Raw genomic sequence first — 144,179 nt, 5'->3', positions numbered from 1 at the left:
AGATTCAATGCTATTCCAATCAAAATTTCAATGTTATTCTTCAAAGAAATAGAACAATTATTGATGAAATTCATATGGAATCACCAAAACCCCTAACAGCCAAAGCTCTCCTGAAAAAAAAAGAAGGGAATGGAGGCATCACACTCCCAGACTTCAAAGTATACTACAAAGCCATAATCATCAAAACTGCATGGTATTGGAACAAGAACAGACACACAGACCAATGGAACTGAATAGAAAATCCAGAAATAAACCCACAGATTTATGGTCAGCTAATCTTTGACAAAGGAGCAAAGACTATGCATTGGAGCAAAGAAAGTTTGTTCAATAAATGGTGCTGGGAAAACTGGGTCACTACATGCAAAAGAATGAAGCTTGACCACTACCTCACACCATACACAAAAACCAACTCAAAATGGATTAAAGAACTAGACATAAGACCTGAAACCATAAAATACATAGAAGGAAAAATAGGTGAAACACTACCTGATATGCACATCAAAGACATCTTTACAGACACATCACCCAAAGCAGTAGTGAAGGCAAAGATCAACAGTGTCTTTCATCAGTCTGCCTGTTCTGTTCCCCGCACTGTCTTTGGTGACTCCTCTTACCTCCTGCACATCTGGCCTGTACCCCGGTTCTTGTATAAATTTAAAAAAAAAAATCTTTAAAAAAAAGAATTAAAAATAAATGAAGACCAAGGGCTCCTTTTATATACAACTGTCTCCATATCTGTTACATCGATAGCATCGTTTTTCAGCAGGCACAGCCATTTGTGGCAAAGTCCCCAGACAAGGGGGGCAAGGCAAGGGGGGAAAGATGCAGGCATTCGGGGATAGCCTTGGAGAGATAGATTAGCTGGTTGGCTGCCTGACCTTGTAGATAAGAGTGCTGAGGCCCCAGCCATGAATCTTGAAAGGGAAAGAGCTGTGAGTAAGCAAACTTGTTAATTATGCTGCATTGGAATGTTCATTGCACATGGGCTGGACTCTTTATTATATTCATTCACCCAATAATATATTTTCACTTCATTGTAACACCACTGTAGGGTAAGGAAAAAATATCAGGCTTTTCTGCCCTCCCGCCATCAGGATAGATGAGGGAACCCTGTGATCCTGAATGCAGGCCTGATGGCAGGCACCTGGAGTAGGGTGTGGGCATATGTAGATGGGACTCACCTGGGCTAAGAGTGGGCTTTTAAGGGAGGCATCACGGGGACGCCAGTAGAAGCCAAGAGAGTAGAACGAGAAGCTGAGAGAGAGGCAGATGAAGCAGAGAGAAGAAGAGAGAAGGCCAGAGAGCCGAGATAGAAGACTTGCTGGCACCCCTGCCTGCCGTGTACCTGGTGAATCCCAATAAAAGCCTGCAAAAGCCACCAAGGACTCCATGGCTCTCCTCCTTTACCTGGTCTGCTGGATCAGAAAACCTGCTCAGTGGCCTTCCTGCCCTTACACACTGTAGGGTAAGGAAAAAAATTTCAGGCTTTTCTGCCCTCCTGCCATCAGGATAGATGATGGATCCTTGCGGTCCTGAATGCATGCCTGATGGCAGACACCTGGAATAGAGTGTGGGCATAGGTAGATGGGATTCACCTGGGCCGAGACTGGGTTTTTTAAGGACGGTGTCACAGGGACACCAGCAGAAGCAGCAGAAGCCGAAAGAGAAGCTGAGAAAGAAGTAGCAGAAGCTGAGAGAAGGTCGGAGAACCCAGATAGAGTGAAGACTTGCTGGGGGCTGGGAGGCCTGCCAGCCTCCCGGCCCCCCAGCACCCCTGCCTGCTGTGTACAGGGTAAATCCCAATAAAATGACCTGCAAAAAGCCACTAAGGACTCTGACTCCTCCTTCACCCGGTCTGCTGGATCCTAGAAAACATGCTCAGTGGCCATTCCTGACCTTATACACACACACACACACACACACACACACACACACACACACACGTTCATGTAGGCAGCCAACCCCAAATTCCCAGAAAACCCCTGTGTAGCGGCAGGAGGGGTACAGGGCAGGATTTCTAGGTGAAGGAGGAGTCCTGGATGCTCAGTGGCTTTTTCAGCCTTTTATTGAGTTTACCAAGTACACGGCAGGCAGGGGTGCTGATTGGCCAGGAGGCTGGCAAGCCTTCCAGCCCCTGGCGAGTCTTCACTCTTTCTGGGCTCTCCAGCACTCTCCTCTTCTTGTTGTTCTTTCACTCTGCTGTTCTGTTCTCTGCTCTGCCAGCATCCTCGTGATGCCACCCTTATGAGCAACGAATCTCAGCCCAGGTATACCCACTTACGTATGCCCACACCCTACTCCAGGTGCCATCATCAGGCATCCATCATCAGTCCTAATGGCAGGAGGGCAGAAAAGCCTGGCAGTATACTTACCCTACACTCTGCCTGGAGACAGCAGCTGCGACCTGTCTTAGCTGGGCCTGCCCCCAGGTGGAGTCCTCTGGCCGTGGGAGTCTCTAGGCTTGAGGTCCCACAGTCAGGATGGTCACGCAGGATGTTGAGCCAGTCTGCAGCTGCTGTCAGAGAGCAGCCGCCGGTTCATGGGAGGAAGAACCCAGGAGTGGGACTCTGAGTCCAAAGTGGGGCAGTGAGTTGGACTCCAGAAGAGTAGCCTCAGGCAAGTCCTTTGCTCAAAGCCAGTTTGGGGACTGCTCCGAGTCTGCTTCATGAGTCTGCTCCTTTTACACATCCTTATCAGGCTTAGGCTCAGGCACCATCTGTTTTTATCAGCCTTTACCACTCAAGATGTGGATGCAGCCACTTTCACTCACGGCAATTGCAGGCACCTTAATATATTTTTAATTTCACTTTTAGCCAATGTATTTATATTGCTTGTAAGCTTTATATGTTCATTACACCCCATCTGTTCTCATCCTTGGGTACCGCTTGGAGAAGGGCTGGACCTAACTTGGGTCATCTGTAGATCAACTAATCTTAAAATAAATTCTTTGTTTGCTAACTGGTCCCTTTATATTGCTTGTAAGCTTTATGTATTCATTACACCCCATCTGTTCTCATCCCTGGGTACCGCTTGGAGAAGGGCTGGACCTAACTTGGGTCATCTGTAAATCAACTAATCTTACAATAAATTCTTTGTTTGCTAACCGGTCCCTTTATATTGCTTGTAAGCTTTATGCGTTCATTACACCCCATCTGTTCTCATCCCTGGGTACTGCTTGGAGAAGGGCTGGACCTAACTTGGGTCATCTGTAGATCAACTAATTTTACAGTAAATTCTTTGTTTGCTAACCAGTCCCTAGAAACTGGTGACCTCGAAATTTATTGGTCCAGGAAACTAACACAACCTGGAACTGGGCCCTTCCTTAAAATTCTTATGGCTATCCTGGACACTGGAATCCAGGTTTAGCTGGGCCCTTATTAAGAATCAGACATCACTCTCCAAAGTGTCCCTTAAAAAAGCATTTTTGGTGCATCACCTTAACATTTTTCCCCGAGTGATTCATTAAGGATCTTATTAATGCTAGACGCGTTGTGTGGAACTGTAATGACACTACAGCTCAGGTCATGATCTGTACTTCTAGACCCTAGATTTTTATTATGACCTCCAGACACCTAACATTACTGTGACTATTTATTCTGCTTCTAGCCAGCAAAAGGTTAAAGGTGTTAACACCACCTTTCATGCCAATGCCACAGGGTTAACCCTTCCCATCACTCACCATGACATCACTAGCCTTAACATTACTCATGTGTTCATTCTGAAACAAAGAGCTGAGGTCTGGCTGCCAGCTAATCTTACCCTGAGTGGACTGGAGAATCTGCTCTTGAACAAATTACCAATGCTTTAGAACATGCTCTTTTCGGGTGCCCTCATAGCTGCTGTTATTGCTGCCACTGCTATGGCCGCGACTGCTGCTACTGCTACAGTCACCCTACCTCACTCCAGTCACACTGCACAGCAAATGAATCGATAATTTCAAAATATTACTTCTGAACTCCTGACTCAAACCATCACTGATCAGGAAATCTTACAGCAGTTACATGCCCTCGAGGCCACAGTGTCCTGGCTTGGAGAACATCAACAAGCTCTCAGGACACGCACCAGACTTAGTGGTGATGCCCAGTACCACTCAATGTGCGTTACTCCCATTCCTTTTACCACCACTTCCTCCTGGGAAGACGTCCAATGGCACCTTCACAGTGCCTTCCACAATCAACTGAGACAAGATATTCTAGATCTCAGAAATAAATGTTACCAACAAATGGCTCAACTCCAACAAGAGGCAAAAAATGCCACCTTCAGCCATCTAAATGATCTAGCCCACTGGCTAAATCCAACAAATTGGTTTTCAGGTCTCAATATCAGAATATGGGTTATGACCAGATTGAGTATATTATGTATTTCGTGTTTTCTTTTAGTGCTCAAAGCCCACTGTTCTTTGTTCCGGGAACCGCACAAGCCGAGGCCAGGCTGGCCTTTCTACAACCATCACAATATCAACCCTTTCTTGTGCCTCCTGCTGACTCCTCTCCTGATTCTGACCCGCCATAAAACAAAAAAGGAGGAAAAATCGGAACTTGGATTATTCTTTGCCTTGACTATTTTGTGCCTCTCAGAGTATGAACAGGGAGAGTTTGAGATAAGGAAGCTCTCAGGGCAAAAGTGCTGAGAGTCCTGTCTCAGCATGTGCTGAAAACAGCAATAGATTTATGCCTAGAGTAGCAAACCACTGACTCTCCTGATTTCCCAGTCTTGGCTGGGCCAGCTGGTTACCAGTCCCCCACACACTTGGGCATTCCCCATTTGCCTACTTGCTTCTTTGATATTTTTTATTTTTCTCTTTGATTTTAAATAAAAACGAGACTGCCCTTGGAGATGGGCTGCACCTTCATGGTGTGGTCCCTCTAGGCTTCTCATTGTTCTGCACATGGACTCTGAGTAATACTTTTTCATCCCGCCGCCACATGGCAGCATTCACTGCTCAGTCTGTGGTATTTGTAGGGTAAGGTAAAAGGTATCAGGCTTTTCTGCCCTCCCCCCATCAGGATAGATGAGGGAACCCTGTGATCCTGGGTGCATGCCTGATGGCGGGCACCTGAAGTGGGTCCACCTGAGCTAAGAGACTGATTTATAAGGGTGGTGCAGCAGAGTGCGGTGTGGTGGTAGTGTGGTGTTAAGGGTGGAGGAGTGGAGTGTACGGAGGAGTGTTGGGGCGACTACAAACCATGGCAAAGAGCATGTGGCTGCTAGAACCGTTCATAAACCTGCTCGGAATGGGTTGGTTGCTTTACAACTGGCGTAGACGGCAGGATGGTTCGAGGCAGGACAGCTCTACGCAGACGAAACCCTTTGAAATCTGGAGAGGGATCCCCGGATGTCCGGCCACGAGCAGATGGTACCCGGTGGCCGACCTCCTCGCCCAGTGGGCACCTCCCCAGGAATGGCCAGAGGTAGATGGATCCCCGGGGCAGTTGGAACAGGCCCTGTATGAAATAGAAGAAACCCTGAATGGATGCAGTGCCCGCGAGGCGGCAGGAGCCGTGGGATGGGTGTTTCTCACGGCTCTGCGAGAGTCAGGCAGAAAGAGCAATCTAGGATCCAGCAAGTACTGGGTGAGATGCGAGAAGAGATGCGAAAAGAGATGTGAGAAGAGATGCGGATACAGCAACAACATTTGAGGATTCTGGCGGAAGAAGTTCAGAGAAACTGGCCCACCCTTCCGGAGATGCCAGACTCCGTCTCAGGAAGGAAGGAGAGGGAGGCTGGCCCTTTGCCCGAATCGCAGCCGGTGGTGGCAAACCAGCCTGCCACCCCGGAGATGCCGGACTCCTCTGTAGAGGAGGAGGAGGCTGGTCCCGTGCTCGGGGCCCGCCTGGTGGTGACTCAGAAAATGAAGCGGCAGCGACCCATGGCCCCAGGGGGTCTGGCTGCGGGACCACCACAGATGACGGAATTTACTACCTATCGACCATACACTCAGGCGGAACTGGTGGACTTGGGCAAACAGTTCCACCAGAAACCAGGGGAACCCTTGGCAACCTGGCTGCTACGCTTATGGGACCTGGGGGTGGATGTGATTATTTGCACGGCTCAAGAGATGGAGAGACTGGCTTCTGTGACTTCACACCCATCCTTGAGACAGAGGCTGCAGAACAGCCGGCGGTATGGCCAGAGCGACCACACCTTCCTGGAGTGGATAATGGCTGCCGTACGGACAGTATGGGCTGATGCAGGAGACGTGCCGGAGACAGTAAGCAGATGGCAGACGTACGCCGAGCTGGTACAGGTACTTCGGGAATCGGGGATGCGGCAGGCCATGTTTAATGTGAATATGCGTGGTCCTGACGATGAGCTTTTCACAGCAGGAATGAGAGACTTGGTATTAAAGAGTGCCCCCTCATCTACTTTTGTATCTCTCATGGCAGTTCTAGCACCCTATGTGGGACATCAGATACATGACGTCACCACAATGATAGCCAGCTTGGGAGAAGTTGAGAGCCGGCGCTCTCAGAAAGGAATACGGGTAGTTTCTGAAAGGTCAAAAGGAATGCCAAGGAGGGCAAGGAGGCCTCTTGGCATCACAGAACCTATAAAAGTTACCCATAACCAAATGTGGATGGATTTAATAAGAGCAGAGGTAGATGGCACTAAAATAGACGCGCAGCCCAATGCATATTTATTGGAATTATGGCAGCAGCTGCGAGAAGCCCAGAGGTTCACACCCATGAGAAGGACTGCTGCTCAAGGGGAGCCTGGAAGCCCCAGGCCTCAGGCGCACGCCCTGCGCCTGGAAGACCACTTGCTGCCAGCCCCGTCCTCGGGTGATGGCCTGATATCCTTTGAATAGGGTGAGGGCCAAGGAACCCGTCCACAGGGGACGGGCGGGGACCGGAGGCCACATGTGGAGCTTGCCATCCCCTGGTCCCCGACTAACGTACAAAGGGTTTTAGCTCTAGTAGACATGGAGCAGAATGTACTCTGCTCTATGGAAATCCAGGAAGATTTCATGGGTCTTCTTGTTATATTGATGGCTATGGAGGCCAGAGTGTCAAGGTGACAGCAGTAAGACTCTGGGGATTGGGCGATTACCCCGAAAGAGTATAAAGTATATGTATCGCCCATCCCGGAGTACATCCTGGGGGTGGATGTACTACGTGGCTTATGGCTAGAAACCACAGTCGGAGAGTTTCGCCTTAGGGTGCGAGTGGTAAAGGCAGTGGTGAGAGGACACGCTAAGCATCCGCCCCTACAACTGCCAGTCCCTAGGCGAGTGACTAATACCAAGCAATATCGGTTGCCCGGAGGCTACAAAGAAATTACAGGCACAATATCAGAGCTGGAGAAAGTGGGCATTGTGCATACTGCCCACAGGCCCTACAATTCGCCAGTGTGGCCAGTGAAGAAGCCCGATGGCTCTTGGCTCATGACAGTAGATTATCGTGAGTTGAATAAGGTAGTTCCCCCCTTGCATGCTGCAGTGCCTTCAGTGGCAGACTTGATGGATCGTCTGAGCCACGAGCTGGGAATGTACCATTTTGTAGCCGATCTGGAAAATGTTTTTTTTCCGATAGATATAGCCCCAGGAAGTCAAGACCAGTTCGCCTTCACCTGGGAAGGCCAGCAGTGGACATTCACTGTGCTGCCACAGGGATACCTGCACAGCCCTACTCTATCATGGGCTGGTGGCAGCAGATTTGGCCCGGTGGGAAAGGCCATCTTCAGTGCGTTTATACCATTATATTGATGATATTTTATTGACAAGTGACTCTCTTACAGATCTGGAAAAGGCATTACCTCTCTTATTAACACACCTGAAAATACGCGGCTGGGCAATCAACGAAAGCAAACTGCAGGGGTCTGGACTGTCAGTTAAGTTCCTGGCAGTTGTTTGGTCGGGTAAGACAAAGGTTATCCCTGAAGCTGTGATAGATAAAGTTCAAGCTTACCCCACTCCAACCACACTGAAGCAGCTGCAAGCCTTTCTGGGTCTGCTGGGTTACTGGAGGGCATTTATACCTCACATGGCCCAGCTCTTACGACCCTTGTACATGTTAATACGTAAGGGAGCCAGGTGGGATTGGTCAGCTGAGGCAGACACAGCATTTGCCACGGCCAAACGAACTATAAAGACTGCTCAGGCCTTGCAGGTTTTTGACCCAGCCCGACCCTGTGAGCTCGATGTGCATGTGACTCAGGAAGGGTTCGGGTGGGGACTCTGGCAGAAATCAGAGAGGCTACGACAGCCTATTGGGTTCTGGTCCCAACTCTGGAAGGGGGCTGAGGTTAGGTATTCCTTAATTGAACAACAGTTAGCTGCGGTATATGCAGCCTTACTAGCCACAGAAAGTGTAACTGCCACAGCCCCTGTCTCAGTGAGAACCACTTACCCAATAGCTGGATGGGTACAGGACTGGACAACAAAGCCCCATAGTGGCACTGCTCAAATGCCCACTTTGGCGAAGTGGGGGGCATACTTAGAACAGCGCTGCACCCTGTCAACTAGCCCCTTAAGGGTGGAGTTGCAGGAGGTTCTTGGTCCTGTGACATATATTAGTATGGAACCAACTTCAGAAGCCTGTATAGAAGCCGAACCTGAAGCTAGTCCCTACAAGGAGGGTCGAGCACCGATTCCAGCAGAGGCCTGGTATACGGACGGCTCCAGCTGGGGCCAGCCAGCCTCTTGGACAGCGGTGGCTGTACACCCAGAAACAGACACTATTTGGTTTGAAACCGGGACGGGACAGAGCAGCCAATGGGCTGAACTGCAAGCAGTATGGATGGTGGTGGCCCATGAGCCTTCCCCTCTAGTAATCTGTACTGACAGTTGGGCTGTGTACAGGGGTCTGACACTGTGGATTTCCACGTGGAATCTAAATGACTGGACAGTTATGCATCGGCTATTGTGGGGCCAGGCCCTATGGAAAGATCTATGGGATCTGGGGCATCAGAAGCAGGTGACTGTTTATCATGTCACAGGACATCCCCCATTAGCCTCACCAGGCAATGATGAGGCGGATACCCTAGCCTGGGTTCGATGGCTTGAAACTGCTCCAGGGCGGGATGTTGCACAGTGGCTACACAGACGCTTGCTCCACGCAGGGCAGAAGACAATGTGGGCCACTGTGCGTGCCTGGGGTCTACCTGTAACTTTAAAAGAAATTCAGACTGCATGTGAAACATGTGTAGTATGTTCCAGGACTTACCCCCGGAGACCTTTTGCATCTACAGGCCAGGTGTTGCGGGGGCAGGTACCCCTGAAACGCTGGCAGATTGACATCATTGGACCACTACCTCGCTCTGATGGACAACAATATGCTGTCACCTGTGTGGACACTGCTACCAGGTTATTGGCAGCTTACCCTGCTCCACATGCGGACCAAAAGGCAGTGTTGGCAGCACTGGCACGCCTATGTGCTGCATATGGACATCTGCTGGTAGTGGAGAGCGATCAAGGGACTCATTTTACAGGAGCCCAGGTGCAGCAGTGGGCCAAGAACATGGGTGTTGAATGAAGTTTCACACTCCCTATAATCCCAAAGCTGCAGGGATTATAGAGAGGTATAATGGCCTACTGAAGCAAGGACTAAGAGCCACTGCCCCCACTCAGACGCTGGCCGGGTGGAGCCGACGTCTATTGGAGGTGTTGCAGACATTGAATGAGAGGAGCAGGAGAGGCGGCCTGGCTCCAGTGGAGGCATTGCTGCATCATGCCGCTGCTCCCATCCAATTACAAATAAAGACTTCAGACGTCTTACTAAAACTGGGACTTGGACAGCAGGGCAACATCCTATTGCCAGCCCCAACTGGAGTGGACCCAGGGCAGACTGTGGACTGGGAATGGCCCTGGACAGTGAAGGCTCCCCACATGCGGTGGGTGGCTCTGATAGCCCCTTGGGGTCGTGGCCTGGAGGCCGATTTACAGATTAAACCATGGGTGACTGAGCAGTGGCCGCCACAGGTGCGTGTTACCCACCCTGGAGTGGCAGATCAGCGGGCAATCCTCAAGGGGACATTTGTAAGAACTCTGTGGCCCATTATGAGCTCTCCACTCCTGCTGCATGTAGAACCCACTGATGCCTCTTCACCGGCAAAGCGAGTGTGGTACTCAAGACCTGAGAGGCCACTGATGCCAGCGACAATATTGTCCTCAGATGCCAAATTGGCATGTATATTGCCCGATGGGAGGGATCTCCCATTGCTGGTACCAGTAACTTCTCTGTCTTTCCGCCCCTAGGAAAATTGAGTTTAGTCATTTTGTGATGTATTTGCTTTTGTGGTCCATGGCTGCACTGTTTATGTTTGCTTAAAAAATTGTATATACGTAGACTATATGGCAGAAAACCCTGAGGGGGTGGACTGTAGGGTAAGGTAAAAGGTATCAAGCTTTTCTGCCCTCCCACCATCAGGATAGATGAGGGAGCCCTGTGATCCTGGGTGCATGCCTGATGGCGGGCACCTGAAGTGGGTCCACCTGAGCTAAGAGACTGATTTATAAGGGTGGTGCTGCAGAGTGTGGTGTGGTGGTAGTGCGGTGTTAAGGGTGGAGGAGTGGAGTGTACGGAGGAGTGCAGCAACTACAAACAACGGCGAAGAGCATGTGGCTGCTAGGACCGTTCATAAACCTGCTCGGAATGGTTTGGTTGTTTTACAGGTATTTTATGAATATTTTCAAGCATACAAAAGAGTTGAAATAACAGTGCAGAACACACCCTCTAGATCCCAGCATTAGCATTTGCCACATTTGCTTTATCACTTATCTTTATCCACGGATCCGTCTCTCTGTTCATCCATCTTATTTTTCTGATGCATTTCAAAGTTGGTTGCACATGTCAGCACCTTTCATTTCTCAACAACTGAGCATTCTAATTAGAGTTCAATTGGATTAAGATTTTTCTTTGAGATAAAACTTTATTTGGAGAAATGCGCAAATCTTAAGTATACTTTTAGAGGAGTTTTGACCCTTGTCAAGAACATTATGATATATTATTCTTTTCTCCAAAATATATGTTATCACCCCATATAAATATGATATATCAATACATGATATGTTATTCATCTTTAATCTTTCAGCAAATAAGTTAATCTATTTCTCCTTTTTCCTTTCATCCAAAAGACTTAGTCAATCATAAGACAGTTTAACTGTTTTCATATCTTCACAGCAAAATATTAACATATATCACTGTAGTAAACCATATACAGTTATGATAAATATTTGTATTATCAGTTTTATTAGACAAACTTGTGTTTACAAGTTTAATGGTGCCTGTAGCATCAGCTCATCAGAGCAAGAGATGGTCATTTCTTCTAGATAACGAATGTCTGAAGTTAGATGAAAGACAAGGAAATAGGGCACCTCTGGTGGCCCAGGGGTTAAAGTCTCAGCACTATCAAGCTATCACCAGCCACTGCGGCATGAATTGGATCCACAGCCAGGGAGCAAACCCACAAGGCACAGCAGACCTCTCCTGCTGCTCCCCTCAGCAGTGTATTTCAATAGATGCACCTCTTCTGCTCCTCACTCTGCCTCTGGTGAATCTTGTCACCCCCCACACCTCTGACCTACACCCCAGTTCTTGTATGTATAAATAAATAAAAATACATCTTTAATAAAAAAGAAAGACAAGGAAATGATTTCACTTATAATTAACCTGTATGCAGTCACCCAAATCACATCAATTCCTTTACATGAGTGCTACTGTAGGGTAAGGAAAAAGGTATCAGGCTTTTCTGCCCTCCCACCATTAGGATAGATGACGGAATTCTGTGGTCCTGAATGCATGCCTGATGGCAGGCACCTGGAGTGGGGTGTGGGCATAGGTAGATGGGATTCACCTGGGCTACGACTGGACTTTTAAAGGTGGTGTCACAGGGACGCCAGCAGAAGCTGTGAAAGAAGCAGAGAAGTAGAAGCAGAGAAGCCAAGAGAGCAGAGAAGCCAAGAGAATGCCAGAGAACCCAGAAAGAGTGAAGACTTACCTGGGGCTGGGAGGCCTGCCAGCCTCCTGGCCCCCCAGCACACACCCCTGCCTTCTGTGTACCTGGTAATCCCAATAAAAAACCTTCAAGAGCCACTTAGGACTCTGACTCCTCCTTTACCCGGTCTGCTGGATCATAGAAAACCTGTCCTGTTCCCCGTCTGGACTGGCCCCTGGATCCCCTCCTTGGTTTCCCTGCTCCTCCATTCTGTCACCACAGATATTGTCCTGGAAGCCAGAAAAGGCTCCTCGTCCGTGTCCTGGCGTCTCACCAGTCCCTAAGACCCACCCTCCAGGCAGGCGCCCGACTGTAGGGACAGGACGAGAGACTGCTGGGCATAGGTGAGGGGGACCGTAGGGTAAATAATTATCAGGCTTTTCTGCCCTCCTGCCATTAGGATAGATGATGGATCCCTGCAGTCCTGAATGCATGCCTGATGGCGGGCACCTGGAGTAGTGTGTGGGCTGAGAGACCAGGCTTATAAAAGCGGCATCACAGGGATGCCAGCAGACCAGCAGAGCGAAAGAACAAAAGGGAAGCAAAGGCCACGAGAGAACACCGGAGAGCCCAGGAAGAGTGAAGATTACCAGGGGCTGGGAGGCCTGCCAGCCTCCAGACTCCCTGGCACTCCAGTCTGCCGTGAACCTGGTAAATCACAAAAAAAGCCTGAAAAAGCCACCAAGGGCTCCAGGACTCCTCCTTTCCCCCGTCTGCTCAGGTCATAGAAATCTTGTACCGTACCTTCCAGCCGCTACAGTGACTAAGCCATGGGATCTCTCCCCACCATCTTGTGGGCGCAGGGCACCTTCCCCTCACAATTCCAAGACCCAAATGGGGTGCCTTTTGGCTGCAGTACAGAGACTACAAAAAAGAGGATGCATTTCCTGTCATTCTCATCCAGGTGTGTAATGAGGCCTCCACTGCCTGCTTATCCCTGGATTGTGTCCTCAGATCTTCTGAACTCCTGCCTGGCCAGCTCCTAAACTAGAGAACAAAGAAATCCTGGGGGAAGTTGGGAGTACAAATTTCAGTTCTTATGCCACAACTGAGACAGAAGGGAAAATACTGGAGACTCAAGTGAGAGACTCACAGCTGCTGATGGGGAAGCTGCCTTTGTTCTCATGAGACCAAGTGAAACACAAGGACTTTGGGAAACTAATGTAAATCTTCTGTTTCTGTTTAAAGCCCCAAAACAATTATTTCTTAAAAATGCAAATTTAAAACAAATGTTTTCTTATTAAATAAATTTATCAGGACCCCAAATTACCAGGCCCTGTGGGCCAGTTAAAAACCATTAGTGTGTCCCATATATTCTGGAAAGTTGTGTGCTTATTGTCGTTCAAGTCAAAGTATTTTTTAATTTCTTCTTTCATTTCCTCTTTAATCCAGTGGTCTTCCCATAGTGTGGATTTCAATCTCCATGAAATGGGAGTTTCCTTGCTTTCTTTTCATGGTTTATTTCTAGCTTGATGCCTTTGTGATCAGAGAAGATAGTTGGAATGATTTTGACCTTAATGTATCTGTTGATCTTTGTCTTGTGACCCAATATGTGATTGATTCTGGAGAATGATTTGTGCACACTTGAGAAAAATATGTAGTTGGATTTTTTTGGGTGCACTGTCCCATAGATGTCTATTAAACCCATGGGGTCTAGGTCTTTATTTAGGTCTCTAGTGTCCTTGCTCATTTTTGGTCCTGTTGATCTGTCCATTGGTGAGAGTGGGGTGTTGAAGTCTCCTACTATATATGCATTTTCTCTAATGTCTGTTTTCAGAGTTGATAATTGTCTTATATAAGTTGGTGCGCCTTCATTTGGTGAGTATATCCACACCCCTATGTTTATTACTGCACTATTTACAATAGGTAAGATTTGGAAACAACCCAAACGCCCAAAAATAGATGACTCGATCAAGAAGATATGGAATATATACACAATAGAATACTATTCAGCAATCAAAAAAGATAAACTCATGCCATTTGCAGTAACATGGATGGAACTAGAAAGGGTTACGCTCAATGAAATAAGTCAAAAGAAAAAAGAAAAATATCGCATGGTTTTCACTTATAGAAAGAATATTGGGGAACCAAATAAGGGATGGGGGAAAAAATTGTAAAGATAAAAAACAAAACAAAAAAAACAGGCAACTATAAATCAAACATTCTGCAGGGGAGGGAGAGGGATCAAAACTAGGATGGGAAGGGCACAAGGGCCTATGATGATGTTGCACAGGTGAATTGGTAGTGGGAATTCTATGGGACCACACCTGAGAAAAGAAAGTAAACATTGTACAAAAATGAACAATGATGTAAAATATATATAAATAAATTATTTAAAAAACAGTAGGGTGGGGGCTGACCTGGTGGCAAAAGGGTTAAAGTCTCAGCACTATCAATCACAAGCCACTGTGACATGAGTTCAATCCCCAGCCAGGGAGCTACCCACATGGCACAGCAGACCTCTCCTGTCTCCCCCGCTGTGTCCCTCAGCAGTGTATTTCAGTAGATCCACCTGTTCTTCTCCCCACTCACCCCCGACACCTCTAGCCTATACCCCAGTTCTTGTATGCTATGCATGAATAAAAATTTTTAAAAAATAATCCACTACGGTGACTGTCGGCAGTAAAGCCTCAGGGTAGGCTGTGTGGTGTAGAGTAGAGACTCCCCGTTCTCTTTTGAGGAAGGGAAGTTGTCCTCTCTTGAACCACTTCCTATTTACACTGACTGTTCATCTCAACCATAGACCCAGGGCTCTACTACTCCTGACCTCACTCATCATCTGGAGGCCAGCCCGTATCCTAGACCTAAGAAAAGTCCTCAAGTCAGTAAAAACTGCTTATAGTTTAATAAAAGTTCTCTATGACTTCACAAATAAAAACCAATTCAAAATTTAGTAGTTTAATTTAAAACATATTTGCCTTAAAATTATGCTGTTGAGAATTAGTACTTGATTTGTGTTTAAATGTGATTACTTAAAACAAAATAAAAGCTCATGGTATTCTGCAAAAAGAGTAATTAACCTGCTCTATGTCAACAACGATAAATTTGCTTCTTGATATTAATACCAAAACTTCCCTGTATGAAATTATATTCCAAAACACAAATCCAATTATCATTCCTTAGTTTTATTGAGTTTAATTATAAAAATTTGTTAAATACCTAAAATTATTTTATTTAAAATTACTGAACTTTCATGTTTACTTTTTGCTCCTTATTTTAAGGAAGCTGAAGTTTTGATGTCATGTAACTGAAAGGAAAATATTAAAACATGTGTTTAAGACTTCAGTACAAAGAGATGATAGTACAATAATTGCCTCAATATTTTACAGTCTAGAAAAAAATAAAACTCGGGTGTTATAAATCTGAATAAAGGTAAAGTAAAATGCGTTTTTTTTAAAAAAGGGTTTAATATCAAAATAAAGCTGGTTATCTTTGAAATAAAGTACGATAAAACAGAAAAGCAAAAGAAAATATTTAAAGTTAAGGGCATCTTAAAATAATTTTATGTGGGGCCTCCCTGGTGGCGCAGCAGGTTGAGCGCTGCGCTGTGAAGCTGTCCGCAGCCTCTGCAGAAGGGGTTTGATTCCTGACCGGCGAGGAAGAATCCCACATGTTGAGGCAGACCTCTCCTGTCTCATCCACTGTTTCCCTCAGCAGGGTCTTCAGTCTGTCTGCCTATTCTGCTCCCTGCTCTGTCTCTAGTGAAGTCTCTCACCCTCCAGCGCCTCTGACCTGTACCCAAATTCTTGGATAAATAAAATCTTAAAAAAAAAAAATCCAGAACATTTAAAAAAAAGAAAAATTTTATGTGGTCTTCTAACTGATTATAACAGCATTTAAATTAAACTTTAATATTTCTAGTGTGCTTATATGATACCAAACTTAAATTTTTGATTTTCAAGAAGAACTAAAGTATTCTTGAACTATCTTTACTAATTTTTAATAATACTGTCAGCATTGCTAAGCCTTACCAGAAAAATAAGATCTGCTCTGAAAAATCTTTGTCACTCTGGGTAATTAATTATTTTATTAAAATCTGTACATTTCTTTTTTTTTTTTTTTGTAAAGATTTATTTATGCATGCGTGCAAGAGCTGTGGTCCGGGCCAGAGATGCAGGCGGTAAGAGGATTCACCAGAGACAGAGTGGGGAGCAGAACAGGCAGACTGACTGAAATACACTGCTGAGGGTAGCAGAGGGCAAGACAGGAGAGGTCTGCTGCACCAAGTGGGTCACCTCCCTGTCCAGGGATCGAACTCATGCTTCAGAGGCTGTGGATACCTTCATAGTGCTGCATCTTAACCCCTTGCGCCACCAGGGAGGCCCCAAAAATCTGTACATTTCTTAATCTTATGCAAACTTCCATGACACCAAATATTCTAAAATAGTAAAGGTTTTACTGTGAAAGTCTTGAAAGGAATCCTAAGACATCTGATAAAGTTAGTTGTTTTTCTTGTGAAAATCAAGTTGGGTCAATTTGAGTGTATTAAAACCAGTCAAGAAACATTTTTTTGCCATTAAAAAAATGGTTACACCTTTTCAGCATAAAAATAAACTAATAGGAGTGTTCTCAAATTTACGAGTTCTTAAAATGTCATATATTCTGGTAGGTGGACCCTAGAACTGGCCTTACAGCAGCACCCATGTGATCACCTGCCTCCTTCAGGGCTCACAAAAAACAATTGTTAAGCCCTTCAACTATAACACACTGGACAGTTACTCAGGCGCCTGATAAAAATCCTGCATTATTTCAGGCTAGACTTGCTGAGGCCATAAAAAGTATATACTAATCTGGACCCAGGGGCTGTAAAAAATGAAGCCCTTCTAGCAGCCCCTTCATTAGCCTGCCTTGCCCTGGATCAAGAGCCTCAAACCCATTTCTCACACTTTTGGGGATGACCTTCAAGGTCAACAGTGACAGGGAGACCAGCCAGACTTAAAGAGAAGAGGAAGAAAGACCCAGTGTAGTGACAGGCAGGGATGGAGCAGTATCTCTATGATCCTACGCAGACGGGTAAAGGAGAGTCCTGGAGTCCTCAGTGGCTTTTTCAGGGATTTATTGTGCATTACCAGGTACATGGCAGGCAGGGGTGCTGGGGGGCCAGGGGGCCGTCGAGTCTTCACTCTTTCTGGGCTCTCTGGCATAATCACATGGGTCAGGATCCTAATGAATACTGTAGCACCAGGAAGGTACGAGCAGTTTTTCTATGACCTAGGCAGACGGATAGAGCCGGAGTTTGGAGCCCTCAGTGCCTTTCTCAGGCTTTTACTGATCTTTCTACACCATTTGTAGTGAGGTGACCAGGTGCAGGGCACGCAAGAGATCCCAGGGGTCAGGAGGCTGGCAGGCATCCCAGCCTCTGGTTAATCTTTACTCTTTCTGGGCTCTCTGGTGTCCTCTCATGGTCTCTCTACTGGTCTCTGCTATATGGACCTCTGTGACACCACCCTTATATGCCCGGTCGTGGCTCAGGCACCTGTTAAGCCCACAAGTGTTGATCATGGATGCTAATGGCCAGAGGGCGGAAAAACCTGATCACTTACATTCACCCTACAATCCACCCCCTCAGGGTTTTTCACCATAAAATCTACACAATAGTTTCCCTTGGCAAATATATGCAACCTGCAGCCATGACCCACAAAAGTAAACGATACAACTGAACATAGCAATGCACCAAAATACAACAGAATGCAACTAAGGCCAGGGAGGGCACCAACCTAGGGGTAAAAAGACCAGATTATTGTTGCCAGCGGATGATCCACCAATTCTGCTCCCGAAGGCTCTGCTTATGCAAGGGCATAAGCTCTTCACTCACGGCAACTTCAGGCAGCAGACTTGCCGGGGAAGAAAGAGAACCCGGATTAGTCATCCGGAGCTCATCCTGTGCCAAAGCAAGGAAAAAAAACCAATGGACTTGGACTAACAATCCTTCCAGAAGGTTGGGGGACGCTGGCAGGTGGATGTTATAGCCAGGCTTCCTGGCCTTCTCCAGCTATGGTCTTGTGGCAGGCGTGATTAATTAGCTTCAGGCAGAAGCTGGCTCTCAAAGAGAATTTTATTATGGTATTAGTTACTCACACTTACATTCATGTAGGCAGCCAACCCCAGGTTCCCAGAGGACCTCTGCCTGGAGACAGCAGCCATGACGTGTCTTAGTCGGGCTGGCCCCAGGTGGAGTCCACCGGCCATGGGAGTCTCTAGGAAGGGGGGCCCGAAGTCCAGATGGTCACACAGGATGCTGAGCCAGTCTGCAGCATGTGCTGCTGTCAGAGAGCAGCCGCCAGTTTGTGGGAGGAAGAACTGGGGAGTGGGGCTTGGTTGGCGGTGTGCGGTGAGGAGAGGTGCTGGCTGGAGAGCAGTCGAGTGCAAAGGGAGCCAGCGAGTCGGACTCCAGAAGAGTAGCCTCCGGCAAGGCCTTCCTCAGTGCCAGTTTGGGGACTGCTCCGAGTCAGCTTCATGAACCTGCTCCTTTTATCCATCCTTATCAGGTTTAGGCTCAGGCACCATCATTTTTTATCAGACTTTAACACTCAGGATGTTGACGCGGCCACTTTCACTCACGGCCCTTGCAGGCATCTTTTTTTTTTTTTTTGATTTTATTTATTTTTTTTTAATAATAAATTTTATTTTTATATTCCCCATACAATTTCAACCCCTCCATTCTGACCCCAATCCCTCCCCTCCCTCCCCCCACCCCACAAAAAGTGTCTCTGGTTCATAATTTTTGTTGATTTTCACTTTCTTATAGTTATTCAATTTCCTGGTCCCTTATTTAAGTTTTCTAGATTCCTGCTATGAGTGAGACCATCCGGTATTTTTCTTTTTCTTCCTGGCTTATTTCGCTGAGCATGATCCCTTCCAGTGTCATCCATGTTGCTGCAAATTGCATGTGTTTATCTTTTTTAAATGCTGAGTAATATTCCATGGTATATATGTACCACATCTTCTTGATCCAGTCATCTATTTTTGGGTATCTGGGCTGTTTCCAAAGCTTAGCTATTGTAAATAGTGCTGCTATAAACATAGGGGTGCAGATGCTCTTTGGAATTGATGTTTCTGTGTCCTTTGGGTAAATACCTAGGAGTGGAATTGCTGGATCATATGGAAGCTCTATGTTTAGTAGGTCCAGAAATCTCCACACAGCTCTCCATAGTGGTTGGACCAGTTTGCACTCCCACCAACAGTGCAGAAGAGTTCCTTTTTCTCCACACCCTCGCCAACATTTGTTGTTGCTAGTTTTTTTAAGATGTGCCATTCTCACTGGTGTAAGATGGTATCTCATGGTAGTTTTGATTTGCATTTCCCTGATTACAAGTGATGGTGAACATTTTTTCATATGCCTGTTGGCCATTTGCATTTCCTCTTCAGAGAAGTTTCTTTTTAGCTCTTCTGCCCATTTTTTGACAGGATTATTTTCTTTATTGTTGTTGAGTCTCATCAGCTCTTTGCAGATTTTTGTGATCAGTCCTTTATCATTAGTGTTGTGTACAAAAATGTTCTCCCAGTTGGTGGGGTTTCTCTTTGTTTTTGTTATTGTCTCTTTGGCTGTGCAGAAGCTCTTTAATTTGATGTAGTCCCAGCTGTTGATCTTTGCCTTCACTATCACTGCTTTGGGTGATGTGTCTGTAAAGATGTCTTTGATGTGCAAATCACATAGCGTTTCGCCTATATTTCCTTCTATGCATTTTATGGTTTCAGGTCTTATGTCTAGTTCTTTAATACATTTTGAGTTGATTTTTGTGTATGGTGTGAGGTAGTGGTCAAGCTTCATTCTTTTGCATGTAGTGACCCAGTTTTCCCAGCACCATTTATTAAACAAACTTTCTTTGCTCCAATGCATAGTCTTTGCTCCATTGTCAAAGATTAGTTGATCATAAATCTGTGGGTTTATTTCTGGATTTTCTATTCGATTCCATTGGTCTGTATGTCTGTTCTTGTTCCAATACCATGCAGTTTTGATGATTATGGCTTTGTAGAATAGTTTGAAGTCTGGGCGTGTGATGCCTCCATTCCCTTCTTTTTTTTTCAGGAGAGCTTTGGCTATTTGGGGTTTTTGGTGATTCCATATGAATTTCATCAATAATTGTTCTATTTCTTTGAAGAATGACATTGAAATTTTGATTGGAATAGCACTGAATCTGTAGATTGCTTTTGGTAGGATGGCCATTTTAATAATGTTTATTCTTTCAATCCATGAGCAGGGGATGACTTTCCATTTCTTTGTGTCTTCTTCTATTTCTTTAAACAGTGTTTTATAGTTTTCTTTGTATAGGTCCTTTACCTCTTTTGTTAGATTTATGCCCAAATATTTGATTTTTTTTGTTTTGATAATAAAAGGGATTTTTTTTTTATTTCTTCTTCTTCAGATTTATTGTTTGTGTATAGGATGGCTACTGACTTTTGCGTGTTGATTTTGTATCCTGCCACTTTACTGAACTGATTAATGAGTTGAATTAGTTTTTCTATGGAGTTTTTGGGGTTCTCTATGTATATTATCATATCATCTGCAAATAGTGATAGTTTGACTTCTTATTTTCCTATTTGGATTCCTTCTATGTCTTTCTCTTGTCTTATTGCTGTGGCTAGGACTTCCCGTATTATATTGAAAAGCAGTGGTGAGACTGGACATCCTTGTCTTGTTCGAGATCTTAATGGAATTGCTTTCAGCTTTTCACCATTGAGAATGATACTGCCTGTTGGCTTGTCATAGATGGCCTTTATGATGTTGAGGTATGTTCCTTGTATCCCAAGAATTTCAAGGGCTTTTATCATGAATGGGTGTTGCACTTTGTCGAAAGCTTTCTCAGCATCTATTGATATTATCATATGGTTTTTATATTTCTTTTTGTTGATGTGTTGGATAACGTTGATTGATTTTCAGATGTTAAACCATCCTTGTGACCCTGGAATGAATCCTAATTGGTCATGGTGAATTATCTTATGGATACATTGTTGGATTCTGATAGCTAAAATTTTGTTGAGGATTTTTGCATCAGTGTTTATTAGGGAGATTGGCCTGTAGTTTTCCTTTTTTGTGTTGTCCTTATTTGGTTTTGGTATTAGTGTAATGTTGGCTTCATAGAACGTGTTTGGTATTGTCTCTTCCTTCTCAATTTTTTGGAAGAGTTTGTGAAGGATAGGCACTAATTCATCTCTGAATGTTTGGTAGAATTCATTTGTAAATCCATCAGGTTCGGGGCTTTTGTTTTTGGAGAGGTTTTTGATTACCATTTCAATTTCGCTGCTTGTAATTGGTCTGTTTAGGTGTTCTATTTCTTCTTTATCTAGCTTTGGGTGATTGTAGAGTTGTAGGAATTTGTCCATCTCCTCTAGATTGTTGAACTTATTTCCATATAACTGTTCATAGTAGTTACTGATTATTCTTTTGATTTCTGCTGTGTCCGTTGTGATTTCTCCTCTTTCATTGATGATCCTGTTTATTTGTGCTTTCTCCCTTTTTTCCTTTGTGAGCCTGGCTAGGGGTTTGTCTATTTTGTTGATTTTCTCGAAGAACCAGCTCTAGGTTTCATTAATCTTTTGGATTGTTTTTTTAGTTTCGATTTCATTTATTTCTGCTTTGGTTTTTATTATTTCTTTTCTTCTACTGGTTTTGGGGTTTTTTTGTTGTTCTTTTTCTAGATCTTTGAGCTTCGAGATTAGGTTGTTTCTTTGAGTTCTTTCTTGTTTCTTGATGTGAGCTTCTATTGCTATATATTTTCCTCTTATTACTGCTTTTGCTGCGTCCCATACATTTAGGATATTGGTGTTCTCCTTGTCATTCAATTCAAAGAATTTTTTAATTTCCTCTTTCATCTCCTCATTAGTCCAGTGGTCTTCCAGTAGTGTGGTTTTTAGTCTCCATTAGGTAGGAAAGTTCCTTGCCTTCTTTTTATGGTTTATTTCTAGCTTGATGCCTTCATGGTCAGAAAAGATGGTTGATATGATTTCAATCTTGGTGTACCTGTAGATGTTTGTCTTGTGCCCCAGTATGTGATCGATCCTGGAGAATGATCCGTGTGCGCTTGAGAAAAATGTGTACTCCGTTTTTGGGGGGTTTAGTGTTCTATAGATGTCTGTTAAGCCCAAATGCTCTAGGTCCTTATTTAGAGCTTTAGTTTCTTTACTTATTTTTTGTCTTGTTGATCTATCCATTGTTGATAGTGGTGTGTTGAAGTCTCCCACTGCATATGTGTTTTCTCTGATGTCTGTTTTCAGAGATGACAACAGTTGTCTGATATATTTTGGTGCTCCTTCGTTTGTTGAGTATATGTTAATGAGTGTTATTTCTTCTTGAAGTATTGTCCCCTTGATCATAATGTAGTGACTGTTGGGGTCTCTTTTTATTTTTTTGAGTTTGAGATCTGTTTTATCTGATATAAGTATAGCTGTTCCTGCTTTCTTTTTTGGTCCATTTGCTTGTTGGATTGTTTTCCACCCTTTAACTTTGAGTCTATTTTTATCTTTTGTAGCTAAATGTGTTTCCTGGAGACAGCAAAAGGTTGGGTTTTGTTTCTTAATCCAGCCTGTGACTCTGTGTCTTTTTATTGAAGAGTTTAGTCCATTTACATTTAGAGTTAATATTGATATGTTAGCATCTGTATTTGCCATTGTGTTTGTCCTCCTTTGATTTTATTTATTCTTTTAATAACTTTTTTTTTTTTGCCTTCTTTCATTGTTATTCATCCCTCTGAGGTTCTGGCTTTAGGATTCCTTGTAGTATTTTTTGGAGTGGGGGTTTAGTTGTAATGAAATTCCAGAGTTTCTGTTTGTCTGGGAAGGTCCTTATTCTTTCTTCATAGAGGAAGGATAGCTTTGCGGGATAGAGTATTCTTGGTTGAAATCTGTTTTCTTGGAGTCTGTTGACTATGTCCCTCCACTCTCTCCTTGCCCGTAGTGTTTCTTCAGAGAAGTCTGATGTCAGCCTGATTGGTTTTCCTTTGAATGTTATCTGTTTCTTCCCTCTTGTCAGCTTCATTATTTTTTCCTTGTCCTGGATTCTTGGGAGCTTCACTATTATGTGTCTTGCTGTATTTTTCCTTTCATCGTGGAAGTTTGGTGTTCTTCTTGCTTCTTGTATATCAATTTTAGCTCCTTCTTCACATTTGGGAAGTTCTCTTCAATTATCTCCTGGAATATTTTCTGTGTTCCTACATCTCTCTCCTCTCCTTCTGGTATTCCTATAACTCTTATATTTCCTTTCCTCATGGAGTCAGATAGTTCCCGAAGTCTTTCTTCGGTCTTTTTCCTTCGTACTTCTCTTTCCTTTTCTGTTTTGGTTCTTTTTATTTCTGTGTCTTCAAGAGTACTTATTCATTCTTCCATTTCATCTATTCTGCTTTCATTGCTTTTCCCAGAGTTCTTTAGTTCCTCCATTAATTCTTTGATCTCCTGCATTTCTTTTGCTTCCCTCTTTAAGGACTCAATTTCATTCTTCTGAGCATTGTTTTCCCTCTTTAGGGACTCAATTTCCTTCATGAGTTCTGTCATTTTTTTAATCATGGCAAATTTAAATTCTCTTTCTGGAAGGCTCAGAAGTTCTTCCAAGTTACTGTCGTTGCAATCTGGGAGGTGGTTTTCTTTTTGTGGTGTGCTTTTTTCCTGAGGGGTTGTTAGGTTGCGTGTGGTTCTTCTACTCCCTACTGTCTGTTTTCTAATTTGTCGTATGCATTGGGATACTGTGTTGCTGGCACTGGCTGGCATCTTGGGTGAGCTTCTCCGCTCCCCTCTGGCTTCTCCAGGATCCATCTGTCGGTGTCAAGCGGTCTTTACTGAAGAAGGGTCCCTGTTCTAAAATGCCGATGTGGGGACACACTCCCCTGTGTGCTTGGTCTGCCCTGGCGGTGGGTTCCCGTTCCTCCTCTGGGTTTGGACTGCAGGCCAGATGGGGCCTGGCGTGGGCCAGCTTCCCCGCTCACCTCTGGCTCCTGAGGGAGCCTTCTGCAGGCAGTCTTTACTGAAGAAATGTCCCTGTTCTAAAATGGCGATGCGGGACGCACTCCCTGCGTGTCCGGTCTCAGGTACACTCTTCTGCGCGCCCGGTCTGCCCTGGCCGTGGGTGCCCGCTCCCCCTGTGGGCTCAGACTGCTGGTCTGAAGGGGCCTGGGGTGGGCTAACTTCCCAGCTGGCCAGGGGCTCCGCCTTCTGCTGGTCAAGTGGTCTTTTCTGAAGAAAGGTGTTAGTGACTTTTTTTCTGGTCGCTAGGTGGCGCCAGAGATCTCTCCTAGAGCCCTTGGGGAGCTGTGTTTTTCACCCGGTGTGGCAGGGAACAAAGTGGGAATGGTAAGGAAAACCTCAACGGCTTTGGAGTGCTGTGTCTGCCTTGTGCCCCATCGACGTGTAGGACCCACGCCCTGAATTTCATGCCCCGGGTCTCAGTTCCAAAGCCCTCAGGTTTAGGACGCGAGCTGTAGCCCAGTTCAGTGGCCGCAGCAATGGCGCCTTTTGCACCCCGCTCCCGTGTCCGGGTGCCTGGTTTCTGATTACTCAGTGAGGGACTTTCACCTCATTGAGGGCCCCCGCGTGTCTCCCCGCAAGCCTAGGTCTCAGGTGCGGGGACCTGGGCAGCCGCTATCCCAATCCGTGTTTGCTTTTCAAGTGCGTCGCTTTTCCGCGCTTGCAGGCATCTTAATACAAGATGTAAGTTTCAGTTACACTTTTAGTCAATGTATTTATATTGCTTGTAAGCTTTATGTGTTCATTGCAGGTCTCAGCCACAAGCCCACACACCGCATCCACCCCAGAATGCGCTCATTCTGAGACTGGTGACACAATCTGTACTCTTTTGGGGGTAACCCCGTAATCCCCAGGGTACTCACTGTTGTCACCCCAACACTCCGCCTTCACACCCACCAGTGTGACATGCAGACCCTGCACTCAGGCCAGCCCTTGGCACATGCACATGGGTCGGGGATCCATGGACACAAGCTCCACATGCGGCCTCTCTTAGAGCCACAGTTCTCAACCATGGGCATCACCACAGCCACATTCCTGGCCCACCCCGCAAGGACGGGTCCTCAGCTCCTCTCCCTTATTCAAAGTGAACAGGTGATCACCCACAGGTGCTTTTAAGAGGCTCCCCTGCCTTCTTTAGCATCCTTTCAGCTGCTTAACAACCGTTCAGGGCTTCCCAACCTTAACATCAGCTTTTGCCTTGTCCAAGTTGGCTTTTGGATCCATCTCCTCTGCCTGGCTGCAGAGAACCTCACACAAGACTGCTTTGGGCCACCAAGGCCCACTGGCCATGTGTAAGGGGCAGGAAGGGACAACACAGCAGGTTTTCTAAGATCCAGCAGACCCGGTAAAGGAGGAGTCAGAGTCCTCAGTGGTTTTTTGCAGGTCTTTTATTGGGGTTCACCAGGTACATGGCAGGCAGGAGTGCTGGGGGGCCGGGAGGCTGGCAGTCCTCCCAGCCCCTAGCAAGTCTTCACTCTGTTTGGGCTCTCCGGCCTTCTGTGCTTCTCTCTCGGCTTTTGCTACTTCTTTCTCGGCTTCTCTTTCTGCTTCTCTTTCAGCTTCTGTTCGTTCTTGGCTTCTACTGGCATCCCCGTGATACCGCCCTTAAAAGCACAGTCTTAGCCCAGATGAATCCTATGTACCTATGCCCACACCCTACTCCAGGTACGCACCATCAGGCATGCATTCAGGACTGCAGGGATCCATCATCTATCCTGATGGCGGAAGGGCAGAAAAGTCTGATATTTTTCCTTACCCTACACCATGCCTTGATTTTCATCTCCTGGGATGTTCACATAACCCCACCTACCCCAGGGCCCATAACCATAACATCCACCTGCCAGTGTCCTCCAACCATCTGGCAGGGTTATTATCCAAGTCCATCGTTTTTTTTTTCCTTGCTTCAGCACAGGGCGAGCTGTGAATGACTAATCCTGGTTCTCTTTCTTCCCTGACAAGGCTGCTGCCTCAGGGATCGTGGGCCGGTCCTTGTGGGTGGGCCGTCTCCTCCTCCACTTGAGGTCTTGTCCTGAAGCTCCTGGACCTCACCCACCTCCTGTGCTCCTGTAGTGTCTTTAGCTCTTCCTGCAGCTCCTGGACTTTGGTCACCACTTGTGCTGCACCGGTGCCTCCAGCGCTGTCACAGGCTTACGGTCTGCACCCCTCAGTCCCTCCAAGGTCTTCAGAGGGCCGCATACCTGTCTGCATCCAATCATCCTGCCGACTACACCATTGTAGCGCCAGCAAGTTACAGAGCATGTTTTCTAGGATCCAGGCGGACAGGAAGAAAAGGGGGAGTCCTGGAGCCCTCGGTGGCTTTTGCAAGCTTTTAATGATCTTTCTACACCATTTGTAGTGAGGCAACCAGGTGCAAAGCAGGCAGGGAGGCCCGGGGGCCAGGAGGCTGGCAGAGAGGCCTGGGGCCGGGAGGCTGGCAGGCATCCCCAGTCTTTGCTCTCTGTGGGCTCTCTGGTGTTCCCTTGTGGTCTTCTCACCAGTCTCTACTGCATGCGCTGCAGGGGATCCTCTGCAGCCCCGTCCTCTGCCGTTGCCCTTACATGCTCTGGCTCAGGTGCGCCTGCTCACACACGCCCACACCACGCTTCAAGTGCCACCATCAGGCACACGTGTAAACCCACAGTTGTGGATCATGGATGCTAATGGCGGGAGGGTGGAAAAACCTGAGCACTCCCATTTATCCGACAAAACCAACATCATGCCAAAGAAAAAGATGTGAATTCTCATACCATAGGGGTCTCTGTGAGTCAAAATCTGATAGAGGGAAAGTGCAAAAACCCTCCCACCTGAAATGGAAATGGCGCTTGCACTTGAGGGCCAGGTCAGGGCCTCGCAACTGCAGGAAGAGACGGTGCCGTAAGGTGTGTTAGTCTGCTCTTTGCTCAAACCATATTTGCTCTCAGCCTGAAGACAGATGTGCCACCTAATAATGCTGCTGAGTTATGTTGGGACAGCTCACTGGCTCCTTCCTGGCACATCCAAGGGGCACGGCAGCCCCCCTGACCTGACAGGAACCTGCCCACAGTCTGTGGTGCTGAGACGGCGCAGGCAGGGGAGCAGGGCTGGGCCTGGAGCACACAATGACCCTGACAAAGCTCAGACTCAGGCCTCTTGATGCACCTGCTGATGGACTGGCCATTGGACTCTGGACACTGGAGTTTGAAGGACACATTGTAAAGTGAACCCCTTTATAAAGAAGGTTAAATAGGACCTCTGGTGGCACAAGGGGTTAAGCCTCAGCACTACGAAGCAATCCACAGCCACTGCAGCCACTGCAGCATGAGTTCTATGCCAGGCCAGGGAGCTACACACATGGTGCAGCAGACCTCTCCCATCTTGCCTGCTGCCCCTCTCAGCAGAGGGGAATACGCTGAATACAGAGTATATCACTGTATGCAAATACACTGCGAAATACACTGAAAATATACAAGGAAACACACTGAAATACAGTGTATATCAGTAGGTCTGCCTGTTCTGCTCCCCACTCTGTCTCTGGTGAATTCTCTCACCCCCCACATCTCTGGCCTGCACCCCAGCTCTTGTATGCATAAATAAATAAATCTTTAAAAAAAGATTATTTTTCACAGCAAAAAAAAAAAACAGACAATTATAAATCAGAGACATGCTCAGGGGAGGAGGAGAGAGAGGGATGAGAAGGAGGGAGGGAGGAGCACAGGGGACTGAGGTGATGGTGCACAGGTGCATTGGTGGAGGAAATTGTATGGGGACTACATAGGGTGGGCGAGGGGAAGCAAATGTTGTTTAAAAATGACTAATGTTCCTGTTCTGTTTCCCACTCTGTCTCTGGTGAATCCTCTCACCCCCTGCACCTCTGGCTTATATCCCAGTTCTTGTATGCATAAGTAAATAAATCTTAAAAAAAATAAAAAAATAAAATGAATAATGTTGTAAAAATTAAAATAAAAAAAGAAAAATATTTCGTGGTTTTACTTATAAGAGGAATGTAGGGGAACCAAATGAGGGATCAGGAAAAAATTACAATAAATTAAAAAACAAAAAATTAATAGGCAACTATTAATCAAAGATACTCTGCAGGGGAGGGGGGAAGGGATCAAAACAGGGGAGGGAAGAAAACAAAGGACTAGGGTGGTAGTACATGGGTGAACTGGAATTTTATGGAGACTACACCTAAGAGGAGAAATCATGCATTGTACAAAAAAGGAGGAATGATGTAAAATATATGTCACAATATAAATACATATAATAATAAAAAAAAATTTTAAAAGAAAAAAGCAGTCTTTTGGCTTCAACCCCCAGTTACAGCCTGACTAGGACAGTCCAACCCAGATTAATCCCCTGTTACTGTCTATAAAATTCTGCAACAACAAAAATCTTTGATAATGACTTTGTCCAGGGCCTTGCCGGTTTGTTCTCATCTTCCTGCCCAAGGCCGCTCCTGAAACCACGTTCTACCAGACCGTCAGTGTGGCCAGGAAGCATCCTGGCTTGACCCCCCTGTCTGTGTTTACTGGGGCCGGAGGTGCTGGAGCAGTGCTGCGTGCCATGTGTCTGCCTTTGGTCAATCCAGACCTCAGGTGGGACAGAAAAAAATAACCTAGACCCTGGAACAAATGAGGTTCCAGTGATCCACACAAGTTCTACCCAAGAGCATAGATGACAGCACCCTGAAGAAAGAAGGCCCAGACTTCTAAATGAATATTTCACTGTAAAGCTACTTAAGAGAAAGGTTTTCTACGTAAGAGGAAGATTGTCCAGAAGCCATCTGCACAATTTTCCACTTAACCAGGAGATACTTCCCTTGTAGTGAACAAAATCATGCTGGTATTTTCTATTGCTTAATAAATACCTGAATCTGGGCCTCTCCGGTGGTGCAGCGGTTGAGCGCTGGGTTGCGAAGCTGCCCGCAGCCTCTGCAGTGTCGGTTCGATCCCCCGGCTGCCGGGCGAGGGTCCCACATGGCACGCAGACCTCTCCTGCCGCCCGCTGCTCCCCTCAGCAGTGTACTTCGGTCCTTCTGCCTGTTCTACTCCCTGCTCTGGCTCTGGTGAATTCTCTCACCCTCCCGCGCTTCTGACTGTACCCAGTGCTTGTATAAACAAAAGAAACAAACAAACAAACAAATAAATAAAAAACATGACTCTCTATAAAAAAAAAAAATCAAAAAAAAAAAAACTTCAAAAAGTGAAATGAGGGCCTCCCTGGTGGCGCAAGGCTTAAGTCTCAGCACTGTGAAGCTATGGGCCGCCATGGCAGCACGAGTTTAATCCCCAGCCAGGGAGCTACCCACATGGCACAGCAGACCTCTCCTGTCTCCCCTGCTTCTCCCCTCAGCAGTGGATCTTCCTGTTCTGCTCCCCAATCTGTCTCTGGTAGGTCCTCTCACCCACCAAGCCCGGCACCTCTGGCCTATACTCCAGTTCTTCTACAAAATAAATAAAATTTTAAAAAATGTTAGGGCCTCGCAGTGGCACAGTGGGTTAAGCGCAGCACTCTGAAGCTGTCTGCAGCCTCTGAAGTGCAGGTTCGATTCCCGGCCTGCCAGAGAGATTCCCACATGGCACTGCAGATATCTCCTGTCTCACCCACTGCTCCCCTCAGCAGTGCTTTTAGTCTGTCGGCCTGTTCTGCTCCCTGCTGTGTCTCTGGTGAATCCTCTAACCCTCCCGCAACTCTGGCCTATACCATAGCTATTGTATAAATAAAATAAATCTTGAAAAAGAAAAGAAACATTTTAAAAAAATGTTACAGGGTCTTATTTTTCCTCTGCAAAGTAGGAACCTATCAGGTAGTGGGAGAACACAAGGTCTTGGCCTCACCTAAACAAGCTTCAAACAGCCCCCTCCCCCAGTTACAGAAGCACTGACTGACCTCCAGGAAGGTCACCCTCTGAGTTCCTGGATCCCCCTCCCCACACATCCCCCATGGCAGGAGCCATTGTCCCATTCTGTAGCACGTGTCCCAGGCAGCCAGCTGGTTAGCAGCTGCCCTGCCCAGCAACCCTGCCTTCTGAGGCCCGCATTTCTGATGACTCCCTTTCCCCTGACCATCAAAGCTGGAGCCCCCCACCCCCTCTGCACCACCCCTGTCCGCAGCGGTGTGACTGTGTGCTCCAGCCCCTGCAGGACACGCTGCAGAAGCCTGCCCTGTGCACAGGCTCACACATGCGGGTGCAGACGGGGCTTTGGGTCTAGTGCCAGAGCTGAAGGGAGTGCTCACTGCTTCAACAGAGCTTGTGCCAGACGCAACAGCACCAGGATATGGTGCCAGAGGATCAGACGTGGTGCACAGCTCTCAGAGGAGGCCGCATACAGGTCAGCAGTGATGGTCAGCAGAGATGCCAGTGTCACAGCCCGTGGAGATGCCATTTGTACCAACAGCAAGCAGCCTTCAAGAGGCTGGGCATAAGCCACCAGCAAACAGCACCTTTGAAAACACCAGGGACAGCCTGATGATGCTCTCTGCAGGCAGTGTTAGAGGCAGGGCCAGAGGGACTTGTAGTGATCAGGTCTCCGGAAAGGTCTCAAAGGTATGTTGAGGTCTCGAAGTCTGTAGAGGTCTTTACAAAGATCTTTCTAGGAGTACTTACAAATCTGACCTGCAGCCATCTGTCACATGGCTCAAGCTGGCTGCTGCTCTGGCTTATAAACTCTTCAAGCTTGATTGGTCCCTTTATAATTTCAGCTGCTTGGTTGGTGTCAGTTGAGCTCCACTCAGATTGGTCCATTTAGAGCCCTGAATGGTCTCATAAACCTTTAATGGTATCTGTGAGAGCTTGAATCTGATTGGTCCATTTAAAATTCTGGCACTGTATCCATAAATGAAACACCTCCAGTGTGTCAAGATGCCTGAGGTCAGGTAGTCTCACCTTGGAGTGCAGGCCGCTGTCACTCAGAGCACATTAGGTGGGTCCACAGGCTGCACACAGTAAGGTCCCCTCTCCCCACAGCATCATGGATCACAGTGGGAATGGGCTTCAGCAGGACCAGATACTCACCTGGGCACTCAGGCACCCCTCTATCACAGCCTCCCAGGCCGGTCTCCCATCTGCCACAGCACAGCCCAGGTCAATGCTGCCAGAACTCAGGATGCCCACAGGCTGCATGCTGAGCTTGGGGCCTGGCACAACATGGGCCTCTCTCCCCGTGGCTTGTGTCAAACCTTGCTGCTGAAGCGATCACCGCAAAGCCCGTCACATCCCACTGATCGCACCAAGTTGCAAGGATCCTCATTTAATGTAGCTACTGGAAAATGACCAATGGCCAATTCTACCCCAGAGGACAATCTGCCTGCCGGAGGACAAACCCACTGGGGCTGCTGTCCCCTCTTAGGTGGCTCCTGGCAGCATGGACAGGTGGTTCTGAGAGTGGTTCTGAGAGTGGCCCCTTGGTGGTTCTGAGAGTGACTCGGCTGTGACAGTCTGGCAGAAGCTGTGGCCACAAGGAAGTGCTCCCCGGGCCCCCGTCTGCAGGCAGACGCTGCAGGTCACCTCGGTCAGGTGGGTCCAGTCATGGCCCCGAAGTCATGACTGTCCTGCAAGGTGGGTGAGGAAGAGGAACAAACAGAGGGCAGAGGAGGCGTTAGAGTACCGGTGACCACACCTGCCCTGGTCAGGCCGCAAGAGCCGCCTCCCTGCCCCACACACTCTCACCCTTTCGAGTCTCTGCTCCCCACGGCACCGCAGGCCTTTCTCAATATGGACTCTCACCTGCCTTCTCTGCTCCCCACACCAGGCAGGGAGGGCTCACAGGGCCTGGCATCACCTCCACTTTCTCTCCCACCTCACCTGCCTCCATCACCAGAGCAACATCAGGAGGAATTTTTTAAATTCTACTTATTAATAATAAGACGGCCTGGGCAGATAGTGAGGCGCCCGTCACTAAGAGGACCCATTCTGGATGTTTCCAGTGGATGTGACCACACTGAGGCCTCAGCCTCCTCAGCTCAGAGACCCTTCCTCACTGTAGCTGCCACAGCAGGGGGGCCCTGGGTGGTCAGAGCCCTGGATCCCCGCTGTGTGGCCTGGGCTGTGCTTCTGAGCCTCACTCCCACTGTCATTAGTTACGCTGGGATCATGGTATCTGACAACTCACAGGGTGTCGTGGGTTAAACTGAACAATCCATGCAAATGTTTGTTTTATTTTCATTGTTGGATTTTTCTCCACTTTTTTTTTATTTGCATCATGAAAACTCAATTCCACACTTTCTCCCTCTCCCAGATCTTTTTTTTTTTTTTGTGATTGCACAGCATTGTTACAGCAACAACAAAAATAAAAGAACTTTTATAGTAAAAATCTAACCTCCAATTCCAGTAGCAAATGCCGTAATGACACTTACCTTTCTGTGTTCTCCTCCCGTGTGGCCATGAATACAAGGAGATTCATCCTGAACACTATAGTGGGGAGGGAGGTGGGAGAACCAGCCTGAGTTTGACTTGAGATCCTCTCCCTGCTGCACATGGAGGGTGACCCTGGAGAGATGGGAGAGCCCCAGAATGAGAAAGAAACATCACTTCACCCCCTCTAATGTTGCACCTTCCAGCAAGAGCTGAGGGAGACCCTGCTCCATCTCTCCCTCCCTTCCTGGACTGTGGACAAAGGCTCAGCTCAAGAACTGGGGTGACCTGGGCTAATCCTGCCCCTGGGCCAGGCCAGCAGGGCACACACTCCTCCCTCCAGCTCTGGTCTAGAGAGAAAGTAGCTGCAGCCCAAGGTGCTCCCTGACTCTGAGGTCTGTGGGTTTTCTACAGTGACTTCAAAGGAGAAAAATGTTGGGGTTGGGGGAGGGAGCTGTCAGGGGTGAAAGTGCCACCACATCCTAGCAGGGGCCTGGAGGGGCATCCTGCCCAGTTCCTTACACCTCAAGCCAACCATGAGATATTTCTAAACCTCCTCCTCTTCTTCAGGTCCAATGTTTTTTCAGTCCTGCTCAAAAACTGCTTCTCCGTGGAACTGTATTTCCTGAGGTGTTGTTCTGACTCTCTTTACTCTCTCGTGCGATTTGACTTCATTTATTCTGGGGCTTAATGTTAATTGACTTCCCATCGTCTTATGTTCTGTATCCTGTCGTTCCTGTTACACACACACACACACTCCCCTCTCCTTGGGAAGCAGACCCTCACTCAGCACTGGGGTTACTCTGACCCTCTGTCTCTGGTCCCCTCAGAGCCGCCCTCTCTGCAGTGTCTCTACTCAGCGGGGTCTGAGCAGCCCCAGGAGTCCCTGCACCTCCTGCCTCTGACCTTGTGGGAATCCAGCCCCTCAGCCTGCATGACAGTGAGGAGGCGAAGGCAAAGTCCTGAGGTCAGTGATGGATGGAGGAGACAATTATTTTTTTCTTTTGCTTAAGAACTTCTCTTTTTCCCCTCATTGTTTATTCAGCTGAGGTAACACTGGTTTACACACTGCATGACTTCAGAGGCACGGGGTCACACCTCTTCAGATATTTGTTATCACTTCCCACCCACCTAAGGGCCCCCATAATCCTCCACAATAGCCCATTGGGCCCTCTTCCTATCTTGTTTCCTGCTCTCACCCCTACCCCATACCTTCTATTCTGCAGTCAGTATTCCATTGTGTATATAGCTCGTGTTCTTTATCCCCTCATCTGCTGTTGGGCACTTAGGTTGTCTCCATCACTTGGTTATGGTAGACAGTGCTGTAGTGACCATAGGAGGCGCATATTCCTCAGAATTAGTGTTTTACCTTCTTTGGATAAATACCAAGTGAAAGGTCCATGCAGGAGGCCAGAATGCAGAAGCCAACCAGGAAGCCCACCTGGGGGGCAGGAATGCAGATACCTACCTGGAAGATTCAGGCAGTGAGCCTCCCCCCTCCACCTTGGAGTCTCTTCTCAGACAAAGAACCTCTACCAGCCCCAGGAACCTTTTCAACCCTACAAACTTTTCCCACCATACGAACCCAAATTCCCACCTGAACCCTCCTCACCCTATAAAACCCTGCTTCCCCCTAACAATGACCCCCACCTTGGGTGCGTGAGGTCCGCCCAGGGTGCAGTAAACTTTCCCTCCCTTTGAGAAATGTAGCCTGGCTCTCCTTTTCTAATGGAATTCCTGACATGGGACAGGCCTATTTTTGAATATTATCCACAGGAACAGGACTGTACCTGTGTGGTAGCCATAGAAAAGGGAGCTACCAGGTTACCGCCCTGCCCAAGGAAGTGTGGGGCTGAGCAGGGATGAGAAACTAAGGAAGAGGAGGATGACGTGAAGCAAGATGGGGAAAGAAGACTGGAGGAGGCACATGGAGCAGAGAGACATGTGAAGAAGAAGCCAGGCTTGCTCCTCAGGCTTAGACTTGTGCCAGGGAGTTGGGGACAGGGAGAGACACATGCGAAAGAGACAAAGACGTGGGTGAGAGGCCCAGGGGAGGCTGACAATGGCAGCTGTTATCTTGATGCGAATTTTGACTTTGCTCTTGTCCTTCCAGACTTGCCTGGTCTGTCCTGCCCCTGTCCCATGGGTCTCTACCAGTAGGTGCCTTAGTCTTGTGGCAGGATTTGGGGCCTCAGTGGGCCTGCTTTGAGCCAACCCTGTTTGGCTGGGCCTTAATTGATTAAGGGCCTTTAATTGATTCATTTGGGAACTATTTTAACTATATTCTTTCTCTTCTCTTTCACTATTGCACACTAATTCTCTATTGCACACTAATTGTATTAAAGTTCTTTTCTATTGAAGGTCTTATGCATTAGAGTACATTTTGTCTTTATGGAGCTGATGACAGATCCCATGTAAAGTGTGCAGGTTTGGGGGTCCGGGGAACCCCTCATTCTGCCTGCCAACAGGACCAGTCTCCATTCCCACCCACCATGTACCAGAGTTCCTTTTCCTCCTCACCCTTCAATGGGTTATTCTCACAGGTGTAACGTGGTACCTCATTGTGTTTTTTATTGGCATTTTCCTGAAAGCACATGATGATAAACTTTTATCCATGTACCTTTTGGCTACATGTATGTCTTCTTCAGAAGCTCCTCTGCCCCTGTTTTGATTTGGTTGTTTTATTGTTTTGGAATTTTTTTGTAGATGTTAACTCCTTGTTGGATATATGACGTGCAAATATTTTCTCCGACTCAGATATTTTCCTTCACTTTGTAGAAGCTTTTTAGTTTGATTTGATTCCATTGGTTTCTTTTTGCTTTTGTTTCTTGGAGCACAGAAGACATTATGGGCAGTGAAAATACTCTGCATGATGTTCTAATGATGGACACAGGTCAATATACATTTGTCCAACACCCACAGAACAGACAACACCAGAGTGAACCCAAAGGGAAACCATGACTTTGGCAACTATAACGTACAGGTCCATCACTGGTAACACGCGTGCCAGTCTGGTCTTAACACGTGATTTGGGCGTGATGTGTGAAGAGTTTTATAAGTTGAGCAGTGGAGTGTAACTGACTTTTAAAAGCATATTTCATGCACATATCAGGACATTTAATTCACAGTCAAGGATACACATAAGTAAGTCATTCCCCTTCCGCCCCCAACGCCCCAGGCAGCCAGTATCTGCTCAAAACCAGTTAGTGATTTATCATTTCTCTTTTCCAAAAAAAATGTATATCTATGCTTCTGTATGGACACTAGTGTTTGTTTTCCTGTCAGTACAGGAGTTCAGGACACAGAGAGGGGTAAACACTTGCATATCATGAATCCGATAAAGGACTGTATCTAGAATTTACAAAATAACACTTAAAACTCAATGAGCAAAAATAAACAACCCAGTTTTGAAAGGACAAAACAGTGTTGTAAATGAATGGTACCTCATTTGAAAAATGGACAAAAGGCTTTAACAGACACGTCAGCAAGAAGAGACACAGATGACAAGGAAGAACATGAACAGATGCTCAGCATCACGGGGCACTAGGGAAAGACAAAAAGAACAACAGTGACGCCATCACACCTAGTAGGGGCTGAAAAGTGCAAACCCTGCACAGGTGCTGCCCAGGATGTGGACACAGGCGCCTCATCACTGCCAGCAAGAGTGCAAAATGGACGGTCACTGTGGAAGATCTTCGACAGTATCTTTGAAAAACAAAAAACCTGACATACAGCCCAGTGATCACTGCTCCAGCTAGTTACCCACTAATTTGAAACTTACATGTGCACAGAACCCTGCATGCATGCAAATATTTATAGCAGAACACCCGAAAGTGTGAGCTGCACATAGTGCTTCCTTCCAAAGACAACATTTAAATAAATGGAACAAAAAGAAGTTCAGCAGGAAGAAATCTAGGAAACACTGCCTTAGCCTGGTGTTGAAGGTTAACAGCATCAGTGATGAGTCAAGTGGACATAATGAGCACTGACGTGCTGAATGGACAATGGCCCTACACCCCTGTGCTCTGCTTCCCCAAACCCACAGTCCCACTCAAAAAACAACAACAACAAAACCTAAATTGAGGTACTATGTTCCTGAGCAGTGCTCCTTGATGGAGGCTAAGAATAAAAAATTAGGCCTCCCTGGTGGCTCCAGGGGTTAAGATGCCACCTATGAAGCTATCCTCAGCCACTGCAGCACAAGTTCGATCCCTGGCCAAGGAGTTAGCCACATAACGCAGCAGACCTCTCCTGACTCCCCGCTGCTCCCCTCAGCAGTGTATCTCAGTCAATCTGCGTGTTCTGCACCCCACTCTGTCTCTGGTGAATCCTCTCTTCCCCCCCACACCTCTGGCCTGTGCCCCTGTTCTTATATGCATAAATAAATAAATCTTTAAAAAAAAAAAAAGAGTGGAAAAATTAGGGTGGAGGGGTCACATGACCAGAAACTGGAGGTGGGGGTAGAAGTGATTAACATAGCTATTAAACCTACTATAGAAATGAAAAATGCTTAGGGCCAACTGCCATAGCAAGTATCAGATGCTACAGGACGTATACAGACCAGAGCTGGGATATGCGGATGGTGCCACTGCAGAGAATCGCTGGTCCTGACAAACCAGCCTAGTCACACCATAGAAGTCATTCATTTAAAGACAGATACCAATTGCGCAAAGGAATGAGCCCTCCCAACCAGAACACCACATCAGTGTCCTTTCTGCCCTGGGAAGAGACAGCTCTGCTCCCAAGGCTGCCGCCTGGGGCCTGCAGCTTTTCCTAACATACCTGCCCTCTCCAGGGGCAGCTCTTCCTGCCTGCTGGGGTCTGCACAAGCATCTTCTTTTTTCCTTTTGTGTGTGTGGGGGTTGGGGGCAGAGTGTGGAGTGCAGACATGCACACCACTGAAAGAAGGACTTTGGTGAAACTTTTCTTTTAAGAGGTGATCCAAGAACCCCCATCTGTGAACCCACGGGGTCTCCAAAACATCACTCCTCACCAAAGTCAATGTTTCAAAAATGACGCAAGTCTGAGAAACTGTCACCCAGGCAAACTTGATGGGATTATGGAGCATAAAATGAACATTAGCAAAAACTAATGAAAGTATGGCATTTAGAAATTATATCAACGTTGCTTCATTAGTTGTAAAAAAAAAAAACTTTACTCACCTAGGATGTTAACAAAATAGAAATGCTGTGGGATAAACAAGAACTGTGCTACCTTTGCAACTTTTCTGTAACTCTCACAGTATTCTTTGTTATATTTTTTAAAGATTTATTCATTTATGCATACAAAAACTGGGGTACAGACCAGAGGTGTGGGGATGAAAGGATTCACAGAGATAGAGTGGGAAGCAGAGCAGGCAGACTGACTGAAACACACTGCTGAGGGGAGCAGCGGGCGGGTCAGGAGACGTGTGCTGCGCCTTGTAGCTTCCTGGCTGGGGATGGAACTTGTTAGGCAGTGGCTGCAGCAAGCTTCATAGGTTGCATCTTAACCCCTTGCACCTCCAGGGAGGCCCTAAATGTTATCATTTTTTAATGCCCTCCAAACTTTTATAGGTTGTAGAAGGAAAAACCTGTCTAATTTCCAGTTTTCCCAGGTATTCTGAGGAAAAAAGATGGAAACCTCACACACAGAGAAGGGCTCTGGAGTCTCCTTGCCTCTGAGCCCTGGTTTTCTTGCTCCACACAGAGCATCTCACCCCCAGGATGCCGCCCTCCAGGACTGCGCATTAGGTCTTTTCCAGACTCCAGAACAGTGCGGCAGCGCCCCCGTGTGGCCACAGGGCTGAGCACAGGAGACCAGAGATGCCCTTTCTCCTGCTCAGCCAGGCCCTCCCCAGGCTCCCTGGGCTCCCAGGGGCTGGACAGGGATCTACACACAAGGGGGCGCCCAAGTATGTGTCAGTTTATCCTTATTTTCAGTCTCCACTTGTCTCTGGGACATAACAACTGGTTCCTAGGTTCTGGGCAAATCCCCAAATATATAGGTCGCCTCAGTCTGTTGGGATGGAAACTTAGATCCCAGGGTCTATGTAATTTGTTTCTGCTCTGCTTCCAAGGACAAAAGCCCCTCCTGGGAATCACCTTAAATTCTCCATCCTTTGGAGGAGGGGAGGGGCCTAGGAGAGCCCCAGGACACTGGCTAGGAAGATGGGGAGACTCCTGGAAAAGAGAGCAGAGTATGGAAAAGGGGACTTTACAGGACAGAGGTGGAAAGGGGTGCAGGGGAGCCAGAGAGGACCGGGCAGGGAAGGGGCAGCATAGGGGACACTGTGATGGGAAGGTCTGTGTGGGTGACATGGGCTCTTACTGGGGGCTGGAGCATCTGTCTCATCTGGGGGGGCAGCAGTGCTGGCCTGTGACGGCTCAGGGAACTGCGCACATCAGGGGCCTGACCTGTCCTTGCAGGGCTGGTGTCACCCACACACACGCACACGCTGGTGATGGAGAGGACTATAACGGGGGGGGGGGGGGCCAGGGGAAGATCCAGGTTCCCTGCCCCACCCAAGCAGGGTGGAGCTGAGCAGGGAGAAGCAGCTGGAGAGGAGACTGGAGAAGGAAGGAAGCAGGATGAGCCAGAAGGAGACCTTGGAGGAGGCACATGGAGCAGAGAGACACGTGAAGAACTTGCACTTACTTCTTGGCCTTGGACTGGGTGGCACAGATGTGGGTGAGAGACCCGTGGGGAGGTTACAACGGCAGCTTCTATCTTGATTTTGCTCTTTTCCTTCCAGACTTGTCAGCCCTGTCCATCCCTTTACTATGGGTCCCGCCAGGAGGTGCTTTAGGTGGCAGGCATTCAGGCCCTGCTTGGGCCAACCCTGTTTGGTTGAACATTTACCCACAAGGAGACGGGTGACTTTGAATATTTGATTCGTAAACTTTATTCTTTCCTTTTTCTTTGTTGCACACTAATTGTATTAAAGTTCCTTTCCATTAAAGGTCTTACATGTTTTGTCTTGATGCACCAGATGACAGAGTATGGGGGAGATAGATGGTTAAGAGGTGTCCTTAACCCCTCCTTACCCAGGACATCCCCCTCAGTTCCTCAATGCTGGGGTGTCAGGGAGATTCAGGGGGGCCAAGAGAAGGGCAGAGCAAGGCCTGAGCCATCCTGGAAGACCAGCCCTGGGGGCTGATTCTGGGGCTCCAGGACCCCACTCCCTGTAGGCAGATCAGAGTCAGCCCCGCTGCTCACAGCTCCAGGCTGCTGACAGCCCCTCTGTGCCGTGACCCTGCAGACACTGCTTGGGATAGCGTGAAGAAAAAGAAATGAACAGCAAAATTAAATGGAATCTTAAAAAGGTAGAAATAATTTTTTAAAATCATGTTTATTTTGAAAGACACTTCAAGGGACATGGAATCCTTGTCTGACAGCCCATTGTTATCACGACCTTGACTGTCACAGAGTTACTCAGGCACACCTGTTTATTGTGAGAAAACAGCCGCTGATGAATTTATTGCCTTAATTTCTTAATGGTTTGTACAAAATCACTTCCTACTTTGTACCTAAAATAAAGATCTGGCATCTGGCTGTGCATTCCACCCACCAGACAACTCTACCTGGCCCCACGAGGGGGCGTGAGAGGTGACCAGGCTCTCCTTCAGCCCCTTGGGATGGGCTGAACTAGAACTAGGGAACCAAAAATGTTCTGGCAGTTTCCCAGAGAAATCAGAGGGCACTCAGAGAGGTGGAGAGAGATTGATTTAATTGTCACACTGGTGGGATCAGTGGGATCGCTCCCCCAAAAAGCTGAGCACCAAGGCACAACAATGGCAAGGTTTTATACAGTTTGTATGAGAAACTTGCTATCCCATCTCTCATGGCATAAGAGTTCTTTATTGTTCAGGAAGGAGGTTCAAGGGTGTCATGGCTACCACCTCAGACAAGCAGTGAGTACACCAGCAACTTCTCCACTCCAGCAAGCAGCAGAACCAAAGTGATAGACTCCCCCCAAGTAGCAGATTTGGGAAGGCAACAGAAACTAAGCATCAGACTCAAGCAGGAGGTTTGGAAAACATCCTGCTTCAGGTTATCATTATGTTTTAAATCAGGGGATCGTGAATGGATCAATGTGTGTGGTCCATATATACAGTAGAATTCTACTCAGTGATCAAAAATAGAAACTTATGCCATTTGGGAAATATAGATGGGGCAGGAAAGGATAATAACCTTGATAAGTCAGATGGAAAAAATAAATACCAGATCGTTTCCCTTATATGTGGGATATACAGAAATCAAACAAAGGGTCAGAATAAAACCAAAATTTGCAAACTTATCATAGATCTGAGGCCTACAGCAGGGGAATGGAAGAGAGATGGTTCCAAACAGGGGAAGGAAGAGCTCAAGGGAATAGAGATGGATCATGGGTGCTATGGTGGTGAGAGAACTACAAGGACTAAACCTGAGAGAGAAATCAAATATTATACAAAAATTAACAATGATGTAAGAGAACAAATAAATAGATTTAATAAAATAATTTATATCAATCACTGATAGCTAGAAAACAAAATTAAATAAAGCAGAGGATCCTGAAGTTACAAAATGGGGGTGAGAGAAATCCTATAACATCCAGCCACACACAAGACAGAGCTCTCACAATATGACAAAAAATAATACTGAAGAAATTTGGGTGAGTGACATTAAGTGATAACATGCTCAATAGCCCACTGCATCCTCATCTGTCCCACTCACAGCTCCCCACAACCTGGCCCCATCCTCTGGGGTGTCCCGTGGGGTGAGAGACATCCCAGAGTCCTGGGTGCTGTTGCTGCCTGAGGAGGCCCAGAAGAGACCTGGTCAGAGCCCAGAGATGAGACCCTCAGAGAAACTGATGAGGGTGACTCTCCCTAGAGTTCCCTCTACGCTGTCCTCAGGGGCTCAGGATCCAGCCCCTGATCCACACTTACCTGTACCCTGAGTGTAGCTGATTGTGTGTCCCCTATGGGAAGAAACATCATGTGAGACAAGGGAGGAGTCAGCCCATGGAACCCTAAAGGAATCCCCAAGTCTAGGACAGAGGGAAATTTCTAGAACTATGACTGAAGACCCAGGTCAGTACTGGGATACATGAAGAACGGATATGAAAGGGAATTGGAGTCTTTCCTCAGCAGGGTCCTTCCCCTGTGACATTTCCTGGGAAACAGATCCCCATCACCACAGTTATAAGGTGAACAATTGGTGATTCATTTTCATAAGTGCTTTACAAAGACTGAGTGTTCGCAATCAGCTCCAGACTGGGCAACACGTGTGTGGATCGTATTCCCTAGTAACCAGGAAGGGAAAGTTCTCCCTGACATGAAAGCCCCCAGTGGACAAGACCCTCCACTCCCTTCCCTACCCGAGCACCTCTTCCTCCACATCACCGCTGCAGCCACCGCAGCTCCAGTGAGCACAGCTCCAAGGACAACCAGGCAAGCAATGATGCCCACGGTGGATCAGTGGAGTCAGTGGAGTCGGTAGGGATGATGGGCTGAGGAGGGGCCACTGGAAGTGATGGGAGGGGGAGACCCTGAGCCCCAGGCCTCATCCTGACCCTCTGAAGGTCTCCAGAAGGGCTCCTGATGCCCTGAGAAGTTCTGTGCTCTCGTTCCCACCTTACCCCAAATCAGGACTCAGGGCTCCAGCAGCCCCTGGTGCTGCACATGACACATGTACATGTATCTCTACTCCTCTCCAGAAGGCACCACTACAGCCGCCCACTTCTGGAAGGTTCCGTCCCCCCCAGGCCTGGTCTCCACCAGCTCTGTGTCCTGGGTCAGGTTCTCCCCATCTCGCTGCCAGGTCAGGGTGATGTCCGCAGGGTAGAAGCCCAGGGCCCAGCACCTCAGGGTGACCTCATGCTCAGAGGTGGGGTGGTGGGTCACCAGTGTCTTTGGGGGAATCTGAGGAGAAGGGACAAAAAGTTCACACTTTGGGTTTTTCCTTCCTGGACACTGAAGCAGCCTCACTGACCATCCTCAGAATGGACATGACAATTGGTTTGGAGGCAGGAAGCACAAAACCCAAAACCAGCCTGGTCTGGGGAATCTGGGATAATCAGGTGAGAGCCCAGGGTAGGAGGATGCAGGACTCTAAAGAGAACACAGACTTTTGCTCCTGACCTGGCTGGAGGGTGAATGACACAGAAAGGCAGGAGTCAGATCCATAAATGTTCTCAGACCAAAAACAAGACCTTGAAATTGAAACTCATGGTTCCCAGGATGGCTGCTGGGTCACAAGGATCCAGGGAGAGTGATTTCAGGATGGCCTCCCTCCCTCAGGAGAGACTGGATTCCTTAACCGTCCTGAAAAGTGGTGTCTTCTGGGCGAGTCTCTCTCTAGCACAGAACATGAAACCCAGGGGGACTCTCCCTCTCTGCCCAGAAAGCAGCTGCTGTTCTGCCCATTATTCCATTTTCCCTGTGGGGCGCCAGGAAAGGGGAGGCCCGAGGCCTTGTGGCCCCTCTTACCTGTGCGCTGCAGCACCTCCTTCCCCAAAATCAGGAGTCTGCGGAGCCATGGGAAGCACCTGCCCTGTATACTGTGCCTGATGCGCTCGGCCCTCCCCTGCGCCTCCCACTCGCGCTGGGTGATCTGAGCCACCGAGTCCGCGGGGGTCCAGGAGCGCAGGTCCTCGCTCAGGGAGATGAAATCCGCGCCGTCGTAGGCGAACTTTTCATACCCGCCGAGGAGACTCAGGTCTGGGCCCACTTCACAGCCACACATGCTCTGGAGGGTGTGAGACCCTGAGCCCCGCCCAGCAGTCAGCCGGGAGGTCACCCGCGGTCACCCCGCCTCTCAGCCTGAATAAACCTAAACTGAAATGAAAGGGCCGGCAGGACAGTCCCTTCCCGGGGGAGGGGCCTGGCAGATCCACCAGCCTCGAGGGGTCAGTGGACCCTGAGACACGGGACACCCCGACCTTCTGGTGGGAATGGGGGGTGACCTGACCCTGGCCCCGCTCCGCGAAGCTCACCGTCCTCGCTCTGGTTGTAGCGGCCGCGCAGGTCCCTCAGGAGCGCTTCGAACCACTGCGCGTTGTCCCTTTGGAGATGAGTCTCCTCGTCCAGGTCCTCCTGCCCCACCTGCCCTGCCCAGGGCGCCCGCGGCTCCGCACTCTGGCCCGGAGAGTCGCTGTCGAACCGCCCGAACTGCGTGTCGTCCACGTAGCCCACGGCGATGTAGTGGGGGTCCCCGAGGACGGGCTGGGACATTGCGGTGTACAAACACCTTAGAGAGTGTGGGCTTGGGGGCAGGAGGGGAGACCCGGGCTGACCCTCCTCTCAGCGCGGGCCCAGGGCCCAGGGAGATGGGCCTGGAGGGGAGAAAGGGGCGGGGCCGTGAGAGTGAAAAGGGGGGGTGGGCCAAGAAGGGCCCAGACTCAGGGGCCCAGAGCACTCAGGGGAGCGGGAGGGACAGAAGGGGCCAGAACACAACGGGCCTGAAGGGGAACAAGAGGTTGGGGGGAGATGAGCCTTTCCTGGGGTCCTGCACCCGCAGGGGGCTCCTTGCTCCTCCCTCCTGGAGCAACAGTGTCCAGCTGGACACGCACTCACCCGCCCGGGTCTCCATCAGGGCCAGGGGCCCCCAGAGCAGCAGCAGGAGGGGGAGGGGCATCACGCCCCCATCCAGGGGCCTGGGGAGAAGGAGTCCAGGAGAGTCCTTGGAGACTTTGTCACTGGAGCAGGATGATGCTGATTGTCTTCCCTGGACACCCCAGGAAATGGGCAGAGAGAATGGGGGTGAGTGTGGGGTCATCAAGGCTGCACCACCCCACAGAGCCTGTGAGAGGGAGACATGATGCTGTGACAGGGTGACATCCACAGACAGGGGAGGCTCCAAATTCCCTTCCCCACCTTCAGGAGGAGTGGATTTGGGCTGGGAGAAGCAGCAGCCTGGAGGAATGAAGAAAGTAGTAGTGTTTTCAGGTAATTGTGAATATTGATACTAAATTAAAACTGTACAGGTGGTAGTTTCTCGAAGGTTATTTGCTAAGTGAAACCTGAAATAATATCGTGGAATATTTCCTATTCTGTTACATTTCCATAGGCTTCTCTTGCATAGTGGTTGGAACTTGTGCTAATGTATGATTTTTTTAAGGTGATACATTGTTTCACTAAGTTACATAGATTTTTAGTGTTAATTACACTGGAATCAAATGATTTAAAAAAGTTTTATTTTTTAATCACAAATCCCAAAAGAAAAATTTGCACTGTATATTGTCAAGTAGTGATGCACTCAATTTTTCATAATTCTGGTTTTCTCTGAGAGCTTATATTTTATTAGGCAAAATTACTGTCAGTTGCCAAATGTTGATTTTTGTACAAGAAACAGACATTCAGTCTCTCCAGTGGCACAGCAGGTTGAGCACAGCGCTATGAAGCTGTCCCCAGCCTCTGCAGCGCTAGTTGTTGGACCAGGGAGATTCCCACATGGCACTGCAGACCTCTCCTGTCCCACCACTTGCTCCCCTCAGCATTGCTTTCAGTCTGTCTGCCTGTTCTACTCCCCACTCTGTCTCTGGTGAAGCCTCTCACCCTCCTGTGCCTCTGGCCTGTACCCCAACTATTGTATATATGATTTTAAAAATCTTAAAAAAAAAAAAGAAGCAGACAATCATTTTTAGGAAAGTGTCTGCTAATTAACTAAATTTAAATAACCTTAGTTTTTGTCATTCATCCCTCAGGTAAGATTGGTGTTGGCCAAAAATAAAAAGAGTCTATTTCATCTCATACAAATATTTCCCTCAGGACACAGTGCTTGGGGATGCCGCAGAAGTGCTCTGTGTCTCCTTCCAGGTCAGCACACCACATATTTTAAAATGTGTATTTGAGGATGACGCAATAATGAAGATAACTTCTAATGCTTTTCCCAGGACATTTTCAGGTGAAACTGGCTTTAATATTTGTTTCTGCAGGTAAGTGCTGGTGAAGAATCACTACTTCTGCAGTGGTGCTATAAGCTCCACTCTTACTAAATTTTACCTCAGCAAATGCCAAATAATGAAAAGACAAATGGTGTCTAAGTGATGTTTTGAAAATAGTTTTACCTCAGGGATCCCATGAAAGGTTCTGGGTGACTTCAAGGGCTCCACAGACCACACTTTGAGAAATGCTTTTCTCAGTGAACCAGGGAGCATCTCCCAAGTGTTCTCTGCCTTTGCCTCCTCTTCACTTCCCAGCATCCCTCTCCCTGGCTGGCTCCTGCCTCCCCAAGCTGCCTCCCCTGCAGATACAATGGGGAGCAGAGAGAGGACCCTGGAGATGTGGAGCTTGCACTGTCAGGAGAGATGGACACTGAGTAAAGGTGACAAAGACACGTGTAAACCCCACCTGAGCCCCGTGCTGGGAGGAAGGAGCAGGTTTGTTGTAAAAGCAGAGAAGAAGGAGCCTTACTCTATTATCAATAGTATCAAGAGATCAAAAAAAATATTGAAAACAAATTAAGCATAATTTGATTTTTTATCTTCTCACAGCTGTTACTCCCGCCCCTGACACAGGTGCTCTTGCCCCATAGACCACCCTGTCCCCTCTCCCTCAGCCCCCCCCCCATATCCTGCCCCAGGACCCAATCATATTGAAAAGGCCTGTAGCCTAATCTGCCTCCTGGTCCTGGCCCCATCCTCACCCTCATCTGCTCTCCCCCTCATTTATTATGTGCTGAAGGACAGGCCTCCCCAAGGTGTTCAGAAAGGTGTCCCCAAGACAGGCCACTTTGGCCTTTGAATTACTTCCATCTGAGGTTCTTCTTAAGAAACGTTTACCATTTCTATTACTACCTGGTATGAAAGTGGGTGGTCTTACCCAAAATGAGGGTTATTACCAGAAACAAGCTTTATACCCGAGAAACCTACCTATATGTCACGGCAAACATAATTGTAGAACATCCGGTCTTCATCATATGAGCCACCCTGTCCTTGCCATGTGACCCCCTCCTCTCTCCTTGGGTCCCAGACCCCATCTCACTCTTAGCTCAGGAGACACACCCTCATTTCCTGCACGGATTTCAGATGTAGATTCCCTATGCATATATCGGGAAAGTTGGTTATACTCTAGTACTAAAAAAAAGGAAAAAGAAAAAAAAAGATGTTATAAAATTTCATGTGCTCAGAATAAGAGGTCTTGAAAATTAGAGATTTAATCACAGGAATGAATAAATGAGTAGATGAACTGGAATATTAAAATCTCACTCCCACTAATAATGTGAATGGAAAAGAAATGACAAGCAGAGAGAAGACCTATAAGAAACTGAGTCTATCGACCAGGAGATTCTAACAAGTTAATAACACAAGTGTCTAAAAGAATGGAGAGTGGGGCCTCCCCTGGTGGTGCAGCAGTTGAGCACTGGACTGCGAAGCTGTCCGCAGGCTCTGCAGCGCCGGCTCAGTCCCAGCCACTGGCAAGGGTCCCACATGGCACGACAGACCTCTCCTGCCGAGCCCGCTGCTCCCCTCAGCAGTGTACTTTGTCCATCTGCCTGTTCTGTTCCCCACTCTGGTGAATTCTGTCACCCTCCTTCTGCACTTCTGACTGTACCCAGTGCATGTATAAATAAATAAATAAATCTTAAAAAAAAAAAAAGAATGGAGAGTGAAAATGATGAAAAAAATTCAAGAAAATCCCTGAGCACTCACAGATAAAATGTGCATGCTGAGTGTCCTACTGGGTTCCTCCTACACGGATGAGCAGCCCCACACCATGACCTGCTGCCAGGGACTTTCGGAAAGAGGCTGGAGAAGGACAGACCTTGGGGCCTCAAGAGACAACTCAGGTCTGGAGGCCAGAAGCCCCTGGAGCCAGGCTTGCCCAGTCCTCAGGGGAATCCAGCCCAGATTCATGTCAGGCCCAGGTGAGGGAGGCGCTCGGGGGACAGAAATTAATTTCAGCTGTTCGTGGTCTCAGGGTTTACTTTCCACATCCCTCCTCTAGTGGGCAAAAGAGACTGGTGGGTAAAGGGGAGACAAAGATGATGGACACAGAGAACAGGACGTGGGAAAATCAACCAGAGGGAAGCAGGGACAGGAGAGAGGCCAAGGGTGAGGTGAGGGATCCAGGCTTCAGCCCTGCTCAGGTGAGCAGGCCCCAGGCCCCAGGGGGCAAGACTGAGGCTGGGAAACAGGGGTCTGCCCAGGATGAAGCAGGCAGAATAGCTGGTGTGTGTGAGATGTCCATGGAGATTCTGACCCTGGGGTGGTCTTGGGGTTGATTAGGAATGAGCACAACAGGAACTAAGCTAGTGAGGGAACAAGATAATTATAACTCCAGGGCCAGTAAAAAAAAAATCATACCAAGAAAGAAAAGCATCCTGGTCTACTCACTGCTCAGCTGTTACTGGCTCCCACGAGGTCATAATGATGCAAACTCTGGATCCTGGGGTGTATCTCAACAACCTGCCAGAGGGGCTGCCAGGGACAAATGCCTGTGCTGTGGATCTCAGGGATCACCTTGAGGCCTTCTTGCCACTTAGAGCCAGCTCTCGCGGCCTGGGCAAGAGGCCTGGGAGGTGTGGGCAGGGACTTCCCAAGATGCTTGCTGAAAACTTCAATGTGAAGAAGCAAAGAGCAGGGCAACCATCAGGGGCTCTAGAAAGGCTGCCAGGAAGGCAGTGACAAGCCTCCCTGGGGAGGAGTCTGCAGCTGTTCACCCAAGACCTAAAGCACAAAGGAGGAAGCAAGTCACCAGGCCCTTCAGAACATGCCCCCATGCTCTGTGGTGCCCAAGCCCTGACACAGGAGACAACTTTTCTGAAAGAATACATGATTCTGATCAAGGAGGACATTAAAAAATTCTAACAGGACATAACTCAATTGATGCAGGTGTCAGTAGAGATGGACCAGGCCAACTCCAGAAAGCAGCTGCTACAGAACCTCCTAGAAGCAGATGCATGAGCATGTTGGAAGCTGACACTGAGGAGACATTGAAAACTCAGACAGAGCAGAGATTTCTGCCAAGTCAACAGGCACGTCAAACAGATTAGTGGTGGGCTCCATTCTCCAGGCTACTCAGAAAAATGGGTGCACTCAAAGGCTTTGAAGGACAGGCAGGAGGCCTTGCCCTGCCTCCAGAGTGTGGCCGCATTCACCCCTCAGTCTGTGGTATTTTATGAACATTTTCAATCACACAGAATAATTGAAATAATGATCCCAGCATTAGCATTTGCCACATTTGCTTTATCCCTTTTCTTTATCCACGGATCCATCTCTCTATTCATCCATCTTATTTTTCTGATGCGTTTCAAAGTTAGTTGCACATGTCAGTACCCATCTTCCTGCTATTATTTTTAATTTTTTTAAAGATTTATTTATTTATTTAGACAAGCACTGGGTACAGTCAGAAGCGTGGGGTGAGAGAATTCACCAGAGCCAGAGCGGGGAGCAGAGCAGGCAGAAGGACCGAAGTACACTGCTGAGGGGAGCTGCGGGCGGCAGGAGAGGTCTGCGTGCCATGTGGGACCCTCCTCTGGTGGTCAGGGAGCAGCTGGGGATCGAACGGGTGCTGCAGAGGCTGCGAGCAGCTTCACAACCCAGCGCTCAACCGCTGCGCCACCGGGGAGGTCCTTCCTTTTATTTTTTCAAAAGATTTGTTTTATTTATTTATGCATACAAGAGCTGGGGTGAAGGCCAGAGGTGTGTGGGTAAGAGGATTCAGCAGAAACAGTGTAGGGAACAGAGCAAGTGGATCTACCAAAATACACTGCTGAGGAGAGGAGCGGGTGAAACAGGAGAGGTCTGCTGTGCCATGTGGGTCAGCTCCCTGGCCTGGGTTGAAACTCTTACCGCAATGGCTGTCAATAACTTCACAGTTCTGAGACTTAACCCCTTATGTCACTAGGGACTCCCCACATTTCATTTTCAACACTTGGGATAAGAATATTTTTTAGAGGGCCTCCCTGATGGCACAGCAGTTTGAGCACCGAGCTGTGAAGCTGTCCGCAGCCTCTGCAGCACAAGTTCAATTCCCGGCCAGCCAGGGAGAAACCCATATGGTGTGGTAGACCTCTCCTGCCTGCCCGCTGCTCCCCTCAGCAGTTTCTTATTTCCGTCTGCCTGTTTTGCTCCCCACTCTGTCTCTGGTGAATTCTTCACCCTCCCGGGCCTCTGACCTATACCCCAGTTCTTGTATAAATAAATAAAATCTTTAAAAAAAAAATATTTTTTTGAGATAAAACTCAATCTGGAGAAATGCACAAATCTTAAGTATACTACCAAAGGAGTATATTGTGCTTTTCTTCTCTTGGAAACAATGAACATTTAAATAATTTAATGATGTGTCTCACATAACAATACAATTTACCCGCCCTCCCTCCTTTCGAGTAACTACCACAGTCCAATCTGAAGCCTCCCTGGCCCCTCCATTCTCATCGCATTCCTGTGACCACAGTCTCCTTGGAACAGAGCCCAGGCCTGATTCACCTTCATAGTTATTTATTTTATTATATTTATTCAGATAACTTTGATATTTCAACCATATTTCTTGGAGGGGTTATAGGAGCAAAACTCCAAAAATATATCTTATTTTCCCATATAAATGTGATCTATCAATATATAATAGGTTATACATTTTTAAGCTTTCAATAAATAAGTTTATCTAACTCTCCCTTTTCCTTTCATCCATGAAACTATAGTCAATCATGAGCAGCAGCTTAGCTATTTTCATACCTTCACAGCCATATATTACCATTTATATCTATGGTAAATATTTCAATTATCACTTTTATTAGGCAAACTTGTATTTACAGGCAATGTCTGAAGCAAAATGTCATTAAAGCAATAGATGATCATTTCTTCTAGAAAAACAAATGTCTGAAGTTAGATGAAAGACAAGGAAAGAGGGCACACCTGGTATCACAGGGGTTAAGTCGCAGCACTATCAAGCTATTACCAGCCACAATGGCATGAATTTGATCCCCAACCAGGGAGCTGGTCCACAAGGCACAGCAGACCTCTCCTGTCCCGCCTGCACTCCAGCTCTTGTATGCATAAATAAATAAAAATAAATCTTAAAAAAATAATAAGAGTTGGGGACAACATGGCAACGGGGAAACACTGCAAATAAGTGCTCCCATAAAGAAGAAGTTAATAGGGAGGAAAAGCGGCAGGTCCCCGTGAGAACTGGGACAGGGAAGATAAAGGGGTGACTCTGCCAAACTGCCCAAAGAGGAAAGTTGCCATAAAAGAGGATGGAGAAGAGAGGAAAGCTCAGAACCCGGCTACCCTCCCCTCCCCCCCTCAACAACTCTGGTCCAACCTGCCCAACAGAAAGAAAAAAAAAACAACAACGAGAACAAACTACACATCAAGCGGGACTGTGAGTGGAAAGGAAATATCGCAGTCACTGCACCCCGCGAACGGGAACTGTGGAGAACTGTGCAGGAATCGCCATGGAGGTGAGCGAACTGCTCCTTATGCCATTAGAGGAAAACAAGGACTCCCCGGAGACCTACAAATAGTTCAATACCAGCTGGTAAGCTTGTGCAGAAAAGTGGCGTGCTCAAAGAGCATACACGCATCGCGACTGCCCAGATTCCCGAGACCGCGACCTAGGTTTGTAGGGAGCCGAGCGGGAGCCCTCATTGAGGTGAATGTCCCTCACTGAGTAATCAGAATCCAGGTGCCCAGACATGGGAGCGGGTGCAAAAGGCGCCATTTCTGCAGAACTGAGCTGGGCTACAGCCTGCGTCCTGGACCTGAGGGCTTCAGAACTGAGTCCCGGGGCACGAAATTCAGGATGTGGGATTCTCCCCGACAGCCAGGTACTGGGCAGACACAGCACCCCCACACCATTGAGGCGCTCCACACCACCCACAATCTGTTCCCCAGACCCACAGGGGTAAAAACAGTTCTGGAAGGATGCTAGGAAAGATCTCTGGTGCCACCTAACAACCAGAACAAAATCACCAACATCTTGATAGTTGGAAACCAGGGATCCCCAAAACACCCTCAACTCAGAGAGGGTGGGCCACGCAAACTGGGATAAGAAGGGAAATAAGGTGTGGAACAAGACACCATTCTGGAACTGAGAGCAAGGCACAGGATCTGGGGCATGGGACTCGCCATAGTAACAGGCACTGCACAGGGTGACAGCCAGCATTTTGGATCAGATAGCCTTGGAACTGAGACCTAGAGTGCAAAATTCAGGGTGTGGGATCCATACAGCTGCGGGCACAGCACCGGGTGAACACAGGGCAGACACAGCACCTAGCTTGAATAAGACCCCCTGTGTTGAGGTGCTCCCCTCCGCGCCTCCTCTTTTCTCAGAGAACCACTGGGAAAATGCACAGGTCAGCAAGTATGGGTCTCTGGCACCACCTCATGACCAGAACAAAATCACTGACTAGCTGATTTCCTGATGGAACTGAGTAAATACAGAGGGAGGGAACTGTAAGGAACAGTGCTCAGCAACACAGCATCAACACCCTGGTGGAGTTTTAGTCCACCAGTGCTGGTCTCAGTCTGGTAAACAGTTTCTGACACCCCTAAAGGAGCACTCCAAAGAAATGCCCGCCAACACCAGTGACACAATGTCCCAACGCATAGAACTGATTAGAAAGTGAACAAGAGGGAGAAGAAGAAATATAAATAACCAAGCAAGCCCACAGGAGGACACACCACAAAAAGAAATACAGTCACCAGAGCTCAACAATGTTATGGAAGAACTTCTCGGCCTATCAGATAGAGAATTAATGATCATCATGATTAGAAAACAGAAAGAAAATGAAAAGTAAAAAAATGATTTGAGACAAATAATCACTGAACTGAAGAATGAAATTGAGACCTTAAGAAAGAAAAGAAACACTGGAGATTAAAGGATTTCTAGAGGAGATAAAGAACTCTGGGAAAAGCAATGAAAACAGAATCGATGAAATGGAAGAATGGATCAGTACTATTGAAGATACAAAAATAAAAAGAGCCAAAAGAGAAAAGGAGAAGGCAAATGAAGCAGTATGAGGATACTCTTAGGCAATTATCAGACTCCATGAAGAGTCTGATAGAGAGGAAATGTAAGAGTTTTGGGCATTCCAGAAGATGAGGAGAGAGGCAAAGGAACTGAGAAATTATTTAAGGCAATCATTGAAGAAAACTTAGCAAGCATGAAAAAGGAGACAAATATATAGACATACAAGAAGTGAGAACTCCCAATTACCACAATAAAAATAAACTACGGCAAGATATCAAATAGTAAAGCTTGCAAGTGTCCAAGGCAAAGGAAAAATAATGAAACTGGCAAAGGGGAAGAAACAGATAACTTATAAGGGAAAATCAATCAGGTTAGTGTCAGACTTCTCCAAAGAAACATTAAGGGCAAGAAGAGAATGGAGTAACATATTCAGCAAACTTCAAGACACCAAATGCCAACCAAGAATAGTTTACCCTGCAAAGCTCATCTACCTCTATGAAGAAAAAATATGGACCTTCTCAGACAAACAGAAACTCCAGAAATTCATTACAACTAAACTCCCATGCCAAAAAATTCTACAAGAAGTACTAAAGCCAAAACCAACAGAGGAAAGAACAAGAAGAACAGAATAAAGCAAGGAATAAAACCACAAAAAAAAATAAAAAAAATGGCAAATACAGATGCCAACATATCAATATTAACTCTAAATGTAAATGGATTAAACTCATCAATAAAAAGACAGAGAGTAGTGGGCTGGATTAAAAAATGAAACCCAACCTTCTGCTGTCTCCAGGAAACACATTTAACCACAAAAGATAAACATAAACTGAAAGTAAAAGGTTGGAAAACAATCCTACAAGCAAATGGACCAAAAAAAGAAGGCAGTAACAGCCATACTTATATCAGATGAAATAGACTTCAAATTAAAAAAGGTAAAAAGAGACATACACAGACACTACATTATGATCAAGGGGACGATACATCAGGAAGATATAATACTCATCAACATATACTCACCAAATGAAGGGGCACAAAAATATATTAAACAATTATTATCAGCTCTGAAAACAGACATTAAAGAAAATACATATATAGTGGGAGACTTCAACACCCCACTCTCATCAATGGACAGATCAATGGGACAAAAAATAAACAAAGACACTAGAGCCCCAAATAAAGACATAGAACTCATGGACTTAACAGACATCTATAGGACAATGCACCCAAAAAAATCCGAGTACACATTTTTCCCAAGAGCACATGGATCATTCTCCAGAATCGATCACATACTGGGCCACAAGACAAATAAAAGCAGATACATGAAAATCAAAATCATTCCAACTATCTTCTCCAATCATAAAAGGATCAAGCCAGAAATAAATCATGAATAGAAAACAAGGAATCCTCCCACTTCAAGGAGATTGTAATCTACACTACTGGAAGACCGCTGGGCTAATGAGGAGATCAAAGAAGAAATTGAAAAATGCTTTGAGTTGAACAACAAGGAGAACACCACTTTCCAGAATGTATGGGATGCAGCAAAAGCAGTAATAAGAGGAAAATATATAGCAATACAAGCTTACATCAAGAAACAAGAAAGAACTCAAAGAAACAACCTAATGTCACATCTCAAAGAGCTAGAAAAAGAACAACAAAAAAACCCTAAACCAGTAGAAGGAAGGAAATAATAAAAATTAAAACAGAAATAAATGAAATGGAAATTTAAAAAAAAAAATCCAAAAGATCAATAAAACAAAAAGTTGGTTCTTTGAAAAAATAAACAAAATAGACAAACCTCTAGCCAGGCTCACAAGAAAAAACAGGAGAAAATACATATAAATAAGATTATAAATGAAAGGGGAGAAATCACAGCAGACTCAGTAGAAATCAAAAGTATAACCAGAGATTACTATGCACACTTGTAAGCAAACAAATTCAACAACCTAGAAGAAATGGACAAATGCCTGGAATGATACAATCATCCAAAGATGGACAAAGAAGAAATACAACAACTAAACACACCAATTACAAGCAGCGAAGTTGAGGCAGTAATCAAAGCACTCCCCCAAAACAAAAGTCCAGGACCAGATGGCTTCACAAATGAACTCTACCAAACGTTCAGCAGTGAATTAGTGCCTATCCTACACAAACTCTTTCAAAAAATTGAAAAAGAAGGAATACTACCAAATATGTTCTATGAAGCCAATATTACACTAATACCAAAACCAAACAAAGACAGCACAAAAAAGAAAATTACTGGTCAATCTCCATAATGAACACTGATGCAAAAATCAACAAAATCCTTGCCAACAGAATCCAACAATGCATCAAAGGGATAGTAAACCACGATCAAGTGGGACTCATCCCAGGAGCACAAGGATGGTACAACATATGAAAATCGATCAGTGTAATCCAACACATCAACAAAAAGAAAAATAAAAACCATATGATCAAATCAATAGATGCTGAGAAAGCTTTCAAAAAAGTCCAACATCCATTTATGATGAAGGCCCTTGAAATTCTCGGGATAGAAGGAACATGCCTTAAAGTGAAAAAAGCCATTTACAACAAACCCACTGCCAACATTATTCTCAATGGTGAAAGGCTGAAGGCCTTTCCTTTGAGATCAGGAACAAGACAAGGATGTCCTCTCTCACCACTGCTCTTCAATATAATACTGGAGGTCCTAGCCAGGGCAATAAGACAAGAGAAAGACATACGAGGAATCCAAACAGGGAAAGAAGAAGTAAAACTATCACTATTTGCAGGCGATATGAGAATATACATAGAGAACCCTAAAAATTCCACAGAAAAACTACTCAAAATAATCAACCAGTTCAGTAAAGTAACAGTATACAAAATCAACACACAGTAGCCTTCCTATACACAATCAATCAGAAGAAGAAATCAAGAAAACCATCCCTTTTATAATTGAAACAAAAAAAAATTAAATACTTGGGAATAAACCTAACAAAAGAGGTGAAAGACCTATACAAAGAAAATTATAAAACACTGTTAAAAGAAATTGAAGAAGACACAAAGAAATGGAAAGACATCCCATGCTCATGGATTGGAAGAATCAACATTATTAAAATGGCCGTCCTCCCAAAAGCAATATACAGATTCAGTGCTATTCCAATCAAAATCCCAACAACATTCTTCAAAGAAATAGAACAAATACTGTGGAAATTCATATGGAAACACACACACACAAAAAAAAAAAAACAAAACACCACGAATAGCCAAAGCCCTGCTGATGAAAACAAAGGAGAAAGGAGGTATCACACTTCCAAACTTCAAGCTATACTACAAAGCCATAATAATTAAAACAGTTTTATATTGGAACAAAAACAGATACACAGACTAATGGAACCGAATAGAGAGCCCAGAAATAAAGTCACACTTATATGAACAACTAATCTTTGACAAAGGAGCAAAAAATATGCAATGGAACATGGACAGTTTGTTCAATGAATGGTGCTGGGAAAACTGGACCTCCACATGCAAAAAAATGAAACTAGACCAGTACCTCTCAGAGTGCACAAAAATCAACTGAAAATGGATAAAAGAACTGGACATAAGATCTGAAACCATAAAATATATCGAAGAAAATATAGGTAAAACAATATAAGACACACATCTCAGAAACATCTTTTTTTTATTTAAATTTTATTTTTATATTCCCCATACAATTGCAACCCTCTTATTTTGACCCTAATCCCTCCTTTCCCCGCCCCCTACCCCACCATACAGTGTCTCTGGTTCATAGTTGTTGTTGATTTTGATTTTTACTTTCTTATAGTTATTCTTTTTCCTGGTCTCTTATTTAAGATTTCTAGATTCCTGCTATGAGTGAGACCGTCCGGTATTTTTCTTTTTCTTTCTGGCTTATTTTGCTGAGCATGATCCCTTCCAGTTCCATCCATGTTGCTGCAAATTGCATGTGTTTATCTTTTTTGAATGCTGGGTAATATTCCATGATGTGTATGTACCACATCTTCTTGATCCAGTCATCTATTTTTGGGCATTTGGATTGTTTCCAAAGCTTAGCTATTGTAAACAGTGCTGCTATAAACATAGGGGTGCAGGTGCTCTTTGGAATTGATGTTTCTGTGTCCTTTGGGTAAATACCTAGTAGTGGAATTGCTGGATCATATGGAAGCTTTATGTTTAGTAGGTCCAGAAATCTCCACACAGCTCTCCATAGTGGTTGGACCAGTTTGCACTCCCACCAACAGTGCAGGAGAGTTCCTTTTTCTCCACACCCTCGCCAACATTTGTTGTTGCTAGTTTTATTAATATGTGCCATTCTCACTGGTGTGAGATGGTATCTCATTGTAGTTTTGATCTGTATTTCCCTGATTACAAGTGATGTTGAACATTTTTTCATTTGCCTGTTGGCCATTTGCATTTCCTCTTCAGAGAAGTTTCTTTTTAGCTCTTCTGCCCAATTTTTGACAGGATTATTTTCTTTGTTGTTGAGTCTCATCAGCTCTTTGCAGATTTTTGTCATCAGTCCTTTATCATTAGTGTTGTGTGCAAAAATGTTCTCCCAGTCAGTGGAGTTTCTCTTTGTTTTGGTTATTATCTCTTTTGCTGAGCAGAAGCTCTTTAATTTGATGTAGTCCCACCTGTTCATCTTTGCCTTCACTATCGCTGCTTTGGGTGATGTGTCTGTAAAGATGTTTTTGATGTGCATATCATGTAGTGTTTTGCCTATATTTCCTTCTATGTATTTTATGGTTTCAGGTCTTATGTCTAGTTCTTTAATCCATTTTGAGTTGGTTTTTGTGCATGGTGTGAGGTAGTAGTCAAGCTTCATTCTTTTGCATGTAGTGACCCAGTTTTCCCAGCACCATTTATTGAACAAACTTTCTTTACTCCAATGCAAATTCTTTGCTCCTTTGTCAAAGACTAGTTGATCATAAATCTGTGGGTTTATTTCTGGATTTTCTATTTGATTCCATTGGTCTGTGTGTCTGTTCTTGGTCCAATACCATGCAGTTTTGATGATTATGGCTTTGTAGTATAGTTTGAAGTCTGGGAGTGTGACGCCTCCATTCCCTTCTCTTTTTTTTTTCAGGAAAGCTTTGGCTATTCGGGTTTTTTTGTGATTCCATATGAATTTCATCAATAATTGTTCTATTTCTTTGAAGAATGACATTGAAATTTTGATTGGAATAGCATTGAATCTGTATATTGCTTTTGGTAGGATGGCCATTTTAATAATGTTTATTCTTCCAATCCATGAGCAGGGGATGTCTTTCCATTTCTTTGTGTCTTCTTCTATTTCTTTTAACAGAGTTTTATAACTATAAAACACTTTGTATAGGTCCTTTACCTCTTTTGTTAGATTTATTCCCAAGTATTTGATTTTTTTGTTTCGATATTAAAGGGGATTTTTTTTTTATTTCTTCTTCAGATTTATTGTTTGTGTGTAGGAAGGCTACTGACTTTTGCGTGTTGATTTTGCATCCTGCCACTTTACTGAAATGATTGATGAGTTGAATTAGTTTTTCTGTGGAGTTTTTAGGGTTCTCTATGTATATTATCATATCATCTGCAAATAGTGATAGTTTGACTTCTTCTTTTCCTATTTGGCTTGTATGTCTTTCTCTTGTCTTATTGCCCTGCCTAGGACTTTCAGGGTTATATTGAAAAGCAGTGGTGAGAGTGGACATCCTTTTCTTGTTCCAGATCTTAATGGGATTGCTTTCAGCTTTTCACCATTTAGAATGATACTGGCTGTTGGCTTGTCATATATGGCCTTTATGATGTTGAGGTATGTTCCTCATATCCCGAGAATTTCAAGGGCTTTTATCATGAATGGGTGTTGCACTTTGTCGAAAGCTTTCTCGGCATCTATTGATATTATCATATGGTTTTTATATTTCTTTTTGTTGATGTGTTGGATACCATTGATTGATTTTCAAATGTTGAACCATCCTTGTGTCCCTGGAATGAATCCTACTTGGTCATGGTGAATTATCTTATGGATACATTGTTGGATTCTGATAGCGAAAATTTTATTGAGGAATTTTGCATCAGTGTTCATTAGGGATATTGGCCTCTAGTTTTCTTTTTTTGTGTTGTCCTTGTTTGGTTTTGGTATTAGTGTAATGTTGGCTTCATAGAAAACGTGTTTGGTATTATACCTTCCTTCTCAATTTTTTGGAAGAGTTTGTGAAAGATAGGCAATAATTCGTCTCTGAATGTTTGGTAGAATTCATTTGTAAATCCATCAGGTCCTGGGCTTTTGTTTTTGGGGAGGTTTTTGATTACCATTTCAATTTTGCTGCTCGTAATTGGTCTGTTTAGGTGTTCCATTTCTTCTTTATCTAGCTTTGGGTGATTTTAGAGTTGTAGGAATTTGTCCATCTCCTCTAGATTGTTGAACTTGTTTCCATGTAACTGTTTATAGTAGTTTCTGATTATTCTTTTGATTTCTGCTGTGTCCATTGTGATTTCTCCTCTTTCATTGTGATCCTGTTTATTTGTGCTTTCGCCCTTTTTTCCTTTGTGAGCCTGGCTAGGGGTTTTTCTATTTTATTGATTTTTTCGAAGAACCAGCTCTTGGTTTCATTTATATTTTGGATTGATTTTTTAGTTTCAATTTCATTTATTTCTGCTTTGGTTTTTATTATTTCTTTTCTTTTTGGTTTTGGGGTTTTTTTGTTGTTCTTTTTCTAGATCTTTGAGCTTCGAGATTAGGTTGTTTCTTTGAGTTCTTTCTTGTTTCTTGATGTGAGCCTCTATTGCTCTATATTTTCCTCTTATTACTGCTTTTGCTGCATCCCATACATTTAGGAAATCTGTGTCCTCCTTGTCATTCAATCAAAGAATTTTTTAATTTCTTCTTTGATCTCCTCATTAGTCCAGTGGTCTTCCAGTAGTGTGGTTTTCAATCTCCATGAGGTAGAAGAGTTCCTTGCCTTCTTTTTATGGTTTATTTCTAGTTTGATGCCTTCATGGTCAGAAAAGATGGTTGGTATGATTTCAATGTTGGTGAATCTGTTGATGTTTGTCTTGGGTCCCAGTATGTGATTGATCCTGGAGAATGATCCGTGTGTGCTTGAGAAAATGTGTACTCCGTTTTATTTTTTTTTTTGGGGTTTGGTGTTCTATAGATGTCTATTAAGCTCAAGCACTCTAAATCCTTATTTAGAGCTTTAGTGTCCTTACTTATTTTTTGTCATGTTGATCTATCCATTGTTGATTGTGGTGTGTTGAAGTCTCCCACTACATATGTGATTTCTCTCATGTCTGTTTTCAGAGATAACAATAGTTGTCTGATATATTTTGGTGCTCCTTCGTTTGGTGAATATATGTTAGTGGGTGTTATTTCTTCTTGAAGAATTGTCCCCTTGATCAAAATGTAGTGACCGTTGGGGTCTCTTTTTACCTTTTTGAGTTTGAAATCTGTTTTATCTGATATAAGTATAGCTGTTTATGCCCTTTTTTGTGGTCCATTTGCTTGTAGGATTGTTTTCCATCCTTTAAGTTTGAGTCTATTTTTATCTTTTGTAGCTAAATGTGTTTCCTGGAGACAGCAAAAGGTTGGGTTTTGTTTCTTAATCCAGCCTGCGACTCTGTGTCTTTTTATTGAAGAGTTTAGTCCATTTACATTTAGAGTTAATATTGATATTTTAGCATCTGTATTTGCCATTGTGTTTGTCTTTCCTTTGATTTTATTTATTTATTCTTTTAATAGCTTTTTTTTTTTTGGCCTTCTTTCTTTATTATTCGTCCCTCTGAGGTTCTGGCTTTAGGACTCCTTGTAGTATTTTTTGGAGTGGTAGTTTAGTCATAATGAAATTCCAGAGTTTCTGTTTGTCTGGGAAGGTCCTTATTCTTTCTTCATAGAGGAAGGAGAGCTTTGCGGCATAGAGTATTCTTGGTTGGCATTGTTTTCTTGGAGTCTGTTGACTATGTCTCTCTACTCTCTCCTTGCCCGTAGTGTTTCTTTGGAGAAGTCTGATGTCAGTCTGATTGGTTTTCCTTTGAATGTTATCTGTTTCTTCCCTCTTGTCTGCTTCATTATTTTTTCCTTATCTTGGATTCTTGGGAACTTTACTATTATATGTCTTGCTGTATTTTTCCTTTTGTCATGAAAGTCTGGTGTTCTTGCTTCTTCTATATCAATTTTCAGCTCCTTCTTCATGTTTGGGAAGTTCTCTTCATTATCTCCTTGAATATTTTCTCTGTTCCTACATCTCTCTCCTCTCCTTCTGGGATTCCTGTATCTCTTATATTTCCTTTCCTCATGGAGTCAGATAGTTCCCGAAGTCTTTCTTCGGTCTTTTTCCTTCATATTTCTCTTTCCTTTTCTGTTTTGTTTCTTTTTATTTATGTGTCTTCGAGAGTACCTATTCGTTCTTCCATTTCATCTATTCTGCTCTCATTGCTTTTCCCAGAATTCTTTAGTGCCTCCATTAATTCTTTGATCTCCTACATTTCTTTTACTTCCTTCTTTAGGGAATCAACTTTATTCTTCTGATCATTGATTATTTTTCCCTTATTATTGTTTTACTTTATGACTTCTGTCAGTTTTTTAATCATGGCAATTTTAAATTCTCTTTTTGGAAGGCTCAGAAGTTCTTCCAAGTTACTGTCATTGCAATCTGGTGGGTGGTTTTCTTTTTGTGGTGTGTCCTTTTCCTGAGGAGTTGCAGGTTGCATGTAGTTTTTCTTTTCCATACTGCCTGTTTTCTAATTTGCCGTATGCATTGGGACATTGTGTTGGTGGTACTGGCTGGCATCTTTTTGGTGTGCTCTTTGTGGGGTTCGGAAACTGGCAGTCTAAATGAGTCAAATACTGTTATGCCAGAAGTCTAGTGAGCCAGTGGTACTTTGAGTGTGTTAATTGTCGCTGTCACAGAATATTTCCTTCTTCTGTGTTTTATTACAAAGTGTGTCTTGAAGTCCCACAAACTTCCCTGGAAGTGGGGCAGCTGGATTGGACTCTGTTCCAAATCACTGGATCCCCATCTGGGCTCCAATTCCTGCCATTCGGGTCCAGGCTTGTGGGGGCCTTCAGCTCACCTTTGACTGTGCAGGAAACTTTCTCCCTCTGGCTCCACAGGGAGCCTTTTGCCAGTTTCAAGCAGTCTTTATTTTAAAAAGGTCCCTGTTCTAAAATGGCGATGTGGGGATGCACTCCCCTGTGTGCTGGTCTGCCCCTGCTGTGGGTGCCTGCACCCCTCTGGGCTCGGACTGCTGGCCAGAGGGGCCTGGCAGGGGCGAACTGCCCAGCTCACCTCTGGCTCCTCTGGGAGCCTTCTGCTGGTTTCAAGCAGTCTTTACTGAAGAAAGGTCCCTGTTCTAAAATGGCAATGCAGGGATGCACTCCCCTGTGCGTCTGGTCTGCCCTGGCCATGGGTGCCCGCTCCCCCTCTGGACTAGGACTGCTGGCCAGAAGGGGCCTTGCACAGGCAAACTTCCCAGCTCACCTCTGGCTCCTCCAGGAGCCTTCAGAAACATCTTTAAAAACTCATCACCCAAAGCAGTGATAGTGAAGGCAAAAATAATCACCTGGTATTACATCAAACTGAAAAGTTTCTGTACAGCGAAAGAGACATCAATGAAAACAGGGAGACACCCCACTGACTGGGGAAAAAATCTTTGCACTATATCAACTGATAAGGGACCGATCACAAAGATTTACAAAGAACTCACAGGACTCAACAAAAACAAAATAAACAATCCAGTCAAGAAATGGGCAGAAGAACTTAAAAGACAGCTCTCCAAAGAGGAAATGCAAATGGCCAACAGGCATATGAAAAAATGTTCAACATCCCTTATAGTCAGGGAAATGCAAATCAAAACTACAATGAGATACCACCTTACACCAGTAAGAAGTGTACATATCAAAAAAACAAGCAACAACAAATGTTGGAGAGGATGTGGTGAAAAAGGAACTCTCGTGCACTGCTGGTTGGAGTGCAAACTGGTCCAACCACTATGAAAAGCTGTCTGGAGGTTCCTCAGTCTACTAAAAATGGAACCACCATACAACCTGGCAATTCCACTCCTAGGGATCTATCCAAAGGACACAGACACATTGATTCGAAAGAATACCTGTACACCTATGTTTATTGCAGCACTATTTACAATGGGTAAAACCTGGAAACAACCCAAATGCCCAAAAATAGATGACTGGATCAAGAAGATGTGGCATATATACACAATGGAATGTTATTCAGCAATCAAAAAAGATAAACTCATGCCATTCACAGCAACCTGGATAGAGCTATAAGGGATTATTATCAGTGCAATAAGCCAGAAGGAAAAAGAAAAATAATGGATGGTTTCACTTTTATCTTGTTTTTTCTCTTTTCCTTCCAGCCTTGCCTGTCTCTGACCCTTTTCTATGGGTCCCCACGGGAAGGTGTTCTAAACTGTGACAGGCCTTCGGGCCCTGATTTGGGACAACACTGTTTGGCTGAACATTTACCCACGAGGGGATGAGTAACTTTGGGTGCTTGGTTTGGAAATTTATTTTTTCCCTTTTCTTTGTTGCACACTCATTGTATTAAAGTTCCCTTCCATTAAAGGTCTTGATGCAGTGGGGGATGTTGGGGGGAACAGATGGTTAAGGGGAGTCCCCCTCCTGTTACAAAACATCCCCGCTCAGTTCCCCAAGGAGATTCAGGGAGCCAAGCAGAGGGCAGAGCAAAGCCTGGGCTGCCCTGGAGGACCAGTCCTGTGTGCTGATTCTAGGGCTCCAGGGCCACACTCCCTGCACGGGGGTCAGACCCAGCCCTGCTCACAGCTCTAGGCTGCAGACAGTTCCTCCGTGCCATGACCCTGCACACACTGCTCTGGAGATCGCATGAAGAAAAAGAAATGAACAGCAACATTAAATGGAATTCTAAAAGCAGTAAAAATAATTTTTTTAATCAACTTTATTTTGAAGGAAACTTCCAGGAGACATAATAGCTGACACCTTATTTCTATCAGGACCTTGACTGTGTCACTAGCTGCTCTGGCCTCCACTGTTTCTTGTGCAAAAACTGCCACTGATCACTTTATTGCCTGAATTTTCTAGTGGTTTTGAAGCAGGGGCGGAGAGGGCCACAGAAGAGGCCACAGGGCAGAAGGCCAGATGGAAGGAAGGGCCACCCCCCGCCCAGACTCTGAGACCAGAGATCCACCAAAAGGCCAAAAAAAGCCCAGGAAATTCAGACCAACAAAGGACAGTGCCCGGTAAGAGGACAGGCCACTGTCTATGAGTCTAACCCATGTGCACAATTACAGGAGACCTCAGGCTCCAGGATCAACCACTTATTTACAAACAGGGGAAACAAAGAGCTCTCTGTACACACAAGTGGCAGCTGCTCACCCAGGGAGCATCAGTGATGGTTGCCACCAGTCAACAGGGGTGCTGGACAGCACCGGCCAGTAGTGACGGCCATGACGGGTCCCACAGAGGTGGTGTCAGAGATGCCCAGTGGTAAAGGCTCTTTGTGAGTGGTTGGGTTACACCAGCAACACACAGCTCTTTGAGACACCAGGCCCAGGGCCTTTGGGGCTCCTCTCAGGTGATGTCTGGGACAAAACTGAGGCCCAGCCCATGACAGAGCCCTTCAGCTTCTCTCCTTCCTTGGAAGGAGGCTGCTGGTACTTCTTTTCTTCTTTCTTCGGAGGCTGGAGCCATCTTTCTCCGGGGGTTGGCATTGTCTCTCCTTCTCTGGGAGCTTGGGTCAGGATGGGGTCATGTTCTCCTTTCTTTCAGAGGGCTCCTCAGCTCCTCCAATCCTGGTTTTCATCCTCCTTCACCACAAGTCTGAGGGACCATTTAACACCAATCAGGTGACACCTGATTGGCCCATTACAAATGGCAGTGACTGAGCTCTGAGGAGCAACTGCCACAAATGCCTGTGGTGGAGCAGCAGGTAGAAAACACCACTGTCCTGCCACTCCAACCGCTGAGATGGCTGCATTCCAGTAACAGATTGTAACAAATCACTCCAAACTTAGGAGCTAAAACACAAAGATCTGGCATCTGGCACAGTCTCTGAGGGGGAGGCAGCAGGAGGGGCCTCACTCAGAGGCTCCAGCTCTGGGTCCCACGAGGCAGCGATGGGGACGAGCTGTTGGCAGATCTGAACAGCCGCGATGAGCATGGAAGAAACTGCCTCAGAGCTCATGCATGTGGCTCCTGGAGAAAACCCTCAGTTCCTTGTCCTGTGGGCGACCCCTAAGCTGAGTGTCCACCGTGTGCAGGCAGTCACCCCAGAGAGGGACCAGGTGGGGAGCCCGGGCGGGAAGTCTCAGCTCCTGTGAGCCTGACTCTGTGATGTGGCGCGTCCCTTCTGCTTCATTCTCCTCACGAGGAAGAGCCAGTGAGTCAGACACACTGTCCGGGGTGAGGTGGGGGCGGTGAACTGTCTCCCCTCCTGTTTATCACAGAATTGGTGGAAAATTGAAAACCAAAACAGAAGACTGTGTGGACACTAATTATTCCCATTCTGTCCACATGAAAATTAAATTGCCTCCCACCCAAGGCCCCTTGACTCAGGACCACGCAGAGGAGGCTCCTTCAGAGCATCTGTGCAGTGAAGCTGTTTGTGCTCAGCTCCACATGGGCTGAGGCAGTTTCCTGCCCCACAGCCCTTCATGTGGATACAGTGGAGAACAGCCATAGGACAACTTGTAGACCCATTGTTTAATATATTTTTAAAACATATTTATTGAGATATAACATATGACCATTAAGTCACTTGTTGAAGGCTCACCTCTCATGTCCTTTTGGTAAGCACAGAGCAGGGCAACCATCCCATCATCTAACTTAAGAACATCTCCATCACCACAACAACCTTGTTTCCTGGGCCTGGGCCCATGGGCACCACCCCCACCTTCCCTTCCCCAGCCCTGGACAGCTGGAGTCCACTCTGCATCTGGGGACAGGCCAGGGAACTTCCTTCTAAACACATTCCAGATAACTCTGCTAACACAGACCTGCAGTGGGCATTTTGGGTTCCCTAGCCTGATGCATGCTGTTGCCCAGAAACATACTCCACAGGGTGCTAAGGTCACAGAGAACCAACTGACCCCACCCAGGAAGACCTGCAGCCTGGGGTGTGTGAGGAGAGAAGGGCTGCAGTAGCCTGCCTTAAAGGGGGCCAACGCAGAACTGGGAGGTTCCTCCATCAGCAGGAAGGGGACATGGGAGCTGGGTCTTAAAAGCCAAATTAGGGCACATGAACAGAATTGGCTCAGGGAGCTGATGGCAGGCTGACTACATGACTTCAGCAGTTACTTTCTCTGTGTGACCTCGGAGATACCTTCCCATGGTTCTGAGAATTGGGTATGGATACTATCCTGATATGCCCATCCTCATATTTCCCTTCAGAAACAAGGACATGGAGACTGGGTGGTTATAGCAGTGCTTAGGTCTGAACTCCAACTACCTGGAGTCTACCTGGCTAATGTCTGGGCCTCCTGCCTTACACCATCCTGCAAACTGACCAGGGGACCAATGAGGCTTTGACCCTGGAGACATCACCACCCTCCCCAGATGCCACACATTTCTTGGCTGGATTTAACTAAAGGCAAAAGGACAATAATAAATCATCACATAATCACCATTTATGTAAATGAATTAAACTCACCAAAGAAGACACAGAGTGACTGGTTGTACCAAAAAACAAAACCCAACTTTATGCTGTCTCCAGGACACAGGATCATAAAAGTTCTTGGGGAAAAACAGAAGAAAATGGGGCATCCCTAAATGCCATAAAAGATAAAATAAACTTCCAGCTAAAAAAAGGTAACTAAAGACAGGGATGAACATCATATGATTAAGGAATCCTACATCAGGAAGATATAACACTCATCAATATACATGCACCAAACAAAGGAGCATCAAAATATATGACAGCTATTAACAAATCTGAAAACAGATATTGGCATCATCATAATAGTGGTAAAGGAATTCAACACCCCACTTTCATCAAAGACACATCACCTGACAGAAAATCAACAAGGAAACTGTTGCTCTAAGTGAGGCATTAAACCACAAGGGCTAAATAAATACCTACAGGGCACTGCACTCCATGGTCTTCTCAAGTGCACTTGGAAGAGTCTCCAGAATAAACCACTTGTTGAGTCACAGAACAAGTGTCAATAAATTCATAATGACTGAACACACTCCCAAATGACTATTGGGTTAAGTAGGAAATCAAAGAAAAAAATTAAAAATACCTTGAGACAAATGACAACTTATCAGTGGGGCACAGTATAAGCAACATTAAGTGGGGATTAAAGAGCAATATAGAGTTTAAGTAAAGAATCTAACCTTACACTTAAAACAGCTAAAAAGAACAAATGAAACCAAGAGACAGAGAAGGAATAAAATAAAAGCAGAAATAAAAGACACAGAAATCAAAGACAGACTGAAAAATCAATGAAACCAAAAACTGGTTCTTGAAAAAAAATAAATGAAATAGACCAATCTCTTCCTAGGCTTTCAAGGAGGAAAAAAGGAAAAAAATAACTCTAATAAATAGAATTAGTAATGAAGGGTAGACGTCACAAGAGACATTTCAGGAATAGAGAGGATCATAAGACAACACTAAATATCTATATGTCAATAAATTGAATAACTTCAAATAACCTAGAAGAAACTGACACATGCTTAGAAATACAACCTTCCAAGACTGAATCAGGAAGATTCAGAACAAAGTAACTACAAGCAAAGACATTGAAACACGAATCAAAAGTTTCCCAAAAAACAAAGCCCAAGAACAGACATTTTCAGTGACTTCTACAACATCTTCAAAGATGAACAATACTTGACTTCTCAACGCTTCAGAAAAACAGAGGAAAGGGGAATGCTACCAAACACATCTCATGAGGCCAACATTCCCTTGATACCAAAAGCAGAGAAGGCCATCACACAAAAAAAGAAAGTGACAGACCAACATCCCTGATGAACATAGATGCAAAAATCCTCAACAAGACCTTAGCAAACCAAAATCAAATATACATTAAAAAGGATCACAAAGGTGCCTCCCTAGTGTTAAAGCACAGCACTATGAAGCAATCTGCAGACACTGTAACTCGAGCTCCATCCTCGGCCAGGGAGGTCACCCACATGGCACAACAGACCTCTCCTGCCTTGCCCACTGCTCCCCTCAGCTGTGTGTTTCAGTCTATCTGCCTGTTCTGCTTCCCGCTCTGTCCCTGGTAAATCCTCTCGCCCCCCTCCCCACACACACACCTCTGGCTTGTACCCCAATTCTTGTATGCATAAATAAATAAATCTTAAAAAAAAAGGATCACACATCATGACTGAGTGGGATTTATCTCAGCTACAAAAGGATGGTTCAACATTTGAAAATCAGTGAGCGAGATTTTAGCTCACACCAATTAGAATGTCTATTATCAAAAAGTCAAGAAATAATAAATTTTGGTGAGGAATAGGGAATATAGAACCCTTGTGCAGTGTATTGAATAACTGGTGGGGCCATTTTTGGAAAACAATATGGTGGGTTTGCAAAAAGTATCAAATAGACACAAAATGATCCAGTATTTCCACTTCTGGATATTTACCTGAAGAATATGAAAACACTTATTCAAAACAAGACATGGCCCCTGTTATCACTGCAGGACTGTTTACAATAGCCAATGATTGAAACAACCCAAGTCTGGAACAGATGAATGGATTAACAAAATGTGAGATAGATTAGAGAGAGAGAGAGAGAGAGAGAGAGATAGACAGATATAGATATATATATATGATACACACAATGGAATACTATTCAGATATTTAAAAAGATTAAATTCTGCCACTTTCAACACTATGGATAGAATTTGAGGGAATTATGCTAAGTCAAACTGAGAAAGACAGATACCAAAGAATTGTACTCATTTGTGGAATTGAAGGGGGGAAAAAAAGCAATCAAAAAGGAACAAAATGGCAGTCACCAGAGGGGAAATGGGTGGAGAGAACAGCTTGGTGGAGGATTATGATTGGACTTTAAGTAGTGGATGTGTGAGAAATTTAGTTATCAGGGGAGAGGCTGTACACCTAACAGCTATGCAGTGTGTAAATTGTTACTTGAATTTAAAAAAAGAATAAAAAGTTTCCCCCAGTCTGCTCCTCAGTCAGCGCCCTTGACCTGAGGAGGCCTGGGAAGGACAGGACAGGACTGTGCTGTCCTCAGGAGCCCCCTGCACCTCCAAAGAGCCACTTCTCACCTGTGCTGCCCCAGCTTGGCCTGAGCCCCTCCCCTCTCACCTGGACACACACAGACTAGTTTCTCCTGCCACTGCCAGTCTGGGCCCCTTTCACCTGGGAGCTGAACCAGGTGCTGCTCTGCTCACAGCCTGAGAGGGGCTCCCCAGCCCCACAGTCACCCTGTTGGGCAGCTCCACAGAGTGACCCCTCCCCAGAGCTCTGACACCCACTCCTGTGTCCCTCCCTCTCCCTCAGCTCCAGCTGATCTTCACCCCCTCTGTTCTTGCACATAGGCACCAGCCAGCCCCCGACAGGCTGTTCCCTCCATGGGATCCTCACCCCCAATACCCCCTCCCCAGGGCTTTGCTCCCATGCCACCATCTACACTGACCCCTTGATGGACGCAGCTGCCCCCACACACTCCTCCCTTGCTGCCCAACATGCTCCCTGCCTGTCCCTCCTCTCAGCCCCTCTGCAGGTGGGGGTGGATGGGTTTTTTGACTTTATTATTCACTGCCTCCTGCATGAAAGCAGCTCTCTAAGGATGGGGAATCTCTCTTTTTTGTACACAGCACATAGCACATAATATATAAATATTAGTGGAGTGAAATGAATTAATTACTGACAAGTGTTTCTGATACAAATAAATCAAAAGCCAAAAATGAGGAGAAAGGTATTTTCACATTTTGGACAGTTGACTTTTTAAAATCCATAAACCTCTGACTGAGCAATTGTCATCCCTCCCCCTCAGTGACTGCTCTTAACTGTGTCATCACATGAGAGGGTGGGGAGCACCCCCATCTTTCTAGAGCCAGGGCCCCCACACAGCCATCCTTCTTGAAGGAAGAGCCCCCAGAACCCCTGGGTCCCACCCACCCAAGGGAGACACAGGACAGGGAGGGACATACTCACTTGGGGACCCCCAGGGGGCAGCTGGAGGAGGAGCAGCAGGGAAGGGAGGAGGCAGAGCACAGACCTGGGGCAGGAGCAGGGCGCCATCTCCTCAGGGCTGGGGAGAGACAGGGCAGGAGGCAGCCAGGCCCACACAGAGGAGCAGGGCAGCCAGGAGCTCTGGGCTCAGGGGGAAGCAGGGCCCAGGGACCCTCACCAGCAGGAGCACGGCCCTTTCCGATGACCCCTTAGGCCCTGAGACCAAGGACACACCTGGCTCCTCTCAGGGCTTCTAGCCTCTGTGCTGCTACAGACCATGAGGTTTATTGGAGAAAAACATCCTCCCTTCCCTCCCACCCCATGGAACCCAAACCTCAGAACGTTTCTGCTCAGAGAACTTGGGCCCAGCACCTGGGCCCAGAGTGCAAATTGCCCTCCCCTCCCCATCATCACCCAGTGACTCCCCAGAACAAAGGCCCAGACCCAGGTACCCTGTGAAGGACAGGCCAGAGAAAAGGCGCCTGCTTGTGGTTCTACCCCCCTCAGGTGTCCCTGAGAAGCCTCAGGACACACAACACTGTCCCCAAGGAGTCGGGGTCCCCCCACAGGCCCCTGTCCTGCTAGTCTGCTTGTTCAGCTCACCCGAAGGTCAGCCCCTCTCCAGCGCTGACCTGCCAGGGACGATGACAAGGTCCTGCCCCAAAAACAGCAGGAGTCGGGTCAGATCCCCACTGAGAGCTTCATCCTCATACTCTCTACCTCTGGGGGGATTTTGGCTTTGGGGTGAGGGACCCAGTGGAGACAGAGCAGCAGAGAAGGGGAAAAAGGTCTTGGTCAGAGAAAACACCCAGAGTCTGTAACAGGCAGAATGAGAGGCACCCAGGACCCCCAAACCTGCATATTCTAAATGGCTTCTGCCATCTACCACATAAAGCAGAGCACCCTCTGCATGTGAAAGAACACAAGAGAGTCGTGCGCACAGAGAGGAAGGGAAGGGAGGAGAAGAGTCTCCCAACAAAACACCCAGTTACCCGTCCCCTTGTGGGTGAACACCCAACCACACAGGGTTGCCCCAAAGTGGGGCTGCTGCAGCCTGAAATTTGCCACAAGTCTCAGGCACAGTCAGGTGGGGACACACAGAAGCCGATGAAAGGGGCCAGGCCAGTCTGGGACAACAGGACCAAATGAAAGCACAAACCACAGTCAAGGCCGGTGTCCCCACGGGTCTCCCCCAAGTGTCTCCTTCCACGTCCTCCTGTCCCTGGGGCAAGCCCAGCGCTGAGAAGCAAGGGGGACTTCTCCACATGCCCCTCTCCTGTGTTGTCCCCGCATCTCTCTCCAGGTGCTCTCTCCCCCACACGCCTGTGTCTCACGGCGGATGCGCCTAAAGGGCCCTGACATAGGGGGTCTCTGTCCAGAGAGGTCGCGTGACCCCACGTCTTACTCAGAGAAAAGGCAAAACCTTTCCAACCTCCTTAACGTCTGCACAATGTGGGTACACAGACCCCGTCTCAGTGACCCCTGCCCCAGCCGCAGCCTCTGACACACAGACATCCCCGTCCAGGAGCATCTGGGCTGGAGGTCGCCGTGCCTGGACAGAGCTTCCGCAGACACCCTGTGGGCATGGAGTGTCCATCAGGTCTTCTCCCAAAGGCACTGTCCTAGTGAGGCCCACCTGTCCATGCTAGGAGAGTAGCCTCTTCCTTGTGCCCATATACCTTCTCTGGGTCACCTTCCCCACAATTCTTACCCACACCAGGATGCATCTGAAAATTCATCTCTAACACCTGATGCCTGTGAGCAGGGGCAGCCCTGGGCCTTGTGGGGACAATAGCAGTGACTAAGCCTGATCCCTGAACAAGAAAAAGAACAGGAGTGTGACAAAAAACCCAAAGAAGCAAAATATAAACACACTGAGGCCTGAGGGCCCAGCCCTGTCTGAGCGTAGCCTGATCCAGCCACACACAGCCTCCACCCACATCCTGGAGACAGGACAGGCCCAGGCGGGGTCTGAGTCCCTGTGATCATAGGCCCTGCTGGGACAGGTGCTCCTGAAAGACAAGGACAAAGGAACAGAGTGGTGACCCCTGAGGAGTGACCATGTCAAAGCCCACGACACTCTGAGCACCGACTAGGCACAGGCCCTGTGCCCCTCAGCTCCTCACAGCCTCTCCCGCCCCCACCTGCACAGACTCAGCACAGCAAGCCTGCAGTTCTGGCTAGTCCTCAGGACTCCTACTTATTTCCAGTCAAATTTTAGGAATCTTTTCAACTCACACATCAAAAAAACAACCCAGGAAAAAACCAGTTTCATGTCCGAGTGTCTATTTTCAGTGGGTGTCTATTCTCATTATTCCTCAGGAAAACACAAAGTACAGGCAGGGGTGGAGCCAGCCCCGCCTCTGCTGGAGCAGGAAAGTCATAAGGGAGAGACACAGGTCAGTGTGGGGAGAGGCATGGTGGGCAGGGCTGGGCCAGTCTCCCCACCTCCTCACGTTATGCTAATATGACCCCAGGCACATGAGGACACCCTTTACGACAAGACAGACCAGAGGATCTTTATTGAGGGAGCGCTGGTCACATCACTGCTTACACTGCAGAAGGGCAGGGTCACCCTCTCAGGGGCTGTCACTGCAGTATACCCACCCCTGAGCCCCATGATCCCCCAGAGTCCACTGTGCTCCCTCCCGCTTTGTGTTCACCCTTCCCTTGCCCCTCTGTCAGCCGGTGCTCTGCATGCAGACTTCAAGGGTCAGTGTGTGTGAGCATGTGTTTTTAATAATCATAATCAACTTCTATTGGTTTCACATAAATAGCTAATAGTTTGCAAAACATGTTTCTCCAGTATATTTATGTTAAAACATATGAACATATTTATGAGAATTTTTGGCAGAGTAGGTAGAGAAAAAAAGCAGGGAAGATTACAATTTCAACACTAATCTTCAGTGATAGGGTAAATACCTGACCATCATTACCTTTCATAGAAAGTTATAGATTTATAACTTCGAAATATCTCAAAACTGCAGTGCCTCAGTTTACTTTAAAAAACGATATGAAGGGCCTCCCCCAGTGGCTCAGCGGTTGAGCGCTGGGCTGCGAAGCTGCCCGCAGCCTCTGCAGCGCTGGTTCGATACCCGGCCACCAGCGAGGGTCCCACACGGTTCCGCAGACCTCTCCTGCCACGCCCACTGTTCCCCTCAGCAATGTACTTCGTCAGTCTGCCTGTTCTGTTCCCTGCTCTGGCTCTGGTGAATTCTCTCACCCTCCCACACTTATGACTGTACCCATGCTTGTATAAATAAATAAATAAATCATTTAAAAAAAAAAAAACAATATGAAGGCCCTCCCTGGTGGCGCAAGAGGTTAAGATGCAGCACTATGAGGCTAACCACAGCCACTGCAGCATGAATTCAATCCTCAGCCAGGGAGGTGACCCACATGGCACGGCAGACCTCTCCTAACTTGACCATTGCTGCCCTCAGCAGTGTATTTCAGTCAGTCCTCCTGTTTTGCTCCCCACTGTTCTCTGTCTCTGGTGAATCCTCTCAACCCCCACACTTCTGGCCTGTATCCCAGTTCTTCCGTGCATAAATAAATAAATCTTTAAAAAAAAACAATAGTGAAATATATTACTTGGGCATCACATTTCCCTTTATAAATATATTTACATTCACATAATTTTACACTTATTACAAAATGGTTTTTAAAAATAAACATCAAAACTGTAAACTAAATAATCCCACATCTGATAAATCACAGAGGTATCAATATTTTTTTAAATTCCAGTTTATTTATTCATCAGTAAAATGTAACATTTAACAATGTCCCAGAGAATATGGGGACATATGAAATATGAAAATGTCATTTGCATAGTCACTACAGATTCTATCAGACCTGCTGTCACATTGGGGCTTCCCCTTGAACAAAGTACTACAAGTGTTCATTGTCGGGCCAGCAGGGAAGACAGAGCTCACTCCTGACACCAGGCACCACCTGTCACTGTACCCATATTCCTTGTTATGGCGCTGAGCCTCAGTGCTATTAGCACAATGAGTTTTTCTTAACGAATGTGATGGGTTAAGGCAAAAGGACATAACATGGCCTCCTCAATCATTTATTTTCTCTCCAACTTTTTAAAAATTATTGATGAGACTATATAAGTTACAGATTCACTGGCTGGAAAGGCACAGTCACCACTTAGGCCAACCCCTGATACTTACACATGAGGTTGGCTTCTCTTGATCTCTCACCATGAGCATCCCTCAGCAGGGCCCTCAATGCACAGTTTCAATGCTACCATTGCTGTCTCCTGGCTGGATGTAGATTATTTTCTATCATAAAAAATATTTAATTATTGGACTCCCTGGTGGCACAGGCAGTTGAGCGCAGCGCTATGAAGCTGACCACAGCCTCTGCAGCGTGGGTTCGATCCTGGCCAGCCAGGGAGGTACCCTCATGATGCAGCAGACCTCTCCTGTCTTCCCGCTGCTCTCCTCAACAGTGTATTTCAGTCATTCTGCCTTTTCTATTCCCCACTCTGTCTCTGTTGAATCCTCTCATGCTCCTGCATATCTGGCCTGTACCCTGGTTCTTGTATGCAGGAATAAATAAATCTTTAAAAAAAAATTTAATAATTGGACAATAATCTGATCAGATTTTGTAAACTCACCACTGAATAATTTCTTACTTTTTACATAAACTTTCTGCTGGCTGCTGTGCTTTTTTCTGTCACCTTTTTCCCTTCAAAGGAGGAAAGGTTATTGACTGAGCCTCCAACTCTACCCCGCAATGTAAAATATTGTCCACAGTTGTAGTTAGAGAAGAGGTGATGGTCTGTATGATGAGCTGAGTCATTAATAAATGGCCTTAAGATTTGAGGAGACAGAAATCACTGTCATGAATGGAAATTGTGCAGACATTGACAGAGATGTACAACCTAAATAAACCAGCTGATGGAATGGAAAGATTAAAGGTAGAGATGATGAGGTAGACTCTGAAGAAAACCATCCACATGGTGAAAACCATGACTTGAGGTGAAGAAGGGATCTTCCAGAGATGAGGTTCATGGATTTGCTTATCTATAAGTCTTTGGTGAAGGCCTCTGTGAATTCAATAGATCATCATGTTGATGAGAAAGAGGAAGGACCACACAGGAACAATGAGTTGAATCCAGCTGTTTGGAAACTCTCCAATGGTGTCATGTAATTTGCTGCATCCTCTCAGCTCTACAGAAACAGTGAAATGGTGGGAATTCTTAATCCATGGTAATGACCTAACTGTAAACGTGATTCTCAGTAGACTTGATTCTATAAATATTGTGGGTTGTCCATTAGGGAATGCCTATAGACAAAACAACAGCTCATTGTCTCAAAAAGGAAATAAAGAATAAAAGCACCAAGATTTCTTATAACCAGGAGAATGATAGTTTGTTGGAAGATGTCATATTCTGGCCCTGTGGTTCGATATAGAAATGGTATAAAAATAATTATCTGCAGCATAGAGTACAAGATCCATCTTACTCCAGCAAATGGGGGAGGCTGGAGGATCCAGGGGTGGTGCAGGTGCAACAAGACACAATGGAGAACTCAGTCAGCGAGAGTCAGGCTTTGTCATCAAATGAGTCTGATGCCAAACTAGAGAGAGTCAGTCCACCATCTAGCACTGCTGAGCCAGGAAGGCTGGGCTGGTCTGCAACCCTGGTCAGCAATAGGCACAACCTAGGGGGTTCAAGGGTTAGTTTTTAAGTTCATTAGACTTCTCTATACCATAGATGAGTGACATATTTGTCTTTCTCCTTTGGACTTATTTCAATTAGCTCCATCCATGTTGCCCCCCAGATGTAGTGAGTTTGTTTTTCTGATAAGTAGTATTCTATTATCTATATACCACTTTTTCTTGAATTCTCATCTGTTTTCAGGCATTTTGGTTGTTTCCATAGCTTGAATATAGTAAATAGTGCTGCAATGATCACAGATGTGCAAGGTGCCCTTCAGAGTAGTGTATTTGTGTTCTGTGGGTACATACATAGGAGTGGGACTACTGAGCCCTATGGCAGATACACTTTTAATCCTCTATGAAATCTCAATACTGTTTATATATATATACATATGTATGTATATATAGACGTATATAAAATGTCATTGTTCATTTTTGTACAATGTCTGCTTGTATGCTTTCTCCTCAGGTGTATTCCCATAAAATTCCCAGAACCAATTCACCCATGAACCATCACCATAGTCCCTTGTGTTCTTCTCCCCCGTTTTGCTCCTTCTACCTCCCCTCCCTTGCAAAATGTCTCTGGTTTATAGTTTTCTGCTAATTTGGGATATTTATTTATTATTACTGTTATTTATTTTCCTGGTCCCTTATTTGATTCCCCTATATTCCTCCTATAAGTGAAATCAACCAATATTTTTCTTCATATCTCTGGCTTATTTCACTGAACATAATCTCCTCTGGATCCATCCATGATGAGAATGGCATGTGCTGATCTTTTTTGATTGCTGAATAGTATTCCATTGTGTATATACCACATCCTCTGGATCCAGTCATCTATTTTAGTGCATTTGGGTTGTTTCCACATCTTATGTATCATAAATAGTGCTGCAATAAACATGGGGGGGCAGCTATCATTTTTTAATTAATGCTTTGTATCCTTTGGGTAGATTCCTAGGAGTGGAATTGCTGGGTCATATGGCAGCTCCATTTTAGTAGATTGGGGAAACTCCACACAGTTTTCCATAGTGGTTGGACCAGTTGTAGGAGAGTTCCTTTTCTCCACATCCTTGCAAACATTTGTTGTTGCCTGTTTATATATATATATTTTAATTTTATATATTTTTTACATCATTTTTCATTTTTGCACAATGTATGCATTTTCATCTTGGTTATATTCCCCATACAATTCCCACCACCCTTATGTTTCCTGTTTTTTTTATGTGCCATTCTCACTGGTGTAAGGTAGTATCTCGTTGTGGTTTTGATTTGCATTTCCCTAATTTAAGTGATGTTGAACATTTTTTCATATACCTGTTGGCCATTTGCATTTCTTCTCTGGAGAAGTCTTTTTAGCTCTTCTGCCCATTTTTTGACTGTCCTGTTCCATTGCCTATACTTTGCTCCTTTGTCAAAGATTAGTTGTCCATAAATATGTGGGTTTATTTCTGGGTTTTCTATTCAATGCCATTGATCTGTGTGTTTGTTTTTGTTCCAGTATCATAGTGTTTTAATTATTATGGCTTTACAGTACAGTTTGAAGTCTGGGATTGTGATGCCTCCATTCTCCTTCTTTTTATTCGGGAAGTGTTTTGGCTATTTGCAGAAAACTTCATACTGTTTCCATCAAAACTGAACCAGTCTACTTTTCCATAAACAATGTAGGACTGTTCCCTATTCACCATTTCCTCGCCAGCACTTGTTAATGTCTGGACTTTCTGATATAGCCCATTCTTAAAGACATGAAGTGGTTTTGATACAGCAACTTCCTGAGAAATCAGACAGTACTCTGAGAGGTAGAGAAAGATTTAATGTCACACCAGTGAGCTCAGTGGGATTGCTCCCCAAAGGACTGAGCACCCAAGAACAAAAATGCAAGGTTTTATACACTTTGCATGAGGAAACTTGCTATTCCATATCATAGCATAAGCACTCTTTATGGTTCAGGAAGGGGTTCAAGGCAGTCACAGCTACCACCACGGACAAGGAGTGCAGTACACCCGGCATCTTCTTTGCTTCAGCAAGCAGCAAACTCAAAGCGATAGACTCCTCCAAGCAGCAGACTTGGGAAGCTTTCTGTTTCATTTCCCCCCTTTTGATACCCCTACTATGTGCTAGGGATTATCAAGGTATGGACTCACAGCAAGTAGCAGGAAAGGAGCCTAAGGGCTCATATTGTCTAACTAATATTTGGAGTTTAGTAGCCTCCAAACGAGACTGGATAAACCGTGTGGCCAGAGTAAAGGCCACCACCCAAGGGCAAGCATCACAAGAATGGAGATCAGTGGACCAGATCAGTGGATCAGAACACGAGTGAGCAAGGCACAGTGTGGTGATGCTGTCCCACCAAGAGAAACAAGAGAAGCAGCCAACACTGAGGTCCATCCCAGCAGCCCATAAGCATTCCGCCTGTGATGCTCCTCGAGCTTCTGCCACACACAGGCCAACCCGCTTCCAGGCTGTGGTTAGAGCAGGGCTGCAGAAGGTCATGGTGTTTGGTTGGAGTCTCTCCGCCTGCAGAGAGCTGGTCTCCCCTGTCAATCTGTGCTGGTTTGCAGGGTCCAGGTAGACCATCGATGGTTCTGATGTCAGGGCAGCTGGCGTATCTGGGGAGTGTTGTTCCCTCGGAGTAACACCTGCAACTTTGACAGCAGTAGGGTGATAAGGGTGACAGTACAGGCCCCACCCACACAGGGTTGAGGGGCTCTATTTCCAGTCCTTTACCCAGACTCAGTCCCCAGGTTTGTGGGGATGAACTGGGGATCCCAGAGGAACGGGGGCCTCTGGGTGACAGTTTCATGAATCTTGTGTAGGACATTACTAAGAAGCTGCAGCTGCCAATTTAGTCGCAGTTGGCCAGTGTGTCTGAGGTCTCCCCTCACCATAGACACAACAGGGGAGTCCGGCCAAGCAAAATCTCAAAGGGGGTGTAGCCACTGGCACTGGGAGTGCACCGAATTCTAAGCAGCGCTAATAGGGAGAAGGTCCACCCAGGGCTAACCTGTTTCCTGGCAAAACTTTCCCAGAGTCGTTTTAATGGTTCGGGTGACTTGCTCTACTGTCCCTGAACTCTGTGGCCAATAGGCGGGAAGATTCCATGTAATATGAAGTAAGCGAGTCAGGTGAGTGGTGATTTCAGCAGGAAAGGCTGGGCCAGTATCACTGCCAGTGGTCACAGGGACCCTATATCTAGGAATTATTTCTCTTACAAGAGCTTTGGTGACTTTTCAGGCCTTCTCTGTTCTGGAGGGGACGCCTCTACCCACCCAGAGAAAGTGCAGACCAGAATAAGTAAATATTTATAGCTCTGCAAGACTTGATTTTTGTGAAGTCCACCTACAGGGCCTTAAAAGGGAGGAGGCGTGTGCTGTACACAAATCTGGCACCTGAAGAAGCAAACTGAGGGAACAAAAGTTTATCCATCTTGTAGGAGACATCACTCCTCTGGTGTTTTAGCCTTTTTTTTTTTAATTTGATATTTAATTTATGTATTTTTTATTTATTTTTAAAAATTATTTTTTACATCATTGTTCATTTTTAAGCAATATTTGCTTCCCTCCCCTCCCCTCTGTGTAGTCCCCATAGAGTTTCCTCCACCAATGCACCCGCGCACCATCACCACAGTCCCAAGTACTCCTCCCCCCTCCCTCCCTCTGATCCTTTTCCCTCCCCTGCAGGATGTCTCTGGTTTATAATTATCTCTTTTTGCTTTGTAGTGCTTTGTACTGTTATTATTTTTTTGCACTGATATGTTTTTGATTCCCCTATATTCCTGCTATAAGTGAAACCATCCAATATTTTTCTTTTTCCTTTTGACTTATTTTGCTAAGCATAATTCCTTCTAGCTCCATCCACGCTGCAGCGAATCACATGAGTTTATCTTTTTTGATTGCTGAGTAATATTAAGAATGGCACATATTAAAAATCTAGCAACAACAAATATTGGCTAGGATGTGGTGAAAAATGACCTCTTCTACATTGCTAGTGTGAGGGCAAACTGGTCCAACCACTATGGAAAGCTGTCTAGAGGTTCCTCAGCCTACTAAAAAGGGAGCTTCCATATGACACAACAATTCCACCCCTAGGGATCTACCCAAATGACACAGAAACATTCATTCAAAAGAACACCTAAACCCCTATGTTTATTGCAGCACTATTTTATTTTTTAAAGATTTTTATTTATTTATTTATACAAGCACTGGGTACAGTCAGAAGTGCGGGAGGGTGAGAAAATTCACCAGAGCCAGAGTAGGGAACAGAACAGGCAGACTGATGAAATACACTGCTGAGGGGAGCAGCGGACCATGTGGGACCATCGCCAGCAGCCAGGGATCGAATCGGTGGTGCAGAGGCTGCAGGCAGCTTTGCAGCCCAGCACTCAACCGCTGCGCCACCAGGGGAGGGCTGCAGTACTATTTACAATAGTTAAAACTAGAAACAACCCAAATGCCCAAAAATAGATGACTGGATCAAGAAGATGTTGGATATACATACAGTGGTCAAAAACATAAACTCAGGCCATTTAGGAAATATGGATGGGGCAGGAAGGGATAATAAGCTTGATAAGTCACAAGGAAAAAATAAGTTACAGATGGTTTCACTTATATGTGAGATATACAGAAATCAAATGGAGGGTCAGAATAAAGACAAAACTTGCAGCCTGATCCTAGATCTGAGTCACACAGCAGGGGAAAGGAAGAGAGATGGTTCCAAACAGGGGAGGGAAGAGCACAAGGGACTGTAGTGATGGATCATGGGTGCTATGGTGGTAAGAGAATGACAAGGACTACACCTGAGAGAGAAATCAAATATTATACAAAAATTAACAATGATGTAAGAGAACAAATAAATAGATTGAATAAAAAATTTTATATCAATCGCTGACAGCTAGAAAACAAGTAAAATTAAAGCAAGCAGAGGCTCCTGAAGTTACAAAATAGGGGTGAGAGAAACCCTGTACCATTCAGTCCCACACAAGGCAGAGCTCTCATTGTATGATGGAAAGTAATATTGAAGAAATTCGGGTGAGTGACATTAAGTGATAACATTCTCAATAGCCCACTGCATCCTAGACTGTCCCACTCACAGCTCCCCACAACCTGGTCCCGTCCTCTGGGGTGTCCCAGGGGGTGAGAGACATCCCAGAGTCCTGGGTCCTGATGCTGCCTGAGGGAGCACAAAAGAAACCTGGTCAGAGCCCAGAGATGAGACCCTCAGAGGAACTGATGAGGGTGACTCTCCCTAGAGCTCCCTCTACACTGTCCTCAGGGGCTCAGGACCCAACCCCTGATCCACACTTACCTGCACCCTGAGTGTCGCTGATTGCTTGTCCCGCTGTGGGATGAAACATCATGTGAGACAAGGGAGGAGTCAGCCCATGGAACCCTAAAGGAATCCCCAAGTCTGGGTCACAGGGAAGTTTCTAGAACTGTGACAGAAGACCCAGGTCAGGACTGGGATATATGAAGAATGGATATGAGAGGGAATCGGAGTCTTTCCTCAGCAGGGTCCTTCCCCTGTGACATTTCCTGGGAAACAGATTCCCATCACCACATTTATAGGGTGAACATTGGTGATTCATTTTCATAAGTGCTTTACAAAAGAGTGAGTGTTCGCAATCAGCTCCAGACTGGGCAACACATGTGTGTGGATCATACTCCCTACTAACCAGGAAGGGCAAGTTCTCCCTGGGACATGAAAGCCCCCAGTGGACAAGATCCTCTACTCCCTTCCCTACCTGAGTGTCTCTTCCTCCACATCACAGCTGCAGCCACCACAGCTCCAGTGAGCACAGCTCCAAGGACAACCAGGCCAGCAATGATACCCGCAGTGAGGACAGAGGACTGAGGAGGGGGCACTGGAAGGGAAGAGAAGGTGAGACCCTGAGCCCCAGGCCTCCACCTGATGCTCTGGAGGTCTCAAGAAGGGCTCCTGATGCCTCTGAGAAGCTCTGTGCCCATGTTCCTTCCTTACCCCAAGTTAGGCCTGTGGGCTCCAGCAGCCCCTCATGCTGCACATGGCACGTGTATCTCTGCTCCTCTCCAGAAGGTACCTCCACAGCTGCCCACTTCTGGAAGTTTCCATCCCCCCCAGGCCTGGTCTCCACCAGCTCCATGTCCTGGGTCAGGTTCTCCACATCTCGCTGCCAGGTCAGGGTGATGTCCACAGGGTAGAAGCCCAGGGCCCAGCACCTCAGGGTGACCTTCTGGTCAGAGGTGGGTTGGTGGGTCACCTGTGTCTTTGGGGGATCTGAGGAGAAAGGACAGAAAGTTCACACTTTGGGTTTTTCCTTCCAGGACACTGAAGAGCCCTCACTGACCATCCTCAGAATGGACATGACAATTGGTTTGGAGGCAGGAAGCACAAAACCCAAAACCAGCCTAGTCTGGGGAATCTGGGATAATCAGGTGAGAGCCCAGGGTGGAGGATGCAGGTCTCTAAGGAGAACACAGACTTTTGCTCCTGACCTGGCTGGAGGGTGAATGACACAGAAAGGTAGGAGTCAGACCCAGAAATGTTCTCACACCAAAAACAAGACCTTGAAAGTGAAACTCATGGTTCCCACGATGGCTGCCGGGTCACAAGGATCCAGGGAAGAGTGATTTCAGGATGGCCTCCCTCCCTCAGGAGAGACTGGATTCCTTAACAGTCCAGAAAAGTGGTTCTTCTGGGCGAGTCTCTCTCTAGCACAGAACATGAAATCCAGGGGTCTCCTCCCTCTTTGCCCAGAAAGTAGGTGCTGTTCTGCCCAATATTCCATGTTCCCCGTGGGTCGCCAGGAGAGGGGAGGTCCGAGGCTTTGTGGCCCCTCTTACTTGCGCGCCGCAGCACCGCCTTCCCCATCTCCAGGAGTCTGCGGAGCCACAGGAAGCACCTGCTCTGCACACTGTGCCTGACGCGCTCGGCCCTCCCTGCACCTTCCACTGCTGCTGGGTGATCTGAGCCCCCGAGTCCGCGGGGGTCCAGGAGCGCAGGTCCTCGCTCAGGGAGATGAAATCCACGCCGTCGTAGGCGAACTGGTCATACCCGCCGAGGAGGCTCAGGTCTGGTCCCACTTCACAGCCAAACATGCTCTGGAGGGTGTGAGACCCTGAAACCCACCCCTGCTGTCAGGCCCGCAGTCATGCTCCTGCACCCCTACTGCCCCCCTGAATAAACCTAAACTGAAAATGAATGGGCAGGCAGGAAAGTCCTTTCCCGGTGGAGAGGCCTGGCAGATCCACCAGCCTCGAGGGGTCAGTGGAACCTGAGACTAGGGACACCCTGGCATTAGGGTGGGAATGGGGGTGTGACCTGACCCTGGCACCGCTCCCCTAAGCTCACCATCCTCGCTCTGGTTGTAGCGGCCTCTCAGGTCCTTCAGGAGTTCTTGGAACCACTGTGCGTTGTCCCTTTGGATCAGAGTCTCCTCGTCCAGGTCCTCCTGCCCCACCTGCTCCATCCAGGGCGCCCGCGGCTCCACACTCTGACCTGGAGAGTCACTATTGAACCGCAGGAACTGCGGGTCGTCCATGTAGCCCACGACAATGAAGCGGGGCTCCCAGGGGGCAGGGCCAGACCTCCTGGTGGAGAAATACCTCAGGGAGTGGGAGCCTGGGGGCAGGGAAGGGGAGACCCGGGCTGACCCTCTTCTTAGTGCAGGCCCAGGTCCCAGGAGACTGGCCTGGAGTTGAGAAAGGAGCAGGGGGCCCATGAGCACAATAAGGGGCGGTGGGCCAAGAAGGGCCCAGACTCAGGGGACCAGAGCACTCAAGGGAGGTGGGAGGGACAGAAGCGTCCAGAACACAACGGGCCTGAAGGGGAACAAGAGGTTGGGGAGATGAACCTTTCCTGGGGTCCTGCACCCGCAGGGGGCTCCTTGCTCCTCCCTCCTGGAGCAACAGTGTCCAGCTGGACACGCACTCACCCACCCGGGTCTCCATCAGGGCCAGGGGCCCCCAGAGCAGCAGCAGGAGGGTGAGGGGCATCACACCGCCATCCAGGGGTCTGGGGAGGAGTCCAGGAGAGTCCTTGGAGACTTTGTAACTGGAGCAGGATGATGCTGATTGTCTTCCCTGGAAACCCCCAGGAAATGGGGAGAGAGAGTGGGGGTGAGTGTGGGGTCATCAAGGCTGCACCACCCCACAGAGCCTGTGAGAGGGAGACATGATGCTGTGACAGGGTGACATCCACAGACAGGGGAGGCTCCAAATTCCCTTCCCCACCTTAGGGAGGAGTGGATTTGGGCTGGGAGAAGCAGCAGCCTGGTGGAATGAAGAGAGTAGTAGTATTTTCAGATAATTGTGAATATTCCACTTTGATACTGAATTGAAACTGTACAGCTGGTAGTTTTTTGGAGGTTATTTGCAAAGAGAAACCTGAAATAATGTCAGGGAGTATTTCCTTTCCTGTTACATTTCCATAGGCCTCTCTTGCATATTGGTTGGATCTTGTGCTAATATATGGGTTTTTTTTAGGTTTGTTTGTTTGTTTGTTTGTTTGTTTGTTTGTTTATACAAGAACCGGGGTACAGGCCAGATGCGCGGGAGAGTGAGAGGATTCACCAGAGACAGAGTAGGGAACAGAACATGCAGAGTGACAAAATACACTGCTGAGGGGAGCAGCAGGCGCAACAGGAGAGGTCTGCCGCGCCATGTGGGACCCTCACTGGCCCGCAGGGATTGAGCCAGCTCTGCAGATGCTGCAGACAGCTTCACAGCAATGCGCTCAACCAACTGAGCCACCAGGGGAGGCCCAAATATATGATTTTTAAGGTGATACATTGTTTCACTAAGTTACATAGATCTTCAGCGTTAATTACACTGGAATCAAATGATCAAAAAAATGTTTTTGTTTTTGTTTTTTAAAGATTTATTTATTTATACAAGCACTGGGTACAGTCAGAAGCACGGGAGGGTGAGAGGATTCACCAGAGGCAGACTGATGATCACTGTTGAGGGGAGCAGCAGGCGTGGCAGGAGAGGTCTGTTGTGCCATGTGGGACCCTTGCCGGTGGCCGGGGATTGAACTGGCGCTGCAGAGGCTGCGGATAGCTTTGTAGCCCAGCGCTCAACCGCTGGGCCGCTGGGGAGGCCCAGAGAGGGCCATAAAAATGTTTTATTTTTTAATCACAAATCCCAAAAGAAAAATTCGTACTGTAAGTTGTCAATAGTGATGACACTCAATTTTTGATAATTCTGGTTTTCTCAGAGAGCGTACATTTTATCAGGCAAAATTACTGTCATTTGTCAATTGTCTGCTGATTTTCTTTAAGAAACAGACATTTATTCATTTAGTTAGTTAGTTATGGATATAAGAAATGGGGTACAAGCCAGTGTGAGGGAGGGTGAGAGGATTCACCAGAGACAGAGTAGCAGAATAGGCAGATGGACTGAAAAACACTGCTGAGGGGAGCAGCGGGCGAGTCAGGAGAGGTCTTCTGTGTGGGTAGCTCCCCACATGGGTATCGAACTAGTGCTGCAGTGGCTGCAGACAGCCTCATAGGTTGCTTCTTAACCCCTTGTGGCACCAAAGAGGCCCCAGACATTCATTTTGAGGAAAGTGTCTGTTAATTAACCGAATTTAAATAACCTTAGTTTTTGTCATTCATCCCTTCAGGTAAGGATGGTGTTGCCTACAAAGAAAAAGAGGCTAATTCATCTCATTCAAATATTTTCCTCAGGACACAGTGCTTGGGAATGGCGCAGAAGTGCTCTGTGTACTTACATGTCAGTGCAACAGATATTTTAAAATGTGGAGTTGAGGATGACACAATAATGAAGATAACTATTAATGCCTTTCCCAGGACATTTTCAAGTGAAACTGGCTTTAATGTTTGTTTCTGCAGGTAAGTGCTGGTGAAGAATTACTGCTTCTGCAGTGGTACTATAAGCTCCACTCTTACTAAATTTTACCTCAGCAAATGCAAAAGTACTAAAAGACAAATGTGTCTAGGTGACGTTTTGAAATTAGTTTTACCTCAGGGATCCCATGAAAGGTTCTGGGTGACTTCAAGGGCTCCACAGACCACACTTGAGAAATGCTTTTTTCAGGACCAGGGAGCAGCTCCCAAGTGTTCTCTGCCTTTGCCTCCTCTTCACTTCCCAGAATCCCCCTCCCTGGCTGGCTCCTGCCTCCCCAAGTCGCCTCCCCTGCAGATACAATGGGGAGCAGAGAGAGGGCCCTGGAGACGTGGAGCTTGCACTGTCAGGAGAGAGGGACAGAGTAAAGATGACAAAGACACATGTAAACCCCTCCTGAGCCTGGCCCTGGGAGGAAGGAGTGGGTTTGTTGTGAAAGCAGAGAAGCAGGAGCCCTAACAGGACCCAACCACTATTGTCAAAGTATCCAAAGATGTAAAAATATATATATTAAAAACAAATTAAGCATAAGGAAAACAGATTTTATCTCTTCCCACAGCTGTCATTTCTGCCCCGACACATCGTGCTTTGGCCCCATAGACCAGCCTGTCCCCTCTTCCCTCAGCCTCTCTGCAAGTCCTGCCCCAGGAACCAACCACATTGAGGAGGCCTGTAGCCTAGTCTACCGCCTGGTCCTGGCCCCATCCTCACCCTCATCTTCTCTTTCCCTCATTTATTATGCACAGAAGGACAGACCTCCCCACGATGTTCAGAAAGGTGTCCCCCAGACAGACACTTTGACATATGAATTATTTCCATCTGAGGTTTACCAGGGGTTCATCTTAAAAAATGTTTACCACTTCTATGACTACCTGGTATGAAAATGGGTGGTCTTACCCAAAATTAGGGTTATTACCAGAAACAAGATTTATACCCGAGAAACCTACCTATATGTCACGACAAACGTAATTGTAGAATATCCGGTCTTCGTCATATGAGCCACCCTGTCCTTGCCATGTGACCCCTCCTCTCTCCTGGAGGTCCCAGACCCCATCTCACTCCTTAGCTCAGAAGACACACCCTTGTTTCCCACACGGATTTCAGACACTCATTTAGATGTAGATTCCCTAGCATATATAGGGAAATTTGGTTATTTTCTAGCACTAAAAAAAAGAGAAAAAGATTTTATAAAATTTCATGTACTCAGAATAAGTGTTCTTGAAAATTAGACATTTGATCACAGAAATGAATAAATCAGTAGATGAACTGGAATAGTAAAATCTCATTCCCACTAATAATGTGAATGGAAAAGAAATGACAAGCAGAGAGAAGACCTACAAGAAACAGTCTATCGACCAGGAGATTCCAATTAGTTAATAATACAAGTGTCTAAAAGAATGGAGAGTAGAAATGATAGGAAAAAAATTCAAGAAAATCCCTGAGCACTCACAGATAAAATGTGCACGCTGAGTGTCCTCCCGGGTTCCTCCTACAGAGAATAAGCAACCCCACACCATGACCTGCCCCAGGAACTTTCAGAAAGAGGCTGGAAAAGGACTGACCTTGGGGTCCTCAAGAGACACCTCAGGCCTGGAGTCCAGAAGCCCCTGAAGCCAGTCCTGCCCAGTCCTCAAGGGAATCCAGCCCAGACCCCATGTCAGGTCCAGGTGAGGGAGGCGCTGGGGGCACAGACATTCACTTCAGCTATTCCTGGTCTCAGGGGTTACTGTCCACATCCCTCCTCTACTGGGCAAAGACACTTGTGGGCAAAGGGGAGACAAAGATGATGGACACAGAGAACAGGACACAGGAAAATCAACCACAGGGGAGCGGGGACAGGAGAGAAGCCAAGGGTGAGGTGAGGGATCTGGGGCTTCAGCCCTGCCCAGGTGAGCAGGCCCCAGGCCCCAGGAGGCAGGACTGAGGCTGTGGGACAGGGGTCTGCCCAGGATGAAGCGGGTAGAATAGCTGGTGTGTGTGATATGTCCATGGAGATTCTGACCACCTGGGAAGGTTTGGGTATGATAAAGTTTGAACAAAACAGGAACTAAGCTCATGAGGGAACAAGATAATTATAACTCCAGAAGAAAATTATCCTGATCTACTCACTGCTCAGCTGTGACTGGCTCTTACAAGGTCACAATGATGCAAATCCTGAACTACATGTATCTCAAAAACCTGCCAGACAGGCCTCAGGGGGCAAATGCCTGTGCTGTGGATCTCAGGGGCCACCTTCGAGGCCTCCTTGCCACTCAGCCAGCTCTCAAGGCCTAGGCAAGAGTGCTGGGCGGTGTGGGCAGGGACTTCTCCAAGATCCTGGCTGAAAGATTCCATGTGAAGGAGCAGAGAGCAGGGTGACCATCAGGGGCCTAGAAAGGCTGCCAGGAAGACAGTGACAAGCCTCCCTGGGAAGGAGGCTGCAGCTGCTCACCCAAGAGCTGAGGCATAAGGAGGAAGCAAGTCACCAGGCCCTTCAGAACATGGCCCCGTGCTCTGTGGTGCCTGATCCCTGACACAGGAGACAACTTTTCTGAAAGACATAATTCAGGGTAAGGAGGACATTAAAAATATGTGACTAGGACACATCTCAATCAACACAGGTATCAGTAGAGTCAGGCCAAGACTAGGTCAAGTCCAGAGAGCAGCTGCTGCAGAACCTCCAAGAAGCAGACACATAAGCATGTTGGGAGTTGACACTGAGGAGACACTGAAAACTCAGATAGAATAGAGATTTCTGCCTGCTGACAGGTACATGGGACAGCCTCACGGTGCTCATCCATCCTCCAGGCTACTCAGAAAAATGGGTGCACTCAGAGGCTTTGAAGGACAGGCTGGAGGCCTTGACCTGCCCCCAGAGTGTGGTCACAACTGTGTGAGCTTGGATTACCATGTGCCTCAACTATTCTGTGTCATTGCCTTGATTGTTCTTTGCTTTGACTACTCTGCTCTTCTCAGTGTGCAGAAAAAGGGTAAGTTTGAGATAAAGAACCTCTCAGGGCAAAAGTCCTGCTGTGAGCGTCTATGCGTGCTGAAAACAGCGTGTGCAGAAACAGCAATAGATGTTATGTTGATGTAAGAGGGTGGTCCCCAGGAAAGCGGGAAGTTCCAGGTTCCCTGCCCCACCCAAGGGAGGGTGAGGCTAAAGAGAAGAGAAGAAGCTGCAAGGAGATTGAGGAAGTAAACAGGATGGAGCCAGAAGGAGACCTGGAGGAGGCACATGGAGCCAAAAGACACATGAAGAGACTACACTTGCTTTTTGGTCATGGACTGGGTGACACAGATGTGGATGAGAGGCCCGTGGGGAGGTGACAATGGCGGGTTTTGTCTTGATTTTGATTTTGCACTTTTCCTCCCAGACTTGTCTGACTGTTTCTGATCCTTTTCTGTGGGTCCCCACTGGAAGGTGCTTTACACTTGAAGCAGGTTTTCAGGCCTTTCTCTGGGCCAATTCCATTTGGACGGACTTTTACCCACATGGTGACGGGTAACTGTGGGTGCTTGATTTTGTCATTTTTGTATTGTTTACTAATTGTATTAAAGTTCCTTTCCATTAAAGTTTTATATGTTGGGCCTCCCCAGTGGCGCAGCACATTGAGCGCAGTGCTGTGAAGCTGTCTGCAGCCTCTGCAGTGCCGGTTCAATTCCCGGCCAGCCAGGGAGAATCCCACATGGCGAGGCAGACCTCTCCTGCCAAGCCCACTGCTCCCCTCAGCAGTGCTTTCGGTCCGTCTGCCTGTTCTGCTCCCCACTCTGTCTCTGGTGAATCCTCTCACCCTCCCATGACTCTGGCCTGTACCCTAGCTCTTGTATAAATAAACCTTAAAAATAGATAAATAAAGTCTTAAGTGTTTTGTGTTGATGCGGCAGATGGCAGAACCTATTTAGAGCAGGCAGATTTGCGGGGTCTGGGGTGCCCCACTCCCTGCCCTGTAACAGTGAGAGCAGCATAAACACAGACTTTCCTTGACTCTCTCTCTATTTCCCAACCTTGGCTGGGCCAACTGGTGACACGTCCCCCACACACTTGTGCGCTCCCCATGTGCCTGCTGCTTCTTTGGTCTTTCTTATTTTCTGTATGATGCTAAATAAAAACAAGACGGCCCTTGGAGCTGGGCTGCACTTCGTGGTGTGGTCCCTCTAGGCTTCTCATTGTTCTGCATAAGGATCCTGAGTAATCCTTTTTCATCCTGAAACAGGGGCAGAGAGGGCCGTAAAAGAGGCCACAGGGTCTCTGAGACCAGGGAGCCACCAAAAAGCCCCAAAAGGCCAAAAGTCCAAAACCAAACCTAGAGCTACAGACAAACAAATGACAGTGCGCGGTAAGAGGACAGGCCACTGTCTGTGGGTCTCACCTACACTCATAATTGCATGAGATCTCAGGCTCCAGGAACAACAACCAGGGGAACAAAGAGCTCACTGTACCCACACGTGGCGGCTGCTCAGCCGGGTACCATCAACAAACAGCTCTTTGAGACGCCAGGCCCAGGGCCTTTGGTGCTCCTGTCAGGCGATGTCAGGGACAGTACCAAGGCCCAATCGATGACAGAGTCCTTTGGCTTCTCTCCTCCTCGGAGGGCGGCTGCTGGTGCTGCTTTTCCTCTTTCTTTGGAGGCTGGAACCATCTTTTTTTCTTCAGGGGCTTCTGGTGTCATCTCTCCTTCTTCGGGGGCTACCCTGTCCTCTTCTCTCAGGGTTGGGGACCTCATTTCCTTTTTCTGGGGGCTCCAGTAATCATCTCCTTTCCTTTGGGGGCTCTCTTGTCCTCTTCTCTCTTCAGGGCCTTTCTCAGCTCCCTCCAACCCTGGCTTTTATCCTCTGTTGCCCACAAGTTTGATGGGACCAGTTAGCATCAACCAGCTCACCCCTGATTGGCCCATTACAAACGGCAGTTACTGGGCTCTGAGGAGCAGCTGCCACATCTGCCTGTGGTGGAGCAGCAGGTAGAAAGGACATCACTGTCCTGCCGCTCCCACCGCTGAGATGGCTGGTTCCGGTAAAAATCCCACCGCCCTGCATCCTAAGGAGACAGTTGGTGCCTATGTGAGGAACCTAGTGAAGGAACTGGGATGACCTTTCCAAGCTCGACCCCCACAAAAGGGAAGCCCATCACAAGGGAAGGACATTCAACCTCATTCCTGTAAGGAGCACAGGCAACAAAGGGCTGGTCTTGCAAGCCTGTGGGAAGGCCAAGTTAGGTATTTCACCTGGAGGTTTTTTTCCTTTTCTCTGCTTGTGCCATTGAGTTTTGCTTTTGCTTTTAAACTATGGGGAAAAAAACATGTGAGGGGGCGGATCAACATGGCGGCGAGGAAACGCTGCGAGTAAGATCTCCCATTAAAAAAACATTTAATAGGGAGGAAAAGCGGCAGGTCCCAGTGAAAACTGGGACATGGAAGATAAACGGATGACTCCAGCAAACTACCCGAAGAAGAAAGTTGCCATAAAAGAGGACTAGAAGGGAGGAAAGCTCAGAACCCTGCTACCCTCCCCGACCCACAAAGTCGGCACTCTCCGACCAACAGAAAGGAGGAAAAAAAAAAACTAAAACAACCAACAAGAACAAACTATGCATCAAGCGGTACTGTGAGTGGAAAGGAACTATTTCAGCCACCACACCCCGTGAACTGGAGCTGTGGAGAACCCTGCAGGATTCGCCACGGAGGTGAGCGAATGGCTGCGGGTGCCATTAGAGAAAAACAAAGACTCCTGGAGACCTACACACAGCCCCAGGCTAGCCGGTAAGTTTGTGCGGGAAAGCAGCACGCTTGAAAAGCAAACACAGATCATGTCTCCCCAGGTCCCCGCGCCTGCAACCTAGGCTTGCGGGGAGACACACGGGGGCCCTCACTGAGGTGAATGTCCCTCATTGAGTAATCAGAAACCAGGCACCCAGACAAGGGAGCGGGGTGCAAAAGGCACCAGTTCCGCGGACACTGAACTGGGCTACAGCCCGCATCCTGGACCTGAGGGCTTTGGAATTGAGACCCGGGACACGAAATTCAGGGCGTGGGTTCCCCATGACGGTGGGGCAAAAGGCAGACACAGCACCCCAAAGCCATTGAGGCTTTCCCCACCACTCCCACTCTGTTCCCCATCCCACGGGGAGAAAAAAACAGCTCCCAAGGACACTAGGAGAGATCTCTCGTGCCACCTAGTGACCAGAAAAAAAAATCACCAACACCCCATAGAATAGGGACCTTTCTTCAGTACAGACTGCTTGAAACCAACAGAAGGCTCCCAGAGGAGCCAGTGGTGAGCTGGGAAGTTCACCCATGCCAGGCCCCTTTTGACCAGCAGCCTGAGCCCAGAGGGGGAGTGAGCACCCAAGGCCGGGGCAGACCATGCGCGTGGAAGAGGGTGCCTGTCTCCGAATCGCCATTTTAGAATAGGGACCTTTCTTCAGTAAAGACTGCTTGAAACCGTCAGAAGGCTCCCGGAAGAGCCAGAGGTGAGCTGGGAAGTTCGCCCACACCAAGCCCCTTCTGGCCAGCAGTCCGAGCCCAGAGGGGAAGCAGGCACCCAAGGCCAGGAAAGACCAGGCGCACAGGGGAGTACATACCTGCATCACCTTTATAGAACAGGGACCTTTCTTCAATAAAGGCTGCTTGAAAGTGGCAGAAGGCTCCGGGAGGAGTCAGAGGTGAGCTGGGAAGTTTTCCCACACCAGGCCCCTTCTGGCCAGCAGTCCGAACCCAGAGGGGGAGTGGGTACCCAGGACCAGGACAGACAGGGCACGCAGAAGAGTGTGCCTGTCTCCAAATTGTCATTTTAGAATAGGGACCTTTCTTCAGTAAAAACTGCTTGAAACTGGCAGAAGGCTCCCAGAGGAGTCAGAGGTGAGCTGGGAAGTTCGCCCAAACAGGGCTCTTTTGACCAGCAGTCCGAGCCCAGAAGGGAAGCCCAGCCAGGGCAGATCCAGCGTGTAGGAGAGTGTGCCTGTCTCCGAATCGCCATTTTAGAATGAGGACCTTTCTTCAGTAAAGACTGCTTGAAACCAGCAGAAGGCTCCCAGAGGAGTCAGAGGTGACCTGGGAAGTTCGCCCACGACAGGCCCCTTCTGGCCTACAGTCCTAACTCAGAGGGGGAGCGGGAACCCACGGCCGGGGTAGACCAGGCACGCAGGGGAGCGTGTCCCCACATTGGCATTTTAGAACAGGGACCTTTCTTCAGTAAAGACTTCTTGAAACCAACAGATGCCTCCCAGAGGAGCCAGAGGGAAGTGGAGAAGTTCACCCAAGATGCCGGCCAGTCCCAGCAACACAGTATCCCAGTGCATATGGCAAATTAGAAAACAGACAGTAGGGAGTAGAAGAACCACACGCAACCTAGCAACTGCTCAGGAAAAAAGCAGACCACAAAAAGAAAACCACCCCCCAGATTGCAACGACAATAACTTGGAAGAACTTCTGAGCCTTCCAGAAAGAGAATTTAAAATTGCTATGATTAAAAAAATGACAGAAGTCATAAAGGAAAACAATGACAAGGGAAAAATAATCAACGATCCGAAGAATGAAACTGAGTCCCTGAAGAGGGAAGTAAAAGAAATGCAGGAGATCAAAGAATTAATGGAGGCACTAAAGAACTCTGGGAAAAGCAATGAAAGCAGAATACATCAAATGGAAGAACAAATAAGTACTCTTCAAGACACAGAAATAAAAAGAACCAAAACAGAAAAGGAAAGAGAAGTACGAAGGAAAAAGAACGAAGAAAGACTGCGGGAACTATCTGACTCCATGAGGAAAAGAAATATAAGAGTTATAGGAATCCCAGAAGGAGAGGAGAGAGATGTAGGAACAGAAAATATTCAAGGAGATAATTGAAGAGAACTTCCCAAATGTGAAGAAGGGGCTGAAAATCGATATACAAGAAGCAAGAAGAACACCAAACTTCCACGGTGAAAGGAAAAATACAGCAAGACACATAATAGTAAAGCTCCCAAGAATCCAGGACAAGGAAAAGATAATGAAGCTGACAAGAGGGAAGAAACAGATAACATTCAAAGGAAAACCAATCAGACTGACATCAGACTTCTCCAAAGAAACACTATGGGCAAGGAGAGAGTGGAGGGACATAGTCAACAGACTCCAAGAAAACAGATGCCAACCAAGAATACTCTATCCCACAAAGCTCTCCTTTCTCTATGTAGAAAGAATAAGGACCTTCCATACAAACAGAAACTCTGGAATTTCATTACGAATAAACCCCCACTCCAAAAAAAAAACTACAAGAAGTCCTAAAGCTAGAACTCAGAGGGACGAATAACAAAGAAAGAAGGCCCAAAAAAAAGTTATTAAAAGAATAAATAAATAAAATCAAAGGAAAGACAAACACAATGGCAAATGCAAATGCTAACATATCAATATTAACTTTAAATGTAAATGGACTGAACTCTTCAATAAAAAGACACAGAGTTGCAGGCTGGATTAAGAAACAAAACCCAACCTTTTGCTGTCTCCAGGAAACACATTTAGCTACAAAAGATAAAAATAGATTCAAACTTAAAGGATGGAAAACAATCCTACAAGCAAATGGACCAAAAAAAAAAAAAGGCATAAACAGCTATACTTACATCAGATAAAACAGATTTCAAACTCAAAAAGGTAAAAAGAGACCCCAACAGTCACTACATTATGATCAAGGGGACAATTCTTCAAGAAGAAATAACACTCATTAACATATATTCACCAAACGAAGGAGCACCAAAATATATCAGACAACTATTGTCATCTCTGAAAACAGACATCAGAGAAATCACATACGTAGTGGGAGACTTCAACACACCACTATCAACAATGGATAGATCAATGAGACAAAAAATTAGTAAAAACACAAACGCTCTAAATAAGGATCTAGAGCATTTGGGCTTAACAGACATCTATAGAACAATAAACCGCCAAAAAATCTGAGTACACATTTTTCTCAAGAGCACATGGATCATTCTCCAGAATCAATCTCATACTGGAACACAAGGCAAACATCAACAGATACACCAAGATTGAAATCATACCAACCATCTTTTCTGACCATGAAGGCATCAAACTAGAAATAAACCATAAAAAGAAGGCAAGGAAATCTCCTACCTCATGGAGATTGAAAACCACACTATTGGAAGACCACTGGACTAATGAGGAGATCAAAGAAGAAATTAAAAAATTCTTTGAATTGAGTGACAAGGAGGACACCAAATTCCTAAATGTATGGGATGCAGCAAAAGCAGTAATAAGAGGAAAATATAGAGCAATAGAGGCTCACATCAATAAACAAGAAAGAACTCAAAGAAACAACCTAATCTCGAAGCTCAAAGATCTAGAAAAAGAACAACAAAAAAACCCCAAAACCAAGAAGAAAAGAAATAATAAAAACCAAAGTAGAAATAAATGAAATTGAAACTAAAAAAACAATACAAATGATCAATGAAACCAAGAGCTGGTTCTTTGAAAAAATCAATAAAATAGACAAACCCCTAGCCAGGCTCACAAAGGAAAAAAGGGAGAAAGCACAAACAAACAGGATCATAAATGAAAGAGGAGAAATCACAACGGACACAGCAGATCAAAAGAATAATCAGTAACTACTATGAACAGTTATATGGAAACAAGTTCAACAATGTAGAGGAGATGGACAAATTCCTACAACTCAACAATCACCCAAAGCTAGATAAAGAAGAAATAGAACACCTAAACAGACCAATTACAAGCAGCAAAATTGAAATGGTAATCAAAAACCTCCCCGAAAACAAAAGCCTTACATATGAATCTACCAAACATTCAGAAATGAATTAGTGCCTATCCTTCACAAACTCTTCCAAAAAATTGAGAAGAAAGGGATAATACCAAACACGTTCTATGAAGCCAACATTACACTAATACCAAAACTGAACAAGGACAACACAAAAAAAGAAAACTAGAGGCCAATCTCCCTAATGAACGCTGATGCAAAAACCCTCAATAAATTTTTAGCTATCAGAACCCAACAATGTATCCATAAGATAATTCACCACGACCAAGTAGGATTCATTCCAGGGACACAAGTATGATTCAACATCCGAAAATCAATCAACGTTATCCAACACATCAACAAAAAGAAATATAAAAACCATATGATAATATCAACAGATGCTGAGAAAGCTTTCGACAAAGTGCAACACCCATTCATGATAAAAGCCCTTGATATTCTCAGGATACAAGGAACATACCTCAACATCATAAAGGCCATATATGACAAGCCAACAGCCAGTATCATTCTCAATTGCGAAAAGCTGAAAGCATTTCCATTAAGATCTGAAACAAGACAAGGATGTCCGCTCTCACCACTGCTTTTCAATATAATACTGGAAGTCCTAGCCAGAGCAATAAGACATGAGAAAGACATCCAAGGAATCCAAATAGGAAAAGAAGAAGTCAAACTATCACTATTTGCAGATGATATGATAATATACATAGAGAACCCCAAAAACTCCACAGAAAAACTAACTCAACTCATCAATCAGTTCAGTAAAGTGGCAGGATACAAAATCAACATGCAAAAGTCAGTAGCCTTCCTATACACAAACAATAAATCTGAAGAAGAAGAAGAAATCGAAAAAACCATCCCTTTTATTATCGAAACAAAAAAAAATCAAATACTTGGGAATAAAGCTAACAAAAGAGGTATAGAACCTATACAAAGAAAACTATAAAACACTGTTAAAAGAAATAGAAGAAGACACAAAGAAATGGAAAGACATCCCCTGCTCATGGATTGGAAGAATAAACATTATTAAAATGGCCATCCTACAAAAGCAATATACAGATTCAATGCAATCCAATAAAAATTTCAATGTCATTCTTCAAAGAAATAGAACAATTATTGATGAAATTCATATGGAATCACCAAAAATCCCAAATAGCCAAAGCTCTCCTGAAAAAAAAAAAAAGAAGTGAATGGAGGCATCATACTCCCAGACTTCAAACTATACTACAAAGCCATAATCATCAAAACTGCATGGTATTGGAACAAGAACAGACATACAGACCAATGGAATCAAATAGAAAACCCAGAAATAAACCCACAGATTTATGATCAACTAATCTTTGACAAAGGAGCAAAGAATATGCATTGGAGCAAAGAAAGTTTATTCAATAAATGGTACTGGGAAAACTGTGTCGCTACATGCAAAAGAATGAAGCTTGACTACTACCTCACACCATACACAAAAACCAACTCAAAATGGATTAAAGAACTAGACATAAGACCTGAAACCATAAAATACATAGAAGGAAATATAGGTGAAACACTATGTGATATGCACATCAAAGACATCTTTACAGACACATCACCCAAAGCAGTGACAGTGAAAGCAAAGATAAACAGGTGGGACTACATCAAATTAAAGAGCCTCTGCACAGCAAAAGAGACAATAACAAAAACAAAGAGAAACCCCACCGACTGGGAGAACATTTTTGCACACAACACTAATGATAAAGGACTGATCACAAAAATCTACAAAGAGCTGAAGTGACTCAACAAAAACAAAGAAAATAATCCAGTCAAAAAATGGGCAGAAGAGCTAAAAAGAAACTTCTCTGAAGAGGAAATGCAAATGGCCAACAGGCATATGAAAAAATGTTCAACATCACTTGTCATCAGGGAAATGCAAATCAAAACTACAATGAGATACCATCTTACACCAGTGAGAATGGCACATATTAATAAAACTAGCAACAACAAATGTTGGCGAGGTTGTAGAGAAAAAGGAACTCTCCTGCACTGTTGTTGGGAGTGCAAACTGGTCCAACCACTATGGAGAGCTGTGTGGAGATTTCTTGACCTACTAAACATAGAGCTTCCATATGATCCAGCAATTCCACTACTAGGTATTTACCCAAAGGACACAGAAACAGTAATTCTAAAGGGTACCTGCACGCCTATGTTTATAGCAGCACTATTTACAATAGCTAAGATATGGAAACAACCCACATTCCCAAAAATAGATGACTGGATCAAGAAGATGTGGTACATATACACCATGGAATATTACTCAGCATTCAAAAAAGATAAACGCATGCAGTTTGCAGCAACATGGATGGAGCTAGAAGGGATCATGCGCAGCGAAATAAGTCAGAAAGAAAAAGAAAAATACCGGATGGTCTCACTCACAGCAGGAATTTAGAAAACCTAAATAAGAGACCAGGAAAAAGACTAATCAATGCAAAGTAATAATCAAAATCAACAAGCAACTATAAACCGGAGACACACTATGGGGGGTGGGGGGGAGGCAGGGGCTGGGAAAGGAAGAACTAGAGTCAAAATAAGGGGGGGTGCAATTGTGAAATGAAAATGCATACATTGTACAAAGTTGAAAAATGATGTAAGAATTATATAAAATAAAATGTTAAAAAAAAGAAAAGAAAAGTGCCTATTTAGCTCCTCTGCACCTATTTTGATTTGGCTTTATTCTTGTTTTGGAGTTCTTTGTAGATAGTAACTCCTTATTGGATATATGATGTGCAAATATTTTCTCTGACTCAATTGTCTTCTCATTTTAATGACAGTTTCCTTCACTATGTAGAAGCTTTTTAGTTGTTTTTTGTTTTTTTGGTTTTTTGTTTTTAATTTTTTTTAAAGATTTATTTATTTATTTATTTATTTTATTTATACATGCACTGGGTACAGTCAGAAGTGCGGGAGGGTGAGAGAATTCACTGGAGTCAGAGCGGGGAGCAGAGCAGGCAGAAGGACCGAAGTACACTGCTGGGGGGTGCAGTGGGTGGCAGGAGAGGTCTGCGCGCCATGTGGGACCCTCCTCCAGTGGCCGGGGAGCAGCCGGGGATCGAACCAGTGCTGCAGAGGCTGAAGACAGCTTCACAACCCAGCGCTCAACCGCTGTGCCACCAGGGAGGCCCTAGAAGCTTTTTAGTTTGATGTGATTCCATTGCTTTCTTTTTGCTTTTATTTCCTTTGAGCACAGAAGACATTATTGGCAGTGAAAATACTCTGCATGATATTCCAATGATGACACATGTCAATATACATTTGTCCAACACCCACAGAACAAACAACACCAGAGAGAACCCAAAGGAAACCATGACTTTGGTGACTATGACGTGCAGGTCCATCACTGGTAACACACACGCCGGTCTGGTCTTAACACATGATTTGGATGTGACATATGAAGAGTGTTGTAAGTTGAGCAGTGTAGTGTAATTGACTTTTGAAGGCATATTTCATGCACATACCAGGACATTAAAATCACACTCAAGGATACACATAAGTTAAGTAAGTCATTCCCCTCCCTGCCCAACACGCCAGGCAGCCAGTATCTACTCAAAACCAGTTAGTGATTTATCATTTCTCTTTTCCAAAAAAATGTATATCTATGCTTCTGTATGGACACTAGTGTTTGTTTTCCTGTCAGTACAGGACACAGAGTGGGGGAAACATTTGCGTATCATGAATCCGATAAAGGACTGTATCTAGAATTTAAAAAATAATGCTTAAAACTCAATGAGCAAAAAGAAACAACCCAGTTTTAAAAAGGACAACAACAGTGTTGTAAATGAATGGTGCCTCATTTGAAAAAAGGATAAAAGACTTTAACAGACACATCACCAAGAAGAGACACAGACGACAAGGAAGAACATGAACAGATGCTCAGCATCACGGGGCACTAGGGAAAGACAAAAAGAACAACAGTGACGCCATCACACCTAGTAGGGGCTGAAAAGTGCAAACCTGCACAGGTGCTGCCAGGATGTGGACACAGGAGCCTCATCGCTGCCAGCAAGAGTGCAAAATGGCCAGTCACTGTGGAAGATCTTTGACAGTTTCTTTGAAAACCAAAAAACCTGACATACAGCCCAGTGATTACTGCCCCAGCTAGTTACCAACTAATTTGAAACTTATATTTGCACAAAACCCTGCATGCATGCAAATGTTTATAGCAGAACACCCATAAGTGTGAGCTGCACATAGTGCTTCCTTCCAAAGACAACAGCATTTAAATAAATGGAACAAAAAGGAGTTTGTCAGGAAGAAATCTGGGAAACACTGCCTTAGTCTGGTGTTGAAGGTTAACACCATCCAGGATGAGTCACGTGGACATGATGAGCACTGATGTGTTGAATGGTCAATGGCCCTGCACCCCTGGGTTCTGCTTCCCCAAACCCATAGTCTCACTCAAAAAAAAGAAAAAAAACTAAATTGAGGTACTATGTTCCTGAGCAGTGCTCCTTGATGGAGGCTAAGAGTAAAAAATGAGGCCTCCCTGGTGGCTCAAGGGGTTAAGATGCAACCTATGAATCTACCCTCAGCCACTGCAGCACGAGTTCAATCCCGGGCCAGCGAGCTACCCACGTGGCACAGCAGACCTCTCCTGTTTCAGCCACTGCTCCCCTCAGCAGTATATTTCAGTCAATCTGCCTGTTCTGTTCCCCACTCTGTCTCTGGTGAATCCTCTCACCCCCCACACCTCTGGCCTGTGCCCCAGTTTAGTCGTAATGAAATTCCAGAGTTTCTGTTTGTCTTGAAGGTCATTATTCTTTCTTCATAGAGGAAGGAGAGCTTTGTGGGATAGAGTATTCTTGGTTGGCATCTGTTTTCTTGGAGTCTGTTGACTATGTCCCTCCACTCTCTCCTTGCCCGTAGTGTTTCTTCGGAGAAGTCTGATGTCAGCCTGATTGGCTTTCCTTTGAATGTTATCTGTTTCTTCCCTCTTGTCAGCTTCATTATTTTTTTCCTTGTCTTGGATTCTTGGGAGCTTTACTATTATGTGTCTTGCTGTATTTTTCCTTTTGTCGCGGAAGTTTGGTGTTCTTCTTGCTTCTTGTATTTTAATTTTCAGCTCCTTCTTCACATTTGGGAAGTTCTCTTCAATTATTTCCTGGAATATTTTCTCTGTTCCTACATCTCTCTCCTCTCCTTCTGGTATTCCTATAACTCTTATATTTCCTTTCCTCATGGAGTCAGATAGTTCCCGAAGTCTTTCTTCAGTGTTTTTCCTTTGTACTTCTCTTTCCTTTTCTGTTTTGGTGCTTTTTATTTCTGTGTCTTCAAGAGTGCTTATTTGTTCTTCCATTTCATCTATTCTGTTTTCATTGCTTTTCCCAGAGTTCTTTAGCATCTCCATTAATTCTTTGATCTCCTGCATTTATTTTACTTCTCTCTTTAGGGACTCAATTTCATTCTTCTGAGCATTGTTTTCCTTAATGACTTCCCTTTTTAGGGACTCAATTTCATTCTTCTGAGTGTTGTTTTCCTTAATGACTTCTATCAGTTTTTCCATCATGGCAATTTTAAATTCTTTTTCTGGAAGGCTCAGAAGTTCTTCCAAGTCCCCGTAGTTGCAAGCTGGTGGGTGGTTTTTTTTTTGGTGGTGTGTCTTTTTTCTGAGGCATTGCTACTTTGCTTGTAGTTTTTCTTTTCCCTGCTGCCTGTCTTCTAATTTGCCTTATGCATTGGGACACTGTGCCGCTGGTACTTGCTGGCATTTTCATGGTGTGTTCTTTCGGAAGTTTCAGAAACTGGCAATCTAAACGAGTCAAAAACTGTTATGCCAGAAGTCTAGTGAGGCAGTGGTACTTTGAGTATGTTAATGCTCACTGTCACAGAATCTCTCCTCTTTCTGTGTTTAGTTACAAATGTGTGTCTTGAAGTCCCACAGACTTCCCTGCAGGTGGGGCAGCTTGATTGCACTCTGGGTTCCAAATCTCTGGATCCTCCTCTGGGCTCCAACTTCCTGCCAGGTGGGACCGGGCTTGTGGGGGCCTTCAACTCACCTCTGACTGCTCAGGGATCCTTCTCCCTCTGGCTCCACGGGGAGCCTTCTGCCAGATTCAAGCAGTCCTTATTGAAGAAAGGTCCCTATTCTAAAATGGCGCTTTGGAGACATGCACACTCTTCCATGCACCCGGTCTGCCCTGACCATGGGTGCCCGCTCCCCCTCTGAGTTCGGACTGCTGGCCTGAAGGGGCCTGGCATGGGCAAACCTCCCAGCTCACCTCTGACTCCTCTGGGAGCCTTCTGCCTATTTCAAGCAGTCTTTACTAAAGAAAGGTCCCTATTCGATGGGGTGTTGGTGATTTTTTTATGGTCACTAGGTGGCACCAGAGATCTCTCCTAGTGTCCTTGGGGAGCTGTTTTTTTCACCCCATGGACAGGGGAACAGAGTGGGAGTGGTGGGGAAAGCCTCAACGGCTTTGGGGTGCTGTGTCTGCCTTGTGCCCCACAGTCGTGGGGAACCCACGCCCTGAATTTTGTGCCCCAGGTCTCAGTTCCAAAGCCCTCAAGTCCAGGACATGGGCTGTAGCCCAGTTCAGTGTCTGCAGAAATGGCGCTTTTTGCACCCCACTCCCGTGTCTGGGTGCCTGGTTTCTGATTACTCAGTGAGGGACATTCACCTCAGTGAGGGCCCCTGCGTGTCTCTCCACAAGCCTAGGTCGCAGGCGCGGGGACCTGGGCAGCCGCAATCCACGTATCCTTTTCAAGCACGCTGCTTTTCTGCACAAGCTTACTGGCTGGCCTGGGGCTGTTTGGGAGTCTTTGGCACCTGGAGCCATTCGCTCACCTCTGTGGCGAATCCTGCAGGATTCTCCACAGCTCCAGTACACGGGGTGTGATGCCAGTCCTGCCTGCAGGCTGACGGGGTTCAGGAACACGGTGGAGGGGCTGGGGATGAAAAGAAGCTTCTACTCACATGGATGGCTGCAGGAACTCACTTTATTCGAGGGGAGGGGCTATATGTATCGGAAAGCCTGCGCATGCGCTTTACGTGGATTTGCTACATCCGGTTACTGTTGCATCAGCTTCCACTTTGGGCGGAAGTGACTCATCTTTGGGCGGAAGCGACCACCACCCCAGGTCCCCCTGCTGGTGTAAGCCTGGTACTGACATCTCCCCCGTTTTTACTTTATTGATGGGGGGGGGGACACACACTGGACCTGTCTTAGGTTGTGGCAGTCGTACTCACGTGCTTACCCGTCATAGCCACCCACTACCAGGATCCTAGGTAAGGTAGTGGAGCTGTCTTAGGTTGCTACGGGTACACCACCATCTTACCCGTCATTGGCCTACAGGTGGTCAAGGGCAATGTTTATCCACACCCTGGGATTTTCAGTGGGCTGTAATGGACAGTAGTGCACATTTTGGAGAGCTACTTGCAGATTTTTCGTCTATTCCACTGGCACCACGTCTATTCCACTGGCACCACAGGATGTAGAAAATGATTTCCAGGCAGAAGAGGATTGTACCTAGGAGTGATATTGCTTCCCCCAAGGATTTTGTACTGAAGCGCGGATGTTGTCAATGGTTAGAATTTGATTAGCCAATTGTGCAGTAAAATTGAGAAAGTTTGGTTCCACGGGCCGCGCAGGTAGGCATTAAGGGTATGAACTTGAATAGTTGAAAAGGATGGCAGTTGTAACACACATGAAGGCATAGGTAGGAATACAATGAACATGAGCAGTTAAAGTCAGTAAGTCAATTTCTTCCTGTATTAAGGAAGCTTGTGGATTCAACTGTAGTAGTCCGACTGCGAGATGGTTGTTGATGGAATTTAGTGTGAGAAAGGTGCTGGAGACTCTGGAGTAGTCCAACTGCGAGATGGTTGTTGATGGAATTTTGTGTGAGAAAGGTGCTGGAGACTCTGGAGTAGTCCGACTGCGAGATGGTTGTTGATATCTGCGTTGAGTACGAAGTTGGATAGATCTAGGCTGCCGACCACTGCGGCCGCAGCTGCCAGAGTCGAGAAGACGGAGATCAAGGCGCCAACAACCAATGCCGGACCTGCTTATCGATTTCGGATGATTACCTGAGAAGTAGACTCAGACACATTGACAGGCATAATAACGACCTTAGGGAAATGCATGACAACAAAGGAATTGCTGAGGGTTCTGGACCAACAAGAGGAAAGGTGACAGGTACAATTGAAGGAGGATTGATGTTGAACGATAGATTGAAAGACACTATAGAAGGGAGTCCAGTGGTGGAATTGGTAGACAAGAATGACAGGAGAATACCCCCCTTTCTGGAAACTTGCAGAAGGAAAGGGGGATTATTAACTATTGTCCAATGAATCATGTTGCAAAGGAGGGGGGGTGCTGGGCTGATGGCTGCAGAGCCGCCGCCATGATGGTGCCTGTAACGGTAGCCCTGTCAATATCCTTACACAAGCGTATGTACCCAGAAATATCCTGTTTATCCTTCCATGGGCGAATGGCCTCCTGGCACCATTTGTTAGTATTTTCAAACGCCAATTGTTTAACTAGTATAGAGGTAGGCTCGCCCTCACCCATAATTCTAGAGGCTGCTGTTAGAAGGCGAGCTACAAAGTCAGCAAATGGCTCTGAGGGGCCCTGGAGGATTTTTGTAAGGGATTGGTGAGGCTGTCCCCTGGATCCCAGTGCCTTCCAAGCTGATTTTGCTGCCAAGGCTACTTGTGCAAAAACAACAGGATTATATAAACATTGTTGCTGATTAGTACTATAATTAGGACCCTCCCCGGTTAACATTTCTTTAGTTTGTTGGGGAAAACCTCTTTGAATATTGGTTTGAGCATATTGGTCACAGAGTTCTGTAAACTGACCCTTCCACAAAAGATAATCCCCTGGGCTCAAAACCGAGCGGAAAGTATCCTTCCAGTCATTGGGTGTCATAATAAAGTTTTCAAAGGTGTCTAACATTTGGTGAACAAAAGGGCTCTGAAGTCCATAGTCTCTGATAGATTCTTTTAAGAGCTTGAGGTCTTGGAAAGGCAGTGCCAAATGTTGCCGGACCTGCTGTCCCTGATCATTTTGAACTGAGACCGGGCAGGTCAGAAGGGATTCCCGAGAATTTTCAGAGTTGGAGGGTACAAATCTTGAAAGAACAGAAGTTAGGGACTGTATAAGCCCAGGAAGGTCTGGGTCAGAGCCATGGGAGTTAAGTGGAGGGGCAGAGGGGAGAGTGGTGGGGGAGGGATGCCGCCGATTTTTGGTTGATGGATTTTTGGTTGATGGGGGTGGTCTATCATAGGGAGGTGGATAGTTTGTATTGTCCTCCACATTCCCCTCGTCTGAAGAGGAATCTCCCCCGGGATTTGAGGACTGAGAAGGGGGGGGGGGTTTCTGTGGCTGAGCTTGCTGCAGCCGAGTATGTGGCAGGCTTTTTGCTTTCGGACTGAGCTGCAGAGTGCAATACCTCAGCCACTAGTTCATAAGCAGCTGCTCCCCCATCACTAAGGGCATCATGGACTAGTTGCCACACAGAAAAAATACGGGGGGTAATAGTTTGGGGTCCATAAAGGTCCCTGTAAAGAAAGAAGTCTGCTTTGACCTTTTCCCAGTTTCTTACTGAGACGGTGTCCTGCTGAAAGAACCATTTGCTGGTATTTGCGAGGACTGAGACTAGATCATTAAGGGTTTGAACCTTAATGGGAGTTCCATAATGTTTAAGCAGAAGTTGTAGGGCTCTAACAAGTTGGCCCTTGGACATGGTATTGCCCATGATGCCGATCACTTACCTAATCCTTACCTTACTGATTGATCGGTCCCTCAGAGGATCCCTCATACTCGTGTCCCACGTTCGGGCGCCACTTGCCGGTCCTGCCTGCAGGCCGACGGGGTTCAGGAACACGGCGGAGGGGCTGGGGATGAAAAGAAGCTTCTACTCACATGGATGGCTGCAGGAACTCACTTTATTCGAGGGGAGGGGCTGTATGTATCGGAAAGCCTGCGCATGCGCTTTACGTGGATTTGCTACATCCGGTTACTGTTGCATCAGCTTCCGCTTTGGGCGGAAGTGACTCATCTTTGGGCGGAAGCGACCACCACCCCAGGTCCCCCTGCTGGTGTAAGCCTGGTACTGACAGTGTGATGGCTAAAATAGTTCCTTTCAATCACAGTCCCACTTGATGCGTAGTTTGTTCTTGTTGGTTTAGTTTTTTGTTTTTTCCTCCTTTCTGTTGGTCGGAGAGTGCCAACTTTGTGGGTGGGGGAGGGTAGCAGGGTTCTGAGCTTTCCTCCCTTCTAGTCCTCTTTTATGGCAACTTTCTTCTTCGGGTAGTTTGCCTGAGTTGCCCTTTTATCTTTCATGTCCCAGTTCTCACTGGGACCTGCTGCTTTTCCTCCTATTAACTTTTTTTTTTTTTCCTATTAACTTTTTTTTAATGGGAGATCTGACTTGCAGCGTTTCCTCGCCGCCATGTTGATCCGCCCTCCTAGTTATTCCTGTGCAGTTTAATAATGTTTCTACTTCCTGGTCACAGATTCAACATCATCTTAACTGTGTTCATGGTAATTTGTCTTTGGATGTAAAGTCTTTACAAAATCAAGTACTTCAATTCTTTTCTAAAGAACTGCCTACAAATTCTATTGATGGATTAGCTGAGGGTATTGTCAATGCTCTACAGGGCATGGACCCCCATTCATTTGCTCAAAGTCTAACTCATAGTATTGGTAGTGGAATTATAGCTATACTAATATGTGCTTTGTAGTTTGGAATAGGGTACTACTGCCTCCGATGACAGGCAAGCCTCCAGTTCGACTCTACTAAATTGATGCTTGAATTATTAAAGACAAAAGGGGGAGATGTTGGAAGACACCCCACCTGGTGAGCAGAAGGGCCTTGACCTGAGTCCCTAAGGCATGTGAAAACACATGCGTCTCAGAGGAAAACCTCTGAGTGACAGGACTTGGTGTTGAGAGCCTGAAAAATGACCTGTGTGGAGTCAGGCTTCTACATCTCCACAATCTGAGAATAACAAAATGGAGAGACCCTGAACAGTGAGCAGAAGGGCCTTGACCCGAGTCCCTAAGGCATGTGAAAACACATGTGTCTCGGAGGAAAACCTCTGGGTGACAGGACTTGGTGTTGAGAGCCTGAAAGTGACCTGCGTACATCTCCACAGTTTGAGAATAACAAAAATAATGAGCAAACTTCCCAGGCTTTGGCTAGGGGGCGATAAGATTATGTGCGTGAGAACTAACCACCTGGTACCCTACTGTCAGAAGTAAATAGATAATAAGAAAGTAGACAAATCACTCACATGTGTTATCATTATATGGTATGCTTTGATGTTACACCTGCTGCAATTAAAATAGTATATAATGAGCACTAAGACAATAAAGACTTACTGCATGCTAGACATGACAGTCCCCCATGCCTGATGTCCCTCACCATCGTGTCCCAGGTCTCGGACTCACTAGAAGTCCACACAGAACAAAAAGTTTCATGTCTGTATGTCTACATGCAGTAGGGAAGTGGACATTACTCCTCTGGACAACACAAAGTACAGGCAGGGGTGGAGTCATCCCCACCTCTGCTGGAGCAGGGATAGACACAGAAAGTCATTAGGGATAGACACAGGTCGGTGTGGGGAGGGGCCTGGTGGGCAGGGCTGGGCCAGTCTCCCCACCTCCTCATGTTATGCTAATGTGACCCCAGACACATGAGGACATGTTTTGCAACAAAAGAGACCAGAGGATCTTTATTGAGGGGGCGCTGGTCACATCACTGCTTACACTGTAGAAGGGCAAGGTCTCCCCTCAGGTGCTGTCACTGTCAGACACCCACCCCTGAGCCCACGGACCTCCAGCAGAGTCCACTGTGCTCCCCCTCTCTGTGGCCACCCTTCCCATGCCCCTCGGGTAGCCACTGCTCTACATGCAGACTTCAAGGGTCAGTGTGTGTGAGCATGTGTTTTTAATAGTCATAATCACCTTTTATTGGTTTCACATAAATAGCTAATAGTTTGCAAAGCATGTTTTTCCAATATATTTATGTTAACACATATGAACATATTTATTAGATTTTTGACAAAGGAGTTGGAAAAATTGAGGGAAAGATGACAATGTCAAAGCTAATCTTCAGAGACAGGGCTGAATACTTGGCCATCATTTCCCTTATAGAAAGTTATAGATTTATAACCTTGAAACATGTCAAAACTGCATTGCCTCGGTTTACTTTAAAAAACAATAGTGAGGGCCTTCCCTGCTGGTGCAAGGGGTTAAGGCACAGCACTATGAAGCTAAACTCAGCCACTGCAGCACCAGTTCTGTGGGTCTGCTACTCCCAGGCAGCCTATTTGGCCACTATTTTGTCACCTAAACAAGGTCAAAGTGGTCCAGCCAGTAAGGAACAGGAGCCCAAACTCTTAAGCCCTTCAGATCAAACAAGAGCACAAAGCTGGATCACACTGGGAAGATTATGCATTACAAGGTATGTCCAGAATGCCCGGGGGCTGAGGACCGATGCATAACATGTGCATCAGGAGGTATGTCCAGAAAGCCCAGGGGGCTGAGGACAGATGCATAACATATACTTCTGATTTATACATCACAAGGTATGACCGGGAATGCCCGGGGGGCTGAGGACCAATGTATGACAAGGGACCCCAGAAGCTGATCAGTGGAGAGCCTTGTTGATAAGATTAGAACCATGGCTGGGATTTGGGTGTAGCATCAAGTAGATTAGAAGTGCCTGGAGGGCAGACTCACAATCCCTAATCTTCTACACCCTTCCCCTTTCCTTAATCTCCCTAATCTCCTTAAAACCAATTACCTGTGTCAATAAAAGGGTCAGGATCTTGCTCTTCAGCAGCATCCTGCATTATGTAGCCTGCTCCACGACTCCCGTTTGTCAGTGTGGTGTTGCCCTACGCAACAAGTTCAATGCCCAGCCAGGGAGGTGACCCACATGGTGCAGCAGACCTCTCCTGTCTCACCCGCTGCTCCCCTCAGCAGTGTATTTCATTCAGTCTGCCTGTTCTGTTCCCCGCTCTGTCTCTGGTGAGTCCTCTCACCCCGCACACCTCTGGCCTATACCCCACTATGTTTTTTTTTAAAGATTTATTTATTTATTTATACAAGCACTGGGTACAGTCAGAAACACGGGAGGGTGAGAGAATTCACCAGAGCCAGAGCGGGGAACAAAACAGGCAGACTGACAAAATACACTGCTGAGGGGAGCAGCAAGCGCGGCAGGAGAGGTCTGTGTGCCATGTGGGACCCTCACGCAGTGGCCAGGGATCAAACCAGTGCTGCAGAGGCTGCAGGCAGCTTTGCAGCCCAGCACTCAACTACTGTGCCACCAGGGGAGGCCCCTATACCCCACCATCTTGTATGCATAAATAAATATATCTAAAAAAAAACAGTGAAATATATTACTTGGGCATCACATTTCCCTTTCTAAATGTATTTACATTCACATAATTTTACACTTATTCCATAATTTTTTTTAAATAAACATCAAAATGTTAAACTGAATAATCCCACATCTGATAAATCATGGTAGTATCAGTATTTTTTTAATTCCAGTTTATTTATTCATCAGTAAAATGTAACATTTGACAATGTCCCAGAGAATAGGGGGACATATGAAATATGAAAAGGTCATTCACAGAGTCACTACTAGATTCTATCAGACCTGCTGTCACATTGGGGCTTCCCCTTGAACAAGGTACTACAGGTGGTCATTGTCAGGCCAGCAGGGAAGACGGCGCTCACTCCTGACACCAGGCACCACCTGTCACTGTATTCCTGTTCCTTGTCATGGCGCTGGCCTTTGGTGCTATTAGCACAACGAGTTTTTCTTAATGAATGTGCTAGGTTAAGGCAAAAGGACATAACCTGGTCCCCTCAATCATTTATTTTCTCTCCACCTTTTTAAAAATTATTGTTGAGAGAACATAAGTGTAGCGCAACCAACCCACACTGGGTTGTTCCATTACTGGTTCTAGCAGCTGTGTTGATGTCTTCATGCTCTCTGCTGTTTGCCACCACACTCTGTCACACTCTGCCACTCTCCGCCGCACACCTCCGTCCACTCCACTGCACTCCTCCATCCTCAGCACTGCACCACACTGTGCTGCGCCATGCCATGCACACCACACCACGCCACACCACACCACATGGCACCACACCACGCTAATTGGCCAAATGCGCATGTGCAGTGGGAGGGCAGAAAAGCTTTCCCCCCCCCACTTAACCCACAATCCACCCCCTCAGGGTTTTCTGCCATACAATCTATATACAAGTTTATACAAGTTTCCTTTAACAATCATAAACACTGCAGCCATGGCCACATAAGCAAACAGTATATACATCACAACATAAATAAGTTCAATTTTCCTAGGTGTGGAAAGATAAAGAAGTTATTGGTACTAGCAATGGGAGATCCCTCCCATTTGGCAATATACACGCCGATTTTGTGTCCAAAGATAATATTGTAGCTGGCCTCAGTGGCCTTCCAGGTCGTGAGCACCACACTCACGTTGTCCGTGAAGAGGCATCAGCGGGCTCTACATGTAGCAAGAGTGGCGAGCTCATAACAGGCCACAGAGTCATCATAAATGTCCCCTTTAGGATTGCCCGCTGATCTGCCACCCCAGGGTGGGTAACATGCACCCATGGCGGCCACTGTGCAGTCACCCATGGTGTTATTTGTAAATTGGCCTCCAGGCCACGACCCCAAGGGGCTATCAGAGCCACCCAGCACATGTGGGGAATCTTCACAGTCCAGGGCCATTTCCAGTCCACAGTCTGCCCTGGGTCCACTCCAGTTGGGGCTGGTAATATAATGTTGCCCTGAGGTCCCAATCCAGGCTTTAACAAAATATCCGAAGTTTGTATCTGAAATTGTATGGGAGCAGCAGCACGATGCAGCAGCGCCTCCACTGGAGCCAGGCCGCCTTTCCTGCTCCTCTTATTTAGTGCTCATAGCATGTCCCACAGATGTTGGCTCCACCCAGCCAGCATCAGAATGGGGACAGTAGCTCTCAGCCCTTGTTTTAGCAGGCCATTATAATACTCTATGATTCCAGCAGCTTTAGGATTATAGGGAGTGTGAAACTTCCATTCAACACCCATGTCCTTGGCCCATTGCTGCACCCAGGCTCCTGTAACATGAGTCCCTTGGTCACTCTCTACTACCAGTGGACGTCCATATGCAGCACATAGGCGTGCCAGTGCCTCCAAAACTGCCTTTTTGTCCACATGTAGAGCAGGATAAGCTGCCAATAACCCGGTAGCAGTGTCTACACCAGTGACCACATACTGTTGTCCACTGGAGCGAGCTAGTGGTCCAATGATGTCCATCTGCCAGTGTGTCTGGGGTACCTGCCCCCGCAACACCTGGCCTATGGATGCAAAATGTCTCCGGGGGTAAGTCCTGGAACACACTACACGTTGTTCACAAATAGTCTGACCTCCTCTAAAGTTACAGGTAGACCCCAGGCACCCACAGTAGCCCACATTGACTTTTGCCCTGCGTGGAACAAGCATCTGTGCAGCCACTGTGCAACATCCCACCCCAGAGCAGTTTCAAGCCCTCAAACCTGGGCTAGGGTGTCTGCTTCATCATTGCCTGGTGAGGCTAATGGGGCATGTCCTGTGACATGATAAACAGTCACCTGCTTCTGATGCCCTAGATCCCATAGATCTTTCCATACGGCCTGGCCCCACCATGGCCAATGCATGACTGTCCACACGGAAATCCAGAGTGTCAGGCCCCTGTACAGAGCCCAACCATCAGTACAAATGACTAGAGAGGAAGGTTCATGGGCCACCACCATCCATACTGCTCGCAGTTCAGCCCATTGGCTGCTCTGTCCTGTCCTGGTTTCAAACCAAATAGTGTCCATTTCTGGGTGTACAGCCACAGCTGTCCAAGATGCTGGCTGGCCCCGGCTGGAGCCATCTGTAGACCAGGCCTCCGCTGGAATCGGTGCTCGTCCCTCCTTGTAGGGACTAGCTTCAGGTTCGGCTTCTACACAGGCATATGAAGTCGGTTCCATACTGACATATGTCACCGGACCAAGAACCTCCTGCAACTCCGCCCTTAAGGGGCTAGGTTGACAGGGTGCAGCACTGTTCTAGGTATGCCCCCACTTCACCAAAGTGGGCATTTGGGCAGTACCACTATGGGGCTTTGTTGTCCAGTCCTGTAACCCTCTGGCTCTTGAGTAAGACAGGAGCTATGGCAGTTATACTTTCAGTAGCTAGTAAGGCTGCATATACCGCAGCTAACTGCTTTTCAGTTAAGGAATACCTAACCTCAGCCCCCTTCCAGAGTTGGGACCAGAACCCAATAGGCTGTCGTAGCCTCCCTGCTGTCTTCCAGAGTCCCCACACGAACACTTCCTGAGTAACATGCACATCTAGCTCACAGGGTCGGGCTGGGTCAAAATCCGCAAGGCCTAAGCAGTCTTTACAGTCTGTTTGGCTTTGGCAAATGCTGTCTGTCTCAGCTGACCAATCCCACCTGGCCCCCTTAGGTATCGACATATATAAGGTCGTAGGAGCTGGGCCATGTGAGGTATAAATGGCCTCCAGTAACCCAGCAGGCCCAGAAAGGCTTGCAGCTGCTTCACTGTGGTTGGAGTGGGGTAAGCTTGTACTTTATCTATTACAGCATCAGGGATAACCTTTGTCTTACGCAACCAATCAGCCCCCAAGAGCTTTCGTTGATTGCCCAGCCACATGTTTACAGGTGTGTCAATAGAAGAGGTGCTGCCTTTTCCAAATCTGCAAGAGAGTCACTAGTCAATAAAATGTCATCAATGTAATGATACAAAAGCACTGAAGACGGCCTCTCCCACCGGGCTAGACATGCTGCCACCAGCCCGTGGCACAGAGTAGGGCTGTGCATTGCTGGCCTTCCCACATGAAGGCAAACTGGTGTTGACTCTCTGGAGCTATATATATATCAGAAAAAAAAGTATTTGCCAGATCAGCTACAAAATGATACATGCCTAGCTCATGGCTCAGACCATCCATCAAGTCTGCCACTGAGGCACTGCAGCATGCAAGGGGGGAACTACCTTATTTAACTCACAATAATCCACTGTCACGCGCCAAGAGCCATTGGGCTTATTCACCAGCCACACTGGCAAATTGTAGGCGCTGTGGGCAGTACACATTTGCCCACTTTCTCCATTTCTGATATTGTGCCCGTAATTTCCGGGCAAGTGATATTTCTTGGTATTTGTCACTCGCCTAGGGACTGGCAGTTGTGTGGGCGGAGGCTTAGCGTGTCCTCGCACCACTGCCTTTACCACACGCACTCTAAGGCAAAACTCTCCAGCTGTGGTCTCTGGCCATAAACCACGCAGTACTTCCACCCCCAGGATGTATTTTGGGATGGGTGATACATATACTTTATACTCTTTCAGGGGTAATCACCCAATCCCCAGAGATAGTCTCACTGCTGTCACCTTGACACTCTGCCTCCATAGCCATCAATCTAATAAGCAGACCCTTGAAATTTTTCTGGATTTCCATAGAGCAGAGTACACACTGCTCCTGTGTCTACTAAAGCCAAAACCCTTTGCACATTAGTCGGGGACTAGTGGATGGCAAGCTCCACGTGTGGCCTCCGGTCCCCGCCCATCCCCTGTGGACAGGTTCCTTGGCCCTCACCCTATTTGAAAGTGATCAGGCCATAGCCCGAGGACGGGGTTGGCAGCAAGTGGTGTTCCAGGCACAGGGCGTGCACCTGAGGCCTGAAGCTTCAGGTTTCCCCTTAGCAGCAGTCCTGCTCATGGGCGTGAACCTCTGGTCTTCTTGCAGCTGCTTCCATAATTCTAAAAAATATACATTAGGCTTTGCATGTATTTTAGTGCGATCTACACCTGCTCTCACTAAATCTGTCCACATTTGGTTATGGGTGACTTTAACAGGTTCTGTGATGCCAAGAGGCTTCCTTGCCCTCCTTGGCATTCCTTTTGATTGTTCAACAATTACCCTTATTCTTTCAGAGTTTGAGAGTGTCATCTCTCATTTTCACCCCAGCTAGCTATCATGGTTGTGACACAGTGTATCTGACGTCCCACATAGGATGCTAGAACTGCCATGAGGGATCCAAATGAGGTTGAGGGGGCACTCTTTAAAACCAAGTCTCTCATCCCTGCTGTGAAACGCTCATTGTCAGGACCATGAATATTCACACTGAACATGGCCTGCCACATCCCCAACTCCCCAAGTACCTGTACCAGCTTGGTATACATCTGCCATCTGCTCACTGTCTCTGGCACGTCTCCTGCATCAGCCTATACTGTTCTTATGGCAGCCATTATCCACTCCAGCAGGGTGTGATCGCCCTGGCCATACCACCGGCTGTTCTGCAGCCTTTGTCTCAAGGATGAGTGTAAAGTCACAGAGGCCAGTCTCTCCATCTCTTGTGCTGTACAAATAACCCCATCCACCCCCAGGTCCCACAAGCATAGCAGCCAGGCTGCCAAGGTTCCCCTGGTTTCTGGCGGAACTGTTTGTCCAAGTCCACCAGTTCCGCCGGGGTGTATGGTCAGTACGTAGTAAATTCTGTCATGTGTGGTGGTCCAGCAGCCTCACCCCCTGAGGCCAAGGGCTGCTGTCGCTTCATTTTCTGAGTCACCACTGGGTGGACCCAGAGCATGGGACCAGCCTTCTCCTCCTCTCCAGAGGAGTCTGGCATCTCTGGAGTTGCAGGTTGGTTTGCTACCACTGGCTGAGACTCAGGCAAAGAGCAAGCCTCCCTCTCCTCCTCTCCTGAGAAGCAGTCTGGCATCTCCAGAATGGTGGTTTGGTTTCTCTGAACTTCTTCCTCCAGAACCCTCAAACGTTGAGGATGTTTCCACATCTCTTTCCGCATCTCATCCAGTACTTGCTGGATTCTGGATCACTCTCTGCCTACTCTCGCAGAGCTGTGAGAAACACCCATCCCACAGCCCCTGCAGCTTCGTGGGCACTGTATCTATCCAGGGCCTCTTCTATTTCGTTTAGGGCCTGTTCCACCTGCCCCAGGGATCCATCTACCTCTGGCCATTCCTGGGGAGGCGCCCACTGGGAAAGGAGTCCAGCCCCCGAGGACCATCTGATCATGGTCGCACACCTTGCAATCCCTCCCCAGGTTTCAAAGGGTTCCATACCCATCTGCGCCCAGCTGTCCTGCTTTGAACCGTCCTGCTGTCTATGCCAAATATAGCGCAACCATCCCATACCAGGTAGGTCCATTACTGGTTCTAGCAGCTGTGCTTCATGCTCTTCATGCTCTCTGCTGTTCGCCGCCACACTCCGTTGTGCTCTGCCACTCTCAGGGCGCACACCTCCGTCCATTCCATTGCACTCCTCCATCCTCAGCAATGTACCACACTGTGCTGCACCATGCCACGCACGCCACGCCACATGACACCACGCCGGTTGGCCAAGTGTGCATGCACAGTGGGAGTGAGGAAAAGCCTGAAGTTTTTCCCCTGCTCCTTACCCCACAATAAGTTACAGGTTCACTGGCTGGAAAGACACAGTCACCTCTTACGTCACCACTGGTATTTACACAGGATGTTGGTTTCTCTTGTTCTCAGCATGACCATCCCTCAGCAGGGCCCTCAATGCAGAATTTCAAATGCTACCATTGCTATGTCTCCTGGCTGGATGTAGATTATTTTCCCTCATTAAAAATATTTAATAATTGAGCGATAACCTTCGCAACCTCTCCGCTGAATAATTTCTTATTTTTTACAACAACTTCCTGCTGGCTGCTGTGCTTTTTTTTTTTTTTTTAAAGATTTATTTATTTATTTATTTATACAAGCTCTGGGTACAGTCAGAAGTACGGGAGTGTGAGAGAATTCACCAGAGCCAGAGCGGGGAGCAGAGCAGGCAGACTGATGAAGTACACTGCTGAGGGGCACAGCGGGCACGGCAGGAGAGATCTGCGTGCCATGTGGCACCCTCGCCGGTGGCCAGGGATTGAACCAGTGGTGCAGAGGCTGCGGGCAGCTTCGCAGCCCAGCACTCAACCACTGCACCACCAGGGAAGGCCCTGCTGTGTTTTTTCTGTCACCTTCGTCCCTTCAAAGGAAGAAAGGTTTTTGAATGGGCCTCTAATTCTACCCCGCAATGTAAAATACTATCCACAGTTGTAGTTAGAGAAGAGGTGATGGTCAGTATGATGAACTGAGTCATTAATAAATGGCCTTAAGATTTGAGGAGATAGGACCTCCCCAGTGGCGCAGTGGTTGAGTGCAGTGCTTTGAAGCTGTCCACAGCCTCTGGAGCATGGATTCAATTCATGGCCAGCCAGAGAGATACCCACATGGTGCGGCAGACCTCTCCTGTCTCGCCCGCTGCTCCCCTCAGCAGTGTTTTCGGTCAGTCTGCCTGTTCTATTCCCCGCTCTGTCTCTGGTGAATCCTCTCACCCTCCCGCACCTCTGGCCTGTACCCCAGCTCTTGTATATATAAAATAAATCTTTTTAAAAATTATGAAAAAAATTATGAAAGAAAAAGATTTGAGGAGACAGAAATCATTGTCATGAATGGAAATTGTGCAGACATTGACCAACATGTACAACCTAAATAAACCAGCTGATGTAATGGAAAGATGAAAGGTAGAGATGATAAGGTAGACTCTGAAGAAAGCCATCCACAGGGTGAAAACCATGACTTGCAGGTGAAGAAGGATCTTCCAGAGATGAGGTTCATGAATTCGCTTATTTGTAAGTCTATGGTGAAGGCCTCTGTGAATCCAGGAGATCAGCAAATTGGTGAGAAAGAGGAAGGACCATACAGGAGCAATGAGTTGAATCCAGCTGTTTGGAAACTCTCCTATTTGTCATATAATTTGCTGCATCCTCTCAGCTCCACAGAAACAGTGAAATGGTGGGAATACTTAATCCATGGTAATGACCTAACAGTAAACATGATTCTCAGTAGACTTGATTCTATAAATATTGTGGGTGGTTCATGAGGGAATGACTATAGGCAATGACTATAGCTTATTGTCACAGAGGAAATAAAGGATATAAGCACCAAGATTTATAACCAGGAGAATTACAGTTTGTTGGAAGATGTCATACTCTGGCCCTGTGGTTGGATATGGAAACGGTATAAAAAAATAATTGTCTACAGCATCAAGTACAAGATCCATCTTAGCTCTAGCAAATCGGGGAGGCTGGAGGATCCAGGGGTGGTGCAGGTGCAACAAGACAAAATGGGGGACTCAGTCAGCAGGAGTCAGGCTTTGCCATCAAATGAGTCTGATGCCAAACTAGAGAGGGTCGGTCCATCATCCTGTGCTGCTGGGGCAGGAAGCCTGGGCTGGTCCGAAGTCTGATCAGCAATCGGTGCAGCCTGGAGGATTCAGGGTTAGTTTTCAAGTTTTTCTTCATGTAGCCCTTTGTTAGACTTTCTATATCCATATATGGGTGACATACTTGTCTTTCTCCTTTGGACTTATTTCAATTAGCTCTATCCATGTTGCCCCAGATGGCATGAGTTCATGTTTTTCTGACAAGTAGTATGCTATTATCTATATACCACTTCTTGAATTATCATCTGTTTTCAGGCATTTTGGTTGTTTCCATAGCTTGGATATTGTAACTAGTGCTACAGTGATCATGGATGTGCAAGGTGCCCTTCATGGTAGTGTATTTGTGTTCTGTGGGTAGATACCTAGGAGTGGGACTACTGGGCCCTATGGCAGATACACTTTTAATTTTCTAAGAAAACTCAATAATGTTATATATATGTATATAGATATATATATATACACATATATAAAATGTCATTTTTTTGTACAATGTATGTTTGTATGCTTTCTCCTTTCAGGTGTATTCCCCATAAAATTCCCAGCACCAATTCACCCATGAACCATCACCATAGTCCCTTGTGCTCTTCTCTCCTATTTTGCTCCTTCTACCTCCCTGTCCCTTGCAAAATGTCTGATTTATAGTTTCTTGCTAATTTTGGTTTTTTATTTATTATTTAATGCTATTTAGTTTCCTGATCCCTTATTTGATTCCCCTATATTCCTCCTCTAAGTTAAACCAATGGATATTTTTCTTCATCTCTCTAGTTCATTTCACTGAACATGATCCCTTTTAGCTCCATGCATGTTGAGAATCGCATGCACTGATCTTTTTTGATTGCTGAATAATATTTCATTGTGTATATACCACACTCTCTGCATCCAGTCATCTATTTTTGAGCAGTTGGGTTGTTTCCACATCTTACCTATCATAAATAGCACTGCAATAAACATAGGGGCAGATATCCTTTTGAATTAATGCTTTTGTATCCTTTGGGTAGATTCCTAAGATTGGAATTCTTTTTTTTTTTTTAAAGATTTATTTATTTATTTATACACGCACTGGGCATAGTCAGAAGTGCGGGAGGGCGAAAGAACTCACCAGAGCCAGAGCGGGGAGTAGAGCAGGCAGAAGGACCGAAGCACACTGCTGAGGGGAGCAGCGGGCGGCAGGAGAGGTCTGCGCGCCATGTGGGACCCTCCTTTGGTGGCCGGGGAGCAGCCGGGGATCGAACCGGTGCTGCAGAGGCTGCGGGCAGCTTCACAACCCAGCGCCCAACCACTGCGCCACCGGGGAGGCCCAAGATTGGAATTCTTATGGAAGCTCAATCTTTAGCAGGTTGAGGAATCTCCACACAGCTCTCCATAGTGGTTGGACCAGTTTGCATTCCCACCAGCAGGGCAGGAGAGTTCCTTTTCTCAACATGCTTGCCAACATTTGTTGCTGCTGTTTTTTTAATATGTGCCATTCTCACTGGTATAAGGTGGTATTTCATTGTGGTTTTGATTTGCATTTCCCTGATTTAAGTGATGTTGAACATTTTTTCATATACCTGTTGGCCATTTGCATTTCCTCTTTGGAGAAGCCTTTTTAGCTCTTCTTCACATTTTTTGACTGGATTGTTTATTTTTGTTGAGTCCTGTGAGCTCTTTGTAAATCTTTGTGATCAGTCCCTTACCATTTGCATTGTGTGCAAAAATTTTCTCCCATTCAGAAGGGTGTCTTTTTGTTTTGGTTAATGTCTCTTTTGTTGTACAAAAGCTTTTTAGTTTGATGTAATCCCAGCTGTTTATCTTTTCCTTCACTTTCTTTGCTTTCTTGTGTCACTTTCTTTGCTTTTTTGTGTCTTTAAAGATGTTATGTATATTTATATCATGTAGTGTTTTGCTTATATTTTCTTCTAAATATTTTATGGTTTCTAGTATTAATGCTGTTCAATTCTTATATCCATTTTCAGTTGGTTTTTGTGCATGGTGTGATGTTGTAGTCTAGCTTCATTTTTTATATGTAGCAGTTCAGTTTTCCCAGCACCATTTATTGAACAAACTGTCCTTGTTCCATTGCATATACTTTGCTCCTTGGTCAAAGACTAGTTGTCCATAAACATGTGGATTTATTTCTGGGTTTTCTATTCAATGCCATTGGTCTGTGTGTATGTTTTTGTTCCAGTATCATACTGTTTTAATTATTATGGCTTTATAGTACAGTTTGAAGTCTGGGAGTGTGATGCCTCCATTCTCCTTCTTTTTAGTCAAGAGAGCTTTGACTATTTGTGGAAACCTTGATACTGTTTCCATCAAAACCCAACCAATCCACATTCCCAAAACAATGTAGAACTGTTTCCTATTCGCCAGGTCCCCGCCAGTACTTGTTAATGTCTGGTCTTTCTGATATAGGCCATTCTCACAGACATGAAGTGGTTTTGTTACAGCAATTTCCCAGAGAAATCAGACAGGACTCAGAGAGGTGGAGAGAGAGAGCTTTAATTGTCACACCAGTAGACACAGTGAGATTGCTCCCCAAAGAGCTGAGCACCCAAGAAGAAGAATAGCAGGGTTTTATACAGTTTGTATGAGGAAACTTGATATCCCATGCTTCATAACATAAGCATTCTTTATTGTTCAGGAAGAGGGTCACGGACAAGCAGTGCAGTACACCCAGCAACTTCTTCGCTTCAGCAAGAAGGATCAGAGTGGTAGACTCCCCCAAGCAGCAGACTTGGGAAACTTTGTTTCATTTGCCCCCTTTTGATACTCCTATTATGTGCTAGACAGTATCAAGGTATGGACTCATAGCAAGCAGCAGGAAAGGAGTCTAAGGGCACATATTGTCTAACTAACATTTGGAGTTTAGTAGCCTTCAAACAGAACTGGATAAACTGCATGACCAGATTAAAAGACAAGGCCCAAGGGCAAGCATCACAAGAATGGAGACCAGTGGACCCAGGACAGGTGTGAGCCAAGGCACAGTGTGGTGATGCTGTCCCACCAAGAGAAATAAGAGAAGCAGCCAACACTGGGGTCCAACCAAGCAGTCCCTAAGCACTCTGCCTGTGATGCTCCATGAGCATCCACCGTGCACAGGCCAACCTGCTGGAGACCCGCTTCAGCAGAATGTCATGTCAAGAGTCCCTGAAAAGAGAGGACAGTGTCAGCGAAAACTGAGGGCTGAGGGGAAGAGGGATGAGGCAGACACAGACACTCTTATATTGGTGCAAGTATCTCCTGTTGAGGGTCTTGGAGGGTCTTTATTTATACAGTAAGGCAAGCGGTGAGATTACATCAGCATAAGCATTGAAGCAAAACAAAGACAATCATTACATATTTTCTCATGAACATATAGAGACCCTCTTGGTCTCATACCAAAAGGGCACTTCTTTGATCACCTTAAGAAAAACATCAGAGATAATTGGTTTTCTTGGTGCAACTCATTTCCCATCATGATCAATTATCTAAGACAGCACAATATTCGGTAACAATTAATCATCCTATTAAACTTTCCTAATTTTGGAGTGGGTGTGAAAGTCCTATCCTATATTCTATTACTAAAATCAACCTATCTCCCTAGCACTCAATTAACTTGGCTAATTTATCAATTACTTCAAAGTGGCCTAAATAAACTCATAAAATCTATGTTAATTCTACTGAAGTCTAACTCTTATCTAGAAATACCTAACCTCCACACAGCCTGCGAGCTATTGACCTTTTGCATACACCAGGAAATGTACTATTGCCACAAGCACATGCCCCCTGGGTTAGGCTGTGGTTTCCAAGCACAGCTGATTCTAGGCAGCTTGTTCTCCGTAGTTCTCAGGGCCAGGACATTTCTTTCCTGGCTATACCTTTAGTAAATTTACTTTCTTTAATAATGATTCAAGCATAAGGACAATAGGCCAATTAACACCTAGGTCCGAATTAGGTTTTCACAAGCCAATTTATAACTAACTTATGTCTGCATTAACCAAGAACAAACAGGAGAGCATTAGCAGGCATTGCCATGGAAACTCCCTTTTTCAGAACTTCTGGGAAGTGCAGGACTCCCCTCTTCTCAGGAGTCTCCCCTGCAGGGGGCCTTACTGCCCCAGCCAGATAAGACACTGGCAAGCAGTTAAGAAAAAGGGCCTCACACCGTGGGACCAGAGATTTCCAAAGAGTCTCACACCATGGGGCTAAAGATTCCTTGTGCCTCACACTGTGGGACTGAAGATTAATCTATAACCTATAAGCATCCCTTTGCTTTTTGTTCTTGGTCATATAAGAAAAAACTTCTCAGAATGCACATTGGACAATAAATTATACATATAAAATACTGTAAGTAAATGGCTCAAAGAAATACCTGCTTAAAAATTAAACACTGAAAATTTGGCCTGCCTGACAATGGGAAAGAGTTTGTTACACTTGAGCATGCCTGACAAACAACCCAGGACAAGAATTATAGTAAGTCCTTCTTTTGCTTTTTTTAAAAGCTTCTTGGGAAAGTTTTTAAATAAAGTTAATTGTGTTAAGTTTCTTGGTAGAAAATCCTGCTAGCTGATAACCACAAAGCAGCTGGTCTCCGACTAAAGGCCATTTAAATAAAAAAAATCTTTTAATGTTTAGGCTTTAGCTAATAGAAGTGTACTGGCAGCTATCAACTGTTCTTAGGTATTTGTCTAGGCAGAAATAATAAATTTTAGTGTAAGGTTTAGTTTTTTATCTATTAACCTTGAAGGTTGCCTTCTTTCTGAAAACACATGACAGCCAAAAGTCTATGGGAAAAAAATGTACTAATTGTTTTTGCTTTGCTTCTATGCATATGATAATGCAATCTCACTGCTTGCTAAAAATAAATAAATAAAGACTTGCTGAGACCCTCAGGGACAGACATACTAACACCAGACATTGTGTGTGCCTGATCCATTCCTCAATTGCGCCGACGCCGTCCTATCCTTCAGGAACCCCTGACACCCAGTTTGCCGAGGCTGGTCTTCAGCAGGTGGCGCCCGAACAGGGACCTGACAGGTCAGTCATTTTTCATACTAAAAATTTCAGAGAGATCAGGGAACTGCTAGAATCTGCTCAAGGGTACTGGAACCCCTCTGTAGAGATAGGCGGAGTGAGAAGGAGCAGTAACTCAAAACTAGACGAGTGGGTGTCTTATCTTGAGAAGTTATGGGCCATATTGAGTCTAAAAAAAAAAGACTCTTTATAGATATCATTAGGCGTACACTTAACAAGAGAGGGATAAAAACCTCCCATGCACAATTGGCTTCATTCTTAAATTTTGTAGAAACTGGTTGCCCCTGGTTTCCGAGGGATGGCATTCTTGATGTCAAAACTTGGACCCGAGTGGGGGAGGAGATGACAACCTATTTTTCCATCTTTGGTCCTGAGAAGGTCCTTGTCGATGCCTTTTCTTTGAGGGGGCTGTTACAAAATATGTTGGACCAAGGCGCTGAGTTAAAGAAAATAAACAACAAACTACAAGAGTCTCAGTCCCTGTTTTCAGAAGTAGGGGACAAGAGCTTCCCTCAAGTCCCTGATGTGGATAAGAGAATATTTTTTGAGTTTATATTTTTAAGAAGTGATTTTTTGGCTTTAGGTTGTCAATGTTTTATTATACTGAGAGCAAGCATATTTTAAAACAAAAAAGAACACTCATTTTGATAACAGGAGAAGAGGGAAATTTTTACAGTCTGCCTGTTTTTAGGCTTTTATCAAAATTTGAGGTTTGAATTTAGCTCAAATGTCTGTATTGTTACTTTAAATTTTTTTAGGTTAATTAATTTTAACAAGAAACTTAACCTTTTATAGGTTCAATAAGTAAATTTAAAAACTTTTATTTAACCAATAAGCATTTTGTATAGGTTGTTAGTATATCTAAAGACTTTAAAATTAGAAAAAACACAGGGAAATAAAACTTTTTTCCTAGAATGAACCAAAACAGTTTTTTAAGGTGGACAATAGAAGAGTCCAGTCCCCCGCAGCAGGAAGGCAGTAGAGACTTGCCAGTGATCCCAACACTGGAGAAAGAGTCCAGGCAGTTTCTTGTTGAGACCAGAGGCAGCCCCCACCCATCTGTTGCAGTAGATTTATAATATTTTTATAAAAACCTTTAGTTATATTATATAGTTATATTTAACTATTTTTTATTACCTTAGTAATAGTAAATGAACTTTAAATACTATTATTTAGAAATACCTTATTTATTTATTTTAAAAGAATAAATGGCAAAACTTTGGTAGGGGAAACCTCTAGTAGGGTGAACCTAGCCTCCTCCCCAAAAAGGCTTGAAGCATTTGTTTTTTATAAGATTATATTACATTATTTTCTTTTTTTTTTTTGCTGACCAAGAGGCAAACGGCACTGCCTCATGCTCACTGTGTGAGTCACTAATATTTTTTTTTTCTCCATAAGTCTGCCTCAGTGCTATCCACTAATAGGTCTCGAATTTGGACCCAGAGGGAAAAGGCCTGAGGGGGGACATGTGTGGGTCCCTGTTGATTATAAAATTTTCTAATTTCCTTGCCCACTTTTTTCCAGTTGTCAAGAGATAAGCTCCCTTCCTCTGGAAACCAAGGACTAACCTTTTAAATGAATTCATATAATTCCACAAGTGATTTTTTACTTACTTTCATTCCTCTTCCTTTGAGCATATGGCCCAGAATGGAGAGAAAGAGGTCTCTATTCTTAGTTTGCAATTGTCCCATGTTTATATAGATGGGGTCACACACTGGCGCTGGCCGGCTCGCGTCCCTCGTGGGAACTTTGGGACGTCTTAGCTAAGGTCTGTCCGTATAAGTCCCGGACCAGACTGTTCCAAAGAACAGATGACCGTTATGCCGTGTGACGTCCCGCGAGTGACCGGTTGCAGCTCACTCAGACTCCGTAGCCAAGGCCGTGGAGCCAACAATAACATGCATTCATACACACACACTCACGAATTGAAACTATGTGGGATTTCCTGGCCTTCTCGAACTGATGATCCTTTATCAGCGAGCCCGCAGCGCTCCGGCGAGGATCCTATCCTTGACTTGAAAAGAATAAAAAACAAAGAGAGAGAGAGACAGCTTATCCTGCACAGTTCTTTCTTCACTTACCTTTTTTCAGGGACACTTTTTTTTTTTAATTGACCTGGACTCAGGCCCCACGTTGGGCGCCACCTGCCGCAGACCAGCACAGTGGTAGACTGGCAAGGCCGTCCCAGGGATGTGAAACTTGTGCAGGATGGTCAAGGATTTGGCGCATAAATGACAGACAGACACACTTCAAGAGTGAAGATCTGAATGTAATTTGCTCAAATCATTACGCATATTTATACATTTTCAAAAGGCATTAATTAGGTCACACAAAATTTATTTTCCCAGCATAACAATGTTTCTTATTACCTAGGCATAAAATACAATTTTCTAGCTAATGATTTACAAGTTGCTAAGCATATGTGGTTACAACACATTTCCTGAAACTGATTTTTTACATATATATAAAAAGTCAGGTAGGTAATAAAATAGTATAATTACAGACAGGTTGCTAAGTTGCTTCTTATTCAGAAACAATGACTAACTGGTTAATGGTTAAAACTACTTTGTAGGTGATTCCATCAGGCTTGTTTGTAGGCAACGCTCTTAGCAGCCTTGTTTACAAGCAAAGGAGGGGTTTTTTACTGCGGGCTTATTGCCTAGATTGGGCTTACAGCCATTTAGACATTTGCCTGAATTAAACGCCAAAAATTTTCATAATGAAGCCCCTTGGGGACTGCGCCTGTCTTAGGTCGTCAAGAGTCACAGACATGAGGCTGGCCAGTGCCTTCTTTAGTCGGCCCCCGATCTTACCCATCATTGACTGTCCAGTCCAGCGCACAGGAGAAGGGGGTCTTATTCACTTGGATGTACTATGTGTCTGAGTAAAATCCTCCCTCTTTTCAGTAAGTTCACTGACGTTCAGCGGCAGAGGCAGCCACAGAGACAGCTTTCAGAGCAGGTAGATCACCTCAACCTGGGCAAGGAAAGTTCAGAACAGGGACTCAAAAACCAGGGGAAATCAATTAATGCAGTACAAAAAAATAAATCTGAGTCATCAGATAAAAAAATAATATTTAAAAAGCCAAATAGTTTCCTGAAAGATAAAAGCAATATCCCTCCTGAGGTTTCTGCTGCGCCTTGTGATTTCATGGTCAAAAAAAAAAAAAAATCTGGACTCTATTCTGACAAGAGTTGACTGACATTGTTAAGAAATATGTAAAGGACTTGACGAGGGACAGGGCACAGCCAGAACAATGTCCTGATTCTCCTTTGAGACTCCCTAATGGTGTACCGCCCCTCGCCTCTTCAGGGAGGTGGCCAAAAAGTAAAAATAAAACAGTAAAATTTACAAGAACAGTAAGAGACGCTGAGGAACATGGTGATTTTACTTTTCAATGTTATCCTGCTAATTATGTAAATGATAAATTTAAGAACCCTCAGTGAGAGCCTCTTCCTTTTAAGCTTTTAAAAGAGTTGAAACAATCCGTGTCTGACTATGGACCTATGTCTCCATACATCATGCAGCTGCTGAATATGGTTGCCAGTCGTTATCTGACACCCTTTGACTGGGAGCAGATGGTTAAGTCTAACTTTCCTGGAGGTCCATATTTGTTGTGAAAAGCGAATTATAAGGATAAGGCAAAGAGACTGTTACGGGAGTATAACAGAGGCAAACTGAAAAGAAACAAACTAAACCATAAAATAATGATGGGGGAAGACAAGTGGCACAGCCCTCAAGATCAGGTAGCCCTCCCTGCTGCAGCACTGCACAACATAAGAAATGCTGCCTTTCTTGCATGACAGAAGCTCCCAACTTCTGACATGAAAACTTCAGGCTTAACCAACATTAAACAAAAACCAGAAGAGACTTATCAGGATTTTTCGTCTCAACTAATAGACGCTGTTAATAAGACCATTTCAAATACTGAGGCAGCCCAAATTCTTATCAAACAACTGGCATTTGAGAACGCCTCTCTCCTCTGTCAATCACTAATAAGACCTGTAAAAAAAAAAAAAAAAAAAAGGGGGGGGGACCTTAATGAGTATGTTCGAGCTTGCTCGGAGATAATGCCATCTTATCTCCAGGGAGTTGCCATTGCTGCAGCACTTAAAGGCCAGACCAGTGCTCAATGGTTTGCCACTTTAAATCAACAAAGTCACAGCTGAGATGCTGGCATTGGCCCAAACAATAACAGCTTCTGTTTTTCTTGTGGACAGCCAAGACATTTTGGCCAAAACTGTCCCGCTAAAGCAAAACCTCCCAATTGTGACAACTACTTTCCCAACTATGCTCCAGTGTCTAAGATACAAAACAAAAAGTAAAAAAAAAAAAAAAAAAAAAAACCTACAGTATTCATCAGATGATGAAATTATTTTTCAAAAATCAAAAATCAATCCCAGAGCCTGAGCCTGTACTAACTTCTTTGCAGAGGCATCGGCTCCCAATTATAAGACCATTCCAAAATCCAGCCCAAATTTCCAACCTGGACTTGGCTAAAATTGTAAAAAGATAAAAATAAAAACTCAAAAACAAGTAAGAAATAATGTGACATGATCTTATAAATTAAAGAAAAAATGCTTGAAACTTTTCCTGTTAATTATTTGGGGAGAAGGCTAGGTTCCCCCCAGTGGAGTTTTGCCATTTTTTTCTTTTAAAATAAATAAATAAATATATTGTATTACTTTGTAAAATAATACAAAATGATTAAATATGACTATATAAAATGATATGACTATAATATGACTAAGAGGTTTTTATTAAAATAGTATAAACCCACTACAGTGGATAGGTGGGGACTGCCCTTGGTCTCAACAAACAGCTGTCTGGACTTTTCCTCCGGTGTTAAGATCACTGGCAGGTCTCTACTGCCTTCCTGCAGTGGGGTACTGAACTTTTCTATTGTCCACCTTAAAAAACTATTTTGGTTCATTCTAGAACCAAAATAGAAAAGAAGTTCTATTTCCCTGTGTTTTTCTGATTTTAAAGTCTAAATTGTCGAAGGTAAAAACTGCTGAGTTACTTTGGACTTGCTAACAAGCTATACAAAATGTTTATTGGTTAAATAAAAGCTTTTAAATTTACTTATTGAACCTGTAAAAGGTTAAAAATAACTATTTTTTAGTTATTAAAACTAACTAACCTGGTAAAATATAAAGTAATAATACAGACATTTTTGAGCTAAATTCTAAAACTCAAATTTTAATAAAAGCCTAAAAACAGACAGACTGACTAAAATTTACCTCTTCTCCTGTTATTAAGATAACAATGTTCTTTTATGTTTTAAAATATGCTTGTTCTCAGTGAGATAAAGCATTAACAACCTAAAGCCAAAAAATCATTTCTTAAAAGTATGAACCCCAAAAATATTTTCTTATCTAAAAAAGTTAGTAAAAACTGCGGTGACTGTTGTGGTCTCGAGCCCAAGGTCCTTGGTAATAATTAAAATTAGACACAATCTCTGTACAAATTTTAGCTTTTAACTCATTAAAAGCCTCAGTATCTTTACACATATTGATAAAATAACTATCTCTTAAAATATACACACATGGCCAAAATTTTAAATGTATATCAAAAAATCTGTGTCTGTTTGTGTCTGTCTTTGTGTTTTTGTTTTGTTTTGTTTTTTACCTCCAAAGGACCAATTACAAATGGCACCTATATAAGTTTTCACAAAAAAAAATTTGAGATCATGATCCAAAATTTTTAATATACAAAAACCAGTTCAAATTTTATGATATAATTCAAAGCATATATGCCTTAAAGTTATAATGTTAAATATTAATAATCTACTGTTTAAATATATCTTTAAAGTATTTTTCTTTCCTTGACTAAAAATGTATATATATATATACTTACATATGCAAATTTTTTTGTCATATTAACTTTACCAAGTAAAACCAAGCCACACTGTTTTTAAGCCAATTTTAAAAAAACTGCAATGTTTAAAGTAACATTTTGGGGTGGCAAACACACAAAGCACCTCCTTGTGTTCTGGACTACTGAAAAAAAATACACCATCATAATTTGTTACAAGTTTTAGTGGTGTCTAAAAAAAAAGGGAGAGTAGTTTTGTCTTAAAATTAAAATGTCTGGTTGTGCCAAAATGTGAAAAAATTTAAAATAAGCTAAAATTAAGGGTATGTAGTAAGTTGTAAAAGGTTTGAGGGAAAGTAAATTTTATTTGCCTTGATTTATAAAACCTGCAAATAATGGGTTTAAAGAAAAAACAATAATATGTGTTAAAAATTTGTATTGCATTATTTGATCAATTTATTCATATAATGAAAAAAAGACTAATTAATACCAAAGCCTACTTTCATGCGGTCACACAGGCCATTTCAGTAAAAATTGCCCTCAAAAATTACTTCAAAAAAACTAATTCTCCTAACGCTGTAGCTTCTCCTAAAACCTTATGTTCCTAGCTTTAAAAAATTAAGTTATGTATATGTCTCTGTAGACACCTTTTCTCATTTAATTATGGCCTCAAATAGAAAAAGCCTTTAAAGATGTGTCTCAACATTTAATGTTTTGCTTTGCTTATACAAAAAAGCCTAAGGCTATTAAGACAAATAATGCACCTACTTACACCTCCTCTGCCTTCAAAATTTTTTTAATTCATTTAACTTGTGGGAGAGGCTATTCTTGTATTTTTCTACAGGACACTGATTTACCCATCTGATCCCCAACAGACTAATCCCGTGCATTTGTTTCTCCTCTTCACCAATTGCAACTTGAGAAGTCACAGGCCAGTCCTACTTCATCACCAACTTCTGCCATACTGTGCAGCAACATGCCTCCTCTGTTCCCTTGTGTGAAACCTTGCTTGTTGATTTAAATAGTGCTTGGGATAATGTAGACAAATTGTTTTTGTAATTGTTTATCAACCTCCTTATGTTATACTGCCTGTAAATCTAAAAAAATATTGGTATGATGATTTTAATATTTATGCTTTTAAATAAAAAAATTTAAGACTCGCTTAAATGTTCTAGAGGAGACATTTTTGTATATTGGCAATCAAATTCAGCATATCAAAACTCGCTTAACCACTACATGTCACTCTAATTACAAATCAATTTGTGTTACTCCACTTGTTTATAATTCCTCTTCTGTTTCATGGTATAATGTTAAAAATCATTTGCTAAAGGTTTGAAATAATACAAATGCTTCCTTAAATCTTGGTAATCTTCAGGATTATATGAAAACAATTAGTTTAATTTATGTATCTCTTTAACTCCAGCCGAGATTGCTGATTCCTTCTTGACCTCCTTACAGCACTACACCACTAAAGCTGCCTGGTTCCCATCATTTATTACTATAGGTATTATTTTGCTTGTCACCATAATTATCTTGTTTCTTTTCCCATTGTTTGCCAAATTACTTTTCCGTGCCATCAACCAAACACATATTAAGTTAAAAACAATACAGATATTGGCCAAAAACAAAAAAGGGAAAATTGCTGGGGGCCTTACTGCCCCAGCCAAATAAGACACTGACAAGCAGCTAAGAAAAAGGGCCTCACACCATGGGGCCAAAGATTTCCAAAGAGTCTCACACCGTGGGGCTAAAAATTCCTTGTGCCTCACATCATGGGGCTGAAGATTCCTTGTGCCTCACACCGTGGGGCTAAAGATTAATCTATAACCTATAAGCATCCCTTTGCTTTTTGTTCTTGGTCATATAAAAAAAAACTCAGAAAGCACATTGGACAATAAATTATACATATAAAATACTGTAAGTAAATGGCTCAAAGAAATACCTGCTTAAAAATTAAACACTGAAAATTTGGCCTGCCTGACAATGGGAAAGAGTTTGTTACACTTGAGCATGCCTGACAAACAACCCAGGACAAGAATTATAGTAAGTCCTTCTTTTGCTTTTTTTAAAAGCTTCTTGGGAAAGTTTTTAAATAAAGTTAATTGTGTTAAGTTTCTTGGTAGAAAATCCTGCTAGCTGATAACCACAAAGCAGCTGGTCTCCGACTAAAGGCCATTTAAATAAAAAAATCTTTTAATGTTTAGGCTTTAGCTAATAGAAGTGTACTGGCAGCTATCAACTGTCTTAAGTATTTGTCTAGACAAAAATAATAAATTTCAGTGTAAGGTTTAATTTTTTAATCTATTAACCTTAAAGGTTGCCTTCTTATTGAAAACACATAACAGGAAAAAAATGCACTAATTGCTTTTGCTTTGCTTCTATGCATATGATAATGCAATCTCACTGCTTACTAAAAATAAATAAATAAAGACTTACTAAGACCCTCGGGGACAGACATACTAACACAAAACATTGAGTGTGTCTGATCCATTCCTCAATTGCGCCAACACCATCCCATCCTTCAGGAACCCCTGACACCCAGTTTGCCGAGGCTGGTCTTCGACACTCCCCCAATGCCCGGATCTTGTCAAGAGACAGCATGGGTAGCGCTGCCAACCACACTCACCAGCTTCCGGGCTGTGTTTGGAGCAGGGCTGCAGAAGGTCACAGTGTTTGGTGGGATTCGCTCCGCAGGGTCATTCTGGTTTGCGATCGTAAATTGTTCCAACGTCTAGGGTGACCTGACGTATCTGGGGAGTGTTGTTCCCTCAGAGAAACACCTGCAAATTTGACAGCAGTAGGGTAGTAAGGATGACAGTAGAGGGTCACACCCAGACAGGTTTGAGTGGTTCTTTTTCCAGTCCTTTATCCAGACTCAGTCCCCAGGTTTGTGGGGAGGAACTGGGGATCCCAGGGGAACGGGGCCCTCTGGGTGTCAGCTTCATGAATCTTGTGTAGGACATTACTAAGGAGCTGCAGCTGCCGATTTAGTCCCAGTTTGCTAGTGTGTCCCCTCACCACAGACACAACAGGGGAGGCTGGCCAAACAAAATCTCAAGGGGGGTGTAGCCACTGGCACTGAGATGCACTGAATTCTGAGAAGCGCTAAGGGGAGAAGGTCCACCCAGGACAAACCTTTTTCCTGGCAAAACTTTCCCAGAGTCGTTTAATGGCTCAGGAGTCATGTTCTACTGTCTCTGAACTCTGTGGCCGATAGGCGGGAAGATTCCATGTAATGTGAAGTAAGCGAGTCAGGTGAGTGGTGATTTCAGCAGCAAAGGCTGGGCCAGTATCACTGCCAATAGTCACAGGGACCCTGTATCTAGGAATTATTTCCCTTACAAGATCTTTGGTGACTTCTCGGGCCTTCTCCCTTCCGGAGGGGATGCCTCTACCCACCCACAGAAGGTGCAGATCACAACAAGCAAATATCTGTAGCCTCTGCAAGACTTGATTTTTGTGAAGTCCACCTACAGGGCCTTAAAAGGGAGGAGCCTGTGTGCTGTACACAAATCTGGCACCTGAAGAAGCAAACTGAAGGAACAAGAGTTTATCTGTCTGGTAGGAACCATCACTCCTCTGGTGTTTTCGCCTTTTTTTTTTTTTTAATTTGTTATTTTATTTATTTTTTATTATTTTTAAATTATTTATTTTTTACATCATTTTTCATTTTTAAACAATATTTGCTTCCCCCCACCCCGTGTAGTCCCCATATAATTTCCTTCCCCAATGCACCCGTGCACCATCACCTCAGTCCCCTGTGCTCTTCTCTCCCTCCCTCTGATCCTTCTCCCTCCTCCTCCTCTGCAGGATGTCTCTAGCTTATAATTACCTATTTTTGTTTTGTTGTGTTCATATTGCTATTTTTTTTACACTGATGTCTTATTTGGTTCTCCTATATTCCAGCTATAAGTGAAACCATCTGATATTTCTCCTTTTCCTACTGACTTATTTCACTGAGCATAATTCCTTCTAGCTCCATCCCTGTTGCTGCAAATGGCATGAGTTTATCTTTTTGATGGTTGAGTAACATTAAGAATGGCACATATAAAAAAAATAGCAACAACAAATGTTGGCAAGGATGTGATGAAAAAGGAACTCTCCTGTACTGCTGATGGGAGTGCAAACTGGCCCAACCAATATGGAGAGCTGTGTGGAGATTTCTTGACCTACTAAACATAGAGCTTCCATATGATCCAGCAATTCCACTCCTAGGTATTTACCCAAAGGACACAGAAACACTGATTCAAAAGAACACCTGTACCCCTATGTTTACTGCAGCACTATTTACAATAGGTAAAACCTGGAAACAACCAAATGCCCAAAAATAGATGACTGGATCAAGAAGATGTGGAATATATACACAATGGAAAATTCTCCTTTATTTTTGACGCAAGCTCTCTTTCATCTCAACTTGGGTGTAGTTGCCGGCGCAGGTCCTGAGCCTGAGGACTGGGGGTTCCAGGCCACAGTGGCAGCAGGTGATGTCTCAGCTGAGCCACCATGGGGGCCCAAGGCAGGCACTGTGGAGTTGCTGACGGATGAGGGAATGGCAGTACTCAGCAAGGAGGAGCTGGTATAGCGCCTGCAGCAGGAGGCAGCGGCGCGCCTAGCCACTCTGGAGCAGCGAGGCCACCTCATCTAGGTGAGTCGGCAGTTGCAGAGCCACCGAGGCCAAATCTGCAACTCATGCAATTTAATTGGAACCTATAGGCTGAGAACCCCGGGATGCGTGATCTCTGCTGCTTTTTTGCGTAGGCATCAAACTGTGTGCTGGGGGCTGCTCTCAGGGACCCCAGCATCCCAGGAGGTGAGGACCTGGGTAGTTGTTGGCAGAAGCTGGCTGAGCAGGAGGGCTACCAGGAGGAGGAGCTCTGCCTGGCATTGGGCTAGGAATGGGGGGCCCACAGTGGTCCCTGTGGCATGGGGAGGCGGCCTCTGGCACCAGGCTGGCATCTGAGTTTGTCTTGCCCCCATGCTGGCTCCACGACCTGGACTAAGGACCAGTTTTCTTTGTACTGACTCCCGCCTGAATTGCTCCCCAAACACCAGGATTGTGCTAGGCCTGTAGGTGTGGACACTGCCCCAGTCCAGGGGCCGCTGGCTTTGGAGGGTCCTGATCAGGGAACAAAACCTCACAGCAATTTCCCAAGAGAAATCAGAGGGCACTCAGAGAAGTAGAAAGCAAGAGATTTAATTGCCACACCAGCAGGCTCAGTGGAGTCATTCTTCATTGTTCGGTAACTGGTTTAAAGGAGTCATGGCTCCACCTCAGACAAGCAGTGCAGTACACCCAGCACTTTTCCGCTCCAGCAAGCAGCAGAACCAAAGTGGTAGACTTCCCCAAGCAGCAGGCTTGGGAAACGTCCTGCTTCAGGTTATCATTGTGTTTTAAATCAAGGGGTTGTGAATGGATCAAGAAGGCATGATCCATATACACAGTGGAATACTATTCAGTGATCAAAAACATAAACTCATGCCATTTGGGATATATGGATGAGGCAGGAAGGGATACTGAGCTTGATATGTCAGAAGGAAAAAATAACTATCAGATGGTTTCCCTTATATGTAGGATATACAGAAATCAAACAAAGAGTCAGAATAAAGACAAAACTTGCAGCCTGATCCTAGATCTGAGGCCTACAGCAGGGGAAAGGGAGAGAGATGGTTCCAAACAGGGGAGGGAAGAGCACAAGAGACTGTAATGATGGATCATGGGTGCTATGGTGGTGAGAGAACTATAGGTATGACATCTGAGAGAGAAATCAAATATTATACAAAAATTAACAATGATATAAGAGAATAAATAGATTTAATAAAAATTTTATATCAATCACTGACAGCTAGAAAACAAATAAAATTAAATAAAGCAGAGGATCCTGAAGTTACAAAATGGGGGTAAGAGAAATCCTATAACATTCATTCCCACACAAGGCAGAGCTCTCATTCTATGATGGAAAATAATATTGAAGAAATTCGGGTGAGTTACATTAAGTGATAACATTCTCAATAGTCCACTGAATCCTAAGACTGTCCCACTCAAAGCTCCCCACAACCTGGACCCATCCTCTGCTGTGTCCCAGGGGGTGAAAGATATACCAGAGTCCTGGGTGCTGTTGCTGCCTGAAGAAGCACAGAAGAGACCTGGTCAGAGCCCAGAGATGAGATCCTCAGAGGAACTGATGATGGTGACTCTCCCTAGAGTTCCCTCTACACTGTTCTCAGGGGCTCAGGACCCAACCCCTGATCCACACTTACCTGCACCCTGAGTGTCGCTGATTGCTTGTCCCCCTGTGGGAAGAAACATCATGTGAGACAAGGGAGGAGTCAGGTGACAAGTCCTAAAGGAATCTCCAAGTCTAGGTGAGAGGGAAGTTTCTAGAACTGTGACTGAAGACCCAGGTCAGGACTGGGATATATGAAGAATGGATATGAGAGGGAATTGGAGTCTTTCCTCAGCTGGGTCCTTTCCCTGTGACATTTCCTGGGAAACAGATCCCCATCACCACAGTTATAAGGTGAACCATTGGTGATTCATTTTAAAAGTGCTTTACAAAGAGTGAGTGTTCGCAATCAGCTCCAGAATGAGCAACACATGTGTGTGGATCATATTCCCTAGTAACCAGGAAGGGCAAGTTCTCCCTGGGACATGAAAGCCCCCATGAAAGCCCCCAGCCCCCACTCCCTTCCCTACCTGAGCGCTTCTTCCTCCACCACCTCACAGCTGCAACCACCGCAGCTCCAGTGAGCACAGCTCCAAGGAGAACCAGGCCAACAATGAGGCCCGTGTTGGGGATGGAAGACTGAGGAGGGGGCACTGGAAGGGAAGGGAAGGTGAGACCCTGAGGACCAGCCTCATCCTGACCATCTGAAGGTCTCATAAAGGGTTCCTGATTCCTCTGAGCAGAAGCCCAGTGCCCACATCCCCCTCCTTACCCCAAGTCAGGACTGTAGGCTCCAAGAGCCCCTCATGCTGCACATGGCATGTGTATCTCTGCTCCTCTCCAGAAGGCACCACCACAGCCGCCCACTTCTGGAAGGTTCCATTCCCCCCAGGCCTGGTCGCCACCAGCTCTGTGTCCTGGGTCAGGTTCTCCCCATCACGCTGCCAGGTCAGGGTGATGTCCGCAGGGTAGAAGCCCAGGGCCCAGCACTTCAGTGTGACCTTCTGGTCAGAGGTGGGGTGTTGGGTCACTTGTGTTTTGGGGGGCTCTGAGGAGAAGGATCAGAAAATTCACATTGGGTTTCCTCTATGGATACTGAAGCAACCTCACTGACGATCCTCAGAATGGACATCATGATTGGTTTGGAGGCAGGAAGCACAAAGTCCAGAAACCAGCCTAGTCTGGGGAATCTGGGATAATCAGGTGAGAGCCCAGGGTAGGAGGATGCAGGTCTCTAAGGAGAACACAGACTTTTGCTCCTGACCTAGCTGGAGGGTGCATAACACAGAAAGGCAGGAGTCAGATCCAGAAATGTTCTCAGACCAAAAACAAGACCTTAAAAGAGAAACTCATGGTTCCCAGGATGGCTGCCGGGTCACAAGGATCAGGGAAGTTATTTCAGGATGGCCTCCCTCCCTCAGGAGAGACTGGATTCCTTAACCATCCAGAAAAGGGGTGTCTTCTGGGCGAGTCTCTCTCTAGCACAAAACATGAAACCCAGGGGGACTCTCCCTCTCTGCCCAGAAAGCAGCTGCTGTTCTGCCCATTATTCCGTTTTCCCTGTGGGGCGCCATGAGAGGGGAGGTCCGAGGCCTTGTGGCCCCTCTTACCTGAGCGCTGCAGCACCTCCTTCCCCAAAAACAGGAATCTGAGGAGCCACTGGAAGCACCTGCTCTGCACACTGTGCCTGACACGCTCGGCCCTCCCCTGCGCCTCCCACGCGCGCTGGGTGATCTGAGCCACCGGGTCCGCGGGGGTCCAGGAGCGCAGGTCCTCGCTCAGGGAGATGAAATCCGCGCCGTTGTAGGCGAACTTTTCATACCCGCCGAGGAGACGCAGGTCTGGGCCCACTTCACAGCCAAACATCCTCTGGAGGGTGTGAGACTCTGACACCCACCTCTGTGGTCAGCCCGGAGGTCACCCCGCGGTCACCCCCACCCACCCTGAATAAACCTAAACTGAAAGAACCGGCAGGACAGTCCCTTCCCGGGGGAGGGGCCTGGCAGATCCACCGGCCTCGAGGGATCAGTGGACCCTGAGACTCGGGACACCCCGGCCTCATGGTGGGAATGGGGGTGTGACCTGACCCTGGCCCCGCTCCGCGAAGCTCACCGTTCTTGCTCTGCTTGTAGCGGCCGCGCAGGTCCCTCAGGAGCGCTTCGAACCACTGTGCGATGTTCATTTGGTGCAGTGTCTCCTCCTCCTGCTCCTCCTGCCCCACCTGCCCCGCCCAGGGCGCCCGCGGCTCCACACTCTGGCCCGGAGAGCTGATGTTGAACCGCCCGAATTGCGTGTGGTCCACGTAGCCCACGGCGATGTAGCGGGGCTTCCCATTGTGGTTGTGGTTGCCATTGCCATTGCAGGACATGGCGGTGTAGAAAAGCTTCAGGGAGTGGGAGCCTGGGGGCGGGAGGGGAGACCCGGGCTGACCCTCCTCTCAGCGCGGGCCCAGGGCCCAGGGAGATGGGCCTGGAGGGGAGAAAGGGGCGGGGCCGTGAGAGTGAAAAGGGGGGTGGGCCAAGAAGGGCCCAGACTCAGGGGCCCAGAGCACTCAGGGCAGGCGGGAGGGACAGAAGGGGCCAGAACACAACGGGCCTGAAAGGGAACAAGAGGTTGGGGGCAGATGAGCCTTTCCTGGGTCCTGCACCCGCAGGGGGCTCCTTGCTCCTCCCTCCTGGGGCAACAGTGTCCAGCTGGACACGCACTCACCCGCCCGGGTCTCCATCAGGGCCAGGGGCCCCCAGAGCAGCAGCAGGAGGGGGAGGGGCATCACAACCACATCCAGGGGCCTGGGGAGAAGGAGTCCAGGAGAGTCCTTGGAGACTTTGTAACTGGAGCAGGATGATGCTGATTGTCTTCCCTGGAAACCCCCAGGAAATGGGGAGAGAGAATGGGGGTGAGTGTGGGGTCAGCAAGGCTGCACCACCCCACAGAGCCTGTGAGAGGGAGACATGATGCTGTGACAGGGTGACATCCACAGAAAGGGGAGGCTCCAAATTCCCTCCCCACCTTAGGGAGGAGTGGATTTGGGCTGAGAGAAGCAGCAGGTGGAGGAATGAAGAAACTAGGAGTATTTTCAGATAATTGTGAATATTCCAGCATGAATTAAAATGTACAGATGGTAGTTTCTCAAAGGTTACTTGCAAAGTGAAACCTGAAATAATATCATGGACTATTTCCTCTTCTGTTACATTTCCATAGGCCTCTCTTGCATACTGGCTGGAACTTGTGCTAATGCATGATATTTTAAGGTGATACATTGTTTCACTAAGTTACATAGATTTTTAGTGTTAATTATACTGGAATCAAATGATTTAAAAAAGTTTTATATTTTAATCACAAATCCCAAAAGAAAAATTTGTACTATAAATTGTCAAGTATTGATGCACTCATTTTTTCATAATTCTGGTTTTATCTGAGAACTTATATTTTATCAGGCAAAATTACTGTCAGTTGCCAATTGTTGATTTTCTACAAGAAACAGACATTCAACCTCTCCAGTGGCACAGCAGGTTGAGCACAGTGCTGTGAAGCTGTCCCCAGCCTCTGCAGCGCTGGTTATTGGACCAGGGAGATTCCCAAATGGTGCTGCAGACTTCTCCTGTCCCATCACCTGCTCCCCTCAGCATTGCTTTCAGTCTGTCTGCCTGTTCTGCTCCCCACTCTGTCTCTGATGAAGCCTCTCACCTTCCTGTGCCTCTGGCCTGTATCCCAGCTATTGTATAAATGATTTTTAAAAACCTTTAAAAAAAAAAAAAGAAAAGAAACACAATCATTTTGAGAAAAGTGTCTGCTAATTAACCAAATTTAAAAGACCTTAGTTTTTGTCATTTATCCCTCAGGTAAATTGGTGTTGCCCACAAATAAAAAGAGTCTAATTTGCTGCAGGGGGCCTTGCTGCCCCAGCCAGGTAAGACACTGGCAAGCAGCTAAGAAAAGGGGCCTCATACCATGGGGCCGAAGCTCAAAGAGCCTCACACCATGTGGCTGAAGTTTTAGCACCCCTTCATTTTTTTTTCTTGGTCATAAAAAAAGAAAAATTTATCAGAAAGTACATTGGGCAATAAATTATATATATATCAGCATACTGTAAATAAATGGCACGGAAAAGTATCTGTTTAGAAATTAGTTATTACACAATTTGGCCCACTTGACAATGGGAGACAATTTATTGTACATGCCTGACAAGCAATCCAGCACAACAATTACAGTAAGTCCTGCTTTTGCTTTTTTAAGAAGTTTCCTGTTTTCCAGAAGTTTCTTGGGAAAGTTTTTAAATGAAGTTATTTATGTTAAGGAGTTTCTAGGTAGAAAAAGTTCTGATAGCTGAGAAGCAGCTGGTCTCCGGCTGAAGGCCACTCGAATAAAAAGAATCTTTGGATGCTTAGGCTTTAGCTGATAGGGGTGTACCGACGGCTGTCAACTGTCTTAGGTAATTGTCTAGCTGAAATAATGAGTTTTAGTGTAAGGCTTAGTTTTTTTATCTATTAACCTTGAAGGCTACCGTCTAGCTGAGTCCTGGCAGAGCGAGAGGTCCATGGGAATAAAATACTCTGATTGTCTCTGTTTTATACATGATGATGTGATTTTTCTGCTTGCAAAAAATGAATAAATAAAGAGTTGCTGAGCCCCTCAGCAGGAGAGAATTGCACCAAAACGAAGAGTGCGGGTCTGCCTCATCCCCTTCCTTTCAGCCCTTAACATGTCGCCTAGGCCGTCTCATCCTTTCAGGAACCCCTGACACGACATTTTGCCGAGGCTGGCCACCAGCACTAATTCATCTCATACAAATATTTTCCTCGAGACTCAGTGCTTGGGGATGCTGCAGAAGTGTTCCATGTGTCCTTCCAGGTCAGCACACCAGATATTTTAAAATGTGGAGTTGAGGATGATGCAATAATGAAGATAACTTCTAATGCTTTTCCCAGGACATTTTCAAATGAAACTGGCTTTAATGTTTGTCTCTGCAGGTAAGTGCTGGTGAAGAATCACTACTTCAGCATGGTGCTATAAGCTCCACTATTACTAAATTTTACCAGCAAATGCCAAACAGTGAAAAGACAAATGGTGTCTAAGTGATGTTTTGAAAATAGTTTTACTTCATGGATCCCATGAAAGGCTCTGGGTGACTTCAAGGACTCCACAGACCACACTTTGAGAAATGCTTTTCTCAGGAAACCAGGGAGCATCTCCCAAGTGTTCTCTGCCTTTGCCTCCTCTTCACTTCCCAGCATCCCTCTCCCAGGCTGGCTCCTGCCTCCCCAAGCTGCCTCCCCTGCAGATACAATGGGGAGCAGAGAGAGGACCCTGGAGACATGGAGCTTGCACTGTCAGGAGAGTTGAACACTGAATAAAGGTGACAAAGACACGTGTAAACCCGACCTGAGCTCTGTGCTGAGAGGAAGGAGCATGTTTGTTGTGAAAGCAGAGAAGCAGAAGCCCTAACTCTATTATCAATAGTATCAAGAGCTGAAAAAAAAATATTAAAAACAAATTAAGCATAATTTGATTTTTTATCTTCCCACAGCTGTCACTCCCGCACCGACACATGTGCTCTAGCCCCATAGACCAGCCTGTCCCCTCTGCCCTTAGCACCCCTCCATGTCCTGCCCCAGGATGCAATCATATTGAAGAGACCTGTAGCATAAACTGCCTCCTGGTCCTAAGCCCATCCTCACCCTCATTTGCTTTTCCCTCATTTATTTTGTGCTGAAGGAGACAGACCTCCCCAAAATGTTCAGAAAGGTGTCCCCAAGACAGGCCACTTTGGCTTTTGAATTATTTCCATCTGATGTTCATCAGGGGTTCATCTTAGGAAACAGTTACCACTTCTATAACTACCTGGTATGAAAATGGGTGGTCTTATCCTAAATTAGGGTTATTACCAGAAATGAGCTTTATATCCAAGAAACCTACCTATATGTCAGGGCAAACATAATCGTAGAATATCCGGTGTTCGTCATATGAGCCACCCTGTCCTTGCCATGTGACCCCCTCCTCTCTCCTGGGGTCCTAGGCCCCACCTCACTCCTTAGCTCAGGAGACGCACCCTCGTTACCCACACGGATTTCAGACACTCATTGAGAGGTAGATTCCTTATGCATATATAGGGAAAGTTGGTTATATTCTAGCAGAGAGAAGACCTACAAGAAACTGAGTCTATCGACCAGGAAATTCCAACTAGTTAATAATACAAATGTCTAAAAGAATGGAGAGTGGAAATGATGAAAAAAATTCAAGAAAATCCCTGAGCACTCACAGATAAAATGTGCACGCTGAGTGTCCTCCCCAGGTTCCTCCTACAGAGGATGAGCAGCCCCACACCATGACCCGCCCCAGGAACTTTCAGAAAGAGGCTGGAGAAGGACAGACCTTGGGGTCCTCAAGAGACAACTCAGGCCTGGAGGCCAGAAGACCCTGGAGCCAGGCCTGCCCCATTCTCAGGGGAATACAGCCCAGACCCCATGTCAGGTCCAGGTGAGGGAGGCGCTGGGGGCACAGACATTCACTTCAGCTGTTGGTGGTCTCAGGGGTTACTTTCCATGTCCCCCCTCTAGTGGGCAAAGGACACTGGTGGGCAAAGGGGAGACAAAGATGATGGACACTGAGAATAGGACATGGGAAAAGCAACCAGAGGGGAACAGGGACAGGTGAGAGGCCAAGGGTGAGGTGAGGGATCTGGGCCTTCAGCCCTGTCCAGGTGAGCAGGCCCCAGGCCCTGGAAGGCAGGACTGAGGCTGTGGGACAGGGGTCTGCCCAGGAGGAAGCAGGCAGAATAGCTGGTGTGTGTGATATGTCCATGGAGATTCTGACCCTGGGGTGGTCTTAGGGGTGATTAGGAATGAGCACAACAGGAACTAAGCTCATGAGGGAACAAGATAATTATAACTCCAGGGCCAGTAAAAAAAAAAAAAAATCAATCCAAGAAAGAAAATCATCCTGGTCTACTCACTGCTAAGCTGTTACTGGCTCTCAGGAGGTCATAATGATGCAAATTCTGGATCCTGGTGTGTATCTCAACAACCTGCCAGAGGGACTGCCAGGGGCAAATGCCTGTGCTGTGGATCTCAGAGATCACCTTAAGGCCTCTTGCCACTCAGAGCCAGCTCTCATGGCTTGGGCAAGAGGCCTGGGTGGTGTGGGCAGGGACTTCCCAAGATGCTTGCTGAAAACTTCAATGTGAAGGAGCAGAGAGCAGGGCAATCATCAGGGGCCCTAGAAAGGCTGCCAGGAAGGCAGTGACAAGCCTCCCTGGGGAGGAGGCTGCAGCTGTTCACCCAAGAGCTAAAGCACAAAGGACAAAGCAAGTCACCAGACCCTTCAGAACATGCCCCCGTGCTCTGTGGTGCCCAAGCCCTGACACAGGAAACAACTTTTCTGAAAGAAGACGTGATTCTAATCAAGGAGCACATTAAAAACGCTAACAAGACACATCTCAATCGATGCAGGTGTCGGTAGAGATGGACAAGGACAAGTCCAGAGAGCAGCTGCTGCAGAACCTCCTAGAAGCAGACGCGTGAGCATGTTGGGAGCTGACACTGAGGAGACATTGAAAACTCAGACAGAGCCGAGATTTCTGCTGGGTTGACAGCCTCGCGGAACAGATTAGTGGTGGTCTCTATCCTCTATCTACCTTATACCAGTCCACCTCAGAGTCTGTCTTCACAGCTTTCCTGTCCCCCCTGGACTGGCCCCTAGATCCCCTCCTTGTTTCCCTGCTCCCCCCTTCAGGCACCCACAGATATTGTCCTGGAAGCTGGGAAAGGCTCCTCCCCCATGTCCTGGCATCTCACCAGCCCCTGAGATCCGCCCTCCAGGCAGGTGCCCCACTACATGTCAGACTCATGGAAAAGAATAGGGACAGGACAAGACTCTGCTGGTCATGGGTAAGGGTGACTAATCCATGGGATCTCTGCCCTCCAACATGTGGGGTCAGGTAACCTTCCCCCCACAATTCCGAGACCCAAAAAGGGTGCCTTTTGGCTACAGGTCAGAGATAACAAAAAAGGGGGTGCTTTTCCTGTCATTCTCTTCCAGGTGGGTAATGAGGCCTCCACTGCCTGCTCAACCCTGGACTGTGTCCTCGATCTTCTGAACTCCTGCCTGGCCAGCTCATAAACTAGAAAACAAAGAACTCCTGGCTGAAGTTGGAAGTATAAATTTCAATTCTTAAATCCACAACTGAGGCAGGAAGGAAAATACTGGAGACAAAAGTGAGAGACTCACAGCAGCTGATGGGGAAGCTACCTTTGTTCTCATGAGACCAAGTGAAACACAAGGACTTTGGGAAACTAATGTAAATCTTCTGTCCTCTAAAAGGGCCTCAAGGAACCAGGACATTTCAGCCACAAATGTCCAAAGAGACCGCCCAGGACCATGCCCTCTGTGCCATCCCACAGGGCGCTGGAAGAGGGACTGTCCCACTCTCTACAGAGGTAGGCGCAGCCCAAACCACATGCCAGACTGGAGGACAAACAGACCACAAGCTCTGGCTGTGAAGACCCCAGTGCAAGAGGAAAAGACCTTCTCTAAAGGAGCCTAGAGGTAAGACAGGCTCCCCCATGTACTATTTCTAAGGACAAGCCTCGGTGACCCCATAAATAACAAAGAGAGAGATCACCTTCCTGGTGAATACAGGGGCCACTTGCTCAGCCTTGCTCTGTTTTCCACCCCAACCTACTGGTCAGCTGTCCTCCTCACTGACATCGATGCCAACCCAAGCCAGGTTACTTTACAGTGCCCACCCCTGCTCACTGCAAGGCTGATGTTATACACTGATGGTTGGTCTTGCCTTTCTGTCCCATTCCTGGGGCAAGATCACATAACCACATTCCAAGCCAGCCTCCAATCAGTCGTCTCCACAGTCAGCGTCCACATCAGGCAGACATGGACTTTACAGCCACAGACAGTGAGGATGGACAACCAATAAGGGCAGAGACGCCTAAAGATGCCTCTCCCCACGTGGACGCTGCAGACACAGGGGTAAGGTCAACTCCAGGGCGCCATTAGGGCTGCTCTTCTACCTGAGGGAGCAAGTGACCCACAGACCCCACCTCCTGAAACCCACTTCTCTGCTGGGGAAGAGAAGTCACATTTTCCCCTTTGCCTCCAGAGTCGCTGTGAGCAATAAAGTTGCTCTGTGCGCATTGTAAGATGGTGATTGTAGCGGCAGGATGGCCACAGTGCTGGTTCACCTATGATCCAAGCAGACTGGATAAAGGAGGGGTCCTGGAGCCCTCGGTGGCTTTCTCAAGCTTTTATTGAGCTTTACGTGTAGTGCAGCAACCAGGTACATGGCAGGCAGGAATGCCGGGAGGCCAGGACGCCAGTAGGCCTCCAAGCCCCCAGCTAGTCTCCACTCTGGGCTTCTCTGGCAATCTTTCTCCCCTTCTCTCTCCTGCCTCTCTCCTGCTTCTGCTTCAGCTTCTGCTGGGAAAATACCTCAATACTGCAGTCAAGGCCCACAGAAGTAAATAAGACAACTATAACAACGTAACAAGCAGGGCAATCCTAATCCCAGGAGGGCAGAAAAGCCTGAAAACCATTTACCCTATAGTGATAAATTGTTTCAATAATACTTATGAATGATAATGGTATGGTGGGGCAGGGGTTCAAGTGGGGCAGGGGTTCAAGTCTCAGTGCTATCAAGCTATTGCCAACCACTGCAATGCGATCAATCCCCGGCCAGGGAGCTGACCCACATGGCGCAGCTACCTCTCCTGTCTCATCTGCTGCTCCCCTCAGCAGTGTATTTCAGTCAGTCTGCCTGTTCTGCTCCCCACTCTGTCTCTGGTGAATCACCTCACCCCCTGCACCTCTGGCCTACACCCCAGTTCTTGTATGCATAAATAAATAAAAATAAATCTTTAAAAAATAATAACAGAGTTGAGGCCAACATGGCGACGGGGAAACACTGCAAGGAAGTGCTCCCATAAAGAAAAAGTTAATAGGGATGAAAAGCGGCAGGTCCCTGTGAGAACTGGGACACGGAAGATAAACAGGCGACTCTGCCAAACTTCCCGAAGAGGAAAGTTGCCATAAAAGAGGACGGAGAAGAGAGGAAAGCCCAGTACCCAGCTACCCTCCCCCAACCACAACTCTGTCCACTCTGCCCAACAGAAAGAAAAAAACAACAACAACGAGAACAAACTACACATCAAGCGGGACTGTGAGCGGAAGGGAACTATTGCACCCCGCAAATGGGAACTATGGAGAACCTGCCCGGAACTGCTGCGAATGTAAGCGAACTGCTCCTTATGCCATTAGAGGAGAACAAGGACTCCACGGAGACCTACAAATAGTCCAAGCCCAGCTGGCAAGCTTGTGCAGAAAAGTGGCATGCTCAAAAAGCATACACGGATTGCGGCTGCCCAGGTCCCCATGCCCACGACCTAGGTTTGTAGGGAGATGTGCAGGAGCCCTCACTGAGGTGAATGTCCCTCACTGAGTAATCAGAAACCAGGTGCCCAGACATGGGAGCAGGGTGCAAAAGGCGCCATTTCTGCGCACACTGAACTGGGCTAAAGCCCATGTCCTAGACCTGAGGGCTTCGGAACTGAGACCCGGGGCACGAAATTTGGGGCATGGGATCCCCTGACAGCTGGGCACCAGGCACACACAGCACACCCATGCCATTGAGGCTCTCCACGCCACCCCCACTGTGTTCCCGAGACCCATGGGGGAAAAAAACAGTTCTAAAAGGACACTAGCAAAGATCTCTGGCACCACCTAGTGACCAGAACAAAATCACCAACATCCTGATAGTTGGAAACCAGGGATCCCAAAAACACCCTTAAGCGCTAAGAGAAGGTGGGCCACGCAAACTGGGTAAGAAGGGAAATAAGGCATGGAGTGGGACCCCATTCTGGAACTGAGAGCAAGGTGCAGGATCTGGGGCATGGGACTCACCATAGCAGCTGGCACTGCACAGGGTGTCAGCCAGAGTTTAGGACCTGATAGCCCTGGAACTGAGACCTAGAGTGCAAAATTCAGGGCGCGGGATCCATATAGCTGCGGGCACAGCACCGGGTGAACATGGAGCAGACACATCACCCAGCTTGAATAAGAGCCCCTGTGCTGAGGTGCTCCCTTCCGCACCTCCTCCATTTCTCAGAGAACCACTGGGAAAACACACAGGTCAGCAAGTACGGGTCTCTGGCACCACCTTGTGACCAGAACAAAATCACCAACTAGCTGATTCCCTGATGGAACTGAGTAAATACAGAGGGAGGGAACTGTAAGGGACAGTGCCCAGCAACACAGCATCAACACCCTGGTGGAGTTTTAGTCTACCAGTGCCAGTCTCAGTCTGGTAAACAGTTTCTGACACTCCTATAGGTGCGCTCCAAAGAGATGCCCACCAACACCAGTGACACAATGTCCCAATGCATAGAACTGATTAGAAAGCAAACAAGAGGGAGAAGAAAAAATACAAATAACCAAGCAAGCCCGCAGGAGGACACAT

At 46.0% G+C, this 144,179-nt stretch overlaps 1 pseudogene across 1 annotated transcript; it reads right to left on the bottom strand.

The window, feature by feature from the left end:
• Positions 1–70,281: 70,281 nt before the first annotated feature.
• Positions 70,282–115,577, bottom strand: LOC311167617 (lathosterol oxidase-like; annotated as a pseudogene). The gene is made up of 3 exons: positions 115,000–115,577; positions 73,902–74,118; positions 70,282–70,335 (listed from the first exon to the last, which is right to left on the bottom strand). The product of its transcript is annotated as a lathosterol oxidase-like (transcript).
• Between the last annotated feature and the right edge of the window lie 28,602 nt (positions 115,578–144,179).

The sequence above is a fragment of the Talpa europaea genome, assembly GCF_964194135.1.
Source record: "Talpa europaea genome assembly, chromosome: 2".
NCBI classification, from domain to species: Eukaryota; Metazoa; Chordata; class Mammalia; order Eulipotyphla; family Talpidae; genus Talpa; species Talpa europaea.
The sequence above is the reverse complement of the archived record's forward strand: the minus strand, read 5'-3'. Positions and strand labels throughout refer to the sequence as shown.